This window comes from Amblyraja radiata, chromosome 27 (genome assembly GCF_010909765.2).
Source record: "Amblyraja radiata isolate CabotCenter1 chromosome 27, sAmbRad1.1.pri, whole genome shotgun sequence".
Classification (NCBI taxonomy): Eukaryota; Metazoa; Chordata; class Chondrichthyes; order Rajiformes; family Rajidae; genus Amblyraja; species Amblyraja radiata.
In genome coordinates this window covers 18,535,102-18,653,637 of record NC_045982.1, presented here as the reverse complement: position 1 = coordinate 18,653,637, position 118,536 = coordinate 18,535,102, and the positions used below count along the sequence as shown (strand labels likewise).

Here is a 118,536-nt window from a genome sequence, read left to right as displayed (position 1 = left end):
TCTCAGCAAACCTGCCCAGATATCCAAGTTGCATTTTACTTGTCAATGTCTGACTACAAAAGATGACAAACCCCCCTGGTCCCAAAAAACACAGATATTTATCAGGAAGTTGTTAACAAAACCTCCACCTTGTAATTTAATTGCATAAATCTTAATTTAAATATTTTCTACATCACCTTTCCAGATGGTTCCGTGAGTATCTGTTGTCTTTTGCCAACAAGTTCTCTCAACATTCGCTGAAGAACCAATATATATAGCAAGCCAAGTGTACTCTTCTGGGTCCTAAAGTTAGTCATTATTTGAGGCAATTACCCAAGATTTAAAGTATTTCCTTGTATAGAGCAAGAATGTGTACCAACCAGTAAATTATATTTGCAAATATCATACAGCATTCAGGAGCTTAAATCTTCTATATTACTAAATATCTGATCTTGACCACTTCCTGTTGTTCTGTATATTGATTTAAGAAAAAATGCTGCCACTTACGGCTGTAAATTTTGGCCATCTTACTCAGAGTCCCCCTCCGCTGCGCAGGACAAGATAATTTTTCCCATTGATGAAAAATAAAAGAGTTATTAGTGTTTTCAAAATATTGAGATTCTCTCTCCTGAAGTTCACGCCGCTTCTGGAGGGACTATAAAACCCGGAGGTGTGCAAGTGCCTCAGTTCTCTGCAAGATGGGGGAAGCGAGAGGTCGCAATTCTCAGTCTGAGCTGTGAATAACATTGAACACATGTCTACTAAACTGTGAGTGGTTTTACTGACCAGTCAGTGCCCTTAATGTGGTTTGAAAATATAGTTTGGAAATGCTAAAGCAGTGTTGCCTTTGGTTTGGAAATGCTCAAGCTGTGTTGTCTTTGGTTTGGAAATGCTAAGGCTGTGTTGCCTTTGGTTTGGAAATGCTAAGGCTGTGTTGCCTTTGGTTTGGAAATGCTAAAGCGTTGTTGCCTAATTAAAGTTGCCTTGCCTGACTAAATTTGCCTTGCCTGATTAAATTTGCCTTGCCTGATTAAATTTGCCTTGCCTGATTAAATTTGCCTTGCCTGATTAAATTTGCCTTGCTTGATTAAAGTTGCCTTGCCTGATTAAAGTTGCCTTGCCTTCTATATAATCTTGATCACTTCCTGTTTGTGCTTTATATTGATTTTAGAAAAATGTTACCACGTACAGCTTTGATTTTTGGCCATCTTACTCAGAGTCCCCCTCCGCTCATCAGGTGCCAAAGATTTTTCCCATCGATGAAAAATAAAAGAGTTATTAGTGTTTAAATAATGTTGAGATTCTCTCTCCTGTCATTCACACCATGAAGGCCATGCCCCTTCTGGTGGGAGGGGGAGGGACTATAAAACCTGGAAGTATGGGCGTGGCTCAGTCTCTGCAATATGGAGGAGGGAGAGGTCATGACTCGCTGTCTTAAGTGGCCATGCACTCTGCTTGAAATGGTATGAAACTGCACTTGAATTTGGTGGCCTTGCACCCTGCTTGAAGTGGTATGAAACTGCACTTGAATTTGGTGGCCTTGCACCCTGCTTGAAATGGTATGAAACTGCACTTGAATTTGGTGGCCTTGCACCCTGCTTGAAATGGAATTTCAAGGAATAGCTGTGAATCAACTGCCAGCCCAACAGCCGTGAGTGAGCTGCCAACACAACAGGCTTGAGCTACAGCCGCCAGCCCAATAATCCATTTGGCCCACAATGACCAAACTAGCCCTCTGGAAACCAGTCCCTACAGCCCACAACACCCATACTAGCGCTCCAGATAGCAGCCCCCCCCCCCCCCCTCCACTGGCCACCAATATTGGAATTGGTGGAGATCTGGAATATTGCGTTGGGGGACCAGACCTCCTGTGTGATGCTCCCACAGTCTAGTATCTTCTTAAAGCTCTGTTTATTTAGTAAATACCTTAAATTGCCGGTAATTTACTTTTATTTTATTCAGTTTCATTTCCTCAGAACTGATGTTACATCAGCATTTCATTCAATAATATTCTTGCAAATACAAAATGAATTTTAAATGCTCCAAAGGTGCTGAGCTGGGATCAATTTTAATTGTTTCTCTCCAGCCTGAAACAGAAGCTGTGTGTTCATTTATTATTATCAACAGAAAAGACTGCAGATGTAGTAACCTGGTGTAAAAGACAGATTCCTGTTGGAAGAACTCAGCAGGTCAAGCAGCATCTGTGGAGACAGAGGACAGATGATGGATGATGTTTTGGGTGAGACTCCACATCAGGACAAAGAGGGAGGGTGAGAGGACCTGGTAGGCGATTGACGTAACCAAGTGAGGTGGGGGGGATAATCTTCTACATTACCGGTTTTGGCTTTCTGTGCTGTGGTTTCCGAGAGTACGCCGCCACCTACGGCCGTCATTTTTGGCCACCTCACTCAGAGCCCCCCTCCGCCACATGTGTGTCGAGGATTTCTCCCGTCGATGAAAATTGACAGAGATATTAATGTTTTTACAAAATTCCCCATTCTCTCTGCTGCCCCTGTTGGAGGGAGGGGGAGGGACTATAAAACCAGGAAGTGGTGTGCCTCAATCAGTCTCTGCAAGTGGTGTGCCTCAATCAGTCTCTGCAAGTGGTGTGCCTCAATCAGTCTCTGCAAGTGGTGTGCCTCAATCAGTCTCTGCAAGTGGTGTGCCTCAATCAGAGCTTTGAATTACACTGACAAACGTCTACAGCACTGTGAGTACCCTTAATTTGGTTTGAAAATGAAAATATGGTTAGAGGTAAAAAAAAAGCACTGCCTGCAAATGGTTGTTTGGGCTTGGGTTGAAGTAAAAAGGCACTCTCTCTCTCCCTCCCCCCCTCCCCTCCCTCTCCTCTCCCCCCTCACTCTCCTCTCCCCCCTCTCCCTCCCTCTCCTCCTCTCCCTCCCTCTCCCCCTCTCCCCCTCCCCCTCTCCTACCCTCCCCCCCTCTCCTCTCCCCCTCTCCTCTCCCCCTCTCCTCTCCCCCTCTGCTCTCCCCCCCCCTCTCCCCCCACTCTCCCCCCACTCTCCCCCCCCCTCTCTCCGACACTGAAAGATAATCAGTGACCAGATAATGGCAGGATGATGGGCAGATGGAGTTAGTTGGTGGAAGGAAACTGAGTGGGAGGGCAAGCAGGAGGGTTTTCTTAGAAATAGGCTAGTGCAATAGGTAGGAGGGTGATAGGAAGATGGGGAGAGAGGCGACAGAAGATAGAGGAAGAGGCTGGAAAGTGAAATTATATAACTGAAGAATGATGGGCCGTTGTAACTAGGTGGGGGTGGGGGGGGGGCTAGGATGAGGTGCTGTCTGCAATGCAAATTTTTATACGTAATGCGTGAGAGTTAGCAACCCTGATACCATGAAGCACTGGTGACAATTGCAATATCTCCACAATTTCAGTTGTTGCACCAACAGGCAGAGGGGAGGGCCTAGCAGCACCTTATCCATCGAGCGAGCGCTGATAGACTTTTGAAACAGAATAGTCCCCACAAGCCAGTTTCTTACCAACAGAATCCATTCTGGGTGTTGGGGAAATTGCTATTGGAAATTCCAAGAGTTGAGGGTATATAGAATTGTTTAAAAAAACCTATAAATCCTAGTTTCTGTATTAACAGACAGCACAGAAAAACTGAAGGAATTAAAAGCAAGTTTAAGGTTAATTGTGTGTTGTTATGCTTTGTCAATTATTCAGATTATTTCAAACCCTGCTTCAAAAATAAATAGAATACCACATTGCAGTTTGTTGTGAATCTGGCCTAAATTACACTCCAGCAGTTACCTAGGATACCAAGTTGGCTGCACTGCACTATAAACAGCTGGCCTGACGTCATTCTAAGATAATCAGATCAGTTTCATTTTCTGAGAACTAGTTTCGATTTTGATGAAATGCAAATTTCATTGTACCAGAAGTGATAAACTCAACATTAAACTATTTCAGCTTCTACAGCGAAGAACAGAAAATATTAAAGGAATATTGCTGGGAATTTTGACAATTATAAGGAAGACTAGACTAGACCCATTCGGTCCCTGTCACACGGGAGGCCTGGTTCCCCACGCAACCCGTTCCCCCAACGCAATATTCCACCACTCACGCATAGCCCCCAACTGCGCAGGCGCGGCTCATTTCCCCTCATCCCGCAGCACTCCCTTCCCTTCCTCTTCACCCTCCTTCTTCTTTCCCCTTTCCTCCTCCCCTCCCCAGTCCCTTCCTCACCTCTCCCTCCCTCTCCTTGCCCCTACCCTCATTCACTCCCTCCCTCCATAACTCCTCTATCCTCCCTACCCCCTCCTATCCCTCTATCCCCTACCTCCCCCTATCCCCCTCACTATCCCTCTATTCCCCCACTCTCCCTCCTTACCTCCCCCACTTTCCTCCCTCTCCTTCTCTAACCCCTCCTCTCCCTCAATCTCCCCACTCCATCCTCATCTCCCCAGCATCTCGAGGGTGCAGCTCCTTTCCTCTTAACCCTTTCCTAACGTACGGTTAAGGTTAACTCTAGGGAAAGACAAAGATGGAAGGTTGCAGACATTGATTAATGATGGTTTATTTCAACTCCACAAGTAAACATTGTGTCATGAGGATATAAAACTCCTATAGTTTACTCTAGCTTGTTGAAGTAGTTTGAGTCTTCTCAGATTGCTTCCCAATGTACATCTGTAAGGCCTTGGGAAAGTCCCAGCCTCAACTACCTCCTCTGGCAGCTTGTTCCATACACTCACCATCCTTTGTGTGAAAAAGATAACCCTCAGATTCTTATTAAATCTATTCCCCTTCACCTTGAACCAATGTCCTCTGGTCCTCGATTCCCCTACTCTGGGCAAGAGATTCTGTGCATCCATCCGATTCTACCTCTTCACATCTCTCAGAGGCTTTCTCTAAAGGTACAGAGTCTAAAGGGCCTGTCCAACTTGCCGATTTTTTCGGTGACTGCCAGCATCATTGACTAACGTATCAGATCACTGAAAAATTTGCGGCGTGACGCGGAGTGACGACGTATGACGCGTGGTGTTTTTTCAAGTGTCGCAACATTGTTTTTGTCACCGCTGGATTTTGAAATGTTCAAAATCTTTTGGCAACACTGATATGATGCTGGCAGTCGCCGAAAAAAATTGCCAAGTGGGACAGGTCCTTAAGGATTCCTCATCACACAGATCCCAAATGAAAGCAAGTAATTCTGGATCCAATGAGACTGCATAAGAAGGAAACAAAGATAGATATAATATTATCCATTCAGCAATGATTGTAATTGAAAATGGCTTCTACCAGAATTTATGTCACTGGTGAGACACTTTTTCTATGAACTGTTCTACTTAACGGCCTGTCCCAGTTAGGCGATTTTACTGGTGACTGTCGTAGTCGTAGCAGGTCACCAAAAAAACAGCGACTGGACCCCCCCTACGACGATGTCTACGACAAGCTATAACAACCTAATCGAAGTCAAGCTACGGCAAGCTGCCGACAACCGGCGACCCAATCCTCGCGACATAGGACGTCCACCTATGACCACACCTATGACACCTACGATAACCTACGTCCACCTGCGACAAGCTACGACCCTGTCAGCGACAACTGAGGACAACTGAAGACATGTGATGTCATTTTGGCCTTTAAAACAATGGAATCATTCAGTTTTCCTATAAAACGGGTTGTAGGGTGCGGAGTCAAAACATTCTGCATCATGACTACATCGGAGGGCATTGCTCTTATTACAAGAAGAAGCCCTGCTGCTTGCAGCAGCCATCTTGCTTAAAGATCTGCAAAACAGAAGAACAAGAAAAATGGTGAAGAAGAAACCCAAGAAGAGGTCTGTGTGGTTGAAGGCCTTGACCCTGATGAGACACAGGTTGAGCCAGTATAACCTGATGACTGAGCTCCAGCAAAACGTTGAGGCTGCCTTCAGAAACTTCACTAGGTTCCCCCCCCCGAGCTGTTTCAGGAGCTGAAGACACGGATGGGCCCTCCTGCAGAAAAAGGAGACCTCCATGAGGAAGCCACTGGAACCGGGCCTAGATATCACCCTCCACTCCGACAAGAGCCTCTCCTACAAATTTCTTGTGGCCCACTACACCATCAGTAAGGTTGTCTGAGAGACCCGTGAGGCCATCATCAATGCTTATGAAGATGAAGTGATGGATTGCCCTAGTATGAGTGGAAGAGAGTGGCGCAGAGCTATGATACTAGATGTCTCCTCTCCATTCGTACTATGTGTGATTTGATACATTTGTCCAAGATCCACTGCTGCCTCAGGGTAAAGTTCATGCCATGAGACCCTGACTTGTTCCCACTCTGAGACATCTTGTCATATCTGGTTCTCTGGCTCTTGAACGACTGCCAGAGTTGTATGACTGTAAAAAAAAAAAATGAAGACCAGAGTGAAACAAATTTTTATTTAAATTATATTAACAGAAATACAGACAAACTACCCAGTAAGTAGGTACTTGACCTGATAGATATAGAAGGGGATATTAATTAGCAGCCTTAAAGAATTAACAATCAGTTTTCAAACTGTGTAACCCAAAATGTTGAAGGGATGGTATTGCAGTTGGACTCAATGAGCTTGCGTTTGGATCCCATTGCATTCCATCCCATCCTATTGGGTGACACAGTGGCTCAGCGGTAGAGTTGCTGCCTTGCAGTGCCAGAGACCCGGCTTTGATCCTGACTACAGGTGTTGTGTGTGTGGAGATTATACATTCTCCCTGTGACTGCATGGGTTTTCTCCGGGTACTCTCGTTTCCTCCCACACTCCAAAGACGTACAGGTTCGTAGGTTAATTGGCTTGGGTAAAATTGTAATTTGTCCCTAGTGAGCAGGATAATGTTAGTGTACTGGCCGATTGCTGGTCGGCGCGGACTCGGTGGGCCAAAGGCCCTGTTCCTGCCCTGTATCTCTAAAGCACTGAGTGTGACTGGGGTCTGATATAGAAAAGCAAAAATCTGCAGATGCTGGAAATCTGAAGTAAAAACAGAAAATGCAGGAAATGCTCAGCAGGTCAGACAGCATTTGTGGAAGTAGAAATAGTTAACATTTCAGATTGAAGAACTGGCCTGTACTGATCCGATGGAGATTATTTAATGACATTGGTGCCTGCAGTGTTTTCTGAGGTGATTAACGTTGCACTAAATATGGATAGCTCCCTTTATGTTTAATAGTCAAGCTGATAACATTTTAAAATCATGAACCAGATGTCATGGTTTACCATTTTGCTCTGTATTATAACCCAAGCAAATGCTTCTTCTTATCGAGTCATCATCACAAGATTAGAAATTGTTCAGCCAGAGCTGAACACACTCCTCGGCATCTGCATACAATGGCGTCTTGCGCTCCTTGTGCTTAGTGCTGGAAAGATTGGTGGAAACAGGGCCGCGACGTGAACGCTCTTTCCTGGACCCCAAGCAAATGCTAATGGAACACCTGTCATGTGAGATGGCGCCCAACGCAGGCAAGACTTTGTGTGCATGTGACAGAAGTGGATCTGCAATCAGACATTACAATCGCTCCACTCTTTTAAAGCTATACTCCGACGGCAAGATTTCTTACTTTCACTATGCTCTTCTTAATCTCCTCTCAGATCCATTCTCCAACTCTTGGGACAACTGGAGAACAGTCCTATCTACCTCATTGGAGACCCTCAGACTATCTTTGATCGAATTTTACAGGACTTTATCATGCCTCCTTCATGCCTATTATGCCTCCTGGCATATAGGGCAACAACGAAGGTCCTCCACTCCTGTCTGTTCTGGGCTAGCTTCTGGACACTACCCCAGGTCAGGTCCATTATTTTCATCCTAGCAACTGTCGATAACCCTGGAAGTCCATCACGCCCAGTAGTGTTGATTCCTTCAGTTGCTGTTTCCGTAATATATTTGTTTTACGAGACAGGGTTGTTAGAAAGGAGTTGCAATTGTTTGATATTATTTGATATTGTTTAATATTATTCATATGGAGGAGAAAATATAATAGCTCTAAAACCTACCTTAACTTTGCAATGTCACTAAAGATAATCCCCCTTTCCCTCTGCCCTCCACCTCTCTCTCCCTCCCCATCTCTCTCTCTCCCCTCCCATCCCTTCCCCTCTCACATTCCCTCTTTCACCTTCCTCCATCCCACGCAGCGTTGGAGGGCCCGCGGCCGGGAGGAGAGATGCGAGAGTCCGCGGGGGGGGCGCGAGCGAGAGGCGAGGGCCCGCGGGGGGGGGGCAAGAGTCCGCGGGGGCGCGTGTCCGCTGCGGGGGAGGGGGGGGGAGGGGGAAGGAAGGCGTGGGCCCGGTGGTAGCATGGGCCCGACGGCCGGAGAGGCGAAGGCCAGGCCGGAGCGGCGTCTGTTGTCGAGGTTACGGCCGCTGACAGTCGCTCCCACTCCCGCCAGGCGACGGGACAACGGTGGCATGGGCGGAAGGTGGAGTGGGCCCAGCGTGGGGGCGCCGGGGGAGGCAAGGGCCCGACGGGTTTAGATTCAGTCGTTCCCGATCCCGCCCGGCAACGGGAGAACGGTCTCCCCCCCTGGACTCCCGCAACGCAAGTACTTACCCAAAGTAGACACGAGGCTTTGAGGATGTCTCTGATTGTGTGGAACAAAGGCTCCTCTAGTATCATTGGTGTGGAGTGAAAATTGATCTAATCTGATCCCGCCCGGACCCACAACGCACGCTAACCTGACCCAACCCCCCCCCCCTTCCCCTTCGGACAGCCATGAATTCTGACCTATTTCAAACTCAAAACTCCGCTTCACCACCTCTGCTACTGCAGTTGGTTCACATCACTCAGCCATGGGAGCAAGGAATATTTGGCACACACACACAAAACTCCAGATAGAGATATGGTGAACTAGCATTGCTGCAGCACTTCATGGATGGAAGTCCCAGGACTCCCAAACCCATGACAAACAAGTTGATACTGATGCATAGGCAGGTCATAGAAACATAGAAAATAGGTGCAGGAGTAGGCCCTGATCCATACCCCCTGATCCCTTTAGCCACAAGGGCCACATCTAACTCCCTCTTAAATATAGCCAATGAACTGGCCTCAACTACCTTCTGTGGCAGAGAATTCCGCAGGTTCACCACTCTCTGTGTAAAAAATGATTTTCTCATCTCGGTCCGAAAAGACTTCCATCTTATCCTTAAACTGTGACCCCTTGTTCTGGACTTCCCCAACATCGGGAATAATCTTCCTGCATCTAGCCTGTCCAACCCCTTAAGAATTTTGTAAGTTTCTATAAGATCCCCCCTCAATCTTCTAAATTCTAGCGAGTACAAGCCGAGTCTATCCAGTCTTTCTTCATATGAAAGTCCTGCCATCCCAGGTCATAAGGGGTGGGGTTGAATTAGATCCATTCAGCCCATCAAGTCTACTCTGCCATTCAATCATAGCTGATCAATGTTGTCTGATATTGTATTTCTAGGATTTTCTTTTTTTTAATTATAGGTTCAAGGATAGCTCAATCTGAATAAGGAATTTAGAGGTCACTAGACTAAGTGGGACCCGTTGGGTCCCATGTTGACATGGGAGGGCTGGTCCACCAACGCAATATTCCACCTCTCCACCAATTCCAATATTGGTCGCCAGTGGGGGTGAGGGGGGGGGGGGGCTTTCTGGAGCGCTAGTATGGATGTTGTGGGCCGAAGGGACTGGTTTCCAGAGAGCTAATATGGACATTGTGGGCCAAATGGATTCTTGGGGTGGCAGCTCAGTCACTCAAGCCTGATGTGCTGGCAACTCACGCACGGTTGGTGGGCTGGCGGTTGACTCACGGCTATTCCGTGAAATTCCACTTCAAGCAGGGTGCAAGGCCACCAAATTCAAATGTAGTTTATTACCACTTCTTGCAGGGTACAAAGCCACCAAATTCAAGTGCAGTTACATACCACTTCAAGCAGGGTGCAAGGCCACCAAATTCAGGTGTAGTTTCATATCACTTCAAGCAGGGTGCAAGTCCACCGAATTCAAGTGCAGTTTCCTACCACTTCATGCAGGGGCCAAGTCCACCAAACTCAAGTGCAGTTTCATACCACTTCAAGCAGGGTGCAAGGCCACCAAATTCAAATGCAGTTTCATGCCACTTCAAGCAGGGTGCAAAGCCACCAAATTCAAGTGCAGTTTCATACCATTTCAAGCAGGGTGCAAGGCCACCAAATTCAAGTGTAGTTTCATACCATTTCAAGCAGGGTGCAAGGCCACCAAATTCAAGTGCAGTTTCATGCCATTTCAAGCAGGGTGCAAGGCCACCAAATTCAAGTGCAGTTTCGTGCCACTTCAAGCAGGGTGCAAGGCCACCAAATTCAAGTGCAGTTTCATGCCACTTCAAGCAGGGTGCAAGGCCACCAAATTCAAGTGCAGATTCATGCCTCTTCGAGCAATGTGCAAGGCCACCAAATTCAAGTGCAGTTTCATGCCACCAAGCAGGGTGTAAGGCCACCAAATTCAAGTGCAGTCTCACGTCAAGCAGGATGAAACCACCATAAAACTACACAAAACACCAAATAAACACCACATAAAAACCACATAAACACCACACTGACAGTTCAGTAGACATTTAGTGTGTTCAGTTGATTCACAGCTCAGACAGTCGTGACCTCTTCCTCCCCCATCTTACAGAGACTGAGTCACACCCACACTTCCGGGTTTTATAATCCCTCCCCACTCCCACCGGAAGGGGCGTGGCCTTCATGGCGTGATTGACAGGAGAGAGATTCCCAACATTTTTTTTTTTTTTTTTTTTAATTATTTTTATTAGAAGTACGGTAAATTACAATAACACACAACACATATATCTTAATACATTTTTTGTACCGCTTCATTTTTTAAGAAAAAGATAGAAGTAAGGAAAGTAAAGAAGGTGCGCAAGAGTCGTGAAGTGCAAGAGAGTGTTGGGAAAAGAAAGCCCCTTAGAAAAGAAGTTAGAGAAGGAAGTAAAGTAAGAAAGTAGACCCTAGAAAATAAAGTAAAAGAAAGTAAGGACAATCGCTCTATTATAACATTAAACTCCGCAGAAAGACTACCAACCAAGTCTGTTTTTGTTGTTTTACCTCCCATTGCCAGGTCCTGATACCATTTATTTATTTATTTATTTTTAAAATTACTATTGCACCTCATGCTTGTAATAGGTCCATAAACATAGACCACGTCTTTTGGAATTGGTTTGCTTTACCTGCTAAGAGGAATCTCATCTCTTCCAGATGTAATGTTTCAAACATATTTGATGTCCACATTTTTATTGTTGGTGTGGGCGCATTTTTCCAGAATTTAAGTATGAGCTTTTTTCCCATTATTAGCCCGTAATTGAGTAAATTCTTCTGATACACGTTTAATACAACATTTTTTAAACACCAATAACACTTTTATTTTTCATTCATGGGAAGAATCCTCTGCACCTGATGAGCGGAGGGGGACTGAGTAAGATGGCCAAAAATCACAGCATAAGTGGTAGCGTTTTATCTAAAATCAATATGCAATGCAAACAGGAAGTTGCAGTTACCACCACCAACAACCATTTGCAGTGCAGCATTTCAAAGCAGTTACCACCACCAACAACCGTTTGCAGTGCAACATTTCAAAGCAGTTACCACCACCAACATCCATTTGCAGTGCAGCATTTCAAAGCAGTTACCACCTCCAACAACCATTTGCAGTGCAGCATTTCAAAGATGTTACCACCACCAACAACAACCATTTGCAGTGCAGCATTTCAAAGATGTTACCACCACCAACAACAACCATTTGCAGTGCAACATTTCAAAGCAGTTACCACCTCCAACAACCATTTGCAGTGCAGCATTTCAAAGATGTTACCACCACCAACAACAACCATTTGCAGTGCAGCATTTCAAAGCAGTCACCACCACCAACAACAACCATTTGCAGTGCAGCATTTCAAAGGAAAGCAACCACATTAAGGGCACTCTCAGTTGAGTAGACAAGTGTTCAGTGTTATTCACAGCTCAGAGAGACGTGACCCTCTCGCTTCCTCCATCTCGCAGAGACTGAGTGAGGCACAACGTTTCCGGGTTTTATAGTCCCTCCTCCCACCAGCAGGGGCAGCAGAGAGAATGTCAACATTTCTTAAACATTAAAAACTCTTATTTTTCATCAAAGGGAAAAATCCTCTTGTCCTGTGCAGCGGAGGGGAACTCAGAGTAAGATGGCCAAAAATCACAGCCGTAACTTGCAGCGTTTTTTCAAAAATCATTAAACAGAAAAACAGGAAGTGGTCAAGATCTTCTTTTAGTAATATAGATTATCCTAAAATTTCCTGATAACATGGAACTTGAAAGCTGCTTTTCTGTCCACAAATGCTCACTGATGTGCTAAGTATTTCAAATTGAGTTGCAAAATTAACTCCTGGTGTTCCTACAATTATGATTCAGTCCAAAATGTCCATTCGAACTACCAATGCATCATGAAGCTGTTAACATTTGGAAAGAGAATTGCTTATAAGGTCATAAGAAATAGGAGTAGAATTAGGCCATTCAGCCCATCAAGTCTAACTTGCGATTCAATCATGGCTGGTCTATCTTTCCCTCCTAACCCCATTCTTCTGCCTTCTCCCCATAACCTCTGACACCAATACTAATCAAGAATCTATCTATAACTGCCTTAAAAATATCCACTGACTTGGCCTCCACAGCCTTCCGTGGCAAATAATTTCACAGATTCACTACCCTCTGACTAAAGAAATTTCTCCTCATTTCCTTCCTAAAGGAACGTCCTTTAATTCTGAGGCTAGCACCGAGACTCTCCCATGAGTGGAAACATCCTCTCCACATCCACAGAAGGAACTGCAGATGCTGGTCTACACCAAAGGTAGGCACAAAAAGCTAGTCAGGCAGCATCTCTGGTGAAAAGGAATAAGTTATGTTTTGGGTCGAGACCCATCTTCAGACTGAGAGTCAGGGGAGGGGGAAATGAGAGGTATAGCAGTTACATAGAACACACGAATGAAATATATTCGCATGGGTAAATGCACATAGCCTTTTATCCAGAGGAATCGAGAACCAGAGGACACAGATTTAAGGTGAGGTGGGAAAGATGTAATTGGAACCTGGGGGGCAACCTTTGTTATACAAAGGCTGGGAGATATATGGAACAAGCTGTTGGAGGAGGAGGTACTTGAGGCAGGTACGTAATGTAACGGTTAAACGGACTATGTGAGCTAAAATGGAGTTGTCAGCTAAATTAGCAGCACTACATTTTGAACCCTGCTTAGGAAAACAAGTAGATGTTTTTGAAAAATGCTTGGGCTAATTTAAAGGGTCCAGTAGATCATGAGGACAACTGCGAGGTCACTGAGATAAGCTTTGCTTTTCCATAGACATCAGAGACTGGCTCGGTGTCTGATCGGACACGCCATTATGGTACCAAGGAGGATTGCTAGTTTGACACGTAATCACATGTTATTCTCAGAGATAAAGTTATTATATAAATACATGTTTCTACCTTGAGAGCATGAGCTTCATTTTCAGGAAGAAAAAAAGAGCTTCATCCAAGGAGGGGGGGGGGGGGGGGGGAGAGAGAGAGAGAGAGAGAGAGTGAGAGAGAGAGAGAGAGAGAGGGGGGGGGGGGGTGGAGAGAGAGAGGGAGAGAGAGAGAGATATATTATTTTGTATTGCCTATTTATTGATAGTTGATAGTTTTTCTGTGTTTTACGTGTATTTTACTTTAATAAATAATTACTTTTGCTCTTCACCATGTGCTAATGTTAATATTGACCAAATTAAGGACACTATAAAATGGGGGGGGTGTCCCTGCATTTGTAAGATTTACTTAACCTTTGTCAGAGGAAAATTGCAGGCTGTGAATGGCGACAGCCAGTCTGAGACCTAGATTGCTATGCAGGATGGGGAAAGATCCAGATGTCCTCCCAATTGATAAAATGTATGAGGACCCTGCAAATAAACTTCATGGTGTTATAAATGCATTGCTTTGATTGGATTACTGCAAAGGGATTGTAAGTAATGTTGCAAGACAGTTATCCTGCTGTTTGATGATTGGCTGAAGTGTGAAGCCTTGTTTGAATTGTTTACATTACCCGGGAGAATGTTGCGTAATTTAATTAATTGACTTTCTTCCAGAAGCTTCTTTAGAAACATTGTTTGGGACTTTGTAATTGGGTTGGGGGGGACTGTCAATAATAACTGTTATAATAAATGTAATCAAAATGTGTGATTGGCTTGTATGGGGAGCCACCCCTATTTAGTTCGGCCCCTCAGGGTCCATTGACCGATAAAAAGTAGCCCTCACTTGGATCATAGTCGATCTTCTGGAAGGGCGCTTGGGACTGCGTAACCTTTTGGCAGTGTCTGCTTGCACGAGGCTGAAGGGCTTGGCCAGGCAGAGACAAGGATTGAACCCGCAGTGGTTCAGGTATCGTATAGGGGAATTTCTTGTTCGTTCAAAAATAATGTTTAGTTAGTCCAGTGCTTGACTCAGTGTTTTTACTGAACTAGACTAAGGGGGGTAGGCTTTAGGAGCATATTTACACTTCCACCATTCTTTGATCCAAATCCTTGAATCCTGCATATATTTCATTGCAGTACTATCATAACGTTTAAGAAACATTTGGACAGGTGGATGGACTGGATAGGTTTAGAGGGATATGGGCTAAGCACAGGCAGGTGGGACTAGTGTAGATGGGGACATGTTGGTTGGCTTGGGCAGGTTACGTCGAAGGGCCTGTTTTCACGTTGTAAGTCTCTATGACTGGCTGAGTTCTTCCAGCATTTCTGTTTTTAGAAACATAGAAACATAGAAAATAGGTGCAGGAGTAGGCCATTCGACCCTTCGAGCCTGCACCGCCATTCAATATGATCATGGCTGATCATTTTCTTTTAGGTACCATCTGCAATGCTATTTGTTTTCCAAAGATGGAGCAAGTTCTTGCTCAGGGTTGATTTCAGGAGAATCAGACATCCTGCAATGCACACCTTCTTCCAGGTGATGGCAGTGTCTGAATAACATGCTCAGCAACTGAACAAAATGCTTGGGTAACTCAGCAAGTCAGGCAGCATCTCTGGAGAACTTGGATTGGTGAAATTTTGAGTCAGGACCCTTCTTCAGACTGATTGTGGTGGGAGTGGGGGAAAGAAAGCTGGGAAAGAAGTTGGGGCAGAACAAATCCTGGCAAGTACACAAAAAAGCTGGAGAAACTCAGCGGGTGCAGCAGCATCTATGGAGCAAAGGAAATAGGCAACGTTTTGGGCCGAAACGGCTCCATAGATGCTGCTGCACCCGCTGAGTTTCGCCAGCTTTTTTGTGTACCTTCGATTTTCCAGCATCTGCAGTTCCTTCTTGAACAAATCCTGGCAAGTGATAGGTAGATAAAGGTTTTTTATTAGGCAGGTTTTTTTGTTAGGCAGATGGTTGGAAAAAGGCCAGAGATGTGAATTGCGAGATAGGACAGAAGAGGTATGAATTGTGAAGCTAGAAGGAGGAAGGGTTTGGGGGAAGGGGCAAGGGGAGAAATGAATGTGATTCCAAGTGGAATACAGGGAAGAGAGGGGAAAAATAGTGGGGTGTAAAAGGAGTAGGGAGTTATTTGTAGGTTAGTTACTTAAAATCCTAGAATTCAATGTTGTAAGTTACCTGAGCAGAATATGAGCTGCTGTCCCTCCATTTTGCAAGTGGCCTCACTCTGGCAATAGAGGAGGTCCAGGTCAGAAAAGTCAGTCTGGGAATGGGTAAAGGAGTTAAAATGGTTAGCAACCGGGAAATCCAGTAGGCCTTGACAGACCAAGCGTTTGGCGAAATGGTGGCCAAGTCTACACTTGGTCTCACTGATGTAAAGGAGGGCATATTGGGAACATCAAATGCAGTGGATGAGGGTGGAAGATGTGCACACAAATCTCTGTCTCACCTGGAAGAGCTCCTGGTGTCCCTGGATGGATGTGCGGAAGGAACTATGGGCACAGCTGTTGCAGGGAAAAGTTCGTGGGGGGGGGGGGGGGGGTTTGGGTGGGAAGGGATGAGTGAACCATAGAGTTGCGGAGGAAGCGATCTCTGCGGAAAGCAGACAGGGGTAGGATGTGATGGGAAGATATGACTGGTGGCGGGAACATCGAAGAATGGTGTGTTGGAAATGAAGGCTGGGGAGGTTTAAAGGAAAGGACCACGGGAGCTCCATCCTTGTTCCATCCAGGCAGAGGGGGAGCGAGAGCAGAACAGCAGGACACAAGAGGAGATGTGGGTGAGGGATCCATCTACGGCAGCAGGGGAAAAACCACATTTACCAAAGAAAGGACATCTCAGATGTTAGAGGGCTGAACAAGATGCTGTACACTAAGAAACAACCCATGGTCCACAGCCTTAGAAATTAGCCAAAAGTGCAGAAAGCCAAGGTATAAGCAGAGAGAACCGAATGAGAGGGAGAGTGGCAGACCTTTGGTTCAATGTTTTATCTAAAGAGTAACATGCTTCACAATTTGTGGCTTTATTATTTTCCCTTTAAAACGTATTTTGTACTCTATTATACAAAGCAGTCAAATGTCTCCTTCTAGTTAAAGGTAACCAGTCAGTTCAATGGGAAACATATTGGAATCTTTGCTAATCAGATAATTGGCTGATGTTTATTGTGCAACTTGGCCTCAGCTGGTGTGTGTTTGTCATCTCTTCCTCTTAATAATAAACCACGTTACTGAAACTCTTCCACAAAGCACAATTCCCTTCTGCGCCAAACCACTCCTGAGGGTAGATTCTGTGCCAACAAGACCTGTGATTGCACTTAAAGAATGCTGCCAAAGATCACCTGGTCCACAAACCAACGAAACCAGCATCTGCAGTTTCTTCCTGAACATACACTGGGACTGACTTCGCTCCTGTTGATGAGCTGCCAGCCCCTGATTCTGGGAGCTGTGTGAAGAGTGTAAATGGGAGCAGCAGCAGAGTGAAGCATTCGACTGTCACTCGAGCCGCAGATTGCTTCTCAGGCACCTGATGGGAAGTTCCAAACCGAAGAAGGTGGAATTGCATGTATTTGGAGCAGATGTGACTTGAATATATCTCCCCATCCAGAGCTGTGAACATCTGCCTAGTAATCCATCCAACCAAATGACAAGAGCAGAGATGACACCATGCACAGGGGCGCAGCGGTAGAGTGGCTGCCTTATAGAACCAGAGTCTCAGGTTCAATCCTGCCTCTACCTAGTTTCTATGTTCTCCCCGTGATAATGCAAGCTTTCTCCGGGTGCTCTGGGTTCCTCCCGCATTCCAAAGAGATGCAGGCTTGTGGGTTAATAGGCTTCTGTAAATTTCCCCAAGTACGTAGGATTAAAAAAAAAAGCTACTGTGCTGCACTTAAAGAATGCTGCCAAATATCACCTGGTCCACAAAGTAACGCACACTTTGATTGTTCACAACAGGCAAATCCATATAAGTCATTATGCAAAAAAAAAGATTTTTTTTCTCCAAGTAAAGTAATGAAGCATTTTACACAAAATTAGATATACAAAATAGTCAAATATGAGAATGAGACATTTGATTTATTTCTTAATAGTCACAGGGTTATACAGCATGGAAACAGGCCCTCAGCCATAAGTTTATATTAGTTTCTTACTTTCATGCCATCTAGCTGTTCCTTAACTGACACCAGCATTCTGGCCTTGAACACCCTGTCAGAGATAGGTGCATGTGCACACCAATATCTTTACCCTAATATTTTAATATACTAATATTCTCATATTAGTCTTTTATTTTGAGCAGTAAATCAAAGTTAATTTTGCAAAATCAGCCACATGAAGTCAGGAGTCACTTACTTTGCAGAGTTGCCGAGTGTACAGTAATACAATGCCCAGGAGCAGATCACTCCTCTGGGAGTAATGTTTTCATTGCTCATGTGTCAATTGAAACTTAAGTAAACACCTTCTGTACAAAGCAATTGAGATATCACAGTCATGAAACAAATTCAACACAGTCAAGTGAAACTGATCATGGGCCTGTCCCACTTAGGCGATTTTTCGGGCGACGGCTGGCGACAGTCAGAGTGAAACACGCGCACACACACACACACACACACACACACACACATCGCTCCCTTCACCAGCCCGTTATGCAGGCGGGGGACAGGACAAGCGGGGGGAATGCTGAGTAAAATTCACACGGTGCAAAGCCAAGGTAATACAGACACACACCGCGATGAACAGGAAGGTTGCGGTGTAATTAAGACGGTTAAAGCACAGTGTATGGTAAGTCCTTTAAAAGAGGGGGAAGAAGTGTGGAGAAGGAGTGGAGACAACTTTTAAGAAGCCAGAGATACACGGCTGTGAAGCTCGGCGGACATTTAACATTACCGGCCGGTTATCCTTGGTTCTGAAAACTACTGCTTAGGCTTATTCCCAATGAGCCAATGAAATTCATGGTCAGCATCGGCTACAACCTACGAGAACCTACGAGAACCTTTGACCTCCTAGCAACCCACTAGGACCCCCTGGCGACCCACCTACGGCACGAGAATTCTCGCTACTCTCCATGGCGGCTTCATTCTGGTCGCCGCTAATTTTTCAACATGTTGGAAAATTTGCGGTGGCCATAATGAGGCCGTGACTAGTTCCCATAATGTGGGAACTCCTCACGACCATGAAGGCGACATCCGGCAACCACCCACAAACATGTGGTGACCATGTGGCGACCGCAGAGTCTCCTGCAGTCGCCTAAAAGGTCGCCTGTGGGATAGGCCCATGAGCAGTTATTCTGATTGTAATAATAAAAGTAGCCCTGATTATTGACTGAAACTTCAGATCAAAGAGCTTTATATTTTAAAAAAAAGGATGACAATAATAATAAATATTCACATGTATCTACGATTTTGCATGAACATGGCTGGAAACCACACAGCCATGTGTTGCAACAACTTGCACTTTTCACCTTTACCAATACAGAATACCCCAAGGTACTTAAGAAACGTCATTAGAATAGATGTTGAAGAAAATGGTCAAAGAAGCAGATCTTAAAGAACACTGGGCACCAGGAACAGTGGTGCAGCGGTAGGGTTGCTGCCTTTCAGGGCCAGAGACCCGGGTTTGACCCCGACTACGGGCGCTGTCTATATGGAGTTTGTACATTTTTCTTGTGACCTGCATGGATTTTCTCCGGGTGGTCCGGTTTCTTCCCACCCTCCAAAGACGTACATGTTTATAAGCTAATTGGCTTGGTATAATTTTAAATTATCCCTAGTGTGTGTAAGATAGTGTTAGTGTGCGGGGATTGCTGGTTGTTTGGGACTAGGTGGGCCGAAGGGCCAGTTTCTGCGCTGTATCTCTAAAACGTAGAGGCAAAAAGATGGAGCGGCTAAGGGAGGGGTTTTCAGCATTCAGCATCTGAGCACGAAACGGCACACCATCAGTGCTGGAATGGTTACATTTGGTGAAATGCAAGTTATCAGAATAGGGATATAAGGGGCTGTCCCACTGCGGCGACCTAATCCGTGAGTTCAGAAGAGTTTGCCCTCGACTCATATTCGCTGCATGGTTGACATTAGATCCGAGGAGGTCTTTGTAACTCTCCTTCATGATCGAGAGGAGTCCCCGCGTACTCGAGGACTCACCTAGGTCGCGGCGTATTTTTCAACATGCTGAAAAATGCCCGCGAGTGAAAAAAGGTCGCCATGGAAACAATCGATATTTTTTTACTCGTAGGTTTGGTTGAGGTAGGTCGGCATGTTATTCGCAGGAAATTGAGGGTAGTTGAAGGAAATCGAGGGTAGTCGAAAGTAAAGCTCATTGAGAAAAAAAAGGTAAGTAAACCGACCAGTAATGTTCAATGCCCGCTAAACTTTATTAAAAGTTGTCTGGCTTCTTAAAAGTGTTGCCACTCCTTCTCCCTCCCTTCTCCCCCCTTCTCTCCCCTTCTCTCCCCCCCCCCCCCCCCCATGCGCTCTCTAAAGGACTTAAGGTTATGTGCCAGCCGTATTTTATCTACCTGTTCATCGCGGTTATATGGATGGGAAAGGAATGGAGGGTTATGTCTGAGCGCAGGTATATGGGACTAGGGGAGATTATGTGTTCGGCACGGACTAGAGGGGTCGAGATGGCCTGTTTCCGTGCTGTAATTGTTATATGTTATATGGTTATATGGGTGTGAATTTTTAGCGCTCACCCGCTTTCCCTGGCCCCCGCGTTCGCGATACGTTTGTGTGTGTCTGTGTGTGTGCAGACGGTGGGTCCGGCTCGCGGTTTCATCGCTGATGGTTGATCCAGCTCAAGGTTTTTCAGGCAAGTGCCCACAAGCTTGAAGGTCGAAGACAGTCGCTGAGAAGTCACGTTAATGGGACAGGCCCTTTACACCACCGGGGGGGTGCAATACGCTGGCAGCCTCGCCAACGGTCTGTCTCATCTTTTTCCTTTGTTGTGTTTTTAATACGTTGTAAAATGGTGTGGGGGTGTTGGGGGACACTTATTTAATCTCTTTCCACGATGGAGATGCAACTTTTTCCGTGTCGTATCTCCGTCTCAACTGCGGCCTAAGATTGTGGAGTTGGCGGCCTCTTGCTCGAACCTTGGGAGCTCCAACCGCGGAGCCTGCAGACTTTAACAACGTGGAGCTTGCGGTCCCTGGTTAGCGACCGACTTCAGGAGCTCCAACCGCAGGAGCTTCAACCGCCCCATTTGTGGGAGCTTCGATCGCCCGGACATGGGAGCTTCGATCGCAGCCTGGAGAGCTTCAATTGCCCTGACTGCGGATGGTTCGACTGCCCCATCCACGGGACTAAAGGAGGAAAGAAGATAAGACTTTATTGCCTTCCATCATGTTAGGAATGTGGAGGAGCCATTGTGGTGGATGTTTATGTTAAATTTTTATGTAGTTGTGTGTCTTGTTGCTTTTTTGGTATGACTCTATGGCAAATCAAATTCCTCGTATGCTGCAAAACATACTTGGCTAATAAATTACGATTATGATTATGAAAAAACTGGAGTAACTCAGGAGGGCAGGCAGCATCTCTGGAGAGAAGGAATGGGTGACGTTTTAGGTCGAGACCCTTTTTCAGAATAGAAGTTCGGTGGAAATCTCAAAGATTTATGGGGCTGGAGGAACCTCTGGAGGGCATGAAGGGCAAGGCCATGAAGGCGATTTGAAAATAGGGAGGAGAATTTCATAACTATAACAGGTGCTCTAAGTACAACATCACTTCCGGAAAACATATTAGTTTTATGTTGCAGTACTTCACGACAAAGCTACAATGACATATACGATGGAATTACCCAAAATGTTGACCGTTAAAATTATAAGCTGTTTTCCAAATTCTACTTCGAGGGAACATCATTTAAAACTGTTGTTTCAAGAACTTCATGCCAAAGTTACAGTGATAACATGAGACTATATTGTGACTCAAAACACCGACCATTTTGACGCCCACTGTGATTCTGCACTCTGCAGTAAGTATGAAAGCGGTTATGCTGTTACATCAGTTAATATGTGATACTAGGCCACAAACACAGCTGTTTGCATTTCAATCAACACAATGGCCCACACTGTCTGACCTCCAGGGAGAAGCCACTTTGTTTACTCAATGTACAGAAGGTGCAGAGTAGTTCAGCCATGATCACATTGAATTGCGGTGCTGGCTCGAAGGGCCGAATGGCCTACTCCTGCACCTATTGTCCATTGTCGAAAAGGAGATTCATGAAGGCTTTTTGGTTGAGGATGAAGAAAACCAAAGATCCTATGTGATCCAAGATGGACCACTCCTGCTAAATGCACGCAACGGAACAGAACGTTGGCCTTTTTTTCATCCATTACCATAACCGGACCCGATCCGACCCAGCCCGACTCGCAGTGTAATCAACGTTGCGGGGGAACAGTTTGTGTTAATAAATTAAAATTCTGAAAATGAGGAGAAGATTTTTACCAAATAACTTTTATTTTTGCGAGGATGTTTCCGTAACCGGCTTCCGTCTCCGCACTATTATCCTATGGGAGCTTTGGTGCGGAGACGGAAGCCGGTTACAGAAATGGGGCCTTAAATTACCCATGACCATACTACGTCTTTTTCATCGAGTGAACTATCTTGCTCGCTATAGGATCTTTGAAGAAAACTGTTTCTTGTGTCAGGAAAGTCCTCAATTAGTCAATTTGTAGGGAAACCAGAGAGAAGGCAAGGAAGATTTTGTTATATCTCAAATTGTTATGATCTGAAATTTGTGAAAGCATGGCAGAAGGGCTTATAATAGTCACTTGCAAAGGGAATTGAAAGGGAATCAAGATCAACATTGCAGGGTTATGGACACGTGGAAGGCACATTAAACTCATTCTATAACTCTTTCATAGAATTAATAGAGCACAATGTGATGAATGTCTTTCTTCTGTGATGTATAATTTGGAATGCTGAAAACCCACATTTGTTGTTTTGAAGGACCCGTCAACATTTCCGGATCAAACAGCATGTTCATTGAAATAAGATGGCTGGTGTGACTGAGGAAAACCAAATGTTATGCTGTGTCACTTAATCCACATTTGCCAACCAAACAAATCTTATAGTTTAACAACTTCTATAAGCCTGCTTGTGTAAGACTTGTTGAAATACATTTACTTTTTTCTTTGTCCTTTTAGTTTCTTTTTAAACAAAATACACTTTTATCAATTTATTGTCTTTTCCAAATGATTCGACAGCTAACATGGCTATCTGATTTTGGGCCTCGGATTTCAATAATAAGATTGAATTCTAACCATATTCTAAGTAGAATGTTTTAATGGATTGTTCCAAACAAGAATTTCCTATCATTGCGTCCCTTGATATTAACTGATGTTACAGCAGGCAGTGAAGAAAGTGAACGGCATGTTGGCCTTCATAACAAGAGGAGTTGAGTATAGGAGCAAAGAGGTCCTACTGCAGTTGTACAGGGCCCGAGTGAGACCACACCTGGAGTAGTGTGTGCAGTTTTGGTCTCCAAATTTGAGGAAGGATAGTCTTGCTATTGAGGGAGTGCAGCATAGGTTCACGCGGTTAATTCCCAGGATGGTGGACTTGTCATATGTTGATAGATTGGAGTGGCTGGGCTTGTAATCATGGGGGACTTCAATTTTCATATTAATTGGGCAAACCAAACTGGGCAGGGTAGACTAGAGGAAGAGTTTATAGAATGTATTAGAGACGGGTTCCTAGAACAGTATGTCACAGAACCGACAAGGGGGGAGGCAATCTTAGATCTGGTCCTGTGTAATGAAGCAGGATTAATTAAAAATGTCATAGTTAGGGACTCGTTGGGAACAAGTGACCACAATATGGTCGAATTCCATATTCAAATAGAAGGGGAGCAGGTTGAAACTCAGGCTAGGGTGCTTAGTCTAAATAAGGGGGATTATGAAGGTATGAGGACTGAGCTGATCAAAGTTGACTGGGATAGCAGACTCAAGAATAAGACGGTACATGAGCAGTGGTGTACGTTTAAGGGTCTACTGTATAACCTTCAAGAAAAATTTATTCCTATGAAGAAAAAAAGGGGTAAGGGTAAGAACAGTCAGCCATGGCTCAGTAAAACTATAAAGGATAGTATTCGGCTGAAGGCAAGGGCATATAAGGTAGCCAGAGATAGTGGGAGGGTAGAGGATTGGGAAGCATTTAAAGGTCAGCAAAAAGTAACTAAGAGATTAATTAAGACGGGGAAAATAGACTATGAAAGGAATTTGGCGAACAACATAAAAACTAATAGTAAGAGTTTTTATAGCTATATAAAAAGAAAAAGGGTGGCTAAGGTGAACGTTGGTCCATTGGAGGGTGAGACTGGAGAGTTGTTGGTGGGGAACATGGAAATGGCAAAGGCATTAAACGAGTATTTTGTATCAGTCTTCACCATAGAAGACACAAAAAATATTCCAACGCTGGATAAACAGGAGGCGGTAGGAATGGAGGAGCTAAATACTATTAAGATCACCAAGGAGGTGGTATTAGGGAAATTAATGAGACTGAAGGAGGATAAATCCCCTGGGCCTGATGGATTACATCCAAGGGTCTTGAGGGAGATAGCAGTGGGGATTGTGGATGCATTGGTGATAATTTTCCAAAACTCCCTGGAGGCAGGAACGGTCCCAGTGGATTGGAAAATGGCCAATGTAACACCTATATTTAAAAAAGGAAGTAAACAGAAGGCGGGTAACTATAGACCGGTTAGTCTAACATCGGTGGTGGGTAAAATGTTAGAGACAATTATTAAAGAAACACTAACGGGGCACTTGGATAAACATGACTTCATCAGACAGAACCAGCATGGTTTTGTGAAGGGGAAATCGTGTTTAACGAATCTGCTCGAATTCTTTGAGGAAGTAACAACCCGGGTGGATAAAGGGGAACCGGTGGATGTGGTATACTTGGACTTCCAAAAGGCTTTTGACAAGGTGCCACATAAGAGACTATTGCTAAAAATAAAAAATTATGGGATTGGGGGTAATATATTAGCATGGGTAGAGGATTGGCTAACAAATAGGAAGCAGAGAGTGGGGATAAATGGTTCATACTCGGGATGGCAACCGGTAACTAGCGGGGTTCCGCAAGGGTCGGTGCTGGGACCCCAGTTGTTCACAATTTATATAAATGATTTGGAGGAGGGAACCAAGTGTAATATATCAAAATTTGCGGACGATACGAAAATGGGAGGGAAAGTAGGGGATGAGGAGGATAGGAAGAGTCTGCAAAAGGATATAGATAAGCTAGGTGAGTGGGCAACAACTTGGCAGATGAAATTTAATACTAATAAATGTGAAGTCATTCACTTTGGGGAAAAAAATGATAGGGCAAGTTATTTTCTAAATGAGGAGGAGCTGCGTTGTAATGCAACGCAAAGGGATCTAGGGGTATTAGTACATGAATCACTAAAAGTCAGTATGCAGGTGCAGCAAGCAATCAGGAAGGCCAATGGAGTTTTGGCCTTTATTGCTAGGGGGATTGAGTATAAAAACGCGGAGGTCTTGCTGCAGCTGTACACGGTATTAGTGAGACCACATTTGGAATACTGTGTACAGTTCTGGGGTCCATACTTAAGAAAGGATGTACTAGCCCTGGAGGCAGTGCAGCGAAGGTTTACAAGATTAATTCCTGCAATGAGGGGATTGACATATGAGGAAAGGTTAAGTAAACTGGGACTCTACTCTTTGGAGTTTAGAAGAATGAGAGGCGATCTCATTGAAACGTATAAGATCGTGAGGGGCCTTGATCGGGTGGATGCACCGAGGATGTTCCCAATGATCGGGGAGGCTAGAACTAGGGGACATAGTTGCAGAGTGAGGGGGGGCTCTTTTAAAACTGAGATGTGGAAGAACTTCTTCACCCAGAGGGTGGTTAGTTTGTGGAATTCACTGCCCCAGGGAGCAGTGGAAGCAGAAACGTTAAATATATTTAAGTCAAAAATAGATGGTTTTTTAGCTGCCAAGGGGATAAGGGGCTACGGGGAGAGGGCAGGGATATGGACCTAGGTATGGTTAGTATAGTAAGACCTGAGTGATCTCCTGGACAAGTGTCGATCGCCTGGATTGGGGTCGGAGAGGAATTTCCCGGATTTTTTTCCCGAATTGGACCTGGGTTTTTATCCGTTTTTTTGCCTCCCCCAGGAGATCACGCGGTTCTTGGGGTGGAGAGGGGTGATAGCGGTATAAAGGAGAGGGTAGTGTCTTGTGTTCTGTGTCTTGTGTCTACTGTTTGTGGGTAAGTGTGTCTGTTTAGTGTTCAGCCATGAGTGAATGGCGGTGCGGGCTCGACGGACCTGGTGGTCTACTCTCGCACCTACTTTCTATGATTCTATGATTCTATACTCTGGAATTTAGAAGGATGAGAGGGCATCTTATTGAAGCATATAAGATTTTAATAAGTTTTAAAATTTAAAATAAATGTTTGGACATGCTAGAGGCAGGAAACATGTTCCCAATGTTGGGGGAGTCCAGAACTAGGGGCCATTAAGAATAAGTGGTAAGCCATTTAGAACAGAGATAAGGAAAAACATTTTCACACAGAGAGTTGTGAGTGTGTGGAATTCTCTGCCTCAGAGGGTGGTGGAGGCTGATTCGCTGGATGCTTTCAAGAGAGAGTTAAATAGACCTCTTAGGTATAGCGGAGTTAAGGGATATGGAGAGAAGGTAGGAAAGGGGTACTGATTGTGAATGATCAACCATGATCACATTGAATGGTGATTCTGGCTCGAAGGGCCAAATGGCCTACTCCTGCACCTATTGTCTATTGACAAATCCCCAGTATGAGCAACTGAGCATAATCTTTCCACTGCTCTGCCATCAGCCATTAGTCTCTGTTAATGTAGCATGGACATTACTGAAATTCATTCATCACAGGGACTTTGACAGTAGCCTTGTCAGTCCACAAGATTATTCTATTACACATTATTTGCAGAGCAATCACAAATTAATTGATTAATTCATTCTCCACATGCAGCAAAATGCAAATAGACAAATGTTATTAAATGGAATAATAGCAACAATTGTCAATACTGTCTCCGCCTGCATTATATCATTGTCCTGCCCCCTCCCCTGACATCAGTCTGATGAAGGGTCTCGACTCGAAAACTCGCCCATTCATTCTCTCCTGAGATGCTGCCTCACCCGCTGAGTTACTCCAGCATTTTGTGTCTACCAACAATTGTCAATAAATCCACATTAAGTGGGAGCAAACCAGAGCACCCAGAGGAAACCCACGAGAACTTGCAAACACCACACAGACAGCACCCAAGGTTAGGATTGACCCCAGGTCTCTGGTGTTGCGAGGCAGCAGCTTTCTTGAGAACAGTGGGAAATGCTGGAAGGACTCAGCAGACATCTACATGCTATAACTGCATTTAAAATAGTATTCAATAACATGATCAAAGCATGTTTGTGTAACCAAAAGGATGCTTAATTTGGCTAAAAAAAACAGTATCAATAATAATTATCAGAGGAATATGGACGTAAAATCTTCCAGCACCCAGAAGTATTGTATATATACACATATATATACATATACACACATGCATACACATATATATATATCTCAGAGGAAACTCAGACAACGATGAGAAGGCCTACCGGGAGGAGGTGGCTGATCTAGCAACTAAGACAACGATGAGAAGGCCTACCGAGAGGAGGTGGCTGATCTAGCACTCTGGTGCCAGGACAACAGCCTCCTCTTGAACATCAAAAAAACTAAGGAGCTGATCGTGGACTTTAGGAGGGCACATCATCCGAGGACGTACATTCCATTGAGGATAAATGGGGATACTGTGGATAGGGTGAGCTGCTTTAAATATCTGGGAGTCCACATCTCTGAGGATATGACATGGACATCACACGCCGCAGCACTCGTGAGTAAGGCAAGGCAGCGTCTTTACCACCTCAGGCAATTGAGGAAATTCAGAGTGTCTCCGAGGATCCTCCAGTGCTTCTATGCAGCGGCTGTGGAAAGCATTTTGTCCGGAAATATTACCATCTGGTTTGGGAATTGCTCTGCCCAGGACAAGAAGGCTCTGCAGAGAGTAGTGCGTTCTGCCGAACGCATTATGGGAACTTCACTCGCCCCCCTGCAGGAACTATACATCAGGAGGTGCAACTCCAGAGCCAATAAAATCATGGGAGACCCCTTCCACCCCTGCAACGGACTGTTCCAGCTGCTACGGTCAGGCAAACGCCTCCATTGCCATGCTGTGAGAACGGAGAGGTTGAGAAGGAGTTTCTTCCCAGAGGCCATTCGGACTGTAAATGCCTATCTCACCAGGGACTAACTTTACTGAACGTTTTTCCTTCCGCCCACAATATTTAATATGTAAAATAATATGTGATTCTGTTTGTAGTTTGTTTGGTTGGTTGTTTGTTTGTCTTTTTGCACAAAGTCCGCGAGCATTGCCACTTTTCATTTCACTGCACATCTCGTATGTGTATGTGAAGAATAAACTTGACTTGACTTGATATAGTCTACTTACCAAAAATATATTGTCATTTATAATATATTAAAAATGCTGGTAACGCTGAGTGTGATCATACAATTTACCTGCATATTGCCTTTTGTTTATGGTTATTATCTGAGGATACCCACAGCATAACATTTCTAATTTGTGTGTAATTTAATGTCAATATTTTTGAGTATTTGTTGATCATGCTGGTTGCATTGTACACATTTCTTGAGCCATACCCGCTACTTGGAACCCCTAATGGATGGAGACACACAAACTTAACCTGTCACTCCCCTCTCCACTAGGCCTTGACTTAACTGGAGAGGAAGTTGCAGTGTCAGCTTTGGTTATTACAATACTATAAAGCAGGATCGAAACAGGCCCAGCATAAACAGAAATATTTTAGGAACCAGTTAACCCAAAATGGCTGCCCAAATTGGGAAATATTTTGAATTTCTCCAAAACCACAAAAATTGAATCATCTTGTTAAAATTTTTTTTTTTTTTAAATGTAGAAATAGCTGAAAACACCAAAACAATACAAGACACTTAAGAAAATTTAATGCACTTAGGTTAATTAATTGATCTCCCAGCCGTTTGCATAGAAATTAATGGGGTTGCCAATCCTAATCAGACTGAGGTTGAGTGGGCAAACCTCCTAATGAAACTGTTGAAAAAGTGTAGGAAGGTGTCACTAGGCTCTGGGAGAACAGTTGGGAAATCCATGCTATGACGCTCTCAAGGAGTTTGGGACTTCTGCTTTTATGTGTGTTTGAGCAAGAGTCTCAAGCATCCTCGTGGTCTTGGAGGGAGATCCATGTAGAAATACAAACACATCTCAAAAAATCCAGGACCATTTATTAAAGAAATAAAACAGCATTAAAATCCAGTATTATTAAATCTGAAAAAAACCCACACTGCAAACCATGTGTACTTGGTTTAATTTTTACTAGAGCTCATTTGATAAAACATTGATGCCACAGAGTCATGTATTGATGGAGATTATCTGAAACAAAAAGAATGACATTATCCAAACAATAGCAGGTAAGCAATTGAAGCCATCATAGGAAAAACAGTTCTGCTGAAAACAGTGTTCTACTACGATTTTATTAGAACTAATTCAAAAATATCCATGATAAGACAATGGAAAAAATTAGTTAGTCATATTAATGTTACCTAGATAATATGTGTTTTTTTCTACATTGATCAAAAATATTAGAAGGCCCTTTCACCTTAAATGCAGACTCAAGAAATATTCAATAAAGCCATTTGCTGTGCTCAAACATTTTCTGCTTTTAAAATATTGGTAGCTTCTCACTACCAAGCCAATGCACTGTTGCTGTGGTTTTACAGTAATGCAACGTGAAATGATATAGTGCAGGAAGGAATTGCAGGTGCTGGAATAAACCGAAGATAGACACAAAACGCTGGAGTAACTCAGTGAGACAGGCAGCATCTCTGGAGAGAAGGAATGGGTGGCGTTTTGACTTCTTCAGACTGGTTAGTGATAAGTGAAATGAGAGATATGGATGATGATGTAGAGGGATAAAGAATGAATGAAAGACATGCAAAAAAGTAAGTATGATAAAGGAAACAGGCCATTGTTAGCTGTTTGTTGGGTGAAAAAGTGTTTAGCAACTGGAAGATCAGGTAGGTTCAGGCGGACCGAGTGAAGGTGTTCAGCAAGTTTTCCTGTGATGGGGAATGAGAACAAGAAAGGTGAGGGTGGTGTCGGAGATGAGCCAAGTAAATTTGAGTGCAGGATGGAAATTGGTGGTGAAGTTGACAAAGTCCATGAGTTCTGAATGGGTGCAGGAGCTGGCACCAATGCAGTCGTCAATGCAACAGAGATAGTGTTTGGGGATAGGGCCATTGTACACCTGGAACAGGGATTGTTCAACGTACCCTACAAAGAGGCAGGCATAGCTGGGGCCCATGTGGGTGCCCATAGCTATGCCCTGGACGGAGGAAGTGGGAGAGTCGAAGGAGAAGTTATTAAGGGTGAGGACCAGCACAGCTAGGCAGATTAGAGTGTTAGTAGAGGGAAATTGGATGGTTCTGCGATCGAGGAAGAAACGGAGGACTTTAAGGCCTTCCTGGTGGGAGATGGTGCAGAGTGACTGAACATCTATAGTAAAGATGAGGGAGTGGTGGCTCGGAAAGCAGGTCATGAAAGAGATGAAGTGCATGTGAGATATCTTGGACATAGGTCGGGAGTGATTGCACCAGGAGTCGAGGATAGAATGGAGTCGAGGTACATGAAAATCATTTCAGTGGGACGAGAGAAGGCAGAAACAATGTGTCTGCCAGGGCAGTTGTGTTTATGGATTTTGGGGAGAAGGTAAAACCAGCTGTGCGGGGCTGGGAAACGATAAGGTTGGAGGCTGTGGAAGGCAGACAGCCAGAAGTGGTCTGTGAGATTATGGCCTGGTGCTAATCTGTGGGATCATGGTCCAAGGATAGGTAGGAGGAGGTGCCTGGCCTCGTGCGGTAGAGGGCAGCTCGCCAGACTACCACTGCACCTCCCTTGTCGGCGGGGTTGATGATAAAGCTTTAAGGCCTTCATGGTGGGGGATTGAGGTGTTGAGTGACTGAACATCCAGAGTAAAGATCAGGGAGTTGAGGCTCGGAAAGCAGAAGTCATTAAAGAGACGAAGGGCTTGTGAGGTATCTTGGACATAGGTTAGGAGATTAATTAATTAATGATGTAAAATTAAATGTTGCATTAGTGTTATTATCCATTGCCTCTTAATTTAAATGGAATGCGTCAAAGCATCAGCTCAGCTGGTACATGGTCAATATGTTTATTTTTATTACAAACTTGGCGAGGTCAAAATGACAAAGTAGCCGAGTCCTAAATGAGGGGGCTTCATGAGAATGACTGTTAAAAACGCTTGGGAAAGGCTGTTTTGAAGCCTTGAAGCCACTCCTATTGTCAAATGTACTTAATTGGTCCCGAGCCTCACCTTATGGAAGGAGTAAAATGGTTGCAATCTTGCAATGCTAATAGCAAATCTGCTTTCAGTTAATTCTATGAGAGACTAAATCACCCCTTCAACAAAGGCAAAAAGTCTACAACTCTTATTCATTACCAATCTGAAACAAAATCATGAAATCACACTGCTCATGAAAATCCAATGTCATTATTTAAGGAGAAAAAGACAGATTTCTGTTCCGTGAAGAATATTATTTCTCGTATATGCTTTATTCATATTCTATACATTACCGTAGCATTATACAAATATAATTCTGTTTAAATTTTATTACAGGCCAGTTAAACGTACATTTTATGGTTGAAGCAAACATCACAAGACAAGGGTTTAAACTGCGTATTCACAAACGAGCAGGGTGACCAGACCTTGCCATAATCTGAATCGGCCATTGCTGGCTGGAGATGCAACGGCAGCAACAGTCATTCAGAGTTACATTCAAATTTGCTCGGATCATTTGTAAAGAACCTGTTCAGAACTGAGACGGCACAGAATGAACTTAAAAAATAATGCCAATTCATTGAATATACTTGTGGATAAGGAGAGTTAGCCGTAAAGCTGCAGAGTAGAAATTGTTCCCTGGTACATATAGAGGAACCCCAGATCAAAGGAAATGGGATGGGTCCGAAATTAAAAAGTGAACTTCCTCTCACACAAACATTTATTTAAATATTGATGAAGGTGACAATATATATGCAAGTTTTTCCAATGTCAATTTGATATATTTCTTCTATTTTAATTTGTGGTTTGGGCAAAAATATATCAATATTGAGGAGCAGATAGGATAGGGAAATAAATGGCAGAAGATGAAGTGATATGAAGGTAAGGTGGTTTAACCCATTTCAACATGTGGAGGAATAAATATCCATGCAAACTGATTAGACTGATCGCCTAGCTTCATGTTACAATTTCCAGATACTCTTACACATATTTCTACAGCAAGTCCCCACTCCATTTCTCTAGACTGTAATAAATGGGAAAGTTTGTCTTTGTGTTCACAGAGTAATTATTTGTATAAAAAACAATAAATATTATTCACGTCTACTTTGTTCAACATTGAGTGTTACTTCTGTATATTTCTAATCTTATCTTGTAGTTGGGAAAAGATGGTGGATTTGCTAGTTACATCCCTCACTACATAGACTGAATAAGCGACCTTTATGTACAACCATTAGAAACAACCATTAGAACATTCAAGCTGGTGTTGTTAAGTTTACTAACACCAGTTATAGGGAATTAAGGGATGTAGGATGAGTACCGGTATGTGGTGCTCTGGTAATATATCAGCATGACATTGAATGTTGGAGCAGATGTGTGAGCTGAATAGCCTGTTGCAAAGAACTGAAAGGACCAGAATTTGCCTCTGGTTTAGCATTATCTGCGAGAGGGATATTTGGGCAGAGAATAACCATTTCTGGTTTCTGAATGCTGTGAGGAGGCCTTTGGAACACCTTGATGTTAACTCTGCCAAACTGTTATCCTTCCGCACCTCCTCCATTTCATAATGAACGTAAGGTGGAGCAGAACTTGAATCTTTCTTAGGCCCATCATCTTTTAATCCAGAAACGTATAGTTATTTACAAAGAGCTAGCATTATTTCAACATTGCAATCTTACAGCACTGAACAGGCCCTTATACATGTATCACTTGACGTTACAATGATTTATTTATGAATATTTAAATGAATATTTAGATCCATTATATATATATATACTGCATAAGCCTTTTTCTGTATGGTTCTTCGTGCGTTCCATAACACAAGGCTATAGAGAAGAAAATTTGAGGAAAAGGCAATGTTTCAAATCTCTCTATCTGCAATCCATACTTTAAATTTCAAGCCATTGATATCCATTTCAATGTCAAATATCAACGAATAAACACTGGTTTCTCTGCTAGATTTGGCCTGTGGTTGATTGTATATTTTAAGATTGGTAAGGAGACAGTGTTAATTTTCTCACCCATTTTTGTAACACCCACTGTACAACTTCTTGTTAAATCAGAAATATTGAAAAAAAAAATGGTTGTTTTCTTTTACAACTAGAATGTTTGTGTGGATATTTTTTAATGTACCTTGTTAAAGCCAATATAAATGTTGGCCACAAATATTTTAAGATTGCAACATTTAACATTGTAGAATTCCTGCGGTGTCTACAGAAGTACAGTAAAGCATTTGTGATTCTTTCACCATTTTTACTTTTTATTTTTTTTCCAGTTCTCTTCCCAGTAATTGTACTTGAAACCCTTGATCTTATTAGCATTGGTGCTCATAGTGGGAGAATGAGTGAGAGATAGAAAAAGAGGGGGAGAGCGAGAGGGAGTCAGAGACCGAGTCAGAGAAACAAAGAGAACTATTACCTCAACTCAGAATTGAAACAGATATTCTATACTAAAATCTACTTGTGGGTGGAGGAATCTGGTGTTTTAATTATATCAAGGGTTATAAAGTTTCACAGAAATATCTGCTCATTTCGAATACTGACATAAAAAGGCTTATGCAGTTTTATGCTGATGTCTGAATTATGCCTTGAATATATAAAGTCTGGTGTGAATTCCTGGCTCCTACTTTTAAAAATGAAAGGGTGCAAAATGATTAGCCAAGGCAAAGATAACAATTGCATACACAATCATCTTCATAGACTGTGTCATACTTGCAGATCCCACTAAATATTCCTGTCCGTCTAATGTCAGGCAGGAGGACTCAGTGGTTGCTGGGCAACACTCCTGGATGCACGTTTGTGCATTGCCGTTGGAAGAACAGCCAGATGTGATTGTATTGCAGTCGGCGTCGCAGCCACCAGTCCATTGGCTGGAACTTGTCTCCTTTTCCAGCTGCCAAAAAGAGAATGAAATCAAGGACATATTTTAGCGTAGATTGCAGCCACTCGTCATTCTTCACAATCCTTACCGTAAATTTGCAATTGGTGAAATAGCAGAATTGCTCGACATGCTGACACATCGCTGGCATCACAAATTGCTGCCATCACTGTGTGCTAAAATAAAAGTCCTCACAGGAATTTAACGGAGTCTAAAAAGCAGTTATTATAGGAAGTGACCACAGCTTATACATATGGACATGGATAGGAAAGGCTTAAGAAGGGTACGGGGCAAACACAGGCAAATGGCATTAGCTTGGTCATGTTCAAGTTAGGCCCTAGGCCCTGTTTCCATGCTGTTTGACTCTATGACATGCTTTAAAAACGTTTTGTTGGCGATTTAAAGGACTATCGGAATAGACAATGAACGTGAATGAATCATTTTCCTAAGGAATGAGCCCCCTTTCCGACCCAGCAATTGGATGAGAAGAAAGAGAATCAATAAACTTTGTTTGACATATTCCTTAAGGTCTACCTCAGACCACTCATTTCAAGCTGCCCAAACCCCCATAATAGATGGACATGGACAAGGATAAGGGACATTTATTGTCACATACACCATTTCTGGTGCAGTGAAATTTGTGTGGCCATTTGCAGCACATCAATAAAAAATAAAACACAACATTAAAGAATTAACATAAAACATAAAAACATCCCCCCACAATGGTTCCCACTGTGAGGGAAGGCAGCAAAGTCCAGTCCTCTCCCTCTATGTTCACCCCGTGGTCGGGGCCTATTGAGGCCTCCGCAGTCACCACAACGGCGGCCCGATATTACAGGCCCTCTCGCCGGATGATGGAGCTCCGGCGTCGGAGGAACACTCTCAGCGGCTTGGAGTGTCCGGAACGGCCGCTTCCTCCCAGGAGACCGCGGCTCCCGAAGTCCACAGTCCGCGCTGGTCGGAGCTCCGACGCTGGCGATCTCGGCGAGAGATCCCAGGCTCCGCGGTGTTTAAAAGTCAGCGCCGCTGCAGCTGGTCGCTCCGCAACCACAGCTCTGCGAAGTTGGAGTCGGCGGTCTCAGCACTCCGGAGCTGACCACACCGCGACTCGCATAAGGCATCGCCCACTCCGCGATGGTGCTTCAGCACTGTGCCGCCGCCAAAGCTGAAGTTCTGGCCGGTCCCGGCATGAAACGCCGCTCCAGTCCAGGTGGTAGGCCGCGAGGGAGGGGCGAAGATGCGACTCGGAGGAAAGCCACATCACCGACCATGTAGGGACTGAGAAATACAGTTTCCCCCTTCCCCACCCCACCCCCCTACACAAAAAAGATTAGACCTCCAAAACGAAACTTTTTAACATACTAAAAATTTAAAAAAGGGTGAAAAGACAGACAGCTGCAGGTTGGGCAGCCGTACTCGACGGCGCCCCCCACGAGAGAGTTATAGTCATAAAGTCATAGAGCATAAATACAGTCCCTTCGGCCCAACTTGCCCACGCCGATCAAGATGCCCATCTACCTGCCCGCATTTGGCCCATATCCTTCAGAACCTTTCCTATCCATGTACCTGTTCAAATATCTTTTAAATGTTGTGACAGTTCCTGCCTCAACTACCTCTTCTGGTAGCTCGTTCCATATACCCAGCACCCTTTGTGTGAAAAGGTTGCCCCTCAGGTTCCTATTAAATTTATCCCCTTTCACTTAAACCTATACCAATCAACATCCTCTGGTTGTTGAGTCCCCTACTCTGGGTAAAATACTCTATCTATTCCCCTCATGATCTTATACACATCTATGAGATCACTCCTCATCTTCCTGTGCTCTAAGGAATAAAGTCCTAGCCTGCTCAACCTCTCCCTACAGCTCAGCCCTTGAGTCCTGGCCACATCCTTGTACATCTTCTCAGCACTCTTTCCAGCTTCATGGAACATCTTTCCTATACAGGGTGTGCAAAACTGAACAAAATACTCCAAATGAGGCCTAACCACTGTCTTGTACAACTGGACCATAACATCCCAACTTCTATGCTCAGTACCTTAACTGATGAAAGACATCATGCCAAAGACCTTATTGACCACCCTATCTGCCTGTGATGCCACTTTCAAGGAAATATATACCTGCACTCCTAGATCCCTTGGCTCAACAGCATTCCCCAGAGCCTTTGCATTCACTGCAAAAGTCCCAGACTGGTTTGACATCCCAAAAGGCAACACCTAGCACTTATCTGTTTGTTAGTTTTATATATATGAAGATCTTGCATTGTGGGATCACCTTTGGGTCTCTCATCGAGAAGGCGGGAGCTTCTGTATCATCTATTAAAGTACAGATTTAGGCTGTTTACTTTAAGTAAGTTACTACCTTCATTAATAAAAAGGAGACATTAAAATAACAGTCAAAATGGTATCTTATTATATATTTGTTCATATCTCCTACATATATTTAATATTAATATAACAATTAGATTGGTCTCACCTTGCAGTACAGCTCATTGGCAGCACAGTATTCAATTTGTGAAGCTTGGGTTTGGTAGCAAGTATCTCCACCACAGCTGATCACATCGCACTTATTGTCCTGCAATATGTTTTTAAAGAAAGGGTCTCAGCTTACTATTACAATTTACAGAACATGCATAGTGTTGAGTACTTCCTAGCAAGAGTAAAATCTTGTTAACATAATTCAATCACAAAAAGCGTAGGTGGGTTTTGCTGTTTTTAAAATCGCTGAGTAAAAATGTAACAAAACTTATTTTTAAATCCGTCTCTGAACTACTTGTAGATGTAAATCTATAGAGTTCATATGTTTATTTTTTATTAATTTACTTATCTGCCTTTCACACGATGACGTAGGAGTAAAAAGCTTCCAAGGGCCTGCACTTTGTATTTGTGTTATGCTGACCTCCACAGTTCATCGCATGCACAGCCCTCCCTCCATTGAAAGCATCTACTGTACATGAGGCAGTGCTTCCAGAAACCAGCATCTATGATCAAGGATCTTCACCATCCAGGCCATGCCCTCTTCTCACTGTTACTGTCTGGCAGGGGCTACAGAAGCCTGAGGTTGCACACCACCAGATTGAGGGTCGGCTAGGTGATGTCAGCTTCTTGAAACAACCTGCATTACCCAAATCTGAAGAAAGGTCTCGGCCCAAAACGTTGCCTATTCCTTTTTTCCAGAGATGCTGTCTGAAGAAGGGTTTTGGCCCGAAACGTTGCCTATTTCCTTCGCTCCATAGATGCTGCTGCACCCGCTGAGTTTCTCCAGCATTTTTGAGTACCTTCGATTTTCCAGCATCTGCAGTTCCTTCTTAAACAACATGCTGTCTGATTCGCTGAGTTACTCCAGCTTTTTATGTAAATCTTCTGACCCTAATCTTACCTCAACAACAGAACACCACAGACCACCTCTTGGCCTACCATGGACTTGTCTTTTTTTTTCCTAATTATGTTTTGAGATGTTGCCTTTTCTTTTGCACAGTCTTCTTTAGTTTCAAACTTTTACGTGTAATTAATGTATGGGACTGATGAGATTACTCTGCTGGGAGCCACCATAGACCCAATGGCCAAATGCTTTCCTTCAATGCCAAATTAAGTGAGGTTCCAGCTTTGAATGGAAGTGCATAGATATTTTTATGCTGGGATACTAGGTTCTGAGCCGGTATGCAATGTTGAAGATTTATAGAGTCCACATTCTGAATTAACTCAGTGGGTCAGGCAGCATCTGTGGAGGGAATGTATAGGCAATGTTTTAGGTCGGAATCAAATCCCATGTGTATTTGGTATTCAAGTGTGCCTGAACCATCATTTTCTTGGACTGACCATAAACTGGTGGTGCAGGCACATACAAAACATTACTTTTCCATTCCCTCCGCCGATGCTGCCTGGTCCGCAGAGGTATTCCAGCATTGTTTTTGCTCAAGATACCAGCATCTGCTGCTTTGTGTGTCTCTGGGAGTCCAGATTCTTCTGGGGTTCATCCATATCCTATTTGTTTCTTGAGTATTGCATGAGAATCCTCAATGATGCAGTTTTCCTGGAAGGCCAGGCTGTTGGCCAGTTTGCAAGAATTATAGTGACGCAACGGTTTTAGGGATCATCATCTCCTCTAGTTTACCGAGTCCAGATGACAGCATTTCAATATTGCTCAAATGATGTACTGCAATGTTACAGTACTGATTTTACTTCGGAGTCACGTGAGTGACTACGTGAAGAACCTGCTCAGTGCGCAGGCGCGGCCATTACGCCAGCAATGCAACAGCGGCTGCAACGGGAGTTAGGCTCTCCCGCTACAGATTGAACCGGACCGTCAGGTGAGTACCCTGAGGTCGGGTTTTCTTTTACAGGTGAGCCTTTTTCTGCTTGTGTTTTTTACAGGCAGAGAAAAAGGCTCTGGAACAAAACTGTCCCCCGTTCAAGTAGGAACGTTTTCCCGTCGGGGAGGGGGGCAGCAACAGGCGGTAGGAGCGTTACCCGGTGTTCCGTAATTCCCCGACACCGTGCCGAGGCCAGCCCGCTAGTACCTGAGCAGCGGGCTGGATGCATAGCCACTCGAGAGGCATCCGGCAGGTGTTCCCGATGTCGGACGGGACGTCTCTCCACCCGCACGGGGGGAGAGAGAGCCGCCTGAGCCGCTGGAGCGGCTCACGGTGCAGGTGCCTGCGAGACGCGCTGCTTGAGGGGCGCTCTCGCTACTACAAGGCACAAAAGCTCCAGAAGAAGGCGGTAGGAACAATTACCGGGCGCTCCGCTATCCCCATCACCGCGCCGAGCCCAGTCCCGCTAGTGCCTGAACTGCGGGCTGGATGTCTAGCCATCCGAACAGGCATCCGGCCGGTGGCGTCCGATCCGTCGGACAGGGACATGTCTCCACCTAAATGGAGGAGAGACAGCCGCCTGAGCTGCATCCAACAGCTATTGGAGCAGCTCCAGCGAGATGCGCAGAAAGAGCGCTCTCGCGGAGGGAGGTCAGGCACCCCCTCCACAGTGTTCTGTACACTGCCCTCTGCTCCCTCATTACTGGAGGCTAGCATTGGTGACCAGGGCTGGGCTGGTCTGGAACAGGGGCAGGCGGACGAATTCGGGAGTATGCCAGGGGTGCAGGAACATGAAGAGCTGTTGGGTGTGATGGACCGCTTTGTAGCAATCCCACGGGCTGGAGCACCGCTGGAACCAAGAACGGCGGCCAGCATCAACCATTACTGGAAAAGGTGCTCGCTGAGGTGCTGAAACAACACACAGCACCAGAAAACTGTGAGGCCCTCAAAGTAAAAAGTGTCAACAGCCAAATCTGGGGGCATGTGGGTCACACATCCGGACCCAAGAACTCAAGCTACAGCGGATCCTAAGGCTCCTGACGTCGGCCATCACAGCCTTTGCTCGTTCCGTGGAGACCACGGAGATGGATACCTGCCAGCAGGATGTGCTGGCATTAATGTGTACCACACAATTTGAGATCAACAATCTCCGGAGGGAAGCATAAGACCTGCCCTCAATCCCAAATTTGCTGGCTTGTGTAAAGCCCCAGCTGCGGAAACGGACGCGCTGCTATTTGGGAAAGATTTCAATAAAAAACTGAAGGAGGTGCAGGAAGCATCAAAAACCTTCGGCCTAATGAGGGCAGGCCCCGGGACGAGCAAACCAAGACCTCCGATACCCAAGCGACAGCACCCCACGGCATCCACCAGTCGACGTCCGCAATATGGGACTGGTGAACGCTTGGGGTCCGCACATTATCCCCAAAGATCTTTTTAGATCAGGGCCCGCAGCGGACCCTCTGGAAAATGCGCCTCCCCCCAACATCGCCAGCACGCCAGAACAAAATCTTCAGGAAAATGAAGAAACAGAATCGCCAATAACCATGGAGGTAGGTGGGTCTGGTCCCTACCAGCATATAGAGAATAAGGGTGCTTTATTAACAGGGGGGAGATTACACTTGTTTAAAGAAGCATGGGGTATGGTCACGAGTGACAAGTATATACTCAACAGCATTAGTGGATATAAAATACAATTCATGTCAGAAAAAACGCCGCCAGTTCAACAATGGCCCCAAAGGGTATTTCTCCCTCCGTCAAAGAGAAACGTGAGGACAAGCTGAACTGGTGAGACTTAACCAAAGGGGGTCATCGAAAAGACCAAACATGAACCTTTGGAATTTGTATCAAATATATTCACTAAAACCAAAAAAGATGGTGGCTGTCGCATCATCATTGACTTAACATCACTAAACAAATTTGTTAAGTATATACATTTCAAAATGGAGACATATGTTACTGCCAAACAACTAAATTCCAAAGGACACTTCATGGCAAGCATTTATCTTAAAGATGCTTACTATCTAGTACCCATATACAAGGATCATCGCAGATACCTAAAATTTATCTGGATGGTACAAGGCATTGCCCTATGGGCTAACTTCAGCCCAAGGTTATTCACCAAAATATTGAACCCAGCCATGGCAATACTAAGAAAACAAAAACATATTGTCATGGCATATCTGGAGGATATTCTGATAGTAGGGAAAATGATGGAATTGGCTGTGGCAGCAGTATCAGCTACAAAACAGCTCCTCGAAACTCTGGGGTTCGTCCTACATCCAGATAAATCTAAGTTGAAGCCATCCACTATCATGGATTACCTGGGCTTCATAATTAACTCAGTCCATATGACTGTTACCTTGCCAAAGGCAAAAATGGTTGAATTAGCACAATCATGCAACAAATTAATGGTCAACGAGCGACCAACTATTCGACAAGTAGCAAGAGTAATTGGGGAAATGGTAGCAGCATTTCCGGCTACACAATTCGGACCTTTGCACTATCAAAAAATTTACAGAGAGCAAAGGTACGGGCAATAAAACGACATACAGGTCACTATGATCGTGTCATGAACTTACCCACTGAAGCAATATCAGAGCTACAGTGGTGGGCAGAAAACATTTGGCATAGTTTCAGCCCTATCTTTATCACTAACCCTACTTTAGTTATTCAAACAGATGCCAGTACTCAAGGCTGGGGAGCGACTAACTCCATATCCAGCGCAAGTGGTAGATGGACTAACCTAGAGTCATCATTACTACTTACACTGGGCATTAACTATCTAGAGATGTTGGGCGCCTTTTATGGTTTAAAAGCATATGTATCTAATATGCAGCACTTGCATGTTCGGTTGCAAATTGATAAATACTACGGTGACGGCTTATATTAACCATATGGGTGGCATAAAACATTATCATGCGACAAATTGGTCAACATGATTTGGCAATGGTGTGTCGAAAGACATATTTGGCTATCAGCTACTTACCTACCAGGTAAGCTAAACACCCATGCCATGAGAAAATTAAACACCTGGGTTGCAAGTTTGAACAGACCTTACCTGGAACTGGGATTGTCCAAACAAACCATCACCACCATGTCGGCATCCCTTCGAACATCCACCAAAAGGCAGTACTTAACCAGCATCAAAAAAGGGAGAAGTACTGCCAGGAAACAGGGACAACATACGCAACAGCTACAGCCACCAACATACTGGAGTTCCTGGCCTATCTACACCACGATGTAGGGATCAGCTACAGTGCCATCAACACAGCGCAGAGTGCTCTTTCTGCTTATCTCAAACCAGCGCCAGGACAACAGCGATGGGATCCCATCCACTGGTGATAAAACTGATGAAGGGCATTTACAATATCAAGCCCTAAGCCCAGGTATACCCATATTTGGGATATCAGTGTGGTCCTGACATATCTCAGGGAATGGCCACCAGCCAGATCCCCCGGCCTCGAGCAAGCTACACTAAAGACGCTCATGTTGATGGCACTTGTATCCGCTCAGAGGGTCCAGTCACTACACCTATTGCGACTGGACAACATGATCACAGCTCCAGACCAGATCTGTCGTTATCCAGCGACTGGTCAAACAGAGCAGACCAGGAACACCTAATCCAGTTGTGGCTTACCCACCAGAACCACGGTTATGTGCCATGACCCACCTACTATCCTACATAGACACAACCAGAATATTCGAGGGAGATGAAAAGCCTTGTGGGTCAGTCACAAAAACCTTATAGTGGGGTACGAGCCAAATCATTACGAGATGGTTCAAGCAGGTGCTAGAAACTGCTGGGATAAACACTAACATGTACAAATTTTATTCCACCAGGGCAGCATCCATGTCGACGGCTAAAGAATGGACATGCCTATAGACCACATCCTGGCTACAGCAGGATGGTGGGAAGGGAAAAGACCGTTCAGAAATTTTATAATAAGCCGTTGGCAAAACCTGGTTTATTTGCAGTAACGATTTACGAACTGCAAATATTTAATTTAAGCCCAGGGGAGCAACTTAATTCTTTGTTGTTATTGTTTAAAAAATACCATTGTGTTTTTCTACAAATAGACTCATTGGTTCATTACGATAACACTTCCTCCCTCAAGAACTTCGGCAGTGAGTGAAATGAAACTGTTACACGGTTTGAAATCACAGAGCTTTGAAATCTTCACGTAGTCACTCACGTGACTCCGAAGTAAAATAGTAAGATTAAACGAGAACTTACCAGTTTGAAGTTTGATCTGTATTTTATGAGGAGTTACGATGAGGGTATTACGTGCCCTCCGCTCCCACCCTCATTATATGGATCAAACTAATAAATTGATGTCTCCTTATCTTTACTATGTTTACTTCAAAATAACTGTGTCTATCTGTGATTCCACACCGCTGCTTGGAAGTATGCCGCGCCTGCGCACTGAGCGGGTTCTTCACGTAATACCCTCATCGTAACTCCTCATAAAATACAGATCAAACTTCAAACTGGTAAGTTCTCGTTTAATCTTACTATTTTACACTACTATGACAGTATTGGACTACCATAATGTCTGAAAAATTATCTTGGTATATTTTTATTTGTACAGAGGCAGCATTGGGATTCAGCCCTTTGAAAGTGTACTCGCTCCATTGAAATGATAACTTAGGACCATCTTCAGTCAGAGGGTGGTGAATCTGTGGAATTCCTTGCCACAGAAGGCTGTGAAGGGCAAGTCAATGGATATTTTTCAGGCAGAGATAAATAGATTCTTGATTAGTATGGATGTCAAAGGTCATGGGGAGAAGGCAGGAGAATGCAGTTAGGAGGGAGAGATAGATCAGCCATGATTGAATGGTGGAATAGACTTGATGGGCTGTTACCTATTACTAATGACCTTATGAGGAAGACTGCCACTTGCTCTACTGCCAACCTATCATGCAGTGTTAGCTAACCAGTTGGATCAGACCAGACCTGACAAAGGCCAAGTGCCATCTTATTTGTAATTGCATTGGTTAATTACAGCATAAGCATCCGACTGTACTCCAGAATCTGGACTCTTTCAGCACAACATGGGTACAACCAGTAATGATGTATACTTACACTGCCTCTTGTTGTTGGAGCAGTTGTTGGTGTTGGTGTTGGTGTTGGTGTTGGTGTTGGTTCTGGTTCCATAGTGGTGTCAGTCATTTCAGTCCAAGGTTCAGTCATTTCTTTGAAAGTGCAATAACAAAATAATTTTGGTTTAAATCTATCAATCAATGGACCAGAATAAATAATCCTTTGCAGTAGGCAACATTCTTTGCTTCACTTATCCTGCACTGAATCAGGAAAAAAATACACCAAAGGCTTGGTAAGTGGTAAGGCTTGGTTGACTAGTAAATGAAGTTGACTAGTTTTCAGTGAGGCCAATGAGGTAATTTTGATAATAAAATGAACACTGCTCTGAGTTGAGGAGGAGTTTCAATTTTGCTTGGATGATGTACCTCAATATAATTCTGAAGCATGCTAATAACAACTGTATTACTTTTTGTTATAGTAAAATTTGTTGTGGTTGAAACCTGGATGTGCCAGGCGAGGATTAGATAGTGCTTTGCACAGAGAAGTGGGAGCTAGAGCAAGATGGACAGCGTCTCCAGAAACACAGGCACATTGCAATGTTCACCATTGTACCAAAATACTAGGAAGAAGTTTCCAGACTGATCTTAAGGGCATACAGGTGATGCTGAATTCTCAGCACGAGAATGAAATGAAGTTAAAAAGATTCTATGCAAATTTCTCTCATCCCAAAGGATGACTGTATGCAGGGTAAAACAACTGTCAGCTAATGAAAAGAATGGGATGAGAAAACACCACTAACGTGGAAAATATTGCTTTTAGTCATTTTCTCAGTACTCTTTCTCAGTATTAGTTTAGTTTACAGATAGGCATGTAAACCGGCCATTCACACCCGAGTCCACATCAATCATTGATCAACCATTCACTTTAGTTCTATAGATCACAGGGAGAATAAGCAAACTCCACGCAGACTGCAGCCGAGGTCAGGATTGAACCTTGGTCTCTGTGGCACAGTGAGGCTGCAGCTCAACCAGCTTTGCCACTGTGCTGCTCTTATATCATCATCATCATCATCATCATCATCATCATTGTTGAAATCATCAACGGGCACGATGTCTTACAATGCTATGTACGACAGTGATCACAGCTTCTATTGAAGTGTGGATGGCCGTTGCCTCGCTAGGAGCTCATCCGCCCTTTGACAATTCTTGTTTTTGGTCCTGCTGGTCAGGCCGCACTTATAGCTGATAAGGAAATGGTAGAATATTCCTGACACTTTGGCCAGGGATGTTGCTCAAAGCGCTCAAAGCCATGACATATACAGTACAATTGAACCATTTGGCCCACGTTTTCAAAAACAAATTAATCAATAAAATCTACATGAACGTTACCCGTAACATAATCAACAGGTATTTCTTGAATTGTGCCGTTTAGCATCAGGCACAGAGTTCCGTTACAACACTCCATTGTGCACATGTTGTATGTGGAATCCATGCAGATGTTTTCCGTGCCAACACAGCTGTTACTGCAACCTGCCCAGTACGAGGAGTTGGAGACACTGTAAAACTACAAAACAAAATGGGTATTAACTGGAAAGAAAGTTTGTGAAATGAATAAAAGACCCAAGAAATGAAATGATTGAAAATCACGAGGAGCTTGAATGGGAAGATGTTGAAAGACTCTTGAATCCTCTGGAGATAAGGGCTCAGCTATTCAAATTGGAATGAGGAGAAACTATTCCACATCGAGTGTTGTGAATCCGTGGGCTTCCACCCCAAGGAACTGAGAATATACAGTTGTTGAGGATATTCAGGAATGCAATTTACAGGTTTTGGGGAATTTATGGGTAATGGGAAGTGAACAGTAAAATAGCATTGAAATGAAAGTATACCCATGACCAACTGAATTGTCAACCATTCTCAAGGGCTGCAAGCCCATTTCTTATCTTCTAACATTAAAGGCTTAATATTTGTGAACTTGTTTGGTTAACTAAAAAATCCACTAGACAGCATTTGAGTGGTTTGGTTTTCATGCATGTCAGGGCTAAACTTAATTCCTCTGACTACAATGGGTGTTTGGGGAGTTTAAAAGGAAGTTGTAGACATCCATAATGATCAGTCCATAGTTACTATTCTCAAGGTTTTCAACCTATTTTAACCGGCTGGAACTGCTCTAATTGGGCTGCCAGGATGTTTACGCAACATTCCAGCCATTTTAATGCCTTCCCAGTAAAAGCTGTAGGAAAAGCAGACTTTTCCAGGTAAGTGAGAGAATAAGTCAAAATTTCACAATGCGGTTGGGAACGGGATCCTCATTGGAAATGTCATTGCTGCGGTTGTTCCCTTCTTGTTATTGAGCTTCAAGGATCAGCCACTTTCCCACTCAATATAATGAACAAACTGGCTCTTAGTGGAGATGCAGATTCAAGTAATTTACAATGCTTGGCAGTAAATTTAATACACAATTGTGACACACTTCCTAAGGACCTCTGTAATAATGCAACAACTTAGACAGTGTTTCTGAAGATTCACTTATGTTCCTATGTTCTGTCATCACACCTAGTGGAATAACCAACATAAATGCTCACAATCAGATATTTCAAAAATGGTGCAAATAAATATTTGCTTGGAAAATGCATTAATTGCCTTGCATCGGTGCTTTTTCTCCCCCAAGTTCACTCTTTTCATTTAATCTCCCCAAAACACCTTCACAAGTACTAACACTCCTCATTACCTCACACAGCTGACAATTGCCCAATAGTCAGATAGCTGCATTGTCCAATAGTAACAATATGCTGCTTGATTATAAGAAGCCACAAAATTGAGCTCAACTGCATATTTTCTACCAGAAATCACCGGAGAACCAAAAGTAACAGGATGTTTGGTTCAAGGTTGATTCAAGAGCTCTGTAGCCACAATTACAAGTGAGTTTGGCAAGCAGATCACAGACCGGGAAACTGCGCTGGCAACATTACGCTGTAGAGTAGCTCAATGCTGCAGCAATGCCGTACGTGGCATTAATGCAGGAGTGATAATAAGCACTTGATTTGGCTTGAATTTGTTCCAGCTTATTTAAATAAATCATACCAACCTACCTCACAGTACATGTGAGTCCAGGGACATTCCATCCAGTCATCCTGGTTTTCATAACACATGGAGCCTGTGCAATTGAAGGTCTGACAGGAAAACTGTAAAGAATCATACATTGTTATTGTACTCATTCATTGATCTTGATGCCATTTCTTACACAACTGATGTACACCATTGACGAGGAAAAGGATTGCTGTTAGATATATATGCCTGGTGTTGCTGGAAAGTCATATGTAGCAACAATAACCAGGACAGAAACTTTGAATTCTGAAAAACTGATGCAGAAAATTTGCCACCATTACATTAATTAGCTAATCCTTTCGGTGCTTGTAGGTTCCTGGGTTCCTTCCATGTACAGTTCAGTTTCAGCTAGGATAGGTAACTATGTTCCATTCAAATAACATTAGAAGGGGAAAACAATGGCCATGAAATGTAAAAATCGGTGCAAAACAGGAGACTGTGTAACTAACATGCAGAGAGCCGTGGGACATCTCATTCACGACGTGCACTCCTACCCAAAACCTTTTCCATATCTCCGCAGCACCCCACACCATCATTCCCATTGCATCCGGTGACCTACCTGTATAATTACAATACTCAGTCTCCTTGCTTTTAATTTGATCCATGGGGGGTCAAGGAAATAGCGTTCACGTCGTGGCCCTGTTTCCACCAATCTTCCCACCACCACGCACAAGAAGGGCAAGACAAACACCATTGTGCAGATGCCGAGCAGTGTGTTCAGCTCTGGCTGAACGACTTCTAATCTTGTATGTGGACTCGATAAGAAGTTCCATGAGAACCAGGCAGTGTTGACATGAGGTGAGTTGTATGCTTTGCAGGGAAACTAGCTCTCAACAAGGTTCAGAGAGATTTTAGTTCCTAGGTCTCTACATTACAGCCACACTCATGCCTCCGGCCAACAGTGAACATTACTCGAGCAGCAGGAGTGATGGTTCCAGTGGAAGTAAGCCGTGGCCATGGACGGAGGATTTTCAGTCAGTTGGTGGTGAGGGAGATATACTAACATGAACAACCTTTAAAGGAACACATATCCCTTTACCATTGCTCAAAACACAAATTGCTGGAAGAACTCAGCAGGTCAAGCAGCAAATGTGGATGGAATAGACAGCCAATGTTTCTGGTTGGGGCACTTGGTCAAAAGGATTCTTTGGGAGATGGTGGCTTGATGTTCAATCGTGGGGCCATAGTCAAGTGGTAGGTATGAGAAGGTGCTAGAGAGCCTGGCTCAACACAGCAGGGGTCAGCTTATTAGGTGACAACTGAACCTCCCTTGTCAGCCAATTTGATGACAACTTTGGGATTGTTACTGAGTGGCATTTACGAATGCTCTTTGTCCAATACCAATCTGATCCACAATTACCCTAACCTCAGAAACCTCAACACTTGGTTTTCATTCGACAGGATCTAAACTATGAGTCTTACTGACAAAGGAAAGAAAATAAGATATCTCTTCCTTTCATGTATTAGTTTCTTCTCTGGTGTAAGTTTAGTATTTTGTCACATGAAGTGTTGAACAGATAATAACTTACATTTACAGGTAGTTCCATTTCGGATACTGTCATATTTTCATAAGATTCAGTCGATGTCATGTTATCCATGGTCATATTGTCATAGGACATTGTTGTATTATCTGTGGTGAAAGAAAATAAATAGGTATTTTTCAAACTTTCTGTCAGATTTGCTTCCTTGGAGTTGTTTCTGGTTTTGTCTCCTTATCAAGGCACCGATTACTGATGACAAATGATGTATTTTTCCACTTCAGTCTTCCTAACTAGTGATCATGACATTCCATACTGAAGCAACCAGTGATATCAACTGGAACTTGTGCTGACCAGTTTTATTCCTTTGAGCCAAGAGAATTGCTACAAAGACTTATTGGAGTAATTTATGGTTTAATGTTCTTGTGCGAGATGTGTGACACCTATGTAGGCATCTGTTTTACACCTCTCCTGGTTTGCGTTTCCTTTGACTTCTCTTTGATGTGAAGAGAGGTGTTGAGCCAGTGACTGGCACTGTCATTCCCACCATCAGGCAAATTGAAGGTTGAAGATGGCCCAGCAAGGAGAGGGACGATGGTTCGCAGGATGAGCGGATGGTGGTGGCAGCAGCAATGGGCCTTTTTGGCCAGCTGCAGTTCAGACTTGCGAAATGCTTCAAAACATGGCGACTATTGCAAATAGTCTTAGCGGGCTGTTTCTGCAGGTAGACAAAAATGCTGGAGGAACTCAGCGGGTGAGGCAGCGTCGATGGAGAGAAGAAATAGGCAACGTTTCGGGTCGAGACCCTTCTTCAGACTGGGGGGGGGAGGGGGTGGAGAGAAAGAAAGGAAGAGGCGGAGACAGTAGGCTTGTGGGAGAGCTGGGAAGGGGGAGGGGAAGGAGAGAGAAAGCAAGGACCATCTGAAATTAGAGATGTCTAAGGAAACGTAAATTGTATACATCATGTACTTATGTATGTCAATAATCCTCTGGTGTGTATGCCAAAAAAATAATTTCACTGAACCTTGGTATGCGTGATAATAAAGGAACCATTGAATGCATTAGACTGCAGGATGATATCGATGATCTAATCAGTTGGACAGAAATTGGCAAATGGAACTTATTCCAGCAAAGTGTGAGGTTTCATGTTTGGGAGATACAGAAAGGCAAGAGGATGTACAATACGTGGGAGGGTGTTAAGCAGCATGCAGGAATAGAGAGACTTTGGAATGTATATCCATGTGAAAGGTAGTGTGGCTAATAACATGGTTAAAAAGACATATGGGACGTTTTCCTCTATTAGCTGAAGCATGGAATTAGAGCAGGAAGTATGGGCTAAAACTATATACAGCACCATAAGGCTATAGATTACCACATTACAGGAGGTGCAATTGCATTGCAAAGGCTGCAGAGGAGATTTCCAAGGATGTTTCCAGTACTATATTGGCTTGCATGGATAAGTTGGGCTGAGGGGACTTTTCCCATGTTGTATTTCTCTATGAACAGCACATTTGAGCGACAAGGAAAGATTTGATAAGCTTGGATTCATTTTGGAAAAGAAGCAGAGACGAAATTTCTTCTGAGACTCTATAAGGCGCTGCTCAGGTCGCATTTGGAGTACTGTGAGCAAATTTGGGCAACATATCTGAGGAAGGATGTACTGGCTCTGGAGAGGGTCCAGAGGAGGTTTACAATAATTATTCCAGGAAAGAGCAGTTTAGCATATGGTGAGGGCTTGATAGCACAGGGCCTCTACCCGCTGGAGTTTAGAAGATTGAGGGGGACCTCATTGAAACTTACATAATAATGAAAGGTATAGATAAAGTGGATAGGAAAAGGATGTTTCCACTGGTGGGAGTGTCTAGGCCCAGAGGTCATAACTTCAGAATTAAAGGGCACTCTTTTAGAAAGGAGTAGAGGAGGAACTCCTTTAGTCAGAGGGCAGTTAATCTGTCATGGTTGCCACTCCTTGCCACAGAGGGCTGTGGAGGCCAAGTCAGGTAATATTTTTAAGAGTTAGATCAATTCTTGATTAGAATGGGTGTCAAGGGTTATGGGGAGAAGGCACAAAAATGGGATTAGGAGGCAGAGATCTACCATGATTGAACGGCAGAGTATTCTCAATGTGCCGAATGACTCAATTCTTCTCCTATAACTTGTGAATAATTAAGATGAAGAAAGGCCTAGATTGAGTAATAGGAAGAGATCTAATTTCAGTAGCGAAGGGGTAAAAAAGCCTAGGATTATAGATTTAAGATAATTAGTAGGATGAGGGGAGATGAGATAAGACTTTTCCATACTGTGGTGATTGGGGTCTGAAACTCATTTCCTGAAATGGTGGTAAACGCAGAAACATCATCACATTTAAAACATGGGGTGCCACAATGGCACAGCGGTAGAGCTGCTGCTGCCTTACAGCACTTGCAGTGCCGGAGACCCAGGTTCGATCCCAACTATGGGTTCTGTCTGTGCAGAGATTGTACGTTCTTCCTGCGACCAGCATGGGTTTTCTCCAAGATCTTTGGTTTCCACCCATGCTCCAAAGACATACAGGTATGTACAGAAGGTTAATTGGCTTTGTGTATGTGTAAAGGTGTCCCTAGTGTGCGAAGGGTAGTGTTAATGTGCGGGGATCGCTGGCCGGTGCGGACTCGGTGGGTTGAAGGGCCTGTTTCCGCGCTGTATCTCTAAACTAAACTAAAATTTACTTGAGGAGCAATGGCCTGCAAAGCCATGAACCTAGAGTAGGAAGGCACCTCCTTCTGTGCCGTAGTATTGCGATGATTCTATGACTGTGACTTTAAATTGTAATACGCAACGTAATAAATAAATTGGGACGTTGGCCATTTTGCTCTTGGTGCAAGTTTTTTCCAACAAACAAAAATATTTCAAGGGTACACAATTATATTATCAGTATGCAAAACAAAAATTGGAGATGCTGGAAAACAGATTAAAGGGTCATCAACCACAAATATTAAGTCTGTTTCTCTTCCCACAGATAATGCCAGATCTGCTGAGTAATTAGAGTCATAGTCATAGTTTTAGTTGACAGATACAGCACGGAAACAGACCCTTCGGCCCACTGGGTCCGCGCTGCCCAGCGATCCCCGCACATTAACATCATCCCACACCCACTCGGGACAATTTTTACATTAACCAAGCCAATTAATCTACAAACCTGCACGTCTTTGGAGTGTGGGAGGAAACCGAAGATCTCGACGAAAACCCGCGCAGGTCACGGGGGAGAAGGTACAACAGCACCCGTAGTCGGGATCGAACCTAGGTCTCTGGCGCTGCATTCGCTGTAGGGCTGCAACTCTACCGCTGCGCCACCATGACTGCCCAAAGAGTGTGAAACAGGCCCTTCATCCAACTTGCCTACACTCGCCAACATATCCCAGCTACACCTGTCCCAACTGCCAGCAGGTGGTCCATATCCCTCCAAACCTGTCCTATCCAGTCTAACTGTTTCCTGAAGGTTGGGATAGTGCCTGCCTAAACTACCTCCTCTGGCAGCTTACTCCACCATCCTTTGTGTGGGAAAAGTTACCCCTCTGATTCCTATTGAATCTTTTCCCCTTCACCTTAAACCTATGTGTCTGGTCCTCGATTCACCTACTCTGGGCAAGAGACTCTGTACATTACTGTATTTTCTACTTTCAGTTTGCTTACCTCCACTTCCAGAACTCGCAACATTGCAGTATAATGCAATACAAAGCAGGACAAAACCTGTGGGGAAAAAGCATCTGTGAATATCATCATAAAATGAATGCCTTCAGCTTTTATTTCTGGTGTTCTTTCTTTATTCAGTCATGTGTGGCTATTTAAGGCAAATAGCTCAACTTTGTGTTCCCATAATAAATTGCAACTAACTGGGCAATAGTAATGAATAATTACAACGAATAATGTAGGAAGGAACTGCAGATGCTGGTTTAAACCGAAGATAGTGACTTTCAGCCTGAAGAAGGGTCTCGACCCAAAACATCACCCATTGCTTCTCTCCAGAGATGCTGCCTGTCCCGCTGAGTTACTCCACCTTTTTGTGTCTATCTTCAATTACAACAAATAACTGTCTAGCACCACAGGTATGCACTGCTATGTTTTATTTTAACCCCCGAGTTGCCAGGCAGCACAACAGACTAATATATTATACTAGACCAAGTGCAGACCCGTTGGGTCTGTTCCCCCAACGTGCGGTTGTGGGTGGGGGGCGGCGGCATGCAGCGTCACACACTAACTACCCCCCCCCCGCACTCACGCTAATTACCCCCCTTGATATTATATTAACATTATTAATTTGCTCCTTTTACCCCATAACCACCCTATCTACTGACGCATAGCCCCCAACTTGCAGTCACATCTAGAGAGGGGGAGGGGGGAGTGGGGGGGGGGGGGGGGGGGGGGGGCGGGTCTTAGAGAGTGAGGGCAGAGTGAGAAGGGGCAGAGACACAGAGAGAGACCGAGACACAGAGAGAGGGGCAAGAGGGATAGGCGGGTGGAGAGGAGGGTAAGAGGGAGGGTGGGTGAGGGGGAAAGGTGGGGAGGAGAGGGTGAGGGGGAGAGAGAGGGGGTGCTGAGAGGGGGGTGAGGGGAGAGGTGGGGAGCAGAGAGGGGGAGGGTGGAGGGAAGAGGGTAGGCGGTGTGGAGGGGAGGGGGTTTAGGGGAGGGAGGAAGGGTGGGGGAGGAGATGGATGGGAGGAGGGGAGAGAGGGAGAGGGAAAGAGAGAGGGGGGGAGAGGGGAAAGGGGGGAGAGAGAGGATGTGCTGAGAGGGGAGTGAGATGAGGGGAGGTGGGGAGCAGGGAGGGACGGTGGAGGGAAGGGGGTAGGGGTGTGTGGAGGGGAGGGGGGTTTAGGGGAGGGACGGTGCGGGAGGGGATGGATGGGAGGAAAAAGAGGGGGGAGAGAGAGAGAGGGGGGAGGGGGGGAGAGAAGAGGGGGGGAGAGGAGAGGGGAAGAGGAGAGGGGAAGGGGGAGAGGAGAGGGGGGGAGGGGAGAGGAGAGGGGGGAGAGGAGAGGGGGGGAGAGGAGAGGGGGGGAGAGGAGAGGGGGGAGAGGAGAGGGGGGGAGAGGAGAGGGGGGGAGAGGAGAAGGGGAGTGGAGAGGGGGGGGGGAGGGGGAGGAGAGGAGGGGGAGGAGAGGAGGGGGAGGAGGGGGGAGGAGAGGAGAGGGGGGAGAGAGGAGGGGGAGGAGAGAGGAGAGGGGGGGGAGAGAGGAGAGGGGGGAGAGGGGGGAGAGGGGGGGGAGAGGAGGGGGGAGGGGAGAGAAGAGGAGAGGAGAGGAGAGGAGAGGAGAGGAGAGGAGAGGAGAGGAGAGGAGAGGAGAGGAGAGGAGAAGAGAGGAGAGGAGAGGAGAGGAGAGGAGAGGAGAGGAGAGGAGAGGAGAGGAGAGGAGAGGAGAGGAGAGGAGAGGAGAGGAGAGGAGAGGAGAGGAGAGGAGGGGGGTGGAGAGGAGGGGGGAGGAGAGGAGAGGGGGGGAGAGGAGGGGGGGAGAGAGGAGAGGGGGGGAGAGGAGAGGGGGGAGAGGAGGGGGGGGGGAGAGGGGGGGGGGAGAGGAGGGGGGGGGGGGGGGGGAGGAGGGGGGGGGGGAGAGAGAGAGAAAGAGAGAGGGATAGGGAGAGAGACTCTACAAAAGAGTACATAAATAGAAGATATCTACCTATAAGATGTTGGATCTTGTTGGCTCTGACTACCATACTTCACCCCCTTAGGAAAGTCCAATGGACAGGTCACCAAACAAATCTGAAAAAGAGTTAAACCGCTATGATTAATATTAATTGAAGCTTAAATACATTTATGTATCCATGATACTGATGCTTTTCCTGATTTTTATATTAGCAAAGCATGGTTATCCAGGCAACCTTAGCCTGGATTTCCTATAGAGATTTCCTCAAGGAAATAAAAAGGTGTCACTAATACTTTCTCCATAAAATCCTTCATATTCGCTGGAAGAATAAGTATAAGTATTATAAGAATAAGAATAAGTATTGTCACTGTTCTCTCACAAGCCAATGCCCTCAGCATTGAGGCCCCAGTTGCACTCAGGCAGTAGCACTGTGCAGCCCATGCCATTTGCAGGCCCTACACCAGACTCTTCAATCACACTCCATATTCCTAATTCTGCCATGGGGAGAGATTACTAGGGGGACCAGGGAAACAAACCAAGTGAAATGCTCAAAGCCTCTTTGGAAAGTTGTGGGAATTGCTGGCCCACAACCATTTGGGAATGGAATTGGGAACATCGAGTCTATGCATCAACTCACACAGAACTGCATGGAGTGCTCCACCTCACCAACTACCATTTCCTTGCCCGATAGACAGCTACTACTCCATGTGTGGAGAGCCAACTGATCCCACCCTAGCGATCCACTTCCGGCATCAATTAGGTTTGTTCTAACTAAGCTTCTGGTCAGTGGAGACCACAGACATGTCAAAACCACAAAACTGAAGATGAAGTATGTTATCCTCATTCCCGAGTGAAAAAGACAGAATGGAATAACAAGAAGAAATTTGTTCTTATGTTATAGATCACACGCAAAAAAAACAAAACTGATGGCTTCATGTTGCATCAATGATTTCCCCAAATCCTATGTGTACTGACCTGGAAGCACTTTTGAGGGGAATTGATAAGAAAACATTGCCAAATCAAAATGACTATTCTAGACTTTAGACTGTGGGCTGAATTTTCATAGGCCATTCTCACGGGGCGACTTGACGCAAGAGTTAACCAGAGTTGAACATCGTGGGAACCTCGTGCGATAACCGTACGGCATTCGTGGACCACCGTGGACCACCGTGGCGCTAACGGCAGGTACTCGTGTAACTTGGTGACTCGGGAGAAAATTCAAGCAAGCGTAAATTTCTCCAAGAGTGACTTGTACACTTGTGGTTGAGCATTGCAACATTATATGCACGTAGAGGCCAGTGCGATATCCGTAATAACTCTTGCGTTTACCGTGGGAACTCCTGCGAACGGTGAGCCCGGAAGCTGGACAGAGGGGACAGAAGGTGAGTAAAAATTGTCTTCTGTGGGATTGAATTTAAAAAATAAAGATTTGCATCCGCATATGGACATCAACTTATTCATGAGTTATGTTAATGAGTTTCAAGAAAATAACTATAATCTTTAAAAGGGACTTTACTGAAAGGTCCTGCATTTTTATGGTCCGTGAGAAATTTTTCACATGTACTTCTTTGAGAGATACAGCTCGGAGTCCTCGCCGACTAGCGATCGATGCCTTTCCGAAGCAGGGTCCGGAACGCTACCAATCAATGTTCTCCAGAGACCAGTGTAAGGAGTGAACTGCACATGCTGGTTTAAACCGAAGACAGACACAAAAAGCTGGAGTAACTCAGCGAGTCAAGCAGCATCTCTGGAGAAAAATAGGTGATGTTTCGGGACGAGACACATCTTCAGACTCAATTCCGATTAGGATGTCTGAAGAAGGGTTCCGATTCGAATGGCCACCTATTCTTTTTCTCCAGAGATGCTGCCTGACCCGCTGACTTACTCCAGCTTTTTATGTTTTTATTCCCAGATCTGACTTAGGTAACTTAGGTAACTTACACTCTCTCTCTCTCCCCCATGGTCAGGATCGAACCCCGGTCTCTGGGGCTGTGAGGCAGCAACTCTACCACTGTGCCGCATGTAGTCAGATTTAATCAATTGCTGGTGTTACTTCCAAAGACAGAGGCATTGATAATATTAGATCAGAATTGCATCTTTCCGCTAATAGAGTCAATTATTAGTTAATTAATAATAGAATCAATTATTGTTGGTGACATTTCACCTACGAATATCAGACTATTTTCGCAGAGGTAAGGGCCAATTAGGCATAGCAAAAGGTATGAACACTTTTAAACATTTTTTCCCGACTATTTTGTCAAATGCAAATACAGGGAGAATGATCAAAGTGCTCACATGGCTCACTCTGTTAGAAGCGTTCTGAGTTTAAAGTTCCGTGTATTCCTTCTTAAAGTATAAATTTTTGTGAGGCCAGGGGTGCGATTGAGAACAGCTGGGAAAGGGCGGAGGGGGCGTCACGAATAACAGCGTTTCCCTGGCCATATTATGGCCCATTCCCCAACCGTAACATTAATCAAGCTCTGTCTAACTCCGCCTTCACACCATCCCCCTGTGACATGGGTTAGTCATCGCTGGGCGGGCTGTGGGCCGAATGGCCTGCCAACGGGAGTCAGAGACTGACACTGAGATCCATTGTGCAGGAAGGAACTGCGGATGCTGGTTTTACCGAAGATAGACACAAACGCCACCTGTTCATTTTCTCCAGATATGTTGCCTGACCCATTGAGTTACTCCAACATTTTGTGTCTGTGTTCACTATGAACATTGAATTATTTAATTTTAGGTAACTTACACTCTCTCTCTCTCTCCCCCGCCCACCCCCTCCTGCCCCCACCCCCCCTCCCCCATGCAGTAAATGTTGGTTAACCAGTCCAAGGTTTGCAACGATGGTTCCCTCTTGGGATCACACTATCCCTAGCCAACAATTGGCCTATCAGGGAACCAAATATAGACATAAAGTGCTGGAGTGACTCAGTGGGTCAGGCAGCATCTCTGGAGGAAAGGGTTAGGCGACATTTCGGGTCGGGACCCCTCTTCAAAATACCCTGCTGAGGTCATCTGTTGTTGGCCCTGATTTGTCCCGGTCTTTTCTTGCTTCCAGTTCCCCCCTACAATCATCCCGAAGAAGGGTTCCGACCAAAAATGGAATCTATTCCTTTTCTCCAGAGATGCTGCTTGGCCCGCTGAGTTACTCCAGCATTTTGTGTCTAACTTGCTGATTCAGACAGTTTTTGATTATCAAGGATTCTGCGCTGACTCTTTACTCTGAAACACACGTTGGAAATTTAAACTTGGGCGCAACTAACATCGTCTAAGTAATGTGGCATCTTCCTGCAGTAAAGTCACGGCATTAGTACAGGCATGTCTCCAAATGAGCCAATTCAACCAAGGGAGGATATTTATAGTGTGTGAAAAAAAAAGTGACATAATTTGTGCCACGTGACACTTCACAGTTCACAATGTTCATTCAAGATTTAACGGGAAAGCTCGGGAGACAGACAAGTCACTCGCACAAATAACAGAAATGCCGAGTACCGTGGGAACTCTTTATCTACCACCCGTTATATCGTGTGATATCGTGCTAGACCACGACCACTTCACTCTGGTTACATCTTGCGTCAAGTCGCCCCGTGAGAAAGCGCTTTAAGATACAGCAAAATGCAGATTGGGCCAACGTGGTACAGTTGGCAATGCATTAAAGATCAGTTCCAATTTGTCCATTTCCACATTTCCACATTTAGTTCTAGTACTCTGAGCTGTACGCAAGAAACTTCTCAGGATGGGTGGATTATGTTTCAATAAGTCAGCGGTTCAATTGATGCAACATTAGACAGGATTCGCAAATTAACCTTGGCCCTTTGGCTTTACAGAATTTGACAATGAAATCATAGTGTGCAAAATAACAGCCATAGCAGAAAATGAAGACATGTTTATCCCTTCGCAAGCCATGGATGTTGATAGTAACACCAATATTTTGATTATATTAATCCCCATATGCCTCAAGAGAAGCCGGTGGAAAGTCTCCTTTGCAAACCACTGGGGTATGTCACGGTATTCCCTTAGTGCTGTTAATGCAGGAGGTTCAGGATTTAGACACTGTAAATGAAGGAATAATAACATTTGTCCAAGAGAGGATGGTGTGTGACTTACAACTGGTGACACATGCATGCTTTAGTCCTGCCACTTGGTTTGGAAGATGCTTATGGCAAAGCCTTGCCCAAGTTGCCGCACTGCATTTAGTGCAAAGTGCACACTGTGATCACAATATACTGGCAGTATACGAAGGTGATGAATTAAGTGCCAAACAAGTGGATTGTAGTGTTATGTGTGTGTTGCGGACATGCAGCCATGTAGAGAGTGGTCTATCACACCCTTGCCTTGTGACTTGTACATGATGAAAAGGGCCTGGGGTATTGGCAGGTAAATCACTCAGGATACCCACCTCTGGCATCAACAGGAATGATGTCTTGCTCCTAGCTACAAATTATTAGAGCCCCCAAGGATTGCATGACAGTGACTCAGAATATGGCAATGCCATATTCAATCCATATACCATCAGTGGTCTTAGTTATACAGCACGTAAACAGGTCCTCCCTCAGCCCATCCTGTCCAAGAAGACAATCAAGCACTCTTTTACACAAATCCTAAATGGATTCCATTTAATTAACCCCCACCCCCTTCCCCCACAATCATACACTCACCTACACACTAGGGACAGTTTGCAGTGGTTGATTAACCTGCCAACCCACCAGTCTTTGGGTTATAGGAGGAAAATGAAGCATTGAGGGAGAACATGCAAACTGCATATCAGCTGCAGTGGGTATCTTAATGCCCTTCAGACTGAATGATGATTTTTGTACCTATTCACTGGTGTGTTTTAGCAGAAGGTAACATCCAGATTTAATTCGAGAATGGTTGATAAATTATTTCCCATTTTCACAGTATGGATGCCAGGGCCATTCTCACAGTACTACAGGCCCGTAGACGGCTGAGCCCAGCCGCAGCTTGTGTTTTTGTCCGACAGTCAAAGGAAAAATTAAAACAATGTAATAATTTTCTGGGAATTGAAATTAAGAAGTGCCAGCTCCACGGTTTAATGCCGACTCAAGTGAAAGGAAGGTGCTGAGAGAGCCATGGCGCACTCTCTCCGAAGCTGCTGCTAGCTGTCGACACAGAGATGGGCTGCAGCCTGTGGTGAGGGAGAAGTTAAGGGGAGGTTAAAGAGGTGGGTCGACTGGAGAAAGTAGGAAAGGGTGTCCAGGAGTGAGAAACAAGCAGGATAGCAGCAGAGAGCGGGGAGAACGGAACGAGCTTTTACGGAGCATTAAGACACCATCTTAAGGGCAGTCATGGTGGTGCAGCAGTAAAGTTGCTGCCTTACAGCAAATGCAGCGCCAGAGACCCGGGTTTGATTCTGACTACGGGTGCCATCTGTATGGAGTTTGTACGTTCTCCCCGTGATCTGCGTGGCTTTTCTCCGAGGTCTTCGGTTTCCTCCCGCACTCCAAAGATATGCAGTTTGTAGGTTAATTGGCTTGGTAAATGTAAGAAATTGTCCCTAGTGGGTGTAGGATAGTGTTAATGTGCGGGGATCGCTGGTCAGCGCGGATCCGGTGGGCCGAAGGGCCTGTTTTAGGCTGTATCTATAAAATAAAATAAAATAAATCTGTACATAAGCATCTTTAGTTGACATAATTACATTGGCTGTATAATTTTTCCTTTGGCACTTGTCTGCAGTTCCATTCTCCATCTTGGGGTGACCAGAACAAACAGCAGAGAGCAAACTGTGACAGCGAGCTTGTGTTATCTTGCTGAGATCAGTGGGGAGCTCAACACCTGACCACAACCCCAGAATGACCAGCATTTAGTGAGTCAGGGAGTCGGGAGGCCATCTTAGACCATCGCTGACATTAGAGTGCTGAGCTTCTGAGAGCAAAAGTCAGTTCAGCACAGAAAATCAAACTTCTTCTTTACCAATGGGAGCTGGTAGAGCATCCACATTCTCCACCTGACCCTCCCCCCCACCCCCGCCTCACCTCCACACCTCACAACCGACATCCATTGATGCCAATTAAGCCAGAGGAGGCACAACATTTGAAGCACATGTGATGTAGCCACATCCCTCTCCTTTAAAGAACACACTGTAAAGAGTGTGTAACATCTACCGTAAGTTGAGGAAGAAGGTGGTTGACGGATACCAGTGTAGAAATCATCTCCCAGTGGGCTATTGCAATCTGCAATGCACCAAACCAAGTTACATGCTCTAACAGGCTACAAAGTGAAGCCCTGCAGAATCGCTGGCAACAAAGCATGCCGTCCCGATGAACTAATTGCGGGTTTTGAACGTGGAATGATGACACCTGCCCCAACAGCCTGGGGTACACCAGTACTCACTGTCACCATTGCAGATGTCAGATCAGCCTTCCTGAGAGTGAACACGTGGATAGCAACTACCCCGATGGAGTCCCCGGCCAAGTTCTCAGGACCCGCGGACCAACCGGCAGGAGTATTCGCGGACATCTTTAACCTTTTGTTGTTCCAATCTGCTTCTAAAGCACCACTGCCATCTCAGTGCTAAAGAAACACAAGGTAATGTGCCTCAATGACCATCACCCAGTAGCTCTGACATCTATCATCTGGAAATGTCTTGAGAGGCTGGTCATGGCGCACATCAACACCAGCATCTCATTCCAACTTGATCAATTGTAATTCATCTACTGTCACACAGGTCCAGGGCAGATGCCATCTCCCTTGCCCTACTTCATTTCTGGAACATCGAGACGACACCTGTGGAAGACTCCTATTATTTACACCATAACTCCAACCAAACTCGTATCCATACACCTGAAGCTAGGACTCAGGACCCCCCCCTCTGCCACTGGATCCTCTACATCCTGACCCACAGACTGCAATTAGTAAGGATGGGTGACACCACCCCGTCCTCAATACCTCCTACGTATTCTCCTCCTCAACACCAGTGCCCTGCAAGGTTGCACACTCCGCCCCTTACACACCCTGTACACTCGTGACTTTGTGGTCAAATTCTGCTCTAACTCCATTTACAAGTTTGCAGATGATACCAAAGACTCTTACCAATTTCCACAGATGCATCATGGAAAGCATCCTTCCTATACATATTCATCACAGTTTGGTATGGAAACATCTCTGCCCAAGATCGCAAGAAATTACAGAGGGTTGTGAAAGCCACCTAGTCCATGACACCAACCAGCCTCCCTCCCACCACACCCCTTGGCTCGGAGTACTCTTCACACTCTTTCACAAAGCAGCCAGCATAATCATGGACCACTCACATCCCAGTCATTCTCTCTTTTCCCTCTTCCGTCAGGCAAAACATTCAGAAGCTTGAAAGCACATCCCACCTAATCCAAGAACAGAAGGTAGATAAAAATGCTGGAGAAACTCAGCGGGTGAGGTAGCATCTATGGAGCGAAGGATAAGGTGACGTTTTGGGTCGAGACCCTTCTTCAGACTGATGTGGGGATGGTGGGGGCGGGAAGAAAAAAGGAAGAAGCGGAGACAGTGGGCTGTGGGAGAGCTGGAAATTGGAGGGGAAAGAGGGAGAAAGCAAGGGCTACCTGAAATTGGAGAAGTCAATGTTCATACCGCTGGGGTGTAAACTACCCAAGCAAAATATGAGGTGCTTCTCCTCCAATTTATGGTGGGACTCACTCTGGCCATGGAGGAGGCCCAGGACAGAAAGGTCAGTTTCGGAATGGGAGTGGGAGTTAAGTGCTGAGCAACCGGGAGATCAGGTTGGTTATTGCGAACTGAGCGAAGGTGTTGGGCGAAGCGATCGCCCAGCCTGCGCTTGGTCTCACCGATTTTGAGCAGCTGACACCTAGAGCAGCGGATGCAATAGATGAGGTTGGAGGAGGTTGCAGGTGAACCTCTGCCTCACCTGGAAAGACTGCTTGGGTCCTTGGATGGAGTCAAGGGGGGAGGTAAAGCGACAAGTGTACCATTTCCTGCGGTTGCAAGGTAAAGTACTAGGGGAGAGGGTGGTTTGGGTGGGAAGGGACAAATTGACCAGGGAGTTACGGAGGGTGCAGTCTCTGCGGAAAGCCGAAAGGGGAGGAGATGGGAAGATGTGGCCAGTGGTGGGATCCCGTTGGAGGTGGATGACAGAAACCAATCAACCAACAAACCTGTACATCTTTTGACTGCGAAAGGAAACTGGAGCACCTGCACAGTGACAGGGAGAATGTACAACTGTAGTCAGGATGATACCCAGGTCTCTGGCACAGTAAGGCAGCAACTCTACTGCTGCGCCACCGTGCCACCCTAATTGTTGATCCCTCTACGTGGCCTTGTGAGGAATCCACACTGCTGCTGCCGCCACACACCTGTGTAAGAGGATGTCAACGGGCGCACAGAGCAGGGCTGGCATCAAAGCAAATGCACTAGGGAATTGCTCAATCTGCATGCATCCGGTGGCTGTTAGTTGCATGGTTTAACCCCCCTCAGCAACACGGTAGGATCTTGCCACAAGGTGCATACATAGAATCAAATGGGACCCAATTTGACATTGAGCCAAATTTTGTGAACAGGAACATTAGTTGTTGGAAGGTTTTATATTCAAGTTCAAGTTCAAGTTCAAGTGAGTTTATTGTCATGTGTCCTTGTATAGGACAATGAAATTCTTGCTTTGCTTAAGCACACAGAAAATAGTAGGCATTTACTACAAAACAGATAAATGTGTCCATATACCATGATATAAATATATACACACATTAATAAATAAACTGGTAAAGCGCAAATAACAGAAAGTGGTTATTAATAATCAGAGTTTTGTCCGAGCCAGGTTTAATAGCCTGATGGCTGTGGGGAAGTAGCTATTCCTGAACCTGGTTGTTGCAGTCTTCAGGCTCCTGTACCTTCTACCTGAAGGTAGCAGGGAGATGAGTGTGTGGCCAGGATGGTGTGGGTCTTTGACCCACGCATATTTTTCCTCCACGCATATAGCAGTGGGTGATGAAATGTCGTCACTGAGTCCACAGCGAACATGAAACACTTACCTAGCCCAATCTCATTTTATATTCCCCACAGATTATACTACTCACCTGCACATTTGTGTGATTTATAGTGACCAATGAACCTACCGACTTGTGGCCTTTAGCACATGGGAGAAGCCAACAGCACTTGCAGGAAAACTACTTCACCGAAGGGAGAAAGTGAAAACTCCACACCGGCAGCACTGAATGTCAGGATTGAACCTGGCTCTCTGGGGCAGCGAGGCAGAAGCTCCACCATCTTTGGCTCAGTGCTATCCCCACAGTAAACCATTAAACATAACCCCCATCATTTGAGGGCTATGTAATATTTGACAGAAGAACTAAGGGTCCTAACGTTGCTCTCAATCCAGGACATTAAATGTACAGAGCCAATAACTCACTCACACAGAGCGGGGACCTTGCGTACACTGAGATTGGAATTCATATGAAAGGAGAGTGAAACTCAATCGCAGATAGAGTGGATTCTGCAACACGGAGACTGGAACTCAATGACCAGAGACTGTGATCTCGATGCGGAGAGACAGTGTTTACCCAGAAGCTAGTCCAAACACAGAGAACTATGTTATATGCACTGCAGAATTGGTTTTAAACTCAGAGAAATTAGACCTTACACAAAGAGACCAGCACCAATAAAACCACTTGTGCTTACACTTAGATTAGTTCAAGTTCAAGTTCAAGTGAGTTTATTGTCATGTGTCCCTGTATAGGACAATGAAATTCTTGCTTTGCTTAAGCACACAGAAAATAGTAGGCATTTACTACAAAACAGATAAATGTGTCTATATACCATGATTTAAATATATACACACATGAATAAATAAACTGGTAAAGTGCAAATAACAGAAAGTGGTTATTAATAATCAGAGTTTTGTCCGAGCCAGGTTTAATAGCCTGATGGCTGTGGGGAAGTAGCTATTCCTGAACCTGGTTGTTGCCGTCTTCAGGCTCCTGTACCTTCTACCTGAAGGTAGCAGGAAGCGAGTGTGTGGCCAGGATGGTGTGGGTCTTTGAGGCAGCCTTTTTGAGGCAGCGACTGCGATAAATCCCCTCGATGGAAGGAAGGTCAGAGCCGATGATGGACTGGGCAGTGTTTACTACTTTTTGTAGTCTTTTCCTCTCCAGCACGCTCAAATTGCCGAACCAAGCCACGATGCAACCGGTCAGTATGCTCTCGACTGTGCACATGTAGAAGTTAAAGATAGTCTTCCTTGACAATTCGACTCTCCGTAATCTTCTCAGGAAGTAGAGGCGCTGATGAGCTTTTTTCATAATTGCGTTAGTGTTCTCGGACCAGGAAAGATCTTCAGAGATGTGCAACCCCAGGAATTTGAAGTTCTTGACCCTTTCAACCATCGACCCGTTGATATAAATGGGGCTGTGGGTCCCCCTCCTACTCCTTCCAAAGTCCACAATCAGTTCCTTGGTTTTGCTGGTGTTGAGGGCCAGGTTATTGCGCTGGCACCATATGGACAGTTGCTCGATCTCTCTTCTATATTCTGACTCATCCCCATCAGTGATACGCCCCACAATAGTGGTGTCGTCAGCGAACTTTTTTTTAGATTAGATTCGTTTTATTGTCATTCAGACCTTTCGGTCTGAACGAAATTTTGTTTCCCTGCAGTCATACATATAATTTAAAAAAATGGCAAAAACACACAATCAACACAAATTTAACATCCACCACAGTGAGTTCACCAAACACCTCCTCACTGTGGTGGAAGGCAAAATCTTAAAGTCTCTGTCTCTTCCCTCTTTGTTCTCCCTCTGCGCCGAGGCGACGGTTCAAACTCCGCGGGTGGTTGCTGCCTCCGCCACAACTCCAGGGCCGAGTCGGGTCTCCGCCGCTGCTGCTGCTGCCGCCGCCACAGCTTCGGTGCCGAGCCAGGTCTCCGCTGCTGCTGCTGCCGCCGCTACAGCTTCGGTGCCGAGCCGGGTCTCCGCTGCTGCTGCTGCCGCCGCTACAGCTTCGGGGCCGAGCCGGGTCACCGCTGCTGCTGATGATGGAGTTCGCACTGTGGTTCGCTACGCAGTCATGGGTATAGAGTGAGTACAGCAGGGGGCTGAGCACGCAGCCTTGAGGTGCTCCCGTGCTGATTGTTATCGTGGCTGCCACATTTCCACCAATATGAACAGACTGTGGTCTGTGGATGAGGAAGTCGAGGATCCAGTTGCAGAGCGATGCGCAGAGACCCAGTTCTGCGAGTTTGGTAACCAGTTTGGAAGGGATGATTGTGTTAAATGCTGAGCTGTAATCAATGAATAACAGCCTGACATATGAGTTTTTGTTGTCCAAGTGGTCCAGTGCGGAATGGAGGGCCAGCGAGATCGCATCCACCGTTGATCTGTTGTGGCGGTATGCGAACTGCAGTGGGTCCAGGTTTTTGTCGAGGTAGGAGTTGATTTGCTCCATGATCAACCTCTCAAAGCACTTCATCACCACCGGCGTTAGTGCCACTGGTTGATAGTCATTGAGGCACGTCACTTTACTCTTCTTGGGCACCGGTATGATTGATGCCCTTTTAAAATAGGTAGGGACCTCAGACCTCAGAAGTGAGAGGTTGAAAATGTCCGTAAAAACTCCCGCCAGTTGGTCCACACAGGTTTTTAGAACGACCGGGTATACCATCAGGACCAGGTGCTTTTCGGGGGTTCACCCCTCTGAAGTATTTCCTGACATCGGCCTCTGTGACTGAGACTGAAATGCCATCACAGCGAATGGGGGATCGAGAAGGCACATCAGTATTCTCCCTGTCAAAGCGTGCGTAAAACGCATTGAGCTCGTCAGGGAGTGATGTTACACCGACATTCGAGCTGCCTCCTGGTTTCGCCTTGTAGGAGGTGATTGCATTCAGACCCTGCCACAGATGCCGAACATCTGCCTCATCCTCCAGTTTGGAGCAGAAGTCCCTTTTGGCCTTTTGGATGGCCTTACCAAGGTCGTATCTGGTCTTCATGTAGGCCACTGTATCATTGGAGGTGAATGCCCTGTGTCTGGACTTCAGGAGAGTGCGGATCTCAAAGTTCATCCAAGGTTTCTGATTGGGAAACACTCGGAAGGTTTTTGTAGGGATGCAGTCCTCCACACATTTCTTTATGAAGTCTGTAACGACTGTGGCATATTCGTTCAAGTCCGTTGCCGAGTCCTTGAACATTGCCCAGTCTACAGACTCCAAACAGTCCTGGAGTTGTTCTTCTGCCCCCCCCGACCAGCTCTGTACTGTCCTCACCTCTGGGGGTGCGCTCTTTTAATTGCTGCCTGTAGGCAGGAAGAAGCAGAATGGTCGGACTTACCGAAGTGAGGGCGATTAATAATTGTAAAAGGCGATTGGATAATTCACAATGAGACTGCTTCTCACTTACCCAGAGACACGTACTCACACACACTCAGTTAAACGATTTGGGGATTTTATTTATTGATTTAAAAAGATGAACCACCTCGTAATTTAGAATAAAAATAAAAGTATTGGGTTAAATGGTCATACAAATTTTGGAAGGTACAAATAGAATAAATTTAAGCTTCCCTGTTGCTCCTGAATTATGATAGCTCCTTACTAATAGCCTCCTCCACACTTTCTCCCACAGTCTGTAAAACATGGAATTTAGTTCATTAATTTGGTGCAACGAGCTCATCATTCCATTGAAATCATGGTATCTACCCTTTAATTTCAGTGTTTCCACGTTTCACCATTACAAATCGACTTTTCCTTACTTGTTTCCATCTTAGTCCCCATCTAATACATTGCAAATCCAGAAAGACATGGCTGTACTGCTGGAGTCATAGAATCCGTTCATAATGGTGGGCGGCTATCAGATGCCTAACAGATGTCAGTAAGCATCTTTTAATTTTTGATCACTTTGCCATTGTAAACTGATAGTTGCTGCACTAAACTAACATGACCCACAACTTAATGCATGGACATGCTCAATCGGAACTGTGGCACAGTGCAACATGAGGTTACAATTGTTACTTCATAACTGTGAGAACTTGTAGGTATTTGATGTATGTGCTGGGATCACGTAGCAAAGATATGCCTTAAAGTTCAGACAAGTCACTGTGTTGCCACGGATTGATTTAGTGTGAAGTTACTATATATAATAACGAGACGCATACAAATACTAGATTTTGACCAAGTGAAGTTATTCAGTTATAGGGCAATCGGTTGAATATTTAGGGGATAGACACAAAATGCTGGAGTAACTCAGTGGGACAGGCATCATCTCTGGAGAGAAAGAATTGGTGACGTTTCCGTCTGAAGAAAGGTCTAGACCTGAAAAGTCACCCATTCCTTTTCTCCAGCGATGCTGCCGGTCCCGCTGAGTTACTCCAGCATTTTGTGTCTATCTTCAATTTAAACTAGCATCTGCAGGTCTTTCAGACACATACTCAATATTTAGGGGAATTGCTTATGGAAATAATAAACAGGGAGATGTTTGGCAGAAAATAATGAACCAGTAAAGGAGAACCAGCAAGTATTTAATGGGAAATCACATTTGATAAATTTAATTACATTTTTTAATGAGGCAACAAAGAAAATGGACGTGACAACGTAATTGATACAGTGTGTATGGACTTTCAAATGTATTGAATAAAATACCACATATTAAAATTGAAACTCAGAATCACAGAAATGGTGATGATGTGGATACTAAATTACACGGATGTTAGCAAATGCTGGCTTTAAGGTGAAAAGAGACATTCATCCCGTTCCCAAGATTCAGTCCCAGGATGATTGCTGCTTTGATAGTTTTAATGACAGGGATAATGGATGGAACAGTGAAATCGGCAGACGTACAACACCTGGAACTGTTGTGGATGGCGAAGACGGGTTTTGACAGGATGCCGAGAAGCTAATATAATGAGAGAACTCAATACTGATACTTGTTGAATGTACAAATCTGTGTGGAAATACATTTCAGTAGAAAGTGTGGATATATGCTAAGTGCACAATCTTAAAGGAGGTACAAGGCCAGGGAGGTCTGATGATGGAAATGTGTGAAGACGCTGGGAGAGATTAGCAAAGTAGTTAATGAAGTAAATCATGATCTCTGATTGCCTTGGTATATCTTTGTTCTCAGATTCAGATTCTCCTTCTGCCATGCTCTATGAGATTGCAAGTCTAAAGGTGCCTTCCCGTGCTGAATGAAGCCACACATTGGTTACTTCCACTTTGCCACATCCTCCCACCTGCATAAGGACAGTAGAGAAGAGACCCTCCTCATTCTCCAAAAGTTTAGACCAATCACGTTATATTATCGTGCTATGTTAGAACATTGACATTAAAACATGCCGTAAATCTCGGAGAAGATTTTGGAGTGGAACAGTGGAGATGGTTATCGAGTTCCAGTGATCCAACTTCAAACTTATCCTTGGGTGCTGTCTGTGGTAGAGTTTGCACATTCTCCTTGTGACTGGATGGGGTTCCTCTCAATACTCCAGTTTCTTCCCCTATCCCTGGCGGTAGGTTAATTGGCCAATTAAATCACCCCTAATGTGTAACAAAGTCGTAGAATTTCCAATGTTGATGGAAATGTGAGGAAAATAAAATGGGTTTAGTGTGTGGCTACTTGATAGTTGCTGCATGTTGATAGAATTCTGGTACTTAATATATTGTTTTTTTAGTACACTATTTCTAAGTTGAGAAACTTCTTTTTTGGAAAAGGTCTATAAAATCATGAGGGGAATAGACTGGGTGAATGCACACAGTCTTTTTCCTAGAGTAAGGGAATCAAACACAAGTAAACATATGTTTAAGGTGAGGGGGGGGGGGCGAGATTTGATTCAAAGGTGGGGGGAAACATGAGCTGCCAGGTAATTTTGGAAGTCAATATAATAAAAACATTTGGACAAGTACATGGATAGGAAAGGATTAAAGGGATATCAGCAAACACGGGCAAATGGAACTAGCTTAATTGGGTATCTCGGTCAGCATGGATGAGTTGGACCGAAGGGTCTGCTTCCATGCTGTACTATTTGTGGCAAAGTTCTTCTCAGGGTCACTAGCCTGACTGCCTCGTTGGGGGGGCCACCGTGAGGGGGGTTAGGGGGGGTAGAACAATGGACAATGGAGGACCCGGCGTGGGAGTGGGGGGGGGGGGGCAGGGGGCGGAGGGGTAGGGGGCGAACAAAGGGGGACCTGGCACAAATACTGTATGATTGCAACTTTGTCAGTGCACTTGTGTGGTGACGTTTACATACCTTGGGCATGCAAGCAAAGAATTTCACTGTGACTTGTCACATGTGACAATAAAGCATTAATTCATCCATGTTTCTCCACACCTGGAGTAAATCTGATAACCTTTTCAACCTTTTTTTATTTTTTAGTTTGTTTTAAAGTATGCATTTAATGTTCCTTCGTGTTTTTTATGTGGGGGGTGGTGTGGGGGGGTAAGGGGGAAACCGCTTCGGTCGCCTCCTCCATGGAGAGGTGACTTTTTCCAGGTCGCCTCCCCCGTGGCCTAACATCAAGGATTGGCGCGGCCTTTCCCGGAGACGCGCCCGGGGCTTCAGCGGCGGGCGCAGCGTGGACTCTCGGTGTGGAGCGGGCGAGCCCTCGCTGGGGCTTGCCGGAGGGGAGCGCTCCGTTTCGCTGGCCCGGGGCAGCCGGCAGCCTGACGTCTGCACAGCTCCAGCTGGAGCGGCGTCTACAGCCCGGGATCCCTCGTGGGGGACCCGGGGGAAGAAGAAGCCATCACTGCCGGCACGCGGCCAACTTCTACCGCGGGGCCGGCATGGACATACCATCACCCCTGGAGGGGAGCTTCGACCGCCGGCCCTGCAGTCTACGGTGCTTCTGGCTGCGGCGGGGACTTTAAATCTTGATTGCCGGCCTGCGGCCTACAACAACTTAAAGCCGCGGTCTCCGGTGAGGAAGAGCCGATCCTGGACTGACTCTGGACTCTGGTCCGGTCCACGGGGGGGGAAGTGGAGGAGGACTGGCCAAATGTTTGTGCCTTCCACCACAGTGATGAATGCTGTGGTGGATGTTTGTGTTACATTTTGTGTGTTCTTTATTATTGTATCGCTGCTGACAACCCAAGGGGCGGGGCGCTACTCTGTGAGCGACTCGCGGCGCGCTGCTCCCGTATGTTTGCATGTTTTCTGAGTTGTTTAGTGGTTTTCTGAGAGTCATTAAGTGCGGTATTTAACGACAGCAAGTATGACTACCACGGTAATCTTTGTACTTGCTTTTGAGATCTGTGCACACTGTGTGTGCTCGCAGAAGTCTGTGTTGTATGACTGCTTGTCAGTACATTGTCCTGTTTGTATGTTGAGCCGCGTCAAAGAAGATTATCTGTTGCGACAGACAATAAAGTTTTCTGAATCTGAATCTGAATCTGAATAGACCAGTGTGCACGCCACCATTGTGGCTAAATCCAGGAGGTTTATTGGCCCACACCATTGCTCTCACCTTTGCACTAGAGGGAAGTGCACCAGACAATGTTATCTGTAGAATGCTCAGCAATAAGCGAGAAAATACATGAGCAAGTACTCTGCTCTTATCACTCTAGTGGGACAATGGGAATCATCAGCTCCTTAAAAACAAGCAGAATGGTCTGAAGAAGGGTCCTGACTCAAAACGTCACCTATTCCTTTTTCTCCAGAGATGCTGCCTGACCCGCTGAGTTACTCCAGAATTTTTGTCTATCTTCGGTATACACCAGCAGTTCTTTCCTGCACAAGCGGAATTGTTCACTTTGATTGACGAGAACAAATAGCACCTAACATTAATGCCTCGTTGTTCAATCACTAATTAATTTCAGATTGCTGAACATTTCAATTTATATCAACCACCTAACTTGAATGGCCATCAATTAATCTCATTAAGGGGACAGAGTGCAGATTAAAATGGGGGAGGTGATGACCAGGGAACATTGCCACAGCCCTGCAGGAAGGCAGCGTTAAAGCTGCTCAAGCATCTGTAAATTTGAAGGGCACAGGTGGATGTTTCCAACTTTCCCCGGTGAAGATGGAAAATTATTTTATTACTTTGGGAAATTCCTGTGCGTTTCTATGAAGCTGTTTCGAGTTCAGAAGCTGAAAGGCAATGCACCAGTGTGTTCAGCATTTTCGCTATTCTGTAATATTAGCATCATATGGAGTGGAGGTCAGTGGTGGGACAAAGTTGCTAAACAGCAGCGGATTCTCACAGAAGCTCCCGCTACCCAATTCTTTGATAATTTTGAGGCTCCATCTCATAAAGTTGTAGAGCATGGTAATGGACCCTGTTGGCAGAATTTGTCTGACCAAACTGGTCCCACTTGCCTGAGCCTAGCTCAAATCCATACAAATCTTTCCTATCCATGTACCTGCCCATGAGCCTTTTATAAGTTGTACTTTGGCTTGTCTCTACCACTTCCTCTGGCAGCTCATTCCATATACACACCACCTTGTAGCAGGTGAAAAAGTTGCCCCCGAGATCCCTTTTAAATCTTTCTCATCTCATCTGTAGCCATTTCCCTACAGTTCTTCATTCCCCATACCCTGAGAAAAGACTGCATCTTATAGAGGTATATCATTTTATGGAAAGATACACACAAAAAGCTGGAGTAACTCAGTGGAACAGGCAGCATCTCGGGAGAGAAGGAATGGGTGACGTGTTGACTGTCTGAAGAAGGGTCTCACCCATTCTTTCTCTCCAGAGATGCTGCCGGTCCCGCTGAGTTACTCCAGCTTTTGGTGCCATTAAAGATGGTCTGACAAGGCACTTGCAATGAACCTTGTCCAAAGATGGTTAATATTCTCCGAGTGGACAGAACATCAAAGTGAGTTATTCTGGGGATTTCCTGCACCCTAGATGTGTTGAAGGAACCTTGCACATGTGGCAAAGAGCTCACTTCTTCTCACGCTGTCCCCCACGAGTAATGTTGGGTTGTTTCTACTCTAGTTCTATCGATTCTGAGGTGACTGGTGAGGACATTGTGGGAGCTGCAAACCACAGAGGTGTAGGATGTGCTAGATGGAGGGTAGTGTGGTAGGTGCTGCATTATTTCTGCTATTTTATGCTGAACCTCGCACCCTTGCAACAAATGGTTCTCAGTGCCACCGCAAAAGCTCCTTCTCCACTCTGAGTGGTCATGGCTGGCAATCTCCATGAGTCAATGGAAATGTTCATAAGACATGGGAGCAGAATTAGGCCATTCAACTCATCAAGTCTGCCCCGTCATTTGATCATGTCTGATCAATCTTTCCCCGTCAACCCCATTCTTCTGCCTTGCCCTAATCAAAAAAATGATCAATCTCCACTTTAAAAATACCCAAATGACCACCTCAAAGCCATCTGTGGCAATGAATTCCACAGATTCACCATCCTCTAGCTAAAGAAATTCCGCCTCATCTCCATTCTACTTCACTTCAAGAAGGCTTTGAGAATATGGTTTAATTGTTTCCTCAGTTAATCTCGTAATCTCTTACTGTGCTGGGATTTGGAACAGATCTGGAGTCTAGTCCATACTTGTAGATCTTGTCAATATGAGCAACCATAGATCAGGGATTCCTTCTCTCCTGCCAATGTCATCCATTGTCTTGTAAGTAATTGAAAACTATAGAAAAACATTAATTGAAAAGGTTGATGTAATCAAGGCACACACGCTCATCTTTGGAGGAGTACAAGATGTTAACATTTAATGATTCATTCCCAAATGATGATATTAATAATAATAATGGATGGGATATTAAAACAAACGTATCGGTTCAGAGCTGTAGATGTATTGAAATAACTATATTGCGAGTTTATTCGTTTTTGCAATATTTCAACCCAGGGCAGATCAGGAATATCTGTGCTAAACAATAAATAAAATTAAAAAAAGTAAATAAAAATAAATTAGTTCTGAATTTCTAATTTTGTTCCCTCTCTTTTCTTATTCCTTCTACAGTGTTCTGGATTAATAACACCAGTTGCTCAACGGTTCTACAACCAAATCATCTCCAGAAGGCATGATGCCTGTGGAACCTGGGAGTTGAATGAATGGTTGCAATACCAGGGGCACTCACTCTGCTAGGTACTTGTGCTGCGTATGGTCTTTGGAAGCAGTCTTTTCTTTTGCAGCAAGTAGAGAGGGAGAATTCACTGCGTAAAAAATCGTGGCCATAACTTCATGTCTATCACCATAAAGCAGATGATGGAGCAGGTATTTGGTGTGCCATTGGATATTTTAGTTTCCGTATTGTCAGGAGTATCTAGTAATTTAATTAAACTGCCGATCTCAAGCTGTACCCCTTTTTAGGACCGTTAACTAATGCAACTATAATTTAGTTTAGTTTAGTTGAGAGATGAAGCATGGAAACGGGCCTTTCGGCTCACCGAGTCTGCACCAACCAGTGATCCCTGCACATTAACACTACCCTACACACACTAGGGACAATTTACATTCATACCAAGTCAATTAACCTACTAGCCTGTACGTCTTTGGAGTGTGGGAGGAAATTGAAGATCTTGTAGAAAACCCACACGGTTACGGAGAGAATGTACAAACTCCGAACGGCAGCACCCATAGTCAGGGTTCGAACCCGGGTCCCCGGCCCAGCAAGCGCTGTAAGGCAGCAACTCTACCGCTGCACCACCGTGCCGCCCTAATGATACCCTAATGATACCAAAACAACGTATTCAAATACATTTTCTATGGGTGAAAATATTCCTCCATTCACTTACTTTCCTTCAATCCCATCTGCTATCAACAATATTTCATCATTCATCAGTCATTCAATTACTTGATACTCCTGACAATACAGAAACTATCTAAACTCTTTTGCTAATCTTCATTTCTTGCATTGCAATAGGTACTTTGATTTTGCCATTTAACACGTCTTTGAAATTGAATATACCTACGTCCTATTGAGTTTGATCATCAACTTCAAGACTGAAAGCAAAGCCTTTGGTTTCATTTTACATAGAAAAAAATAAGCAGAATTGCATAAATTTTAAAATGCGATAGAACGGAATTTAACTTAATTAATCACCAAAATATATTAACGTCATTGGATTTTGAGTTGATGTTTTGAGGGGTGACTTCTTAAATATTTTCTCTATTCCATTCAAACAGTTTAACAATAAAAGCCTTGATTAAACAAGCACAAAACAAATCAGTAGGAAGGAACTGCTGATGCTGATTTAAACCGAAGATAGACACAAAATGCTGGAGTAACTCAGCAGGACAGGCAGCATCTCTGGAGAGATAACTCAGTGGGTCAGACTGGAGAAAAGGAATAGGTGATGTTTTGGGTTGAGAAGAAGGGTCTCGACCCGAAACATCACCTATTCCTTTTCTCCAGAGATGCTGTCTGACTTGCTGAGTTACTCCAGCTTTTTGTGTCTTTCTTCAGAAAATAAATCTGTACTGATACAGGGTTCAGGCAAAGGTATCTGGACTTGTGTGATGGTCACTAAATTATGATTCAAACTCCAGATATTTGCAGACTTTCTCTCACACCACTGACCTTCAAAGCACGAGCTCACATCATCTTCCCAGCTACGTTCCCACAACTATCAGGTTATTGAATCAATCTGCACACTCTAATCCTAACTTGGCAGCAGAACACTGCAGATCACCTCTTGCACTCCCATAGATTTGTTTTCTAATTGCATATTTCTGCACCAATGCCTTGTTTGTTTCCACAGTCTTTTTAGTTTCACCGTCTGGTGGAATTTACATGTAATCTATATCTTGTGTTTTATCTGAGCCTTTGTGCCCATGATCTACACCGTGCCGTAATTGTGCATATGACAATAAATGTGACTTGACTTAAGATTGGAGCAATATATGTTGGCTTTGACATGATTTTCATGTCCCATGAATGAATGAATGAATGGTTTAAAAAATAAAAATGTAAGTTCACTCATTTTCTTTTACATTTTCCAGACACCATTTATGAATCAGGAAAGCAAATTTTGATTTTGATAAAATTAGAGAATGAAGCATGTCCTTCTAACTTTCTGATAGCCTCAGTCATTCCCAAAAGATGAAGTAAAACAGCAAACGAGAGCATAGATTTCAGCTGTAATACAAAAATTGTTCTAGATATACCTATTGAAAAGCATTGCGGTTAGCTGCAACCTTTGTGTTGGCTGTAATACCTTAAATAATTAACCGTAATAAATTCAGATTCTTTCTTCTCAAATGTCTTGTTGTTGCCTCTGCAATGTATTTCAATCTCTCCTCAAATTTCCTGCATGAATCCTTCCAATTTGAATTGAATTTGAATTTCCTTTATTGTCATTCAAACAAGTTTGAACGAGATTTTGTGTCATGCAGTCATGACAGGAAAAAAAAGCAACAAAACACACAATGAACACAATTTAACACAAACATCCATCACAGTGAATCTCCAGGCACCTCCTCACTGTGATGGAAGGCAAAAATCCTTTGGTTTCCACCTACTTCCTCATGACACTCAAGAAGCAGGCTGTGGCTGTAATTATGGTGCACCTTGTGATGCTCCTTGTGATTCTCTATTCCATAGAGCATTTGCAACTACCTTTCTACAATGCTCTCCTTCGCCTTGACAAAACCATCTGAAGACACCGAAAGAACAATGAAAGATGCACTATTGACCCGCAGCCCTTCCTCTCCATTTTTTTCTCGTCTTCAATTACTCCTCCACACTTGCTCGTAGTGCAACCTTCTTCAATCAAATATTAGGAGCATTGAAGCCGTAGTCCTTAGCCCTTACTGTTGCTTGCAGTTCTGTCTTTCTTTCTCCATTGACACTGTTCCAAGGTGCCCCCAGATACACCATTGGATTCTCATCCTATCCTCATTATCAATAATCTGATTTCCACTTTTGTATCGTCAGCTGTTTTTGTGTCTGCCTTTTTCTACCTTCTGAAGCACAGCCCTACTTTGCCCCTCTTGAATTCTTTATTTCAGTGCGATCTTGACTATCTCCATAGACTCTACCTGCAATAAACTTCAGTGCATCCAAAACAATGGTCTGTAACCTATCTACATTTCACTATCTATCCTATCACCACAGGATCCAGTGATCCAATTTTCTCCACAACCTCCGTGCTTCTGGAAATTCTTCCAAGCTGCAAACTTTCATGAACACATTGATTCTATCTTTTTGCACATTTCCTCATCCCTGACATTCATCCCACAACTGGCTGCTATTAATTTGTTGGCTCGATGATACCTTATGGAACCTGCTTCCTATCTTCTCCTCCACATTAATTTATTTTAGGGCCATCAACCAATAGCCTTTAGTTACCCATCTCAAGGTTCCTTGCCTTACTGCCCCATTTTCTTTATAGCTTTGTGAAGCGCCCATGTCCAATTTATGAGTAATCAGTTACCGATTTAATTTGGTCAATACTAGACTTGAAAAAAAATACTGGATCCCCATTTGGCAGTGTTTCCAGGAAGTAATGAATTGGTTATGAATGGATAATTTTATCAATCAAGCATGGGTGATTCTGAAAGTTTAACCCATTTGCCTCCTGTGACCTACCTTTTCAACTACTGATTGAATGATTCCAGAGTTTTATCCTTGGATGCCCTATTCTCTGCTCTGTGTGCTCAATGGCCAAGACCACTCCAGAGCTCTAGTGAATTTGTGTAGAGTTTTAACTTCAGCATTGACTATCTCCGATTCAAGGTCAGTTTATTGTGATGTGTACCAATTAAGGTACAGTGAGATTCGAATGACCATACAGCCATACTAAAAAAAACAACAAGACACATAAATGTTAACATAAACACCCACCACAGCAGATTCCCCTGGTTCCTCACTGTGATGGAAGCAATTCAGAATTTGACACTATTGATTAAATGGTGGTTGCTTTAATACCTCTACTAGCTAGCTCCACCTATATCCTCATTTCGTTGTTCACTCTATAACAGTTGCAGTAACTCCATGTACGGATGATATTCTCAAGTTCAAGTTCAAATTTATTTGTCACATGCACCATAAGGTGCAGTGAAATGTAATTTACCATGCAGCGTTACAATTGAAAAAGGACACAATATACAACATAATTCAACACAGACATCCACCACAGTGGTGGAAGGCAATACAGCTCAGACAGTCCTCCTCCTCCTTCCTTGTTCACCCGTGATCGGGGCCCTGACCCTCTGTAGTCGCACTACGGATGGCCCGATGTTCAAGCCATCTGGTCGGGATGGTCGGAATGCCGACGTCGGGACAGGTCGAGCACACCCCGTGGCCTGGAGCTCCCCAAATCGGCCACCTCCTTACGGGAGACAGCAGCTTCCAGATGTTGTAGGCCGCAGGCCAGCTGTCAGAGCTCTTCTCCATCGACCCCCGGCGAGGGAACGCCCGCTCCATGATGGAAGGTCCGCTCCATGCCTACCGCCAGAAGCTCCACAGACCGAGGCTCCAAGATGTTGTAGGCCAAAGGCCAGCGGTCAGAGCACTTCTCCGGCGACCCCCAGCAATGGGTACGCGATGTTAAAGTCCCCGCTGCGCCTCCGCTGAAGCTCTGGGCCCCGACTCCGGGAAAGTCCGCACCAAACCAGCTGTAAGGCCGCGAGGAGGAGGGCGGAGAAGCGATGAGGAAGAAAGTTGCATCTCCGTCGAGGTAGGTGCCTGAAAACGGTTTCCCCCTATTCCCCCTATTCCCCTCCCCCCACCTCCCCCCACCTCCCCATACAAGACAAACAGAGAAACACTGAAACATACTTTTCGACATATCAAAAAATACAAAAAAAGTCGAAACAACGAACCCGCTGCAGGTGGGTTCTCTTCACTATTCCCCCATTTAGAAGTCACCAGAGGTCAGCAGATCATGCTCTTGTGTTTCAAGTTTCACGGTTGACCATTACTCACCATGCCTGCTGACCTACACCAGCTCCAGCTTGGACAACATCCTGATCTTACAATTCCCATTCTTGTTCTCACCATCTTTCCCCTCACTCTATCAGTCACCTCCTCTAACGTTATTATTCTTCAAATAAGCTGAAAGCAAGAAAAGACCAGGAGCGGCAATAGATGACCTCAGACAGGGAGGTTCCCCGATAGGCTGCCAGTTGGCCACGGTCAGTGTGATCCCAAGGGGGTTACATCGTTGTGAACTGTGGAACTACTTAACTGACATTTAGTGGAAGAAGAGGGACAAAGGTGGATGGGTGAAATTGAGTGGAGGGGGGAGGGAGGTGTTTGTGGACTTCTTGATTTTCTGAGCACTGTCATTCCATAGTCCACCTGGGAGATCACCTTCCAATATAGTTGGAGATATTCGCTATCCAGTATCTCTTTATTTGAAGCAATATTATTATTTTATGGTATTAAGATGCTATATATTAAGATTTTTTTGAAGCCATTCTATGAAGAAAATGTTTCAGCTGGTGTAATGAATGGAGAAAAAAAAACCTTCATAGCATTTGAAGTCCGCTTGCTTTCTCCTGTCCCGATTTTAATTTGTTTTTAGATTGGGAGAGTTCAGACAAGTCTTATTAATCAAAGAACAATGAAACAAGGAGTGAAGGAAGGCTCTGGTGATTGCAACTAGAGAAGAATTAAAGTGGAGAAGAAGTGATCGAACAGCACTAAGCAGCTGTTGGACACATGGAGGCATCTGTGTAGATGCAGTTCTTAAATTTACTGGATTAGTAATCCCTAGACCTTAAATTACAATTCAAATTAACAGGTTCATACCTTAACAGCGTTGGTGAGTGATTGAATCTGGGAGGTAGTTGGTGGAATGTGAGTCAAGAGTCAAGTCAAGAGTGTTTTATTGTCAAATGTCCCGGACAGGACAATGAAATTCTTACTTGCTGCAGCACAACAGAATATGTGGATATGTAAACATTGTACATAACAGGGGAAAAAAAGAAAAAGTTCAATAAATAATAAATATAGTGCAAATAACAAATAATAATATAGTCTTTTGCAGTTCAGAGCTCAGAGCTTATTCGTTGTGTTTAATAGCCTGATGACTGCAGGGAAGAAGCTGTTCCTGAAACTGGACGTTACAGTTTTCAGGCTCCTGTACCTTCTTCCTGATGGCAATGGTGAAATGAGTGTGTGGCCAATATGGTGTGGGTCCTTGATGATTTTGGCTGCCTTTTTGAGGCAGTGACTACAATAGATCCCTTCGACGGTGGGGAGGTCAAAGCGGGTGATGGACTGGGCAGTGGTCACAACTTTTTCGTAGTCTTTTTCGCTCATGGACGTTCAAGTAGCCCAAGCAGGCCATGATGCAACCAGTCAGAATGCTCTCTACCGTGCACCCGTGGAGGTTTAGGAGAATCCTCTTTGCCATGCCGTAATCTTCTCAGGAAGTAGAGTCGCTGATGTGCCTTCTTTACAATTGCATCTGTGTGCCGGGTCCAGGAAAGATCTTCTGATATATGCACGCCCAGGAATTTGAAGTTATTGACCCTTTCCACCATCGTCCCATTGATATAAACAGGATTGTGGATCCTCATCCTTCCCCTACCAAAGTCCACAATCAGTTACTTGATCTTACTGATGGTGAGGGCCAGGTTGTTGTGCTGGCACCATTTGGTCAGTCGGTCGATCTCACTTCTATACTCTGACTCGTCCCCATCTGTGATTCGTTCAACCACAGTGGTGTCGTCGGCGAACTTGATGATGGAGTTCGCACTATGACCGGCTACACTGTCATGGGTATAGAGTGAGTAAAGCAGGGGGCTGAGCACGCAGCCTTGAGGAGCTCCCGTACTAATTGTTCGTGAGGAAGAGAGGACAATGGAATAAATGTGTGACTGGGTAAATGGGTGATCAATCGCAGGTGGGCACAGCGAGATGAAGGGTCTGTTTCATGCTTTATAACTGGAATATGTAGAGCTGAGTATTGTAACCCAAATGCTGACCTTTCTTAACTGGTGTTAATCAACTGGTAAAACCCAGAATGAGATCTGACCCCCCACTGTACGACAGCCTAGGACATCCCAGATTCTTTCATTCACCAAGCTGTTGGGTGTAATTTACAGCAGCCCATTAGCCCATAACCTGCACCTCGTTGGGATGTGGGAGGAAACCAGGTGAAACCTGAGACAACATTCACAGAGACAACATGCACACTCCACACAGACAACATTGGAGGTGCGATTTGTATGGCTTATCTGTTTATTTGAATAACAACTACAAATGATGGAAGTAGCGACAGTTGTAGAGAGGGAATCAAGGCCAAAATGGTTGAAATTTTTCAAAAGCTAAAGCTAAATTAAGATCTCATGTGTTCATAAATTCTAGGAGCAGGATAAGGCTATTCGGCCCATCAAATCTATTCTGCCATTCAATCGTGGCTGATCTATCTTTCCCTCTCAACCTCATCTCCGGAAGTGGCGGCGCTGGTGAACGGCTGCGGCTCGCCTGCAGTCCGTTTGTCTTTACTTTTTTGTGTTGTTTTTTTTCGTTTTGTCTTGTTAAGTTTTTGGTTTTTAGGTTGTGTTTATGTGGGGGGGGGGGGGGGGGGGGGGGGGGGGGGTGGGGGTTGGGGGTTGAAACGGGGCTTGCTGTCTCTCCCTTCGGGGGAATGCGACTTTTTTTGTCGTATCCCCCTTCTCTGCCTCCGTCTGCGCTGAGGCCTAATGGCGGAGCTGGCGACCTCGCGACTCCGGAGGCAGCCTGTCAGGACTCACCCTGGGTTCGCTCCCGTGAGGGCGGCCCAGCTCGGGGCTGGAACGGCGCTTCCGTGAGGGGCTGTGACGCTCCCGTGAGGGCGGCCTGGCGAGGGGCTGAGACTCTCCCGTGAGGGGCTGTGGCGCTCCCGTCGGAGCGGCCCATCCCGAGGGTGGAATGGCGCTCCCGTCGGAGCGGCCCATCCCGAGGGTGGAATGGCGCTCCCGTCGGAGCGGCCCAGCTCGAGGGAGGAACGGCACTCACGTGAGGGCGATCCGGCTAGGGGCTGGAACGGTGCTCCGGTGGCTGGGACGGCGTTCTGGCGGCGGTGACCTGAGTCCGGGGTTGAGCCGCGGGCCAACGGCTGCGTCCGCTGGACTGGAGGGCGACAGCTTCGACCACCCCGGGCCGCGGTGTTTGAGCCGGCCCGTTTGCGGGGTTCGGTGAGCCGCGGGATTGTTTGTGCCATCGCCCGGTGGGGAATCGCCTCAGCGCAGAGGGAGAAGAGGAGGGAAGAGACAGTAACCCTAAGATTTTTGCCTCCACCACAGTGAGGAGGTGCTTGGAGGATACACTGTGGTGGATGTTAATTTGTGTTTAGTGTTGTTTATTATTGTATGATTGTATGTATGACTGCAGGCACAAAATTTTGTTCAGACCGTAATGTCTGAATGACAATAAAGGAATTCAATTCAATTCAATTCAATTCTCCTGCCTTCACCCCATAACCCCTGACACCCATACTAATCAAAAATCTAAAAGTCTGCACCTTAAAAATATCCATTAATTTGGCCACCTCAGCCTACTGTCTCGACCCGAAATGTCACCCATTCCTTTTCTCCAGAGGTGCTGCCTGACCCGCTAAGTTACTCCAGTGTCTATATTTTGCCTCCACAGATGATTGTCGATGCTCAGTGCATTTCCTGCGTTAGATCTGTGATTTCCAGAAGCCACAGTATTCTGCTTTCCTTCATTGGTTAGGTTTAGTGGGCCATGGTGGAGAGGGGGAAAGACCACAGAGACTACCTCCGGAGCATGCACTCCTCAACTGGATTAGATGGGCAAAATATTTAGCAAATCTATTTTTAAAAACATTCGGTGAATGACACGGAGTCCCAGGGCCGTGGCATAACAACTGCAGAGAGCAGTTGAATCTCATTTCATGGAAACATCTTTCCAATTAGCAGAAATCACAAAGTCCGCTACATCTGCCTACATCCTCAGGGAGAAGTAGTAACTGATTACTTTAATCAGATCTAATGCACCAATGCATTGAATGCACTCAAATCAATTTTGCTTGCTGCATTGCTCCTGTGTAAGTGTGAATGTCACATAATTTTGTACTTGTTCAATTAATGGCCTATAATGAATGACTGATTCTTTATTGTCAGTGAAAAGCTTTCTTTTGCGTACAACATAGGCAGTACACAAGCATCGCCATGTGTTGGTGCCGACAAAGTTACGAAAGAACTGAACAGTCCTACCTACTGCCTGCCGCTGCACGTGGCAGCAGGCTCCCCCCTCCCCACGCCTGCCCCCTGCCAGATCTCTCTTTGTTGTTGGTAGTCCTCCATGACGGGTCCCCCATTGTTCTCGACGACCCTCCCACACCGGGTCCCCCATTACTCCTGCCAGTCCACCACGCTCTCCATCCCTCCTCCTCACTCCCCGTTCCCGGTAGCTCAAGGCCGATTCGAACTCCACAATTTATCAATAACCAAGACTACTATTAGCTTAAGATAGATACAAAATGCTGGGGTAACTCAGCGGGACAGGCAGCATCTCTGGAGAGAAGGAAGGGTGACGTTTCTGGTCAAGACCCCATCTTCAGACTGAAGCTTATTGGTTTGCCTTACAATTCATGGAGACATTGCCAAATCAGGGATAGGACACTCGAATGCAACTTGGATAGGGTTTAACTATCCTGTGGTGTTTGTCAGAAGCTGTGGATTAACATATCAGTTTGTCTTGCATATCACATCTACAACTTTACATTTATATAGGCAATATAATGATATGATTGATAAGATTATTAGATTATTAGTTTCAAGCTGAGTAAAGCATTCTTAGCTTTACCAAAAGGCGCATGTCCCTCGAGCTGGGCCGCTCCGACGGGAGCGCCATTCCACCCTCGAGCTGGGCCGCTCCGATGGGAGCGCCATTCCACCTCGGGCTGGGCCGCTCTGACGGGAGCGCCACCGCCCCTCACGGAGAGAGTCTCAGCCCCTCGCCAGGCCGCCCTCACGGGAGCATCACAGCCCCTCATGGGAGTGGAAACATTAAAGGAGGTGCCACCTTCCCTCAGCCCCAGAGGAGGATATCAGCCAAGCTTCTTGCTTCTGTTCACAATTCAGTGAGATGTTGTACATTAACAGCGTATTCAAAAATCTGCAATTACATTGAGATATTGGGCCATTTGGACAAAGAAATTCATTTTGTTTTTAATGGGATTACAGCCCAGATCCACAGCTCCTGAGAAACAGAAGTAGCCTGGATAAGAGGTTGGACGGTTGGGAATTAATTGGTAGACTATCGAAACATATGACCTTTACGGACTAATCAAAGCTTTGTGAATTTGGGGAATAAGTGTCAGCTCGAATGCACAGTATGGTTTACATTGTAAGTTGTTTGTCAAATAAAAATTAACAGAGGTTGTTTACTGTACAGTACATTAAGATTACTCAAGCCCAGATGGAACTCTGCTTATTTTTTTCCTTCCTGAATCCTCTGAGAATTTCAGTTGCCATGAAGCTGCCGTGAGTGAAAAATATGATATCACCATCATGGCAGCAATAACAGGGCACAGGAGGCTCGGGGATAAACTCAGTCACCAAGGCAATCAGCACAGGAGCCATCACTGCATTTCCTCTTCTTGTGCAGGTGCCTTTGTCAGCTGATCAAGGAGCCAAGCGTAGAATGCATCCACTACACTCCTGACCTCCGATAGGTGTGAACAACCATCCTTTCAATTACAAAACATATCGAGAAGCACGATGGACCGATGCTAAAATGGACACCGAATTATGAAATGGTTGCCATTTAAAATGTTCCCATTTTTTCAGGCGTTCTTCCATTTAATAATTGACATGCTACTTCGCAATACATTTGCTCAAAGGTTAAAAATATACAAGCACCACACTGGGGACTAATAGTTTATGAAAAATAAACCACCAACTGTACTCCTGGGTAATGTGGCCTCAACAGAAGTGCTTTGTTTTCCATATAATAATGGTCCCAAAATAATTCCTATATTTAAAAAAAACCATGATTTTTAAATAAACCATGTTGCTTTAAAATGTCACTTTTTGATGCATTAATTACACGGGATACACTAGGGATCAAAGCTTATGTGGTTTGAAATATCTCAAACATGCAATTGAGTCCAGAATTGAGATGACATTCTCTCCCTTGCAACACCTTTTGAGTTCCAAATTCTAGAACAAGGATAAATTTTCCTCCGTTTCTATGGCCGATTTAATCGAATGGTTTCCAATGTCGTGTGAAAGACAGAACTGAAGCCGTTTCGTTGGGCAATATTTTACCACAAAAACACCTGCTGCTGTTGTTGTTGTTACAAATAGTGGGCATGTGATAGATTGCACAAAATCCCAGCACAAGAAAACATTTCCATTGGTAGCTATTGGGTAACATTAACCATTGGGTGTGAACCACTCTATACATCGCACAAATAGTGCAAAGAAACGGCTCAAAGATAATTGTTTCTCATTAATGAAAGTAAGTAACTGATACGTGGAGAGTCGTAAACCCAAAACTAGTTATCCAACAAAGCTTTTGTACCAAACAACTTGACATTCAGACCAGGATTTTTATAACATGGGAATAAAAGCCAAAGGACTTGATACTACAGATCACCGAGTCACACAAATATGACTCAACAACCCTAGAGAATAGGAATTTCACCACTTTTATCACTTTACGATAAGAATTTCAACCTTGTGCGAGAGCATGGAACAGGAAATACATTTATTTTTTGTTTACTCTAGAGATACAGCGTCTACCACGGAGTCCACACCGACCAGAGATCATCCGCGCACTAGTTCTATGTTATCCCGTTTTCTCATCCTCCACATTTACAGAAGACAATTAACCTACAAAGTCGTAATGTGGTGAGAGCACCCAGAGGAAACCCACACCGTCACAGGGAGAATACCTACAGCATCTGAGGTCCGGATCAAACCCTGGTCACTGGCACTATGTGACAGCAACTTTACCACTGCACCACTGTGCAGCGGTAGATTTGACGAACTCTTTTAATATATAAACTTGTGCAGAGCATAGAATTATCACGTGTTTAAATGATGACCCTATACAAAACAGCATTTTGCTGAGATTCGAGGAACAGAGGACATAGGTTTAAAGTGAGGAAAGGATTTAATAGAAACCTGAGGGGCAACTTTTTTTTTTTACACAAAGTGCAATAGGTGTATGGAAAGAGCTGGCAAAAGGAGGTAGTTGAGACAAGCACTATCACAATGTTTAATGAACATTTAGTCATACATGGATAGGACAGGTTGAGAGGGATATGAGCCAAACACAGGCAGGTGGAACTAGTGCAGACGGGGCATGTTAGTCGGTTTGGGCAAGTTGGGCTGAAGGGTCTGTTTCCATGCTGTATGACTATGACTATCTAATGGCATTATGTTCATCTTGTGCTTTTACTTGATTTATTTATTTCTAAAAAAATATATGATGATAAAACTAATGTGGAACGAGATCAGGAAAAACCTTTTCACCCAGTGAGTGGTGAATCTGTGGAATTCTCTGCCACAGAAGGCAGTGGAGGCCAATTCACTGGATGTTTTTAAGAGAGAGTTAGATATAGCTCTTGGAGCTAACGAAATTGAGATGTATGGGGAGAAAGCAGGAACGGGGTACTGATTTTGGATGATTAGCCATGATCATATTGAATGACAGTGCTGGCTCGAATGGCCAAATGGCCTACTCCTGCACATATTTTCTATGTTTCTAATGCTCACCAGCCCTGTATCTTATCCTTTTCCTTATGCAAACATTCACTACTGTTTCCCCATCTCATTCAACCCAACATTTTGAAATTGGGCGCTTCAAATATTAGCACTGAAGCATTTGCAGTTCCGATCTCTGGAGGTGTTAATGCATTTGGTCAAATCAAATTAGCACCTTGGAAAATTAGCAGACAAATGCTTTTCAAATAATCTGTTCAGAGCTATCTATAACTACCTCTGCAGAACACAACTATCCCAACCCCCCCCCCCATCCCCCTCCTTATTCTCACTAGCTTTACTCTCCACTCTGTCCTGATACAGGATCTTGACGTAAAACAGCAACATTTCCTATCCTGCACAAATGCTGCTCAACCCACTGAGTTCCTCTTGCTCTAGGGACCAGCATCTGCAATATCTTGTGTCACCATAACTGTAGGTGTTTAGTTACAAATGGTTTCAAGTCATTCACTAACTGTTCTCTTTATGTTGGCTTTCCACAAGACTGCCCCTCAGTGCAAGAAGCTCCTGGGAGACTGGTGGTGAGAAGGGAGCTCCCAGGCAAATCCTTCCTGTACCATCCAAGTCTTACTGTCGATGCACGCTGCCCTCAGGGAGAGGAGATGGTCAAGAGTCAAGAGTGTTTTATTGACATATGTCCCAGATGGAACAATGAAATTCTTACTTGCTGCCGCACAACAGAATATGTATGCATAGTACACTGTAAACAATATGATAAACGAGAGAAAAAAAATAATGGTCTATTGTAGTTCAGAACTTATTTGAGGTTGTAGTGTTTAATAGCCTGATGCCCACCTCTTCACAGAGTGTGGATTTGCAAAGATGGTCTAGAGAAGGACGCCAGGGTCTTTGTCACAGTACATCCCGAACAGTTCAGGAATAGAGGACTCTCTGATTTACAGGGACACATTCAGAGACAAACATCAAGTGCTGCTGGCATATCATCAACTCTTTGGTCAGCCTGAACCTTGTTGACCTCCCAGCACAGCGAGATGTCCTTCAGAGAATGTTGCCGACTGGCCCATTCCAGACTGCAAGAGTACGTGCTGAGAGAAGCTAGGTGCAGCCAACATCAAGGCTCTGTGGGGGAGGACCACTGTCTAGGATCCTTCTGCTCATGAACATTGAGGGGCAGAGTCCAGTGGGTCACTCCTCAAACATGGATAGGGATATCACCCCAGCAGCCACATGAATGACAAGGGTGTTTTCTTTAATGATAAGTATTAACTACTGAGTATGACACTATTAACTATATAGACACGTAGAATGTGCAAGGAGTTTTTGGACAGTTTTTGTTTTGTATATCTTTTGTATTCTGAGTACATTTTATTTTTTTAATTAAAAATGGTATTGCCTTGAGCAAGACATTCTTGAATGTAGAGACACTAAAAATGTATGAAGAGTTTTTGTTTTGCATATATCTTTTATTCTGAATAAAGTTTAATCATGAAATTAAAAAAGAAGCTCTAGGGACGTGGACCCGGGAACGAGAGGCTTGGATTGAGAGCAGATTCTGGCAGGACAGGCCTCCAGCTAGGAGGAACACTCTGGTAAAGCCAGGAGATGGGTAGAATTCACATGGAAAGGTCATGTAATATGCATGGGTGACCTTGTAGGATGCTGACTGCATCTTTAAGCATTCCTTGTTTCTGAGTCCATTGGAGTTACAATTAGGGTCGCCAACTTTCTCACTCCCAAATAAGGGACAATAGGTCAAAATAAGGAACAAATTCCCGACTGCAATTCGTTGACCGACTCGGCCATGGCTGGGTGATGAGTTGGCCCGGGTGCTGGACTGCACACAAAGCCCAGTCGGCGGGCCAGCTGAGGAGTTTTGGTCCGCGCGACGTCGCGTGCAAAGTCTGGCACCCCATCCAACTCATGAACCGATGATCGACCATGAGAAGTGTGGTGGTGTCGGTGGTAAGCGAAGATTGGGCAGCTGGCCGGGCTGCCGACCGATGGGGCCATGGGCGAGGTGCTGTTGCTACACTCCATGGGCTGCACTACGTCGGGACGGGTGAGGTGGGGTCGGACGTGCGCTGCGACCGGACAGTCCCCTTGACCCGAGTAGTAGCAGTCAAATACGGGACAAGGGCGGTACCAATTTAGCCCAATATACGGGATGTCCCGGCTAATACGAGACAGATGGCAACCCTAGATACAATGCTCCTGCAGAACCTTCCAAAATTACTTGCACATCTGACTTCCCTACACCAATCCCGCCCCCTCCACTACACACTCCCCCACTCCCACTAAAGCACTCATTTTCAGATGGCCCAATATCAGTCTGCCTGATTCCTAACCCCCCCAACTGGTTAATGATCTCTGAATCTTACTTTGAAACTAAAAACATGCTCGCTGCAAGCAGATGAAACCAAGGCCTTAAAATGACTATGACTGTGGAGCAACCTCAAAGAGCATGTGGATGATGGGGTCTTACTGTTATTTTCCTGCATGTACTCAAAATAGGAATGATCCTTTCACCTGGGAATATAAATTCAGGATCCCTGGCTAAATATATTAATAGCTGGTTTCAGCTACAGCATCCGAAAAGTCTCACATAGATACAAAGAAAACAGTCACTGAGTCAGTAGAAAGTCGACATAGGAGACATTTATGTGGGGGATTTTTGATAGTAGGTTCATGTAGCTAATGCTTCTGTATTCACGATGAATGCATAACATGTTGGAGGCAGGAGAATGGAGTCGTCATCAAGAGAGAGTCAAGAGTGTTTTATTGCCATATGTCCCAGAAAGAACAATGAAATTCTTACTTGTTGCAGCACAACAGAATATGTAAACATAATACACTGCAAACAATATAATAAACGAGAGAGACAATTCATGATGAGGTATAGGCTGTTGGAGAACATTAAATAATTGTAAAACATGCCGTGGAACTTTCTGTGGGGTAGAATTCCAAAGGAGAGTTGTACGTATGTGGAATTCACTGAGAACATCAAGGAGAGTTCTGGAGTTGAGGGCGATCTCTGGACGGGGCACAAGTGGCAAAACTTCCCTGCAGTGAAGTTCCTGCTGGAGAGGGAGAGGTGGATGTGAAAAGTGATGCTAGGGTCAAGTAAGTAGCTTTATTCATGAATGGGTTGAAAAGTGTAAAGGTTCGGGTTGAGGTGGAGCAGTGCGAGGGTGGAAGGCCTGGGTCAGCCTAACCCCGTGGCAAGGGAGGAAGAGAGGTATCGGTTACAAGCTTCACCGGTTTGTAACAGGGCCTGATCTTGTCACCTTTCCAATGCTGAAGTCAATGAAGCTGACTATCAGAAATGAAATACAACACTGGAGATTGCATGTCTGCTGTGTGTAAAACAGAGCACGGGGTTCTCTCTACTCCTGATGTCAAACCTGCAGCTATGACAGCTGTGAGGACAACAGTAATGGTAGAATGATGGAGGTCTAGAAATTCATCCCTAGTCTTCCACACCAAGCGCATTATATCGTAATACAAGCACATTCCATTCTGCTTCCAAATTAATTTCATGGACGTCATTGGCATGAATTTTGAGCATTGTCTAAATGCCAACATTGGTCCAACCACCGACATTGGTCCAACCATGGTGATTCTATCGCCAAGAGGGCACGACAAAGCTTCTACTTCCTCAGAAGACCAAGGAAATTGGTTACGTCTCCAATGACTCGCAGATATCTAAAGAAATTCTTGATTAGTGAGGGTGTCAGGAGTTATGGGGAGAAGGCAGGAGAATGGGGTTGAGAAGGAAAGATAGATCAGCCATGATTGAATGGCAGAATAAGCAATGAGCCCAATGTCCTAATTCTACTCCTATAAATTATGAACTTATGAACTGCATCTTGCAAAGCATCCAATAGGGATGCATCACAACTTGGTATTGTGACTGCTCTGCTCAAGACATCAAAGCTTTGCAGAGAAATGCAGTGACAAGGAAGTGCAGATTCTGGTTAACAGAAAAAGATACAATGTACTGGAGTAACTCAGCCGGGCAGGCAGCAACTCTGGAGAACGTGGATAAGCGACGTTTTGGGTCGGGACCCATGTTCAGTCCAGCACTTTGTGTCACAAATTGCAGAGAGTTGTGGATGCAGCCCAATCCATCAGGCAAATCAATCCTTCCTCTCCCACCACTATTAACTTTGATGCCATCTACACATCACGCTGCCCCGGGAAAGCAACTAATCTAATCAGCAACCAACCACACTCCGGCATTCCCATTTCCCTCCTCTCCCAGCAGGCAGATGATTCAAATGCTTGAAACCATGTTTCACCAGGTTCAAGAACAGCTTCTTCCCCCTGTTGTCAGTCAATTGAATGATTGTCTCACTAGCTAAGGATATAGTGCTGATCGCTCAATCTACCCCACACAAAATGCAAATCAATGAAGTCACTGTCTGTTTAAACCATAAAACCAGGAAACATTTTAATCAACAGAAGAATTCTTTCAATAAATAATTTGGAGTCAACTCCTTTTTTGTCCAAGCAATCTCGGACATCAAAGTTTTTCTGCCACGCAAAAAGTCAACTAGGTAGTTTTTACTTACCTCTGTGATCTTCTGAACTGTTATTACCTTAGAACTAACCTTAGGAATTCCAATGCAATTCGACCTCAGGATGACAAACCAACTATACACATCTTTATCCTCGCAACAAGGAAATACTCTGCAATGCATCACAAAGTACACAATCTTTCACAAATATTTTATATGTGCATGTCTGAGGCAAATACAACACCTCCAATCCGACAAAAAGTTGGTGGAGTCTCTTGAATTAATAACATTGGCTGGCTGCGTGGGCCTCTTCAAAATACAAGGAGTAGTGCAGAACTGAAGTAACAAAGATAGACACAAAGTACTGGAGTAACTCAACGGGTCAGTCAGCATCTCTGGAGAAAATAGATGGGTGACTTGTCGGGTCGGAACCCTGCTTTAGGCTGACTGAAGAAAGGCCTCAACCCGAAACGCCACACATCCTTTTTCACCAGAGATGCTGCCTGACCCGCTGAGTTACTCCAGTACTTTGTGTCTAACTTTGATATAAACCAGCATCGGCAGGTCCTTGTTTCTACTGAAGTCACAAGGATGTCAGTCGCTCTGGAAAGGATGAACACATCTGTTGGGTCATTATTTTAACAGAGAGCTTGATGGTTACTTTTAGTGACAGAAAATTGTAATAGAACAGCCCCTTATGAAAATATAACATGTTCTGAAGCAGAATGAACAATGGCATGGAGATTCATGGTTACATTTAATAGAGCATTATTCTCATGAATTTAATGTGCTGAAATACTAAGACATTAAATAGGGTAGCAGGCATATTTTATTGTTTGTCTGTCCTGTCTTGAATATTAGCGCCAACATTCTAGGTGCTTGACTGCGCCTCCATCTTGAATGTTAGTGTAACAGATAGGATTCTAGGTGACAAACCAAAGAATATGATAGCTTCGTAAAGGGGCGGTCCCACTGCGGCGACTTAATCTACGAGTTTAGAAGAGTTTGCCCTCGACTCAAACTCGCAGCATGGTCGACACGTGGTCCTATGAGGTCACTGGAACTCTCCTTCATGCTCGAGGGAAGTTCCAACCTACTCGCGGCCTCAGCTAGGTCATGGACATTTTTTTAGCATGGGGTCGCTATGTAGTTACAGGCAGTCGAGGGCAGCCGTAGGCAATCTCCTTCGCTGACCGGGCATTTTAATTGGCTCATTGGAATTTTCAGGATCAAGGAAAACCGACCGGTAGGTTAAATGACCGCTAAACTTTATTATACTTCTTAAAAGTGTCTCCACACCTTCTCCCCCCTTCTCTCCACTTCTCTCCTCCCGCCCCCCCATCTGCACTCTCTAAAGGACTTACCGTTACTGTGCAGCTGTCTTTTACCTTCCTCTTCATCGAGGGTGTGAATTTCAAACAGCGCTCCCCCACTTTCCCTTGCCCCCGCCTTTGCGATGTGTGTGTGTGTGTGTGTGTGTGTGTGTGTGTGTGTGTGTGTGTGTGTGTGTGTGTGTGTGTGTGTGTGTGTGTGTGTGTGTGTGTGTGGTCGGTCGATCCAGCTCGCGGTTTCATCGCTGACAGTCGATCTAGCTCGAGGTTTATAAGGCGAGTGCCCTCGAGCTTGAAGGTCGAAGACACTCTTCTGAACTCGCGGATTAGGTCGCCGCAGTGGGACAGCCCCTTTATTATGCCATCTGGAAGACTAACCTTGAGGCTAAAGACCTTGAGTTGAAATCTCGCCACTGCACAAAAAGATGTTTAAGAAATCCAAAATTTAAACAAAAATAGCCAGGCTGTGGTGGAAATCCATCTGCTTGATTAATGTCCTAAGAGGATGGAATGTTTACCTCGTCTCCAGAAGCACAGAAATGTGGACGATATTTAACTTCCTTCTGAAATAATCCATCAATGTAATCAAAATAATATCACAAATTAATAATGTCACCATAGCCAGACTGTCCACTCAGCATTCATCTAGCCACTGCATTTAATAATGACAAACCTAATCTAGTTGCAAAGCCCTCCTCTAAAAGGTTTGAGAACATCTGTCCCAATAGTGCTATATAACCATGACAAAATTGCCCGGTTCTTCTCAATATTGAAATCAGATGTATTCTCATTGTATCTGTTCAAGTAAGGGCTAGGAGACCACCTATGACCCATTCTTTACTGATAAACCATTACCCCTCCATGTTGACTACTAAACAGCCAAACATACTGGAACTTCTGTGGGAAATGGACTTTAGAGTCTACATCCGAGAGTGACTCAGTAATATCAACAGTGACCAAAGTGGCTAAGATGACTCTGCTTGTGGCAGATAATGTTCAAATCATTATGGGGAAGGAACTCTTGCTGACCAAGGCCTCATTGTTCTGCGTGCTACAGAGACAGCTATTGGCAAGAGTAGTTCTTGGGGTCCACTCAAAATGTAACTGGAGCTGCCTTTTAAAGTGCTGGACACAAGAAGAAGTCAAAAGCATTGATGCGCCACATGCCATTCTGCATTAAATGTGTTACTTTCTGTGCAAGGCAATGTAGTGGAGTATTCTCCACATATCCAGATGAGTGCAGCTTCAATAATACTCAAGGCCAACACTAACAAACTCAACACAATCTTTTTGATTGATCAATTTACCCTGACAGTGTGAAGGGTCCTGACCCGAAACATTGTCAGTCCGCATTCCTCCACAGATGCTGCCGAACCAGCTGAGTTCCTCCAGCAGATTGTTTTTTTGCCGAAAGATACACTGGACAACATCTACAAAGTGCACGGCACCGAATCACTCAGGTATTTTGACAGCACTTTTCAAACCCTCCGCCACTCAGGACCAGGGCAGAAGTTCTTGATGTATGGAAATGCCACCACCTCCAAACACTACACGATCCTCAGGTGGAACTGTACTAACATCATTTCAATGTAATTTGGCCAAAATACTGGAACTCCTTCCTCAGCAATGCTAAAGAATTATCTTCACCACAGGACTGCAATGGGTCAAGAAGGCAGTTTGCTACCATTTTCTCATAAGATGTTAACCCTGTGAATGGGATCTCTCTGCTCTTTGTGGCCAGTGGAGTAACACTTCAGTAAACTGTGTGTGCCTTTCAGTGTTTGAATGTGAATGTGCCTGCATGCATCAATGTTCATCAAGATGGTAGTAGGATTGATGGGGTCCCATCAAAGCTGCTCATTTTTTTGTCAAAAACTAAATCACCGATATATATTTTTTCAAAACCTTGAAATATGGCATCTTTGCCTGGGCTGGCCTACTCTAGATTCCAACTCCTTCCAAATGGATTTGGAGTGCAGTTATGTTACAAGAGTGTTTATCAAATTTTGAGAACAAATAATAACATATATCTGGGACTACCAATTTATCTTGAATGAGTTCATTGAACAGCTAATCCTCAAATAACCATTGAAGATGTCCTATCTCCCCTGATTTTTGATTTCTCAGCTATTCTCACCAATACATTTTTACACTATTGCAGAAAGAACAAAAGTACTTCAAAAACTACACAGCGGCACTATGCAGCATTTGTAAAATGCAAGTCGTATCCCATGTGTTATTGAGTATAGTGCAAATAAAGATATTGAACTTCTGGATGTGCTTTGGACAATTTCTGGCTATACAAGTCTGTAAAACAGTTTTAAGAGAAGAACGGTGAAGGAAGGAAGCCCTGGCATTAATTCCTGTCTCATTTTCCATTTTTTAGACAATAACCTTCACTGTCTGTCACCCGTGTCTTTATAACGGGGCTTTGCAAATGGGAACCTTGCACGTGTTCAGTAATAACCAACAGATGTGAACAATCTCTTTGAAATTAAATCTTAATTCTTACTTTCCACCTCTCCCCATGCCAGTGGCTTCCTGACAGAACCGCATCCCACTTACATCCTTCACCTTCCCAAACACCTTCCAGTTAAACAGGGATCAAGGGCTCAATGAAAGAAACCTGCTGTAATGATGATCTGCATTGCAATTGATGAAATCGTCAATATGTGCAGTTGCTAGTGAATACACTCCAGAACACTGTCGAGTAAATCTTTAACAATATTTCTGGAAAACTGGCTGGAAAAATTCTGGAGGAGTGATGAAAAAAAACAGTTTTATCACCATATCACTAGCCAGCTTGACTAGAAAAACAAGGACTGTACAGATGTGTTAATCTACGATTAGAACTTGCTGACTGGCCGGATGGATTACATCGCTTTTGAACATAATTTATTGATGTTGCATTAAAAATGAGGACATAGACAGAGACCATTTCATCACTTCATTCTAGCAATGAAGCATGTCTGTTCTCGGCAAATAAATACAGCTTCAATGAAAGACCCAATGCCAACTTTGATATCAAGTCAGCCTTGACTGAAGAAATTTAGATTGTGATTCATCTTTGCACATAGAGTACAGCATATACAGCAGTATTGAGACTAATGGCCAGAGCGACAGATTGACAAGAGATTTGAAGTACACTTCAGGAGAGAAGCGATTCTTTAAATACTATTCAATTCTGGACAACCTAGTTCCCCGCCACCCATTAGAAGAGAAGAACTGCCGACGGTAGTATTTTATTTGTTAATCTCGCTGATAAAATAAACAGTACAGAATAATTGCATATGGGAACCCCTCTTGCCAGATGCGCACAGATCACTGTTCACCAGAATATTTAGCAATAATAATCAAATATCCATGCCCCTATAATGAAGCAAGAAAGTCCGCAAGCTGTGAGAATGAGGTTCAGTTTCACAAGGCTGCAAATTCAAACAAAGCAATTCTTCCCTGAGCCAAAGTATAATTTGGTTTTAAATGTGCACAAAGTATAAAGAATTTCATTAATTTACCTTGCGTTCTTTAAATAAGTCAGTCGTTGGAGGTTTCAGTGCAAATCACAGCGAAAATGTTGAGAATGAGTTAAGCCTGCAACCTGTGGTGTCCTGTCGGTGTACCTTGTGGAGGCAGAGTGCTAGAGAATCGTTCAGGTAACTTTCCCCCTGCCTATTTGGTGTCAGACAAGCAAATCTAATTTAACAGAAGTACAGGAAGTTCTCACCTGCAGCTCAGAGCAATTAAGCCGCACCCTCTGATTGGTGTTCACCTTTCATTAGTGATGAGGATGGTTCATCTGCTGAAGTGTTAGGATAATAAATCCACACTTTGATTCACTGAACGTGGAAGCTGCACTTTCATGAAACTGGCAGGTAAAATATGACCACGCAGTATATAATTAACAAGACAAAAATAGCTTAACAGGCAATGTAGACACATCTCTGGCCAAACTCTCAATTTGCTGCTCACCACTGCATCACAGAGCTCACCAGGGACTCTATCTACACAGAAATTATTTCACCCATTTTGATTTCAAATGGCACTTCAAGCACTGGGATTTGCCTGTGTTGCTGCATTCCCACGTGCAGTCACCATTGACTTCACTCCTGTCCATGTGGGTTCCCTGTAAACACTAACATCATTTTTTAGGACAGGAAAGGTTTATACTCCCAATGTGCAGGTTGTTGTGGATTTCCTCATGGTGAGTGCTATGTTTCCACTTAATTGTTTCAGCCTGAATGAGTCCACAGTGCCAGACCCTTCCAGTAGTTGGCAATGCCTTGGGAGGAAGGTGCCCATTGCTAGTGGTTGTGGAGAGAGAAAGAGGGGGGTGGAGTAAGGTCATAAGTGATAGGAGTAAAATTAGGCCACTCGGCCCATCAAGTCTACTCCGCCATTCAATCATGGCTGATCTATCTCTCCCTCCGAACCCCATTCTCCTGCCTTCACCCCATAACCTCTGGCACCTGTACTAATCTAGAATCTATCTATCTCTACCTTAAAAATATCCACTGACTTGGCATCTACAGCCTTCTGTGGCCAAGAATTCCACATGTTTCACCACCCTCTGACTAAAGAAGTTGGTTGTACCATCTACAACCCTGGGCCATCATACCATTATAGGGGTGGGAGATTGCAACCTTCACATGGCCTGCCCTGTTTCAACGAATGCAATTAACCCGCCGGGCACAATCAAATAAGATCAAATAGTACAAGTTGTCCCACAACTTTAGGCTGTGCACGCCATACGCAAGAAGAAGATACCATTATACAGCTCAACCACATCAGCTGAGCGCACATTGCAAGTACCAGCATAATTAAAGATAATTAAAGAGAATGATATTGGTCTCCTGAAAATAAGATTTATTTTTGTCTGCATGGATTATGCTGGGGATGGATGTTGGGGGAGTCCAGAACCAGGTGTCACAGTTTAAGAATAAGGGGTAACCAATTTTGGACTGAGATGAAGAAAATCTTTTTCACCCAGAGAGTTGTGGAATTCTCTGCCACAGAAGGCAGTGGAGGCCAATTCACTGGATGTTTTCAAGGGAGAATTAGATTTAGCTCTTAGGGCTAACGGAATCAAGGGATCTGGGGAAAAAGCAGGAACGGGGTACTGATTCTGGATGATCAGCCATGATCATATTGAATGGCGGTGCTGGCTCAAAGGGCCGAATGGCCTACTCCTGCACCTATTTTCTATGTCTCTATATTTCTATACAGCATAGAAACAGGTCCACTGAGGCTCTGCTGACCATCAACCACTCACTAATCCTACATTAATCCCAAGTTTTTATTCTCCCTAGATTGTCAACAACAGATAGTACCACTCATTTACACAAAGGCCATACACTTTGACAAGTGACACGATAGATCCAGTGCCAGAGGTCCAGGTTCCATCCTGACTATGGGTGCTGTCCACATAGTTAGTACGTTCTGCCCATGACCGCGTGGGATTTCCATGGGCGTTCTGGTTTCCTCCCACACTCCAAAGATGTACAGATTTGTTGGTTAAATGGCTTTGGTAAAGATTGTAGTGTAGGACAGAGCTAGTGCACGGGGACCGCTGGTTGCCACGGACTCAGTGGGCCGAAGGGCCTGTTTCCATGCTGTACCTCTAAACGAAACTGAACAAAACTAGTGTGGGAGAAAACCAGCGCACCTGGAGGAAAACCACCAGATCACAAGGAGAATGTGCAAACTCCACACAGACAGCACCCGAGGTCAGGTTTGCACTCCAGATCTCTGGTTCCGCCAGCTGCACCACTGTACCCGGTATGTCCCTGCTCAGCATTCACAACCTCATCTCCCAGCCAGGAAGGGCTATGAGACAATTATCCTACTAAAGATCCTGCAAAAGGCAGTCATGGTGGCACAGTGGTGGAGTCGCTGCCTTACAGCGAATGCAGTGGCGGACACCCGGGTTCGATCCCGACAATGGGTGCTGTCTGTACGGAGTTTGTATGTTCTCCCCGTGACCTGCGTGGGTTTTCTCCGAGATCTTCGGTTTCCTTCCACACTCCAAAGACCTACAGGTTTGTAGGTTAATTGGTGTATGTAAAAAATGTCTCTCTTTTCTGTGGAATTCTCTGCCACAGAAGGCAGTGGAGGCCAATTCACTGGATGTATTCAAGAGAGAGTTAGATATAGTGCTTAAGGCTAACAGAATCGAGGGATATGGAGAAATAGCAGGAAAAGGGTACTGATTTTGGATGATCAGCCATGATCATATTGAAATGCGGTGCTGGTTCGAAGGGCCGAATGGCCCACTCCTGGACCTACTTTCTATGTTACTATGTTTCTATGTTTCTGTGCTCCCAACCTTCAGTGGGCACCCATTTCTTCCAGTTGGGAAGTGGAAAACTTCCACTATTGCACCCTTCCCATCACCTTCATCATATATCTCTCCACATCTCTTTACCTTTCACTCCTCTCCACCCTTTTGTCACCGTTTTATCCTTAGCCTTTGTGCACGCATCTGCCAATTAAACTATGCTCATTTATATCCACCTAGTATGATATATTTAAAATCAGCTCATTGGAGCCAATGTGGTCAACAAAGCTTGGCGTAATGGGCAAATTATATTTAGTGTGAGCTAGAATGTGGGCAGTAGGTTTTTGAAAAGCTTAAGTTTATGAATGATGGAAAATGGGACACGATGGAATATGATTGTTACACAAGAATGTTGAAATACTCTGCTCTTGACATAACAAGAGCACATGAAGTGCATGCATTTTTTTTCTAGAATGCATTAATTCATAGGATACAGCCATCATTGACGACGCCCACATTTATTGTTCTTCCCTTATTGCCTATGAATGAAGGTGCATCTGTTCAGACACCACTACATTAGAGACACAAATAGGCCTGACGAGGCAAGAATGGCAGATTTCATACTCTAAAAGGCGTCAGTGATAGACAATAGACACAAAATGCTGGAGTAACTCAGCGGGACAGGCATCATCTCTGGAGAGGAGAAATGGGTGATGTTTCGGGTTGAGACCCTTCTTCAGACCAGATGTGTTAATACTACAATCTGGTAGTTTCATGGCCACTATTTCTTTGTTTTCTTTTAAATTATAGGTTTAATTATATGAACTTAAATTCCCCTTATACCATATTAGGATTGAACACGTCTCTGAATCACTGATACCACCCTCTGGACAGTAGTAATAAATCACATGTGTAAAGTCAAGTGAAACTGTGAAGACAGAAGGAGGTGACTTCAGTGATGAACTAACCCATATCAAGCTGCCTCGTATTACAACATGATTCCCCTGCCCCACAATACCTCAAACCTGATTCAAATCACCCTTTCCTCGACAATTCAAGAGCAGTTCAAAAATGCATTTGCCTCAGGTGACATATTAAGATTCATCTCCCAGTTTGTGTTTGCCTTAGTAGATTGTGCGTGAGATATTTTGGGCTGTTTTCGGTAGGAGGCTGGGCTCGTGCGTCTCCAGTCCCCTGAGAAGAATTTGTCGAAGGACGGAATAATCCAAGGGCAACCCAACTGGCGGTGCTTCCATCGGCAATCGATCGATTGCCCACTAACTCAGACCAGTAAAATCTTGCAGACGGTCCCTACCCAAGAACCATCTGGGGGAAAGAACTGGTAAAGATGGGCTTCAAACATTGATTAAAACATTACTGCAAGAAGTTTTTTTTTTTTTTTTTTTTTTTTTTTTTTAAATTTTTTTTTTTTTTATTAGAAGTACGGTAAATTACAATAACACACAACACATATATCTTAATACATTTTTTGTACCGCTTCATTTTTTTTTTTTTTAAAGCTTTAAGAAAAAGATAGAAGTAAGGAAAGTAAAGAAGGTGCGCAAGAGTTGTGAAGTGCAGGAGAGTGTTGGGAAAAGAAAGCCCCTTAGAAAAGAAGTTAGAGAAGGAAGTAAAGTAAGAAAGTAGACCCTAGAAAAGAAAGAAAAAGAAAGTAAGGACAATCGCTCTATTATAACATTAAACTCCGCAGAAAGACTACCAACCAAGTCTGTTTTTGTTGTTTTATCTCCCAATGCCAGGTCCTGATACCATTTATTTATTTATTTATTTTTAAAATTACTATTGCACCTCATGCTTGTAATAGGTCCATAAACGTAGACCACGTCTTTTGGAATTGGTTTGCTTTATCTGCTAAGAGGAATCTCATCTCTTCCAGATGTAATGTTTCAAACATATTTGATATCCACATTTTTATTGTTGGTGTGGGCGCATTTTTCCAGAATTTAAGTATGAGCTTTTTTCCCAAAGAAGTTTTTTTAAAGCTAGTACTGCACTTTTGTTTTACTGTATTTGAATTGAAGCATTAAATGCTTTGAATTATTTATTTCGCAATAGCGGAGTCAGGGGATATGGGGAGAAGGCAGGAACGGGGTACTGATTGGGGATGATCAGCCACGATCACACTGAATGGCGGTGCTGGCTCAAAGGGCTGAATGGCCTACTCCTGCAACTATTGTCCATTGTCTATTGTCTATTGTCTATAAATGTAATATTAATTTTATGGCCAGCCTATGTATTCAAGTCTGAGTCTGAAGAAGACTCCCGACTTGAAATGTCACCTGTTCATGTTCTCCAGAAATGTTACCTGGCCCACTGAGTTACCCAACACTTTATTTCTTTTTATGTAGACCAGTACCTGCAATTCCTTGTATCCCTTTGTATTTTGTTCTATAGCTCTTTGGAATGCTGTTAAAAATTAGTTCCCGCTAATATCAAGTTTTCTTCCTTCAGCATGTGGGTGCAATATTATTACAGTGATGTGTAAACTTTGTCACAACACACTGTATGGTTAAACATAGATATAAATTAAAAATCTATACTGTGAAAATGCTTAAATTGAGCAGTAAAATATTGTAGAAGCCACTCCAACCCCTCCTGTTAGATATTCTTATAAGATTTAACATTACACTGCAATTCTTAAAATCAATGATCTTTGTAACTTCAGATGAACATTTGAAAGTTATCGTATTTCCATTTTAATTTTAGGGCAAGAAAACTGAAACCATTGCTTTTGCTTCCCGCCACAAAGACCTTTCTGTTGTCACCAGCTGAGTCTATCACCCTGGCCATTGTCTCAGTCTGAAGCTGACTTGGCATTCTGTATGACCCTGAGTGAGCTTCTCCTTCCATATTTGAGAATCCACTGTGTTATATAATGGGAAAGGGGCTCACAGGTAGCCCATGAACCAAGGTCGGCACGGTGGTGCAGTGGTAGTTCCTGACTTACAGCGCCAGAGACCCGGGTTTGATCCCGACTACAGGTGCTGTCTGTACGGAGTTTCTACGATCTCCCTGTGACCTGTATAGATTTTCTCCGAGATAATCAGTTTCCTCCCACACTCCAAAGACGTACAGGTTTGTAGGTTAATTGGTATAAATGTAAAATTGACCCTAGTAAGTAGGATAGTGTTCGTGTGCAGGGATCGCTGGTCAGCGCAGTCTCGGTGGGCCGAAAGGGCCTGTTTCCGCGCTGTATCTCTAAACTAAATGAATGTCAATTATTTTGCCCATCTCCACGAATCCCATTTGCCCACATTAGAACCATATCCTTCTATGCCTTGATTTTTTAAGCATCCATCGAAATGCTTCTTAATTGTAGTAATTGTATCTGTTTCCCCTACCTTGTCTGGCAATGCATTCTCGATATCAACTACTCATGTAAAAATGTGTTCCCAGATCCCCTTCATAACTCTTTCTATCATGTTAAACTTAAGCTCTCTTGTTTTTTTGATATCTCTACCATGGAGAAGAGTTTTTGATTCTCTTATCCAAACCTCTCGGAATCTAATATATTTCTATGACCTTTCAACTTACTTTACTGCAGGAAAAACCAAATCCAGTCTATCCAAAATCTCCTCATAACTAAATTCAATAAATCCAGGTAACATACAGGTGCATCTCCTCTGCACTTTCTCCAGAACTGTTTTCGATCTCCAAGAGCTACATCCACCCACCCGGCTTCACCACAAACTAATCTGTGGCTGGAAGTCTCATCCATACTTTTCTTACCAGAGATTTGAGTAGACAATTGTCTTCCTAGCCAATCTTGCAGCTCTCATCCTTTACAGATTGAACATCTGACACTATGCTGATTTAGAATGCGTTCCTTCAACCCATCATTCATACATTGGCTCCCCGACAAATAACATTTCAAACGTTCATCTTTGTTTGATCCTCTCATTCATATATCCTCTCATCCCCTCCAACTCTATGTAGCCTTGTGCAACTCCCTGCATTCAGTTAATTTTGGCGCTTGATAAATTCCAAATTTGCATAGCTCTATTGGCAAACAAATGCTGATACACACAAACACATACATTTGAAGGATTAGTGGCCCAATCAGCCTCTTGATTCTAGTTTAGTTTACAGATACAGTGTGGAAACAGGCCCTTCGGCCCATCGAGTCCACGCCGGCCAGCGATCACCCGTGCACTAGTTCTATCCTACACACTAGGGACAATTTACAGAAGCCGATTAACCTACAAACCTGCACGTCTTTGGAATGTGAGAGGATGCTTGAACACCCGGAGAAAGCACAGGGAGAAGGAACAAACTCTGTACAGATAGCACCTGTAGTCAGGATCGAATCTGGGTCTCTGGCGCTGTAAGGCAGCAACTCCACCACTGCACCACTGTGTCGCCCTATTATTTCCTCTACCGTCACAGGTTTTATTCCAATCTCAATTCCATGTTCCTGTCTATCAGCGATACTCTTTGCTCATCTGTCTACGTCTACCTTAAGAATATACAATGCCCCTGCTTCCTTTGAGGAAGACAGTTCCAAAGGCTCACATTCTCCTGAGAGAAGAAAAAATGTTGGTTCACCTCTGGCTTGAATATATAATCTTTTCTTCATTAAAACCTGGTGATGTCTCTGCAAATCTCACTGACGTTTCAGGTCTCCCCCTCTTTAAAACCCAACTCTTTGACTAAGCTTCCTGTCACTGTTCTATTATCACATGTGTAAAATGAAGAACCTCGGGAGGCTTTGTTATGTTAAAGGCACTGTTCAAATGCAAGTTGTGGGTCTTGTCCTGAAGAGGCAACTTATACATTTTTCATTCAAAAGAATCTGTAATGCATGAACATACAATGAGTTGGTCACCATATGTGAATGCTGTGTGTGTATATTCATGTGAATGCTGTGTGTGTATATTCAGTGCATTTCTGTGCATTCACCATCAGCATTGGTGGTGAGAGGAGCAAGATTTAATAGGAACCTGAGGGGCAACGTTTTTACTCAGAGGGTGTTGAGTGTATGGAATGAGCTGCCAGAGGAGGGAGTTGAAGCAGGTTGCATAACAGCAGTTAAAAGAAAATTGAACAGATATGTGGATAGGAAAAGTTTAGAGGGATATGGGCCAAACTTGGGCAAATGGGACTAGAGTGGGGCTTTTTGGTCGGCATGGACGAGTTTGGAAAAAGGGCCTGTTTCCATAACTTTATGACTCAATTGGTAATTTCAAAATGAAGTGTTTAAATTTTTGTATTATACTAAAATCCATAATTGTTTTCTTCTGAATATTCGCTCATTTCCTTATCCCTATAATGATTCACTGCACCATAATGGTCTTAGGTTTCAATGTCTATTTCCCAATCCAGTAAACTCATTGAACTGCGCAAACTGAGAAAGTCTTTTGTTAAATCAAAGTCATGACATTGATCGCTTAATAAGGGGTTTTAAGAGCAACACTTTTTTTTCTGAAATGACATAGTTCTAAGAAGGCAAATTTAGTTTAGTTTAGAGATACAGCGCAGTAACAGGCCCTTCGTCCCACCGAGTCTGCGCCGAGCAGCGATCACCCGAACAGTAATACTATCTTCCACACTCTTGGGACAATTTACAATTTTACCAAGCCAATCAGCTTACAAACCTGTACGTCTTTGGAGTGTGTGAGGAAGCCAGAGCTCCCGGAGAAAACCCACGCAGGTCATGGAGAGAACATATAAAGTCCATAAAGACAGCACCCATAGCCAGCATCGAACATGGGTATCTGGCGCGGTAAGGCACAACTCTACCACTGCGCCACCATGGTTTAAAAATTGAAAACAATACGTTATAAAAGCAAAGAATATAAAGAATAAGTAAAATGTGATGATTCATATGTGACATTCTTTCAGTGTAAATATATAATGCTAACAATGACTGTGCATTTGATATTTCCATGTTATTTTCCATTGGGATGTCTAGTGTCTATAGCTGGCATAAAGCTGCAGGACTGGGTGTAAAGTTATTCCACATCCTCGGCCTGGGAATGTCTGTGCTCCATCCCCAAGCATAGGTCAGCAGCAGAGTGGGGGGTCACTGACAAGAGGACGGGAAGGATAAAGGAGGTTTAATAGCACAGTGTCAAAGCAATAATCTTTCCCTCAATGTCAACAAAATGAAGATGCTGGTTATCGACAAGAATCGAGGTGGAGTACACACTGCAGTCTGTGTCAGTGATGCTGAAGTGGAGTTGGTTGCGTGCTTCAAGTTTCTAGGTGTAAATATCACTAATAATTTGTCCTGGGCCAACCATATTCAATCTACGGCCAAGAAAGCACAGCAACATTTCCTCGGAATGTGAAGGTATTTCTCCAATGTCTCCAACATGTCTCCAATGACTAACCAATGTTTATAGGTGCACCAGAGAAAACATCTGATTTCGATGTTTCAAAGGTTTCTTTACCATTATTTTTTAGTTGCCCTTTCTAGTTAGTCTACATGCCTCCTCCGAGTAGCCCAGGGAATTTTAACTTTCCGAGCATTTATTCAATTCTTCTTTGAAAACGATTGCTTTCCCAATCAAAACAACTCACTGTATAAATGTTTTTTCTCTCATATCTATAATGAGTCCAGAGCCATTGATCTATCAACAGGAATGACAGCATTGATGTTCATATTGTGAAAAGAGGGATAAAGGAACAGTTTCAGTTTGTTTAAACTCTGTTAAAAGGATGGAAGTGCATAAAGCTTCAAGGTCACACTAGGTTGGATTTATTTCAATAATTCTGAAATTCATCTCAAGGTTCGTTTTATTTTACAGTGTTGTGCCTTAAGCCCTGACGCTTTGTCGCAACAACCAGCAATCTTTATCCTGGCCACTGCTAGCATCGGATTACACATATTCAACAATGGAACATTTCAGCATGGGAAGAGTGTCATCACACATTAATCATCCGCAATCGCCAGAGGGACCTTTCTTTATAATTTTGCACAAAAGCGATTGAGATGAATTTATTCTTATACAAATATTCCAACCTCTTTGCTTGAATGGTGTAATATAATGCTTGTCTCAAGAATAAAATCAGATTTCTACTTCAGCTGGCAAAAATAACAAGGCAAAGGCAATTCATGTCTATCTTTAATGGATTTAAGTATGTTGAGAAACTAGTTAAAATTTGGTGAAAAAATCATGGGTAACCCAAATGGGGCATTATAAATTGTGAAGGTAAATAGGGACGAGTCTCTTCGTCAGTTGTACCAACGACCAAGGTCTGAAATGGCTAAAATTGGAAAAAAGCCAGCTGAACATAAAGGAATCGGGAAAAAAATATTTTGTGCATTTAATTCTGAGAACCTAGAATCTAGTGGACTCAAGGTTATTATTCAAAGGCAAATTAAATGTTTAAAATGGAGACAGTTGACTGCCTAAAAGTAATAGATTGATGCATCATAGGGGGATATGGTAGAAAGGCTGAGGAATCAGGTTTAAAATTATAGTTTTGCAAAAGCTGGAAGCAGGACTAAATGATAATATTACATCCTTGATGCTAGATATTATTATTTCACTTTTACCAGCCATAAATCTAGTTTATTGTTGTGATAAATCACACTGTTAAATTTACAGATTAAGAAGCATGAAACTGATATAGAGTCACGGTGTCAGAGAGCACAGAAACGGGCCCTTGGGCCCATCTCCTTCATGCCAACCAGGATACCCCACATAAACTAGCTCCATTTGCCTGTGTTTGGCTAATATCCTTTGAAACTTTCCTAATCAAAGTCAAAGTCAAAGTAGTCAAAGTAGCCTTTATTCATTCAGACCTTTCGGTCTGAACGAAATTTCATTGCCTTGCAGTCATACATATAATAATAATGACAAAAACACACAATAAACACAAATTTAACATCCACCACAGTGAGTTCACCAGGCACCTCCTCACTGTGATGGAAGGCAAAAATCTTAAAGTCCTTGTCTCTTCCCTCCTTGTTCTCCCTCTGCTCCGAGGCGACCTGTGAGCTCCCAACGCTGTCGTCCACCCGACGTGGCCGATCCTCCGAGGTCGGGTCGCCGCTGCCGCCGACATTTATCTGATCAAATGTATTTTAAATGTTGGCACTGTACCTATCTCAACTACTTCCTTTCGCAACTCATTCCAAATACCCATCACACTCTGTGCAAAAAGGTTGCCCCTCACTTTCTATTGGCTTAATGTCCATATCCGAATGTTATGCTTAGTGTTTGAATTTTAAACCCTTTAGTGTGGGACACACTCTTTAGGATGTTGTTGATGTGGAATTAGTTGTGATAAAATGTACCTTGCAGAATGGTATTGAACTACATGAACCAAGAACAGTCAGGATCCAATCATTGGTGTCTGATAAATTAGTGACCCCATACTACAATTGTCCTTAAAGTTTTCAGGCCAGGTTACAAATCCATGTTAATGTCCAGAGACCTCTGATACAAAGTATGCGGATATGGATAACAGAGAAGGCACTGAAAGGTTTAGTTATGCTCTCTCCAAGGATAAATAAATTTGGACTATATTTGGGTTTCTCCACAAAACATCGCTGTTGGGTGAAGATATTGGTGCATGCCAGCACCGTACATAATGCAGCACTTGCAAAATAACACAGGAGATAACAAGTGACTGAAATAAATATTTTCCAGTATTATTTGTATTAATCTGAAATACTGTTTTTTCTCCACAGTGGCCAATCAGTCTAAAGATAGACAATACCCTTACGCTCTTTAACTACCAGACAATTGAATGATGCATATCTTCAGACCCTTCTCATTAAATCATGCAACCCTTCCAAATGACACTTTTTTTTCACAAATCCATATTCTATTTTCTCTTTGTCCAAACCTCTCAATATTTTTGAGCCTGGGGTAGATATTATCTGGGTCTGGAAATTCATTCACTTTTAAAGATGCTGGACCAGAGTCTTGTTGAATCTGCAGAAGCATAGGCTTGGAGACACAAGAGACTGCAGGTGCTGGAATCATGACCAAAAATAACAGCAGGAGATACTCAAAAATGCTGGAGAAACTCAGCGGGTGCAGCAGCATCTATGGAGCGAAGGAAATAGGCAACGTTTCGGCCTGAAACGTTGCCTATTTCCTTCGCTCCATAGATGCTGCTGCACCCGCTGAGTTTCTCCAGCATTTTTGTGTACCTTCAATTTTCCAGCATCTGCAGTTCCTTCTTAAGCAGGAGATACTCAATGGTCTTCTAAAGAAGGGTTTCTCCACCTCTTTTCAACCTTAAATGTCGTCTGTCCATTTCCCTCCACAGATGCTGAATGACATGCTAGGTTCCTTCAACAGTTTGTTTTTGTTGCAGCAGGGTAGGTATAATGGGCTAATGGCCTACTCCTGCTTCTACTTCCACCTTAGACCACATAAAATGCTTTACTCTCTATGTTTATCATCTCCAGTACTTCACATTCCTCCCCCTTAATGTCAGTATGCTTGTCATCTTCACTCTCTGTGAAGACAGATACAAAGTACTCACACACAACTATACATTTGTCATCTGACTCCACTCTTAGGCAGCTGTTATCATCTCAATTCAGACCCATTTTTTCTCTTTAATCCTCTTTCCCTTCACCAATGCAAAGGACATCTTGGGTTTTCCTTGATCTTACCTGACAACATTTTTTCATGCGCCCTATCTGTCATCCTAATTTTTATATTCACCTCAATCTTCTACACACCCGCAGGGATTCTCTGATGTTGAACAATCAGTGGCTGGTGTACTCCCTCTATATTTGTACCCTATTCGCCCCAGTACCACATTGAGGTCTAGAATTGGGAGCTACTCTTTCCCTTGTAATGATTGTGTACTTACTCTGAACATTTCCAAACACTTTTTAAAAATAATTCCCACAGCTCTGGTCCTCAAGCAGCTAGTTCCACATATTAATATCAAAGATAAAATTGGCATAGATTTGAAAGGGGGCAAGTTTAAAGGATTTTTTTTTTAACACAGAGTTGTGGGCAAGTTTATTTACACAGTCGTGGTACCTGAAATTCACTGCCAGAAGTGGTGGTGGAGGCAGATAGGACTGTGGCATTAAGAGACTTTCGGATAGGAACATGAATCTGCAGGGAATGGAAGTGATGTGGATTAAATGCAGGCGGAGGAAATTAGTTTAACATGGCATTTTGTTCAGCATGGACATCGTGGGCCGAAGGGCCTGTTTCTGTGCCGTACTATGTTGTAAATGATGTACTGATGTAAATTCTACTATCTGTTAGACATGGCCCACCTTAGTTCTTTAAATCCTGCTCTATCTCCATCCTTTGTTATAATTTTGCTAAATCTAACTGAACTATTGTCACTGCCCTCATTACATTCCTTAACATCAGCAGTTTTTTCCCAGTTGCCAAGATTCATTTCCTGAACCAAGTTCCGAACTGCCCACTCTCCTGTTGGCCTTGTCACGCATGGATTTGAAAATGATTATTGAAGGCATGATAAGATTTCTGTTTCGTTTATGTCCTTTACTCAGGTTCTGTTCCACTCATTACTGAGATGTTGAAATCCCAACCACCATCACCTTGTTAATTCTGCTTCTCTCTCACTGGAAACTGCTGCGTTTCTGCAGCAGATTCTTAAGAGAAAGCCATTACTTTTAAGTAAGGAATCAATAATTTCAGTTGTCATCTATTTTCAACTGGTAGGAAAATGAAGGATTATTTAAAGAAATTGAATAATATTTATTAACCTGCAGTGCCACCTGATATTTTAGAAGTCAGTGTAGAATTTAAATTTGATTGTACATATCCACGAAATACATTCATCATTTTATAGGCTAATTTAATCAGATTTTCTTACATTAGATGTGGCTTATTATTTTCTTTCTTGAATAACTTCATATAAATTCCAAATAACGTGTTAGCTGTGTTTTATTTGGCTGTACATCCAGCTCTGGGCTGCAATTTTTGGCTTCAAGTTTTACTCCTGAGACTTGAGCACAAGTGTGCAGGTTGATAAGTTAATACAGAACTGGCAAATTCTTTTGCCTAAGCCACAAAAACGAGGCTTTAGCTACTTTCTTAGGCACTATTTCAGAAAATGATTGGGAAGGTGCCCTGGACAATGTTTATCACAAATCAGAACGTGATCAATATCATAAGGATATGTATGGAGGCTCCTGCACCATTTGGCTGCTGTGTTTCCTACATTACAAGAGTACTTCAGTGGATAAAAGGTGCTTTGGTATATCCCTTGCAGGTGAATGGTGATACACAAATGCATGTTTTTCTCACTATCCTAGCACTGACTATAGTCTCTCCTTCCAAATAGAAGTAAAAATGAACTAAATTGAACTTCATATAATTTTGTTTCTTCAATTGATTTTAATCGTATATCAAGCCAGCTTTTCTCCTTCCCTCATTAAAACACATTTATACTCTGCCATACGGGAATAAGCGAGCATATAACATTACGACATTTGGTTAGCATAAGTCCACTCTACCTAAACCAGTTGTGAACAATTATGGACATTCTTTTTTATAGTAAATTCAGCATTAGAGTCATAGAGGTCTAACAGTGGAAACAGGCCCTTCGGCCTAACTTGCCCACACCGGCCAACAGGTCCCATCTACACTAGTTCCACCTGCTTACGTTTGGCCCATATCCCTCTTAAATATATCCTATCCATGTGCCTGTCTAAATATTTCTTAAACGTTGTGTTTAAGTTTAAAATAATAGGTTTCACCTCTTAATGATATTTCAAAACAGTGCCAACATTTCAGCCATGGATAGCATCAGGTCTAGAAATCACTCTCACATTCCAAAGATGTGCAGTTTGACAGGTAATTAATTGGTCACTGTAAGCCTCAAAGGTGTAGGTCAATGGGGCATTTTGGGAGAGTTGATTTGAATAATGGGAGAATACATTGGGATTATCATTGGATTGGTGTGGATGGAAGTTTGATGGTCAGTGCACTGAGTAGGCTAAAGTCCGATATGAATCTATGATTTTTTTTAATGGTAAGATTAATTTTATTTGAGTCTTAGTTCTGCTCCCAACACAAGTGTAGTTTAGTTTAGTTTAGTTTAGAGATACAGTGCAGAAACAGGCCCTTCGGCCCACCGAGACAGCACCGACTCCCACGATCCCCGCACATTAACACTATCCTACACCACTAAGGCCAATTTTTACAAATTTACCAAGCCAATGAACCTACAAACCTGTACTTCTTTGAAGTGTGGGAGGAAACCGAAGATCTCAGAGAAAACCCATGTGGTCACGTGGAGAATGTACAAACTCCGTACAGACAGCACCTATAGTCAGGATCAAACCTGAATCTCTGCCACGTTAAGGCAGCAACTCTACCGCTACACCACCCAAATTTGGGGAAGTTTTGTTGGAGCAACAAGTTCTATGGAGAGTGTAATTTTAATGGCAATGCACCACTTGGAATGGGAAGCCTTCAAGAATACACATCTGGTTAGAAGGTCGATTGCATGGTGGAGTCCCCTAGGTGATCAGCAAAACACCCAGTCTCCCACCAGTGGCAGATTGTGTCCCTTGCCAAGCTGCTGAGGCTGGGTCTCAGTGACTCGACTCCCATTTCAGAGACATGCACTCCATCGTGTATCTCTTGTCATCTAGATGCCTCAGGCGAAGGGCCTCTGACTGAATGAGAGCTGTAGTCAGGGTCTCCAGCTCTGTGTGGGACTCAGACTGGATGTGAGTTGCAGGAAGGAGGGAATGTTGGATGTGTGGTCAGGGAAGGAAAGCAGTGCAGTGTATCGATCTCATAATGTGGGGGAAATTAGTGCACCTTAAATGTGGGTAAAGCAGGCTGCAAGGTTAATTTTCCAATATCTTATCGATAAGCCATTTCTCCGAGGTTAATGACAGGGACATCCCTTGGTGAAGTTTCTCAATCACGAGATGGGGGAGGGTATGAAATATCGCCCACTTGCTGGAGGCCCAGTCCATTGACTCAGTCTGGAGATCATTATTAGACATCAACGTGACCACAAACAATGAATGAGTCTTTCAGACACCCAATCTGTGGCGCAGCGGTAGAGTTGAGGCCCTACAGCACCAGAGACCTAGGTTCGATCCAGACCGCGGGTGCTGTCTCTACGGAGTTTGTACATTCTCCCTGTAACTGTGTGAGTTTTCCCTGGATGCTGCGTCTCCTCCCACTCTCCAAAGACGTACAGGTTTGTAGGTTAAGTGGATTTGGTAAAGATGGTAAATTGTCCCCAGTGTGTAGGATATTGCTGGTCTATGGGAATCACTGGTCGGTGTGGACTCGGTGGGCCAAAGGGCCTGTTTCCTTGCTATATTTCTAAACTGAACTAAACTAAACCCATCTGATCCAGTCTTTAGTGACTGGACAAATAAAACAATGTCAAATGCCACATACGTTCTAAATCTCATTCCCATTGCACATGTGACAAGAAACTCAACTAAACTAAACATTTCCCAGCCTTAATATAGAAATGCTCAGGTTTGTATTTTCACTGGATTTCAAGGAGGGTTCTCACAGTAAATAAATAATAGTTTGAAGATAGACACAAAATGCTGGAGTAACTCAGCAGGACAGGCAGCATCTCTGGAGGGTAGGAATGGGTGACATTTCGGGTCGAGACCCTTCAAATAATATTTTGAATTGTACAATCTGTTTACTTAACAGAGAGTGTTACTGTTTTATTGTACAACTATTGTGGATATTATTTCCCTCAGTCCCATGAGCTTTGGTACATCACACACTGAAGGAGAGAGCACACATCATTTACAGGTATAGTTTTAATCCCAGAAGTGTGTACCATAAAAATAAATCAAGTTAGTTCCTTTGGAAGACACGATACACCAAAGGCACTGTACAGAGGGGAGCTGGAATCGCCTGAAGGCCACAGTAGAAATCCCAGTGTACAGCCTCTCACGAGCTTCTGAATGTAAATACAAACAACATTTTATTGCATGCATTTTCAATGGTATTTCTAAAGGCATTAGGAGATGACATCTTTTAGCAGTATCTTTTACTAATGGTACTTAAATTGTGGAGTATGGTTCTGTGGTCAATGTTAATCCATCAGGAACAGCTCCACTGAACTTTGAGTACATGTCAAATAGAGCTTGTCCATCCATAATTGAAGCTAGCTGTCTCTTACCATACATAACAAATCAGAATTTTATTTCTCAGCAAAGAACCAGGCTTTTTGACCCATCAGATCCATGCCAGTTTATGCTTCGTAACAGCCATCCCAGGCCCTTCTTTACCTAACGCTTACATTACAATTAATTTCCCTGAAATCCATTATGTTATGCAGTTCAACTTTTCCCTATAGTATTATAATCTACAATCTAATAACTGCTGGATAAAGCCATTTCTCCTGAAATCCCCGTTAGTTTTATCAATGTCCAACTTATAAATGAGTTCTTGTTCTGCTTACCCCTGCAAACAGTAACCTCTTTTCTGCCTTTATATCATCAGGCTCTTTCATATTTATGATTTGGTTTGGGACCTTCAATCTATGAAACTTTGAAACACCAGCTTTACATTTTCTTCCACAGATGCTGCCTGACTTGGTGAGTTCCACCAGCAGTTTGATTTTTTCTCAAGACTTTAGCATCTGCAGTCTCTTACGTCTATGATTAATTCTCCATTATTCCAGATAAACCAGACCTAGATGCTTCCTTTTTTTCTCTCTATCCAATCGTCAATATCCAAGAAGACGAAGGAAATTATTGTCGACTTCAGGAAGGTCAAAGGGGGCAGTCATACCCCCATCCATATAAACGGGACTGAGGTGGAGCGCGTCTCCAGCTACAAATTCCTCGGGGTACATATCTCGGAGGATTTGTCCTGATCCCTCAACACCTCCAAGCTGATCAAAAAGGCACAGCAGCGCCTTTACTTCCTGAGGAGGCTCAAGAAAGCCCACCTGTCCCCCCAGATACTGACCAACTTCTACCGCTGTACCATCGAGAGCATCCTGACCACCTGCTTCACGGTATGGTACAGCAGCTGCACTGTTGCGGACAGGAAGGCACTACAACGGGTGGTGAAAACCGTGCAGCACATCATCGGTGCCCCGCTCCCTGCCATGGATGCCCTCCACCGAAAACGGTGTCTGAGACGGGCTGGGAAGATCATTAAAGACCCCTCCCACCCCAACCATGGACTGTTTGCCCTCCTCCCATCAGGGAGACGGCACAGGAGCCTCAGGTCTCGTACCAGCAGGATGAGGAACAGCTTCTACAATTATACCATCACATTGCTGAACTCGGAGTCCCGCCGATAGATTTCTCCTGTCCCTCCGTCCCCATTGTTTAATTATTCTGTATTTTTGATTATTCTGTATCTTCTTTTTTTTAAATTTCTATATGCACTACTACTACGGACTGACGCAAAACTGCATTTCGTTGTACCCATACTTAGTATTTGTGCAATGACATTAAAGTTGAATTGAATTGAATCCATCAACATCCTGGGTTCCATACGCGTGTTCCCCATGTCTTTCGCCCTTTCAGGTGTTGTTAGGTTTGGGGACATAGCCTAGCGAGCATCAGCAGCTCTGGTGCAGGAGGGGAGAAGAGGCAACACTGCAGCCAAAAAATATGTGCAAAGTTCAACGTGGGCTCTTATTGGTGAAATGCTAGGAATTCTCTCTCCTTGTCCACCAGCTCTCAATCATGCTGCAAGATCAATGTCACAGGCAGTGATTTCGAGAGTGGTTTTCGGTCCATTAATGCGTTATCCAGCGCATTTAATTCTGCGATGACAATGAGAATTTTTTAAAGCTCGCTTCATAGGCCTTTGCTATTTTTGTTTGTTCCTGTTGCTGATTGACCGGGGATTCAGTCGCCGTCACGCCTCCAGGACCCACGTGGCTATCTAGCCACAATTAAACGTAGCTGCACTCATTAATTTCACTCATTAACTGTAAACTTTGGTTGTTTGTGGATTACTTCAAGTGCTTATGGCTTGTGAAATACTGGCGATGGGCTCTGAGCTCACCCACGGTAGTAGTAGCCTCAGTAATGTACATCTCTGCATACTCTTCTTGTAGACGGTTACAACCTGTATAATCATATCCTCACTGAGGTCCACACACATTCGCTTCTCAGAAAGAAGCGAAGAGGCTCGAGAAAACCTCCAGGAGCCTCGACTTGTCCTTGGCCAGATACATTGATTGCAGTGATCGAGCCCTTCCTCCCAGTGAGATCATACCCCTCAGGAGCCTTTTGAATGCCTGTTGGATAAATAGAGGGAATTCTGAAGGATAGATGGAAAATCACAAAGGGGAGAGTTCTTTTTCTGAGCCACATGTGATGGGCCCATTGCCTCCCTCTGATGTACGATGATTAACCATGCTCATGACTTCTTAAATAATGAAAACTTTCGGTGGGGTAGATACATTAAAAATATTTCCATTCATGGAAGATCACAACTGGAGGCTATCACTGACGACAACCATGGAATCAAAGAGGGAATTCTGGAAACTTGATTTGTAATCATCACCAAATTAATAAAACAAGGACAGAAAAAATTACTGTGCGCACCCCATTTTACATTCTTCAATTGAAATGCATACATTTCAGGTAGCACAGTGGTGCAGCTGGTAGAATAATGGAACTCCCCTCCCATTCCCACACTTACCTTTCTGTCCTGGGCACCTACCACTGTCAGTGTGAGGCCACATGCAGATTGAAGGAACAACACCTCATATTTTGTTTGTGCAGCTTACAACCCAGTGGTAGGAATATAGATTTCTCGAACTTCAAGTAACCCTTACTCCCCTCTCTCCCCTATCCTAGTTCTCCTACTAGTTTCACTGTCCTCCTCCCGATTAATTATATTGTTTATATGCCTCATTGTCATCTTCCTATCATCCAACAATGAACCATTGTACATTTTCTTCAACATCGTCTGCTTTGATCTATTCTTTTCACACCTTACGTGTTCTTTGTACTCTTCCATATCTTGTTTCCCTCTTCCATGACTCTTCCAAGACTCTTAGTCTATTTGAAGGTCTCAACCTGAAACGTCACTGATTCCTTCTCTCCTGCCTGTCCCGTTGAATTACTCCAGCATTTTGTGTCAATCTTCGGTGTAAACCACCATCTGCAGTTCCTTCCTACACGCATCATCTCCTGCATCTGGTGGTACTTGTCCTCACCCTTAACCACTTCTTTTTTGACTCATTTCTCTTTCCCATAGCCATGGGCCCCAACTATGCCTTGCAATGTGTTAGTTATGTTGAACACTCTTTGTTCCAAACATACCCCGGCATCATTCCCCAACTCTGTCTCTGCTACATCCATAACGGCATTAGCATTGCCTCCTGCACCCATGCAGAACTCTTGATTTCATCAGGTTTACTACCCATTTTGTTTTATATCCACGTTAAATATTGCATCATCTGCCAATATTCTACCAAGTTCCTTTCCTTATAGATATCCTTAAATATGACAGTGCTTTTGCTGTTTTCCTTTCCACTCACGCACAAGATATAACCGACACTCGAAAATCAACATTTAATATCCATCGGAGATAGACACAAAATACTGGAGTAACTCAGCGGGTCAGGCAGCACCTCTGGAGAGAAGGAATGGGTCGAGACCCTTCTTCAGATCCATCCCTGGCTTCTCTTAATATGGTGGGACCAGTACACGACCTGGAATAATTCCATGATGATGTTTATTCCTATTCTTTTAATACAGTGTTATACAGCACAGAAACAACCCTTCAACTCCACCTTGTCCTTGTTGACCAAGATGTCTATCTAAGTTAATCTCATTTGCCTGTATTTGGTCCATATCTCTTTAAACCTTTCCTAACGTATTTTTTAATATTGCAATTGCACACACATTCCACCTCATCTGGCAGCTCATTCCATATATCCACCACCTTCTGTGAAAAAATGTTGCCCCTCAGATACCTTTTATATCTATTCACTCACCTCAAAGCTATGCTCTTGAGTTTTTGGCCTTCCCTATCCTTGGGAAAAGACCGAGTGTAGTTGCGACTAACTACCCTATCTCTGCCACTTATTATTTTAGTAACTCTATACAAGGTCACCTCTTTGCCTCCTTTGCTCCCAATTCAGGTTTGTATGAGACGTTCTCACATGCAACAGCCAAAATTAAGACAATGGGGTATGCTGTTTAGCCTACATTAATCATCTTCAATTTACATTATTTCACACCATTGCGATATTTTGCACCAGTGCCATCTCCTTCGTTGTCATGTGCTGGGGTAGCAGGGCGAAGGCAGCAGACATTAACAGAATCAACAAGCTCATCAGGAAGGCTGGCTCCATCCTGGGAGTGGAGTTGAATTCATTGAAGAGCATCTTGGACTATTCAGCTCACTCTCTCCATGACACACTGGCCAACCTGAGGAACACCTTCAGCAACAGACTGGTTCCACCTAGATGCAGCACAGAATGCCACAGGAAATCGTTTTTCCCTGTGCCTATCAAACTGTACAAGTCCTCCCCCTTCTGTCGTGGGGTTGACTGACTCACCTAATCTCCCCACCACCTCCCTGTCTCCCCAATCTTTGCACATCCCCAATCCTGGACTTTCGACTTGTCACTTTAATTTCATGTTTCATGTATCTTGTTGTGTTTTATGACTGTTGGCAGACCAATTTTCCTCCTGGGATAAATAAAGTTCTATCGCATCGGATCATATCATAACTCAGCAGGACGGAGAGCATCTGTGGAGAGAAAACGGCAGGTGATGTTTTGGGTCAGAAACGGTCCCTGTCTGGTTCCTGGATAAACACAGCAGGCCAGAGATGCTTCCTGACCTGCGGAGTTCCTCTAGCACTTTGTTTTTTACTTAAGATTTCAACACCTGCAGTTTCTTGAGTCTCCTGTGTTATAGACCTGACTTATGTTGTCACTTAGTTAATCAGATATGGGATAACAGGTTTGCTTTGGGATACTTGTGCGCTCAGAGAGTCAGCCCTCACAACACTAGTTACATTTGTCTGGGTTCTCTGTCCACAGTTTAGACCATCCAAGTGAATTACTTTGTCCCAGCAAATTGTTTGAACATACAGAGATGTCTCGTCAGTTTTACATTGTGCTCCATTGTAAAGGTGTAATTCAGAGGAACCATTGTCAGGAACAAAATATCAAAGTAAACTATGTCATTATACCTATCAAAATTGTATTGAATCACCTACTGTTATATTTGACCTGAAGAATATATAAATCTGGTGCATTTTGAGTTTGGAAGCCTCGCTCACAGGGTCCCCAAGAGAATGACTACTTCTCCTGATGAACAAGGTCCTTCACGTCTACAACTTCAGTGTCTCTGAGTGACTCAGTCTAGTCACAACAAAATCTACCAAATTTTCCAATGTCCCTTTCGAAGTGGTTCAGAAAAGACTCACACAGCCAGGCTCAGCTCAGGGCATTAGTCTTTTATATTTGCTTCCTCTCAGTAGACTTAACAGTCAAATTAAGATAATAGCTCTCCGGAGAAGACCATGCAATCGGCATCCAGAGATATATTTACACTCTTCACAATGAATGGAAAGTTTCCACACTAAACTCTTACCTTGGCGAGACAGATAGTAATTTTCCAGAGCTGTCATCCCATATTCTGAGCTATAAATGTAAGGAAGCAGAATGTGCGGCAATTATAGATGCCAGTTAGACTTTAGATTTTATACTTTAGAGAATACAGCTTGGAAACAGACCCTTTGGCCCACTGAGTCTGTGCTGACTAGCGATCAGCCAAATACCAGCACTATCCAACACACTGGGGCAAATTTACGGAAGCCAATTAACCTACAAAACTGTACATCTTTGGAGTGTGGGAGGAAACCAGAGAACCTGAAGAAAACCCACGTGGTTACAGGGAGAACGTACAATCTCCGTTCAGACAGCCCCCACAATCAGGATTGAACCCGGGACACTGGCGCTGTAAGGCAGCAACTCTATCGCTGCACCACTGTGCCACTGTTCTGCATTCCAGTCTCTGGAGAAAGACCACCCTCAATTATCTCTGGTGCCCCAATCCCAAGGGGGAATTTCCATCTCCTCAAAGCCATTGGGGATTTATAGATCAAAGAGATCAATGCAATAGATCAAAGCAAAATCAATCTCAGCTTCACAAACATCTACTGCAAAAACAAACTTTAACCTTTCAAAGGCGTAACTGAAGTGCAATCCAAAGAGCCGACAACATCCCAGGGTGGCCTGAATGTGTCAAATGCCCCCAGAGACTGAAAAGGGAAAAGTAAAGCCTTTAAAAATAAAAACACAGAAAAGATAAGAAAACGTGCTGGAAAATGATGGTACTGCGGGAAAATGCAAAAGGTAAATAATGTATGACAATGATAATTTAGTTTAAGCCTTTAGTGAAAATTAGCATGCAATTTTTTCAAACAAATCTCATTAAAATTCAGCGAGTTATATCTGCTCTTCATTTATAATGTTAAAGTTGGTCAGTATGTTAAACTGGATTATTTTCCCCTCGATCTTTCCCCTCGAAATATACTGAACCACCTTGCTTCAACAAGTTTATTCATCACCTCGGGCAACTGACTCTGGTCCACAACCTCTCACTCTCTTGGAGTTCCAAGTGTTCCCCAGAGCAAGTGGATTACAATAGGCATAATACAAGTATATAAGCAGTGGGAAGCAGAAGCAAATTTGGCGCACTTTCTTGGTCCAAGCATATCATGACACGGTGTGTGTGTGTGTAAAGGCAAAGGTCAGGTTCCTCAGGCCAAGTGATCGCAAGCGCATGATCTCATTATCACCAGTGATCAGGTTAAATGACTCAAACTATTGGCTCGCACATTATCACCAATGATCAAGTTCCTCAAAATGAGTGACTAACTTCATCATCACGGCTGAAACAGAACCCCAGCATTTTTCCACTCAACGCTGTAATCTTCCACTAACTTACACAGCAAAAACCAAACTCGTCAAGTAGACCAATACATTGTCTATTCTAAAGCACCTGCAATGCATGCAAGTCTGGAGAAAGCAAAGGAGAACAATTTATCGTTTAAATATGTATTTATATGTATTTATAAATATGTATTTATACATATTTAAATATATTTTTCCAGGTTCGTTCAACGGTATGCTTAATATTCCAGGCTTTGTATGAGAGCGCCTGATTTTATTTGCAGTGATAAATCAACCTCTAATAATATCCTGACAAAATGAGACGTGTCAATGAATCATAGGAACAGAGTCAGAGACAACAGCTCCATCGATTTTCCCTTCCCCACAACCTGGGTGCCTGTAACCTGTCTCAACATCACATGATTGATTGAATGATCTGACATCTCCAGGACTCAGGGAGTGGATGGTTTTTAACTGATTTTGTTTTCCCTTTAAAATAATTTACTCACTTGACACATAAGGTTGAACACGTGTCATTAGGAATAATACGGATCAATCTCACTTAATTCTGGAAAATAAAATTCAAAGATTCAAAGTGTCATCATTGTAAGTCTTCTGCAATCTTGACACTCTGCAGATTTTCACATTGCATTTATTTTTATCCAGGATATTTTGGAAAATACTGTTATCAATACTGTTACAAATGATAAACTGTACTTTGGATTATTATACTCCTAGAGAGGACTAGTGACAGATGATCATGTACCTGCAAAGCTAATGTAATCTAACAATACCAAATGCTAGTGATTCCATAACAAACACTTTCATTAATCCAGGTTTACATCATTGTCATACTTGGAGCAACCATGTAGGTCTAATATCAGGTACTCATTAAATATTTACTTTGTTATTCTTCTTCTAGAATAGT

General features: G+C 44.0%; 1 protein-coding gene across 2 annotated transcripts; it reads right to left on the bottom strand.

Moving 5' to 3' along the window:
• Positions 1-33,007: 33,007 nt before the first annotated feature.
• LOC116988535 lies at positions 33,008-94,304 on the bottom strand. 2 transcript variants are annotated; one of them, XM_033045335.1, is made up of 10 exons: positions 94,042-94,304; positions 89,250-89,367; positions 53,213-53,295; positions 51,228-51,284; positions 47,607-47,707; positions 46,062-46,154; positions 44,359-44,533; positions 43,013-43,122; positions 36,093-36,191; positions 33,008-33,636 (listed from the first exon to the last, which is right to left on the bottom strand). In XM_033045335.1, the coding sequence occupies exons 3-10, from the start codon at positions 53,247-53,249 to the stop codon at positions 33,373-33,375; spliced, it is 936 nt and encodes a 311-aa protein (XP_032901226.1). In that variant the 5' UTR covers positions 53,250-53,295; positions 89,250-89,367; positions 94,042-94,304; the 3' UTR covers positions 33,008-33,372. The 2 variants fall into 2 exon arrangements, with proteins under 2 accessions (XP_032901226.1, XP_032901225.1); XM_033045334.1 differs by lacking the exon at positions 89,250-89,367 and having other exon boundaries at positions 94,042-94,301.
• Positions 94,305-118,536: the final 24,232 nt, after the last annotated feature.

Excerpts from the sequence above, each read along its gene's own strand:
- LOC116988535 (XM_033045335.1), bottom strand. The coding sequence starts at position 53,249 with ATGGTAGTCAGAGCCAACAAGATCCAACATCTTATAG. Across the intron at positions 47,708-51,227 it reads TGCGAGTTCTGGAAGTGGAG|ATAATACAACAATGTCCTAT; the intron begins GTAAGCAAACTG and ends CTTTCACCACAG. Across the intron at positions 46,155-47,606 it reads AAATGGAACTACCTGTAAAT|TTTTCCTGTCAGACCTTCAA; the intron begins GTAAGTTATTAT and ends GATTCTTTACAG.